Source organism: Lemur catta, chromosome X (genome assembly GCF_020740605.2).
Source record: "Lemur catta isolate mLemCat1 chromosome X, mLemCat1.pri, whole genome shotgun sequence".
Taxonomy (NCBI): Eukaryota; Metazoa; Chordata; class Mammalia; order Primates; family Lemuridae; genus Lemur; species Lemur catta.
In genome coordinates this window covers 73,316,806-73,460,984 of record NC_059155.1, presented here as the reverse complement: position 1 = coordinate 73,460,984, position 144,179 = coordinate 73,316,806, and the positions used below count along the sequence as shown (strand labels likewise).

Sequence of the window (144,179 nt, the reverse complement as noted above, 5' to 3'; positions counted from 1 at the left end):
CCCCTGAAATTTAGAGAATCTGGGACATCCCACAGGTGAGCCCTGGTCTGTTTGCCAGTCACCCTTGGGATATAGGGAATTTGGGACATCCCACAGATGAGCCCTAGTCTGTATGCCAGTCACCACCTGGGATGTAGGGAACCTGAGACAGCTCACAGATGAGCCCTGGTATGTAGGCAAGTCACCCCCAGGAATTAAGGGAACCTGGAATATTCCACAGATGATCCCTGGTTTCTAGGACAGTGACGCCCAGGGATTTGGGAACCTGGGACAGCCCACAGGAAAAGCAAGGTAAGCAAGAGCAAGCATTGTTGTTCAGACTTAAGAGGTGCCCTTCTGTATTGCTAAGAATCCCTCATGATATAGTCATCCTTCTCTTCTTGGTATGAGAGGGAGACACCTTTACAAATGGAAGTAGGTCTCCTTCACAGATGTAAATTTCCCTCACAAAAAGGTAACTTCTGGCCTGTTTTCAGAGCTTCTCCTGGGTCTGCAGTGTTTCAAAATTATCAGCTCAAAATAATCTTTACGTTGGGCTGGGCATGTTGGCTCATGCCTATGATCCCAACATTTTGGGAGGCCAAGGCAAGAGGCTCCCTGGAGCCCAGGAGTTCAAGACCAGCCAGGGCAATACAGCAAGGACCCATCTGTACACACACATAAAAAATTATTTGACAGTGGTGGCTCATGCTTGTAGTCCCAGCTACTTGGGAAGCTGAGGATCACTTCAGCCTAGAAGTTCAAGGTGGCAGTGATCTGTGTTCATGCCACTGCACTCCCAACTGGGTGACAGAGACCCTGTCCAAAACAATAACAACAAGAAAAAGAGCTATATCTTGGGGTGGCATATTCTAGTCTTCTACGCTGGCTTCCAAAGTGACTGTGTACCATTATGCATTCTACCAGCAATGAATGAGAATTCCTGCCTTTCCTCCAGCAATGGTGTGTCCTTTTTTTTTTTTTAAAGAGTTTAGTCATTCTAGGAGGCGTGCTGTGGTATCTCATTGCTGCTGTAATCTGCTGTTTCCTAATGATATATGATGCTGAGCATCGTCTTTTATGATTATTTGCCATCTATGTATCTTCTTTGGTCAGGTGTGTGTTGAGATCTGTACCCCTTTGTAATCAGGGTGTTTGTCTTCTTATTGCTGAGTTTTAAGAATTCTTTTTATATGTAGAATATGAATTATTCCTCCGGTATGTATTTTGCACATATTTCTTATCATTCTGTGGTTTGTCTTTCTATTCTCTGAACTTGGTGTTTCACAGAGTATAAATATTGAACGTTATCACAGCCATGGTATTATTTTTTCTGTTGTGGATGAGATTTTTTTTGTTGTTGTTGTGTGTTAAAACCCATCACCAAACCCAAGGCCACGTAAATTTTCTTCTGTGTTTCTTTCCCGAATCTTTAAAGTTTTGCATTGTAGTTGAAGTCTGAGAATGATTTTGAATGAATTTTAATATCAGTTGTAAAGTTTATATTTACACTTATTTCATTCCATATGTTTTCCTCTTAATTGTTCCCCCCCTCACGGTTTTTCTGAAAGACACAGGACAGTGAACCCATCTGAGTTTGAATTTCCAGATCCTGACTCCGAAGACGCTGGACTCAGAATTTAACTGGTTCCCCAGCAAGGCCAGGAGGGAGTGCTCGCCACTGTAGGCCCCGCCCCATGAGCACCGAGGGCTTCCGTGCCTGGGCGGGCTGGCAGGGGGTGGAGCACCCGTCATGCCCTGCGGTTTTGCGGCTTTGCACGGGGTGTTGCACCTGGCGTGAGAGGACGCAGTGCCGCCATGTTAGCGTCGCCCCACAGGAGCTGTTTCTGTGCCGCCTGCCTGCCAGGCCTCAGACCACAGCGAGTGCGACCTCTTTGTCCTCACTCAGACGTGAGGCCCTGAGGGTGAGTTCAACCTTCCTGTCTGAGCCCCACGGGCACCGCCTTCCTGTCCTCAGCCGGGCTGGTCCTCAGAGACGCAGGAGGGGCTCCGTGTGGACATTTGGAAATGGGGTACCCACAGTTTCCACCACACTGACGTCCCTCACGCCCAGGACGTGGTGGCCACGGGTGTGACGTCCATGCGGTGGCCTCTCCAACCTAATTGGGTATCAGATTTTGAGCTGGACGTGGGTCTGGCTCAGCCTCTGTGAGGGAGTTCGTTGTCATCTCTGTTTAACTGCCAGGGTGTTCAGGTGGTTGTTCACAAATGTAGTTTCCTTACAGTAATTTCCTCCTTCCAGGGAATGTGCCATCGCAGCGGAAAGTCCTCTGTGTCCCGCCTTCAGAGTCTCCAGCGTCATTGCTGTGTGAGGTCTGCTACTTCACAGTAAGTACTCCCGTGTGTTTTACTGTGTGTTTTGCAGTAGCCACACGCTCCCAGGTCATCACCGTTAACCCCGAATCAGGAAATACACCTTTCTCCCTGACAGTCCAATCCACCAGGCCCACTTCACCACCTTCCCCAAGTGGGAGAAAAATGTGTCTTTCCCTTCGGTTCCAGTTTTCTTTTTCTGGAACTGTTTCTGAGACTCTCCCTCAGTTTCTCAGCCTTGGCAGATCTAAAGAGCAGAGATGACTCCAAGGTGGGTGTGGGCAGCGCTTCCTCCTGAGCAGCACAGGACTGCCATGGCTTGCAGACCCTGAGCGGTCCTACCTCCTACCCTCTCCCATGCAGTCTACCCCAGCTGCCTGCAGTCTACTCTGCTTTCATTTTTAGGTGCACAGAAGGCTTTTGGTGTCTCAGGGATTTTATTCATGTTCCGTCAACCTGTCCACACATTGGACACCCTTAGCAAATTTTCTAAGGCTTTGCCCAGCTAGACCCTTAAAGTCACAGCAGTTTGTAATATCTAACAGTAGAAACAGTGGATGATGTGATTTTTCAAAAGACAAAAAAATTTCTCTTTTTCTTTCATTCTTTTGAGACAGAGTCTCGCTGTGTTGCCCGGGCTGGAGTGCCATGGCATCAGCCTAGCTCACAGCAACCTCAAACTCCTGGGCTCAAGCCGTCCTTCTGCCTCAGCCTCCCAATTATCTGGGACTACAGGCATGTGATACCATACCCGGCTAATTTTTTCTATATATTTTTAGTTGTCCAGCTCGTCTCTTTCTGTTTTTAGTTGAGATGGGGTCTCGCTCTTGCTCAGGCTGGTCTCGAACTCCTGAGTTCAAATGATCCACCCACCTGGGCCTCCGAGAGTTCTAGGGTTATAGGCATGAGCCACCGCTCCCGGCCACCCCCCAAAAAATTATTATTTGATATGTCATATGTAAGAATCACCTTCGATTTATATATATACCAAGGAAATAGTAGCTAAACACAGAGTTCGTATTTGGGATAATCAGTATAGAAAAATTAAATCTCACTGCCAAAGGAAAGGCAAATGGCCCAGTTGATCATGGAAGCTTCATAAGAGTTTACTGAAGCACATATTACCTTACTGTAATTCTCTAGCTGTGTGTGTGCACATGTGCATGCACAGCAGTTGCAAGGTATCTCAAGTTTGCACACTTATGTTTACATCACCAATCGATATAGTTAAATGCTAAAGTCCTAGTCCATATTATGACAATGTATATAAATATTTGAAAGGGCCTTTTAAAATTTTACCATTTTTACCACTTGTGAATATATAATTCAATGGAGTGTCATACATTGCCCGTGTTGTGCAACCATGTATTTATTAATAGTTCCAAATTTTTTTTTCTTCCTCTGAAGGAAACTCAAAGCCCATTACGAAGTCACTTACGTTTCCCTGTCCCCCAAGTCCCTGGCAAGCACTAATCTATTTTTCATCGCTGTGGATTTGCTTGCTCTGGACATTTCATACAAATGGATTCATATAATATATCACCTTTTGTGCCTGATTTCTTTCACTTAGGACATTTTCGAGGTTCATCCATGTTGTGATATACATCAGTACTTCATTCCTTTGTTCTCTATGATTAAATACATACAGCATTCATCATTCTTTTTTTTTTTTTTTTTGAGACAGAGTCTCGCTTTGTTGCCCGGGCTAGAGTGAGTGCCATGACGTCACCCTAGCTCATAGCAACCTCAAACTCCTGGGCTTAAGTGATCCTATTACCTCAGTCTCCCGAGTAGCTGGGACTACGGGCATGCGCCATGATGCCCGGCTAATTTTTTCTATATATATTTTTAGTTGTTCAGATAATTTTTATTTCTATTTATAGTAGAGATGGGGTCGTGCTCAGGCTGGTCTCAAACTCCTGACCTCAAGCGATCCACCCGCCTCGGCCTCCCAGAGGGCTAGGATTACAGATGTGAGCCACTGCTCCTGGCCTAGCATTCACCATTCTTAAGTGCACACTTTAGTGGCATAAACCACATACACATTGTTGCATAACCATCACCACCATCCATCTCCAGAATTTCTTTCATCTGCCCCAAGTGGAACCCTATACTCGTTAAACACCCACTTTGTATTTTCTCTTTCCCCAGCCCCTGGAAACTACTCCAGCTACCTCATAAGTAGAGCATACTCTATTTGTTGTTGTGTGCCTGGGTTGTTTCACTTAGCACGATGTTGTTACGTAAGTCAGAATTTCCTCATTTTTAAGGCTGAGTTATATTTCATTGTGATGGATGGACCACATTTTATTTTTCTACTTATCTGTCAGTGGACACTTGTATTGCTTCCACCTTTTGGCACAGTGAATGATGCTGCCATGAACGTGGGTGTTCAAGTCCCTGTTTTCAGTTCTCTTCAGTATATACCCAGAAGTGGAATCACTGTGTTGTAAGTGAATTCCAAGCTTAATTTTTGAGGTACTGCCATATTGTGTTCCATAACAACTGCTCCATTTCAGTTTTCTCTTTCCTTTTTATGGCTGAATAATATATCAGGTTATGATATACCTGATTTTGCTTATCCATCCATCTGTTGGACGTTTGGGTTGTTTGCACCTTTCAGCTATTGTGAACAGGGCTGCCATAAATATTCATGTATAAGTTCTTGTTTGAACACTTGTCTTCTAATCTTTGGAGTATGTACCTTGGAGCGGAATTGTTGAGCTATGGTAATTCTGCATGTAAAGTTTTGAGGGAAGATTCAACTAGTTTACACACAGCCTGTACCATTTCATATTTCTACAAGCAGTGTTTAAGGGTATCCAGGTTTTCTGTATCCTTGCCAACAGATATCTTTAATTTTTTTTAACAATAGCCTTTCAAGCGTGTGTGAGTGGATATGTCATTGTGGTGTGAATTTGAATTTCAGATGACCTGTGACCTGGGCGTGGACTCTGAGCAGGGCCAGTTGTTTCTGTCAGGACGACCTGTGATCCTGGCCTGGACTCTTAGCAGTCACAGTTGGTGGAGTCCATGAGGACAACCTGTGACATTGGTGCAGATTCTGCACAGGCACAGTTTCTGGTGTCTGTCAGGGAGTGATCAGGAGGCGGGGGGGCCCCACTCTCAACCATGGGGTGTGCACCCTTGCACATCCCAGGCTGCTCCCTTGTCCAGGGTGCATGCAGTGACACAGGACTGTGTGACATTGGGACGGCCTGGGGGCTCCGTGCAGGTTGCTCTTCCAAATTCAAGTGAAGTTTGGGGAAGACACTTGGATACAAAACAGGAGAGGGGCCCTTTTACCTACAGTTTTTGAGGTTTTTAACGCAACTTGCCTCTCTCAGTACAGAACATAGGGTACATGTAGGCACATTACAGACAGGTGAGCTTAGGGTAGCGCAGAGGAGTGAGACATCAGGGTGGGAGACAGGAGTTTGTATGTGTCCAGAAACGACTGAGGCACCCTGTGTGGGCAGAGAGAGTCAACCCTGGATTCCTAGCGCCTTCCTACTGCCTCCCACAGCTCCTGCTGCAACCACCTCCTGGCCTACAGCAGCAGGGGCTCCGGCCATCACACACATGCTCCACACCTGATAATGAGGAAGACATGGGTAATGGCTGCTCCTCCCTTCCAGGTCAGCGCAGGAATTCCAGTGGCCCTCTGCTCATCACTGACTCCTGTCCCCACCCTGGGATGTGCAGGAACCAGGGAGAAAAAGCCTTCTTAGATGCCCTGCCCACCGAGTTCCTGATCTCTTACAGAAAAGGAAGAAAGACATGCATTAAGGTAACCTAAGTGGCTGTCACAGTCGCCCACAAATTGGGACTGCTGGGAGAGTCTCCAGATGTTCTGTGGTCCATAGCCCAGGTACCCCAGGTATTTAAGCACCCTGGGACATCCCACACATGAGCCCTGGTCCGTAGCCCAATTCTGCCAAGGTGATTTAGGAAACCTGATACTTCGCATAGATGAGCCGTGGTCTGTAGACCAGTCCCTCCAGGGATTTAGGGAACTGGGACAGCCCACAGAGGAGCCCTTGTCCTTAGGCCAGTGCCACCAAGGGATTTAGGGAACCTCAACAGCCTAGAGATGAGCCCTGGTCTGTGTACAGGTACCTCCAGGGCTTTAAGGAACCTGGGACAGCCCACAGATCAGCCCTGGTTTGTAGACCAGTCCCAGCAGGGATTTAGGGAACCTGGGAAATCCCACAGATGAGCCCTGGTCTGTAGATGAGTCCACCCAGGAATTTAGGGACCTGGGACATCCCACAGATGAGTCCTGGTCTGCAGGGCAGTCCCTCCAGGGATTTAAGAAACCTGGGACATCGCAAGATGAGCCCTGGTGTGTAGGCCAGTTCCCTGAGAAATTTAGGGAACATGGGAAATCCTGCAGATGAGCCCTGGTCTGTAGGCCTGACCTCCCAGGGATTTAGGGAACCTGGAACATCCCAGAGGTAAGCCCTGATTTGTAGGCCAGTACACCAGGCATTCAAGGAACCTGGGATATCCCAAGATGAGCCCTGGTGTGTAGGCCAGTCCCCTGAGGGATTTAGGGAACATGGGAAATCCCACAGATGAGCCCTGGTCTGTAGGCCAGTACTCCCAGGGATTTAAGGAACCTGGAACATCCCAGAGTTATGCCTTGATTTGTAGGCCAATACCCCAGGGATTCAGTGAACCTGTGATATCTGAATACATGAGCCCTGGTCATAAGGCCAGTCCCTCCAGGTATTTAGGGAACCTGGGACATCCCATAGATGAGCCCTGGTCTGTGGGCCATTCCCCACCTGAAATTTAGGGAACCTAGGAGAGCCCACAGATGAGCCCTGGCATATAGGCTGGTTCTCTCCAGGGATTTACGGAACATGGGACATCCCGCAGATGAGCCCTGGTCTGTACGCCAGTACCCCAGGGATTCAGGGAACCTGAGACATCCCAATAGATGAGCCCTGATCATAAGGCCAGTCCCTACAGAAATTTGGGGAACCTGAGACATCATACAGATGAGCCCTGGTCTCTAGGCCAGTTCTGCCAGGGATTTAGGGAACATGGGACATCCCAGAGTTAAATCCTAGTCTGTAAGACAGTACCCCAGGGATTTAGGGAACCTGGGACATCCCACACCTGATCCTGGGTCTGTTCGCCAGACCCCCAGGGGTTTGTGGGAACCTGGGAAAGCTCTGGTTTGTGGACCAGTCCCCCCAGGCATTAAGGGAAGGGACATCCCACAGATTAGCCCTGGTGTGTAAATCAGTCCCCAAGGGGGTTGGGCAACCTGGAACAGCCCACAACTGAGCCCTGGTCTGTAGGCCAGCCCCCCTCCCAGGGATTTAGGGAACCTGAGACAGCCCACAGAGGAGCACTGCTCTGTAGGCCAGCCTCCCAGTGATTCAGGGAACCTGGGACAGCCCACTGATGAACCCTGGTGTGTAGGTCAGACTGCCCCAGGAATTTACATAATGTAGGATATCCCAAAGATCAGCCCTGGTCTTTAGGCCAGTCTGCCCCAGGGATTAGGGAACCTGGGACATCCCACAGATGAGCCCTGGTCTAGAGTCCTGTCCCACACAGGGATTTAGTCAACCTGGGACATCCCACAGATCAGCCCTGGTCTGGAGTTTTGTCCCCCCAGGGATTCAGGGAATCTAGGACATCCCAATGGATGAGCCCTGGTTTGTAGGCAGACCCCAAGGGATATCAGGAATGTAGGACAGCACACAGATGAGCCCTGGTCTGTAGGCCAGTTCCCTGAGGGATTTAGGGAACTTGGGAGAGCCCACAGTTGAGCCCTGATCAGTAGACAGTCCGCCAGCAATTTCAGCAACCAGGGACACCCCACAGAGGATCCCTGGTCTGTAGGCCAGTTCTCCCAGGGATTTAGGTAACCTGAGACAGCCTATAGATGAGACCTGGTCTCTAGATCGGTACACAGAGGGATTTAAGGACCTGGGATATCCCACAGATGAGCCCTGGTCCGTAGGGCAGTTCCCACCCAGGGATTTAGGAAACATGGGACATCCCACAGATGAGCCCTGGTCTGGAGTCCTGTCCCCCCTAGGGATTTAGGAAATCTGGGCATCCCAACAGATGAGCTCTGTTGTGTAGGTCAGTACCCCCTCAAGGATTTAGGGAACCTAGGACAGCCCACAGATAATCCTTGGTGTGTAGGCCAGTCCCTTGCTGGGATTTAGGGAACCTGGGACAGCCCACGGAAGAGCCCTGCTCTCCAAGTCAGTCCACCCCAAGGATTTAGGGAACCTGGGACATCCCACAGATGAGCCCTGGTGAGTAGGCCATTCTTCCCCAGGGTTTCAGGGAACTGGGCTAGCCCACAGAGGAGCCCTGGTCTGTAAATCAGTCCCCAAGGGATTTGGGCAACCTGGGACATCCCGCAGTTGAGCCTTTGTCTGTACGCCAGTCCCCCCCTGTGATTTAGGGAACCTGGGAGAGCCCATAAATGAGCCCTGGTTCATAAGCCTGTCCTCTCCAGATGTTTAGGGAATCTTGGACCTCCCACAGAGGAGCCCTTAGATGCAGGCCAGTCCCCTCAGCGATTTAGAGAACCTGGGACAGCCCACAGATGAGCCCTGGTGTGTAGGTCAGAGCCCCCCAAGTATTTACGGTACCTGGGACAGCCCATAGGCCAGTTCTCCTTGGGATGTAGGGAAACTGGGACCTCCCACAGATGAGCCCTGTTGTGGAGGCCAGTCCCCTGAGGAATTTAGGGAACATAGGACATCCTGCAGATGAGCCCTTGCCTTTTGACCAGTTCCCCCAGGGATTTAGGAAACCTGGGACAGCTCTGGTCTGTGGGCCAGTCCCCCCAGGGATTCAGGGAACCTGGGACATGCCACAGATAAGCCCTGATCTTTAGGCCAGTCCACCCCAGGGATTTAGGGAACTGGGACAGCCCACAGATGAACCCTGGTGTGTAAATCAGTCCTCAAGGGGTTTGCGCAAGCTAGGACAGGCAACGCCTGAGCCCTGGCCTGTAGGCCTGTTCCCCCTTGAATTTAGGCAACCTGGGACAGCCCACAAATGACCCTAGTCTGTATCCCTGTCCCCCCAGTTATTTAGGTAACCTGGGATGGCCCACAGTGGATGCCTGGTGGTAGGCCAGGCCTCCAGGGATTTAGGGAATGTGGGACTGCCACAATGAGCCCTGCTTTGTAGGCCAGTCCTCCCCCTTGGGATTTACAAAATGTGGGACAGCCAACATATGAGGTCTGGTCTGTAGGCCAGCCCCCCAGGGATTTAGGGAACCTGGGATATCCCATGGATGAGCCCTGCTCTGTAGGCCAGTCCCCCCAACATTTAGGGAACCTCAGACTGTGTACAGATGAGCGCTGTTCTATTGGCCAGGCCTTCCTGGGATATAGGGAACCTGGGACACACCACAGATGAACCCTGGTCTGGAGGCCTGTGCCCCCCCAGGGATTTAGGGAATCTGGGACATCCCAACAGTTGAGCCCTGGTCTGTACGCCAGACCCCAAGGGATTTAGGGAACCTGATATAGCCCAGAGATGAGCCTTGCTCTTCGGCCAGTCCCTTCCAGGGACTTAGGGAACCTGACACAGCCCACAGATGAGCCCTGCTCTGTAGGTCAGTTCCCACCTCTGGGATTTAGAGAACGTTGGACAGCCAACAGATGAGCCTTGGTGGGGCTGCCGTGTCCTGCGTGAGGAGTGGGGACTCATTCCCTGCTTGAGGGAAGGAGGGGCTAACACATCCCACCCACTGTTAGAAGAGGTGGGGCCACAACACGGTGCTTGAGAGGAGACAGGGACCCTTGCCCAGAGTGATAGGAGGTTTAGCCAAGGCACTCTCAACACCCTTAGAGCAGGCAGGGCTGTCGCACCCTGCATGGGGGAGATGGGATGGCCACGCCCTATGGGGGAGGAGCCAGGGCTCCTGAGGCAATCCTGGGAGTAAGTGGGGCAAGGATTCCCCGCGGAAGAGGAGGTGGGGCCCCATATCCTGCATGAGAGGAGGTGAGGGACCGAATAATGTGTGAGAGGAGGGGGAGCCTGTGTCCTGCATGAGGGTGGAGGGGGCCAACACATCCCACCCACTGTTAGAAGAGGCAGGGACACAACGCCCTGCTTGAGAGGAGGCGGGGCCTCTTGGCCTCAGTGAGAGGAGGTTTATGTAATGCACTCCCCCATCGTTAGAGCAGGCGGGGCTGCCGCGCCCTGCATGGGGGTAGGTGTGATGGCCACGCCCTATGGGGGAGGAGCTGGGGCTCCTGAGCCATGCCTGGGAGGAATTGGGGCCCCCATGCCCGACCAGAGAGGAGATGGTTCCCCGTACCTTCCATTAGCATGTAGGGACCCGTATCATATGTGACAGGAGGGGGAGCCCTGTGCCTGCATTCGAGGGGGTGTGGCACCTTCGAACTGGTTGATATGAGGCAGCCCTCCCTGCCCTGTGTGAGAGGAGGTGGGGTTGCTGTGTCCTGTGTGAGGAGAGGAGGGGCCAATGCACTGCCCCCAAAGAAGAAGAGGGCCCCCGTGCCCTGCATCAGAGGCGGTGCTTCCATGCCCTGCCTGAGAGGAGGCGATGCACCTGCGCCCTGCTTGACAGGAGGCGGCCCTCTATGCCCTGCATGAGAGCAGGGGCCAATGCGTCCCACCCACTGTTAGAAGGGGCGGGGTCACAAGGCCTTGCTTGAGAGGAGGCGGGGCCCCTTGCCCAGAGTGATAGGAGGTTTATCCAATGCACCCCCCGACACCCCCCCCCCCCGCTATTAGAGCAGGCAGGGCTATCGCTACCTGCATGAGTGGAGGTGGGATGGCGCCCTATGGGGGAGGAGCCAGGACTCCTCAGCCAATCGTGGGAGGAAGTGGGGCCCCCATGGCCCACGGAAGAGGAGGTGGTGTCCCGTACCCTAAATGGGAGGAGTTCGGGGCCCTCATCTAGCGGGAGAGGTGGTGGGGCCAATGCGTCCCACCCACTGTTAGAGGAGGTGGGGCCACAATGCCGTGCTTTAGAGGAGGCATGGGCCCTTGCCCAGAGTGACAGGAGGTTTACCTAATGCACTCCCGCTTTGTTAGAGCAGGCTGGGCTGTCACGCCCTGCGTGAGGGGAGGTGTGATGCCCACGCCCTGTGGGAGCGGAACCAGGGCTCCTGAGCCATGCCTGGGAGGAATTGGGGCCCCTATGCCCGACGGGAGAGGAGGTGGTTCCCCATACCCTATATGCGAGGAGGTGAGGGCTCGAATCGTGTGAGAGGTTGGGGAGCCCTGTGCCTGCATCAGAGGGGTTGTGGCACCTTCAAACTGGTTGATATGAGGCGGCCCACCGTGTCCTGCGTGAGAAGGTAGAGTTGCTGTGTCCGGTGTGAGGAGAGGAGGGCCCAATGCGCCCTCCCCGACAGAAGAGGAGGGGCCTCATGCCCTGCAACGAGGAGGCGGTGCCGCCAAGCCCTGCATGACAGGATGCGGGGCACCTGGGCTGTGCTTGACTGAAGGCAGCTCTCCGTGCCCTGCATGAGAGGAGGTGGGGTGGTTGTGCGCTGCGTGAGAGGAGGAGGGGCCAAGGCGCCTCCCCCCCACAGCAGAGGAGGGGCCCCGTGCCCTGCATCAGAGGAGGGCGGGGACTCTGCCCTCTGTGAAAGGAGACGACGACGCACCAACGCCCTGCTTGACAGGAGTCAGCCCCCTGTGTCCTGCGTGGGAGGAGGTGGGGCCAACGTGTCCCACCCACTCTTAGAAAGGGCGCGGTCATAACGCCTTGCTTGAGAGGAGGCGGGGCCCCTTTTCAAAAGTGAGAGGAGGTTTTGCCAATGCACCCCCCCACCACAACCATTAGAGCAGGTGGGGATGCCCCGCTTTGCATGAGGGGAGTTGGGATGGCCACGACCTATGGGGGAGGAGCCGGGACTCCTAAGCCAATCCTGGGAGGCAGTGTGGACCCATGCCCCACGGATGAGGAGGTGGGGGACCAAATGCAGTCTGAAAGGAGGTGGGCCTGCCGCGCCCTGTGTGGGAGGAGGCGGGACTAATGCGTCCCACCCACTATTGGAGGAGGCGGGGCCCCTTGCCCAGAGTGACAGGAGGTTTATGCCATGCAACACACCCACTGTTAGAGGAGAGGGGGTTGTTGTGCCCTGCTTGATGGGAGGTGGGATGGCTACACCCTGTGGAGGAGGAGCCGGGACTCCTGAGCCAATCCTTGGAGGAAGTGGGGCCCCCATGCTCCAAGGAAGAGGAGGTGGGGCCCTGTACCCTACATGAGAGGTGGTGTGGTCCCAAATGTAGCCTGAGAGGAAGTGGGCCTGCCGTGCCCTGCATGAGAGGAGGCGGGGCCCCTTGCCCGGAGTGAGAGGAGGCTTAGCCCATGCATCCCCCACCACCACCATTAGAGCAGGCGGGGATGCCCTACTGTGCATGAGGGGAGGTGGGATGTCCACACCCTATGTGGGAGGTGCAGGGAATCCTTAGCAATCCTGGGAGGAAGTGTGGCCCCCATGTCCCCCCCGGAAGAGGAGTGGGGTGGGCCCCTTGCCCTACCTGAGTGGGGGCTCAAGTCCAGCGTGACAGGACGTGCGGCTGCCATGCCCTCCGTAAGAGGATGGGAGGCCCCTTACTTACAGTGAGAGGAGGTTAAGCCAATGCACCCGCCCCCCGCTAGAGCAGATGGTGCTGTCACGCCCTGCATGAGGGGAAGTGGGATGGCCACGCCCTATGGGGGCAGCGCAGAAACTCCTGAACCAATCCTGGGAGGAAGTGGGACCCCCATGCCCCGTGGAAGAATAGGTGGGGCCCCATACCCTATATGAGAGGAGGTGGGGGCCAGAATCCTGCGTGAGACGACTAGTGGGTGCCGTGTAATGCGTGAGAGGAAAGGGGGCCATTGCGTCCCACTCACTGTTAGCGGACGTGGGGCCTCAACGCCCTGTTTGAGAGGAGGCAGGGCCCCTTGCCCAGAGGGAGAGGTGGTTTAGCCTATGCACCACCTCCACTATTAGAGCAGGTGGGGCTGCCAGGCTCTACATGAGGGGAGGTGGGATGGCCAGGTCATATGGGGGAGAAGCCGGGACTCCTGAGCCAATGCTGGGAGGAGGTGGAACCTCCATGCCCAGCGGAAGAGGAGCTGGGGCTGCTGTTTCCTGCGTGAGTGGAGGAAGGGCCAACGCTTCCCACCCACTGTGAGAGGATGTGGGGTCACAACGCCCTGCTTGAGAGGAGGCCAGGCCCCTTGCCCAGAGGGAGAGGAGGTTCAGCCAGTGCACCTCCCCAATGTTAGAGCAGGCGATGCTGTCGCGCCCTGCATGAGGAAAGGTGGGATGGACACGCCCTATGCGGGAGAGGCCAGAACTCCTGAGCCAATCCTGGGAGGAAGTGGGGCCCCCATACCCCACAGAAGAGGAAGTGTGGCCCGAGGAGGTGGGGCCCGAACTGTACCTGAGAGGAGGTGCGGGCACAAATGCAGCATAACAAGAGGTGGGCCTGCTGTGCCCTGTGTGAGAGGAGGCCGGGCCCCTTTCCCAGAGTGAGAGGAGGTTTAGCCAATGCACCGCCCCAAGCGTTAGAGCAGCTGGGGCTTTTGCGCCCTGCATGAGGGGAGGTGATATGGCCATGGCCTTTGGGGGAATTCACCAGGACTCCTGACCAAGTTTTGGGAGCAAGTGGGGCCCCCATGCCCACGGAAGAAGAGGTGGGTCCCCGTCCCCTACATGAGAGCATGTGAGGGCCCAAATCCAGCGTAAAAGGAGGTGGGGCTGCTTTGCCCTATGTGAGAGGAGGCCGGGCCCCTTGCCCAGAGTGAGAGGAGTTTTAGGCAATGCACACTCCCACCATTAGAGTAGGTGCAGTTTTCGCACCCTGCATGAGGGAAGGTGGGATGGCCACTCCCTATGGGGGAGGCGCTGGGACTCCTGAGCCAATCTTTGGAGGAAGTGTGGCCCCCTTGCCCCGCCGAAGAAGAGGTGAGGCCCCATATCCTATATGAGAGCAGATAGGGTTGCCGTTTCTTGCGTGAGAGGAGGAAGGGCCAACGCTTCCCAACCACTGTTGGAGTATGTGGGGCCACAAATCCCTGCTTGAGAGGGGGCAGGACCCCTTGCCCAGAGGGAGAGGAGGTTTAGGCAATGCACCCCCTCACTGTTAGAGCAGGTGGGGCTGTCACACCCTGCAGGAAAGGAGGTGGCATGGCGTGCCCTATGGTGGAGGCGCTGGGACTCCTGAGCCAAGCCTGGGAGGAAGTGGGGCACCCATGCCCCACAGAAGAGGAGGTAGGGCCATGTACCCTACATGAGAGTACGTGGGGGCCGAAATGCAGCATGGGAGGAGGTGGGGCCTCTTGTCCAGAGTGACAGAAGGTTTAACCCATCCACTCCCTCCACCGTTAGAGCAAGTGGGGCTGTTGCACCGTGCATGGGGGGGGATGGCCACGCCCTATGTGGGAGGAGCCGGGACTCCTTAGCGAATCCTGGGAGAAAGTGGGGCCCCCATGCCCCACGGAAGAGGAGGTGCGGGCACAAATGCACCATGAGAGGAGTTGGGCCTGCTGTGCCCTGCGTGAGAGGAAGTGGGGCCTCTTGTCCAGAGTGAGAGGAGGTTTAGCCAATGCACTCCCCCCACCATTATAGTCACCGAGGCTTTTGCTCCTTGCATGAGGGGAGGTGGGATTGCCACGCCCTATGGGGGAGCACTCGGGAACCGGTAGCCAATCCTGGGAGGACGTGTGGCCCCCCCCTTGCCCCACGGAAGAAGAGGTGGAGCCCCATAGCCTATATGAGAGGAGGTGGGGACCGGAATCCAGCATGAGAGGAGGTGGCGCTGCCCTGCCCTGCGTGAGAGGAGGAGGGCCAATGCCCCCCACCCACTGTTACAAGAGGTGGTGCCAGAACACCCTACTTGAGAAGAGGCAGGGCCCGTTGACCAGAGTGAGAGGAGGTTTGTTCAAAGCACGCCACCAGCGTTAGAGCAGGTGGGGCTGCCGGGCCCTGCATGAGGGGAGGTGAAATGGCCAGGTTCTATGGGGGAGGAGCCGGGACTCCTGAGCCAATCCTGGGAGGAGGTGGGGCCCCCATGCCGCATGGAACAGGAGGTGCAGCCCCGTACCCTACATGAGAGGACGTGGGGGCCTGAATCCAGCCTGAGTGGAGCTGGGGCTGCCGAGCCCTGCGTGAGAGGCGGCGGGGCCCCTTGCCTTGACTGCCAAGTGACCATAACGTGACCCGGTAACCAGTCCCCGTAAGCATGCCACGTGATCAAAACGTCACCTTCACTTGACCAGGTGACCGCCCACGTGAGAATTCCAGAGCCAATGATTTTGCACCAACCGTAACTGTAACCCTAACCTGCAGCCCATGTGACCAGCCGCGTGACCGTCACGTAACCCCCGGAAGAGGAGATGGGGCCCCTTGCCCTACATGAGAGGAGGTGGGGGCTCAAATCCAGTGTAACAGGAGGGGGAGCTGCCATGCCCTCCGTGAGAGGATGGGAGGCCCCTTGCCTACAGTGAGAGGAGGTTAAGCCAATGCACCCCCCCCAACTGCTAGAGCAGAGGGCGCTGTCACACCCTGCACGACTGGAGCTGGGATGGCTATGCCCTATGAGGGACCACCCAGTCATGTGTAGTGGTCACGTGGCTGGTCAGAGGCACTGTGGGATGGTCACGTGACCAAGCGACCGGCCCACGTGACCAGCCACGTAACCATGACGCGATTATCATGTGACTGCCACGGGACCAGCCACATGACCATCACTTGACCATGTAAGTAGCCCATGTGAGCAGCCACGTGATGATCACGTAACCTTCACCTGACAATCATGTGACTGCCGTGTGACCATCACATTAGCAGCCAGGTGACTACCACAGGACCATTATTTGACCATCACTTGACCACGTGACCAGCCTTGTGACAAGCCCACAGCTCACATGACTGGGTGGTCCCTCATAGGGCATAGCCATCCCAGCTCCAGTCATGCAGGGCGCAACAGAACCGTCTGTTCTGGAAGTTGGGCGAGTGCATTGGCTTAACCTCCTCTCACTATGGGCAAGAAGCCTCCCATACTATCAGGTAGGGCACGGAAGCCCCACCTCCTCTCACGCTGCATTTGAGCCCCCACCTCCTCTCATGTAGGGCAAGGGGCCCCACCTCCTCTTCCAGGGGCGGGGTGTGGGGGCCCCACCTTTTCCCACTTGGCTCAGGGGTCCCTGCTCCTCCCACATAGGTGTGGCCATTTCACCTCCCCTCATGCAGGGTGCAGCAGCCCCGCCTACCGTAACGCTAGAGGGGTGGATTGGGTAAACTGCCTCTCCCTCTGCGCAAAGGGCCCTCCCTGCCTTCTCTCAAATAGGTCGTAGTGGCCCCACCTCCTTTAACAGTGGGTGGGAGGCATGGCCCCTCCTCCTCTCACGGAGGGCACAGCAGCCAAACCTGCTCTCAAGCTGGATTCGGGCCCCCACCTCCCCTAATATAGGGTACAAGGCCCCACCTCTTCCTCCACGGGGAATAGGGGCCCGCTTCTTCCCAGGATTGGATAAGGGGTCCTGGGTGCTCCCCCATAGGGCATGGCCATCCCAACTGCCCTCATGCAGCCAGCCCCTGGGGGGGGGGTGTATTGGCTAAACCTCCTCTCACTCTGGCAAGGGGCCCGGCCTCCTGTCACGCAGGGCACAGCAGACCCACGTCCTCTTATTCTGCATTTGTGGCAACATCCTCTCATGTAGGTTTGGGGCCCCACCTCCTCTTCCGCAGGTCATGGGAGCTAGACTTCCTCTCAGGATTGCTCAGGAGTCCCGGCTCCTGCCCCAGAGGGAGTGGCCATCCCAAATCCTCTCAACAGGGACCCACACTCCCACCTGCTCTTAGGGTAGGGACGGTACATTGGCTAAATCTCCTGTCACTCTGGGCAAGGGGCCACGCCTCCTCTCACGCAGGGCACAGCAGGCCCACCTCTTCTCAGGCTGGATTCGGTCCCCCACTTCCTCTCATATCCGATACCTGACTCCACCTCCATTTCCATGGACCATGGGGCCCCACTTCCTCCCAGGATTGGCTCAGGAGTCCCGGCTCCACCCCCCGTAGGGCGTGGCCATCCCACCACCCATCATGCAGGGCACGAGAGGCCCGCCTGCTCTAAGGGTGGAGTGGTTCATGGCCTAAACCTCCTCTCACTCTGGGCAAGGGGCCCCGCCTCCTCTTACGCAGGGCATCGCTGACCCACCTCCTGTCATGCTGCATTTGGGCCCCCACCTCCTCTTCCGTGGGGCATGGGTCGCACTGTCTCCCAGGATTGGCTCAGGAGTCTCGGCTCCTCCCCCATAGGGGGTGGCCATCCCACCTCCCCTTATGCACAGCGCGGCATCCTCACCTGCACTAACGGTAGGAGGATGCATTGGCTAAACTTCTAACTTTGGGCAAGGGGCTCCAGCTGCTCTAATAGTGGGTGGCACGCATAAGCCCCTCCTCCTCTTACGCAGGGCACAGCAGCCCCACCTCCTCTCACGCTGCATTCGGGCCTCCACCTCCAGTTATGTAGGGTATGAGGCTCCACCTTCCCTTTTGTCGGGCATGGGAGCCCCACTTCCTCCCAGGATTGGCTCAGGAGTCCCGGCTCCTCCCCATAGGGCGTGGCCATCCCACCTCCCCTCATGCAGGGCCGGGCAGCCCCACCTGTTCTAACGGTAGGGGGGGGGTGCATGGGCTAAACCTCCTCTCACTCTGGACAAAGGGCCCTGCGTCCTCTAACGGAGGCCACTGCAGGCCCATCTCCTCTCACGCTGCATTTGGGCCCCCACCTCCTCTTCCGTGGGGCATGGGTCTCCACTGCCTCCAAGGATTGGCTCAGGAGTCCCGGCTCCTCCCCCTAGGGCATGGTCATCCCACCTTCCCTCAGGCAGCGTGCGGCAGTCCCGCCTGCTCTAATGGTTGCAGGATGCATTGGCTAAACCTCCTCTCACTCTTGGCAAGGGCCCCCGCCTGATCTCACGCAGGGTACGGCAGCCCAACTCCTCTCACTGTGGATTCGGGCCCCCACCTCATCTCATCTGGGGTATGGAGCCCCACCTCCTCTTCCATCGGGCTTGGGGGCCTCACTTCCTCATAGGACTACCTAGGGAGTTCCGGCTTCTCCCCCATAGGACGTGGCCATCCCACCTCCCTCATGCGGGGTGCAACAGCCCCGCCTGCGCTAATGCTGCCGGTGTTGCGTGGTCTAAACCTCCTCTCCCTCTGGGCAAATGGCCCCGCCTCCTCTCAAGCAAGGCGTTGTGACCTAGTCCTTTCTAACAGTGGGTGGGACGCGTTGGCCTCACCTCCTCCCATGCAGGGCACAGGGGGCAGACTCCTGTCAAGGAGGGCGTTGGTGCGTCGTCGTCTCCTCTGACACAGGGCATGGGCCCCCTCCTCTTATGTGCAGAGGGGGTGCCTTGACCCCTCCTCCTCTCACGCAGGGCATGGAGAGCAGCCTGCTGTCAAGCACGGCGCAGGTACCCCAAGTTCTGTCAAGCAGGGCACACAACCCTTCCTCCTGTCACGCAGGCATTGGCGGCACCGCCTCCGCCGATGCAGGGCACCAGGCCCCTGCTCTTCTGTGAGGGCAGGCTCATTGGCCCCTCCTCTCCCCACGCAGGACACAGCAACCCCACCTTCACTCACGCAGGACACGGTGGGCCGCCTCATACCAACCAGTTCGAAGGTGACGCATCCCCTCTGATGCAGGCACAGGGCTCCCCCTCATCTCACACATGACTCGAGCCCCCACCTCCTCGCATGTAGGGTACGGGGAACCACCTCCTCTCCCATCCGGCATGGGGGCCCCAATTTCTCCCAGGCATGGCTCAGGAGCCCCAGCTCCTCACACATAGGGCATGGCCATCACACCTCCCCTCATGCAGGGCGCGACAGCCCTGCCTGCTCTAACGATGTGGGGGGTGCATTAGGTAAACCTCCTCTCACACTGGGCAAGGGGCCATGCCTCCTCTCAAGCAGGGCGTTGTGGCCCCACCTCCTCCCCCTATGGATCAGGGCCCCCACCTCCTCCCATGTAGGGTACTGGGCCCCACCTCCTCTTCCGTGGGCCATGGGGGCCCCACTTCCTCCCACGATTGGCTGAGGAGTCCTGGCTCCTCCCGCATAGGGCGTGGCCATCCCATCTCCCCTCATGCAGGGCACGACAGCCCTATCTGCTCTAATGGTGAAGGGGTGCATAGGTTAAACCTCCTATCACTCTGGTCAAGGGGCCCTGCCTCCTCTCAAGCAAGGCGTTGTGACCCCGCCCCTTCTAACAGTGGGTGGGACGCATTGGGCCCTGCTCCTCTCACGCAGGGCACAGAGGGCCACCTCCTGTCAAGCAGGGCGCAGGTGCGTCCTCTGCTCTCAGGCAGGGCATGGCAGCGCCGCCACCTGTGATGCAGGCCATGGGGCCCCTCCTCTTCTGTGGCGTGGGGGTGCATTGGCCCCTCCTCCCCTCACGCAGGACAAAACCACCCAACCTCCTCTCACGTAGGGCACAGAGGGCCGCCTCCTGTCAAGCACAGCGCAGGTGTCCAGTCTCCTGTCACGCAGGGCATGGCGCCACCGCCTCCTTCGATGCAGGGCACGAGGCCCCTCCTCTTCTGTGGAGGAGGGCGCATTGGCCCCTCCTCTCCTCATGCAGGACACAGCAACCCCTCCTCCTCTCACGCAGGACAGGGAGGGTTGCCTCATATTAACCAGTTCCCAGGTGCCGTGCCTCCTCTGATGCAGGGCACATGGCTCGCCCTCCTCTCACACATGATTGGGGTCCCCACATCCTCATGCAGGATACAGGGAACCACCTCCTCTCCCATCAGGCATGGGGGCCCCAATTCCTCCCAGGCATGGCTCAGGAGCCCCGGCTCCTCCCACATAGGGCGTGACTATCACACCTCCCCCCATGCAGGACGCGGCAGCCCCACCTGCTCCAACGGTGTTGAGAGTGCATTGGCTAAACCTCTCAATCAGGGCAAGAGGCCCGGCTCGTCTCAAGCAGGGCATTGTGACTCGCCTATTCTAACAGTGGGTGGGATGTGTTGGCCCCTTCCACCCTCACGCAGGGCACAGGCCACCCCCCACCTCTCACACAAGATTCGGGCCCTCACCTCCTCTCATGCAGGGTATGGGGCTCCACCTCCTCTTCCGTGGGGAATGGGGCCCCACTTACTCCCAGGATTGCCTCAGGAGCCCTGGCTCCTCTCCCATAGGGTGTGGCCATCCCACCTCCCCCATGCAGGGCACGACAGCCCCACCTGCTCTAACAGTGTTGAGAGTGCATTGCCTAAAACGCCTCTCCCTCTGGGCAAGGGTCCCTGTCTCCTCTCAAGCAGCGCGTTGTGGCCCTGCCTCTTCTAACAGTGGGTGGAATGCGTTAGCCCAATCTGCCCTCATGCAGGGAACGGGTCCCCACTTCTCATGCAGGACATGGCAGCCCAACCAAGGCTCATCTGTTGGCTGTCCAACGTTATCTAAATCCCAAGGATGGGAACCGGCCTACACAGCAGGGCTCATCTGTGGGCTGTGTCAGGTTCCCTAAATCCCTTGGGGTCTGGCCTACAGACCAGGGCTCAACTGTTGGGATGTCCCAGATTCCCTAAATCCCTGGGGGGGCACAGGCCTCCAGACCAGCGTTCATCTGTGGTATGTCCCAGGTTCCCTAAATCCCAGGGGGGCCTGGCCAATAGAACAGGGCTCATCTTTATGCTGTCCCAGGTTCCCTAAACCCTTGGGGGGACTGGCCTACAGACCAGGCCTCATCTGATGGCTGTCCCACGTTTCCTAAATCCCCTGGGGGGGGTGTTCACTGGGCTATGAAACACGGCTCATCTGTGCACTCTCTGAGGTTCCCTATGTCCCTGGAAGGGACTGGTATACACACCAGAGCTCATCTCTGGGCACTCCCAGGTTCCCAAAATCCCTGGGGGCCTGGTCTACAACCAGGGATCCTCTGTGGGCTGCTTCAGGTTCCCTAAATCACTGTGGGGGACAGGCCTACAGACCAGGGTCGTTTGTGGGCTGTCCCAGGTTGCCTAAATTCAAGGGGGACAGGCCTACAGGCCAGGGCTCAGGTGTGGCCTGTCCCAGCTTGTGCAAACCACTTGAGGACTGATTTACACACCAGGGTTCATCTGTGGGCTATCCAATTTCCCTAATTCCCTGGGGCAGACTGGCCTACAGACCAGGGCTCATCTGTGGGATGCCCAAGTTTACCTGAATCCCTGGGGGGACTGTCCCAAAGACCAGAGCTGTCCCAGGTGCCCTAAATCACTGGGGGCACAGGCCAACACACCAGGGCTCATCTGTGGTATGTCCTAGGTTCCCTGAATCCATTGGGTACTGGCCTACACACCAGGGCTTAACTCTGGGATGTCCCAGGTTCCCTAAACCCCTGGAGGGACTGGCATACAGACCAGGGCTCATCTTTGGGATTTCCTAGGTCTTTAAATACCTGGGAAGACTGATCTACAGAGCAGGGCTCCCCTGTGGGCTGTCCCAGTTTCCGTATATCGCTGAGGGGACTGGCCTACAGCCCAGGGCTCATCTGTGGGACATCCCTGATTCCCTAAACATCTAGGGAGGACAGGCCTATAAACTAGGGCTCATTTGTGCGATGTCCTAGGTTACCTAAATCACAGGGGGGAGACTGGTGTACAGGCAAAGGCTCAACTGTGGGATGTTCCAGGTTGCCCAAAGACCTTGGGGACTGATTTACAGACCAGGCCTCATCTGTGGGCTGGCCCAGTGCCCTAAATCCCTGGGGAAGACTGGGCTACTAACCAGGGCTCACCTGAGTGATGTCCCAGGTTCCCTAAATCTCTTGGGGGACTAGCCTACAGACTACAGCTATTCCAGGTTCCCAAAATACCTGGGGGCCTGGCCTACAACCAGGGCTCCTCTTTGGGATGTCCCAGGTTCCCTACATCCCTGGGGGTGACTTGTCTACATACCAAAGCTAATCTGCTGGGTGTCCCAAGTTGCTGAAATCACTGTGAGACTGTCTACAGACCAGGGCTCATATGTGGGCTGTCCCAGGTTCCCTAAATCCCTGTTGGGGACTGGCCTACAAACCAGGGCTCTTCTGTGGGCTGTACCAAGTTCCCTAAATGACTGAGGGGACTGGACTAAACATGAGGGCTCATCTGTGGGCTCTCTCAGGATCCCTAAATCCCTGGGGGGAACTGGCCTACAGAGCAGGTTCCTCTGTGGTCTGTCCCTGGTTCCCTAAATCCCAGAGGAGGACAGGCCTATAAACCAGGGCTCATCTGTGTGATGTCCCAGGTTCCCAAATCACAGGGGGAGACAGGCGTACAGACCAAAGCTCAATTGTGGGATGTTCCAGGTTGCCTAAATCCTTGGGGAACTGATTTACAGACCAAGGCTCTCCTGTGGGCTGTCCCAGTGCCATAAATCCCTGGGAAAGACTGGGCTACAGAGCAGGGCTCATCTGAGGGATGTCCCAGGTTCCCTAAATCCCTGGGGGGACTGGGCTACAGACCTGGCCTCATCTGTGGGATTCCCCAAGTTCCCTAAATCACTGGGGGGGGGTACTGGCTTACAGAGCAGAGCTCCTCTGTGGGTGGTCCCAGGTTTCCTAAATCCCTGGGGGAAAATAACCTACAGACCAGGGCTCATCTGTGAGAAGTCCCAGGTTCCCTGAATCCCTGGGGTACTTACCTACACACCAGGAATTAATTCTGAGATGTCCCAGGGTCCCTAAATCTCTGGGAGTTGGGCGTACAGACCACGTCTCATCTGCAAGATGTCCCATGACACTAAGTCCCTGGGGAGAACTGGCCTACAGACAAGGGCTCATTTGTGCACTGTACCAGGTTCCCTAAATCCAAGAGGGGGACTGGCCTACAGTCAGAGCTCATCTGTGGGCTGTCCTAGGTTCCCTAAATCCCAGGGGGTGTGGTGTACAGACCAGGGCTAATATGTAGGCTGTCCCAGATTCCCTAAATCCCAGGGGGGCCTGGTCTACACACCAGGGCTTAACTCTGGGATGTCCCAGGTTCCCTAAATCCCTTGTGGGACTGGCTTACACACCAGGGCTCAGCTGTGTGATGCCAGGGGTTCCCTAAATCCCTGGGGGTGACTGGTCTACAGACCAGGGCTTACATGCAGGGTGTCCCAGGTTGCTGATATCACTGTGGGACTGTCTGCAGACCACAGCTCATCTGTGGGCTGTCCCAGGTCCCCAGAATCCCTGGGGGTCTGGCCTACAGACCACAGCTCATCTGTGGGATGTCCCAGATTATCCATATACCAAGGGGGACTGGCCTACAGACCAGGGCTCATCTGTGGGCTGTCCCACGTTCCCTAAATCCCTGGGGGGACTGTCTATAGACCAGGGCTGAGTTGTGGGATGTCCCAGGTTCCCTAAATCACTGGGGGGACTGGTCTACAGACCAGGGCTCCTCTGTGGGATGTCCCAGGTTCCCTAAATCCCTGGGGAGACTGTCTATATACCAAGGCTCCTCTGTGGCCTGTAGGAGGTTCCCTAAGTTCCAGCGGTGACTGGTCTACAGACCAGGGCTCAGCTGTGGGCTGTGTCAGGTTCCCTAAATCCATGGTGGGACTTTCTATAGACCACGGCTGATATATAGGATGTTCCAGGTTCCCTAAATCCCAAGGGAGACTGGTCTAAAAACCAGTGCTCATCTATTGGGATGTCCTAGGTTCCCTCAATCCTTTTGGTACAGGCGAACAGACCAGGGCTCAACAGTGGGATGTTCCACGTCCCTTAAATCCCTCAGGGGACTGACCTACATAAGGGCTTATCTGTGGGATGTCCCAGGTTCCCTAAATCCCTGGAGGGGCCTGGCCTACAGACCAGGGCTCATCTGTGGGCTGTCCTAGGTCCCAAAATCCCTTAGGGTACTGGTCTAGAAACAAGGGCTAATCTGTTGGCTCTCCGAGGTTCCTTAAATCCCTGGGGGGGACTGGCCTACAAACCAGGGCTCATCTGAGGCTTGTCACAGGTTCCCTAAGTCCCTGGGTTGACTGGTCTACAGACCAGAGCTCATTTGTGTGGTGTCCCAGGTTCCTGCAATCGCTGGGGGACTGTCTACAGATGAGAACTCTTCTGTGGGCTCTCCCAAGTTGCCTAAATCCATGGAGGGACAGGCCTACAAGCCAGGGATCATCTGTGGGATGTCCCATGTTCACTAAATCCCTTGAGGGACTGGTCTACAGACCAGGGCTCATCTGTGGACTGTCCCAGGTTCCCTGAATCCCTTAAGGGGCCTGGACTACAGACCAGAGCTCATCTGTGGTCTGTCCAATGTTCCCTAAATCCCAGGGGTGGGGACTGGCCTACAGAGCAGGGCTCATCTATGGGCTGTCCCAGGTTCCCTACATCCATGGAAGGGACTGTCCTACAGACCAGGGCTCATGTCTGGGCTGTACCACATTCCCTAAATCCCTGTGGGGGGGTCTAGCCTATAGAACAGAGCTCATCTGTGGGATGTCCCAGGCTCCCTAAATCCAAGGGGCACCTGGTCTACAGACCAGGGCTTATCTGTATTCTGTCCAGGTTCCCTCAATCCTCGGGGGGACTGGCCTACAGACACGGGCACATCTGTGGGATGTGCCAGGTTCCCTAAATCCCTGGGGGGACTGGCCTACACACCAGGGCTCATCTGTGGGATGTGCCAAGTTCCCTGAATCCCTGGGGACATGGACCTAAAGAACATGGCTCATCTGTAGTATATCCCAGGCTCCCTAAATCCCTTGCAGGACTGGCCTACAGACCAGGGCTCATCTGTGGGCTCTCACAGGTTCCCTAAATCACAGGGGGGACTGGCTTCTAAACCAGGGCTCATCTGTGGGATATCCCAGGGTCCCTGAATCCCTGAAGGGACTGGCCTACAGACCAGGGCTCATCTGTTGGATGTCCCAGGTTCCCTACATCCCAAGGAGAACTGGCCTATAGACCAAGGCTCATCTATGGGCTGTCCAAGATTCCCTAAATACTTAGGGAGTCTGACCTACACACCAGAGCTCATCTGTGGGCTATCCTAGGTTCCCCAAATCCCTGAGGGGACTGTTTATAGACCAGGGCTCATTTATGGGATGTCCCAGGTTCCCTAAATCACTGGAGGGACTGACCTAAAGACAAGGGATCATCTGTGGGATGGTTCAAGGTTCAAAAAATACCTGGAGTAACTGGTCTACAAAGAAAGGCTCCTCTATGAGCTGTCCCAGGTTCCCTAAGTCCCTGGGTGACTGGTCTACAGACTAGGGCTCATCTGTGGGCTGTCTGAGGATCCCTAAGTCCCAGGAAGGGACTGTCCTACAGACCAGGGCTCATCTCTGGGCTGTATCATGTTCCCTAAATCCCTGGGGATACTGGCCTACAGACCAGGTCTTATCTGTGGGATGTCCCAGGTTCCATAAATCCCTATGGTGGACTGACCTAAGAGCAGGGCTCCTCTGTGTGCTGTCCCAGGTTCCCTAAATTGCAGGGGGGTGAATGGCCTACAGACCAGGGCTCATCTGTGGGCTGTTTCAGGTTCCCTAAATCCCAGGGGACACTGGCCTACAGACCAAGGCTCATCTATGGGCTGTCCTAGGTTCCCTAAATACTTGGGGGGTCTGACCAACACACTAGAGCTCATCTGTGGGGTGTCTGAGCTTCCCCAAATCCCTCAGGGGACTGTCTACAGAGCAGGGCTCAACTCAGGGCTATCCCAATTTCCCTAAATCCCTGGGGGGACTGCCCTACAAACCAGGTGTCATCTGTGGGATGTCCCATGTTCCCTAAATCCCTTGAGGGACTGGTCTAAAGGCCAGGGCTCATCTGTGGGCTGTCCCAGTTTCCGTAAATCCTTGGCAGTGGACTGAGCTACACACTAGAGCTAATCTCTGGGCTGTCCCAGGTTCCTTAAATCCCTGGGGGGACAGTCTATAGACCAGGGATCATTTGTGGAATGTCCCCGATTCCCTAAATCCCTGGAGGCACTGTTTATAGACCAAGGCTGATATGTGGGATGTTTCAGGTTCCCTGAATCCCAGGGGAGACTGCTCTACACACCGGGGCTCATCAGTGGGATATCCCAGGTTTTCTAAATCCCAGGGGGTCTGTTCTACAGACAAGGGCACATCTATGGGCTGTCACAGGTACCCTAAGTCCCTGGGGAGTACTGGCCTGCAGACCAGGGCTCATCTGGGGGCTGTACCAGGTTGCCTATATCCCTGGGGTTCTAGCCTACAGACCAGAGCTTATCTGTGGTATGTCCCAGGATCACTAAATCCCTTGGGAGTCTGGCCTACAGACCAGGACTAATGAGTGGGATGTCCCAGGTTCCCTAAATCCTGCGGGACTAGCCTACAGAACAGAGCTGTCCCAGGTTTTTAAATCCCTGGTGGGACTGGCCTACAGACCAGGGCTCATCTGTGGGATATCCCAAGTTCTCTACATCCCAAGGAGGTCTGGCCTACACACTAGAGCTCATCAGTGGTATGTCCCAGGTTTTCTAAATCACAGAGGGGAATGGGATTCCCTAAATCCCTGGGAGGGGCTGGCCTGCAGACCAGGGCTCATCTGTGGGATGTCCCAGGTTCCTAGATCCCTGGGCAGACTGGCCCACAGACCAGAGCTGTCCCAGATTCCCTATATCCCTGGGAAGACTGGCCAACAGACCAGGGCTTATCTGTGGGATGTATCAGGTTTCCTAAATCACCCTGGCAGAACTTGCCCATGGACCAGGGCTCATGTGTGGGATGTCCCAGGTTGCCTAAATACCTGATGTGCCTGGGCTACAGACCACAGATCTTCTGGGGACTCTCTCAGGAGTCCCAATTTGTGGTCGACTATGACAGCCACTTAGGTTACCTTAATGCATGTCTTTCTGCCTTTTCTGTAAGACATCGGGATCTCACTGGGCAGGGCATCTAAGAAGGCTCTTTCTCATTGGCTCCTGGACATCCCAGGGTGGGAACAGGACTAAGTGATTAGCAGAGGGCCACTGGATTTCCTGGGCTGACCTGTAAGGAAGGAGCAGCCATTCCACATCTCTTCGTCGTTATCAGGTGTGGAGCACGTGTGATGGCCAGAGCCCCTGCTGCTGTGGGCCAGGAGGCTGTTCCAGTGGGAGCTGTGGGAGGCAAGAGGAAGGTGGTAGGAAACGAGAGTTGGCTCTCTCTGCCCACACAGGGTACCTCAGTCATTTCTGGACACATACAGGCTTCTGTCTCCCACCCTGAAGTTTCCCCCCTCTGAGCTCCCCGGAGCTCACCCATCTGTAATGTGGCTACATCTACCCTATGTGCTGTACTGAGGGAGGCAGGTTGCATTAAAAACTTCAAAAACTGGGCCGGGCGCGGTGGCTCATGCTTGTAATCCTAGCACTCTGGAAGGCCGAGGCGGGTGGATCACTCGAGGTCAGGAGTTCGAGACCAGCCTGAGCAAGAGTGAGACCCCGTCTCTACTAAAAATAGAAACAAATTAGCTGGCCAACTAAAATATATATAGAAAAAATTAGCGGGGCATGGCGGCGCATGCCTGTAGTCCCAGCTACTCGGGAGGCTGAGGCAGTAGGATTGCTTAAGCCCAGGAGTTTGAGGTTGCTGTGACCTAGGCTGACACCACGGCACTCACTCTAGCCAGGGCAACAAAGTGACACTCTGTCTCAAAAAAATAAATAAATAAAATAAACTTCAAAAACTGTAGGTAAAACAGCTCCTCTCGTGTTTTATATCAAAGTGTCTTCCCCAAACTTCACTTGAATTCAGAAGAGCAACCTGCATGCAGCCCCAGGCCCATCACCTCACACAGTCCTGTGTCACTGCAGGTGCCCTGGGCAAGGGAGCAGCCCGGGATGTGCAAGGGTGCACACTCCATGGTTGAGAGTGGGCCCCCCCCCGCCCCCCCACCTCATGGTCACTCCCTGAGAGACACCAGCAACTGTGCCTGTGCAGACTCTGCACCAAGGTCACAGGTCACAGGTTGTCCTCACAGACTCTACCAACTGTGACTGCTCAGAGTCCAGGCCAGGGTCACAGGTCATCCTGACAGAAGCAATGGGCCCTGTTCAGAGTCCACACCCAGGTCACAGGTCATCCAAAACTCAAATTCCATGCACAATGACATACCTACTCACACACATTTGAAAGGCTATTGTTAAAAAAAAATTGAAGATATCTGTTGGCAAGGATATAGAAAACCTGGATACCCTTAAACACTGCTTGTAGAAATATAAAATGGTACAGGCTGTGTGTAAACTAGTTGAAACTTCCCTCAAAACTTTACATGCAGAATTATCATAGCTCAACAATTCCACTCCAAGGTACATACTCCAAAGATTAGAAAACAAGTGTTCAAACAAGAACTTGTACATGAATATTTATAGCAGCCATGTTCACAATAGCTGAAAGGTGCAAACAACCCAAACGTCCATCAACAGATGGATGGATAAGCAAAATTAGGTATATCATAACCTGATATATTATTGAGCCATAACAAGGAAACTGAAATGGAGCAGTTGTTATGGAACACAATATGGCAGTACCTCAAAAATTAAGCTTGGAATTCACTTACAACACAGTGATTCCACTTCTGGGTATATACTGAAAAGAACTGAAAACAGGGACTTGAATACCCACGTTCATGGCAGCATTATTCACTGTGCCAAAAGGTGGAAGCAACACAAGTGTCCACTGACAGATGAGTAGAAAAATAAAATGTGGTCCATCCACACAATGAAATATAATTCTGCCTTAAAAATGAGGAAATTCTGACTTATGTAATGACATCGTGCTAAATCAAACAACCCAGGTACACAACGACAAATAGAGTATGCTCTACTTATGAAGTAGCTGGAGTAGTTCCCAGGGGCTGGGGGAAGAGAAAATACAAAGTGGGTGTTTAATGAGTACAGGGTTCCACTTGGGGCAGATGAAAGAAATTCTGGAGATGGATGGTGGTGATGGTTACACAACAATGTGCACATGGTTCATGCCATTGAAGTGTGCACTTAAGAATGGTGAATGCTGTAGGTATTTAATCATACAGAAAAAAGGAATGAAGTATTGATGTATATCACAACATGGATGAACCTCAAAAACATCCTAAGTGAAAGAAATCAGACACAAAAGGCCACATATTATATGAGTCCACTTGTATGAAATGTCCAGAGCAGGCCAATCCATGGCGATGAAAAATAGATTAGTGCTTGCCAGGGACTTGGGGGACGGGGAAAGGAAAGCGACTTCGTAACGGGCTTTGAGTTTCCTTCAGAGGAAGAAAAAAAACATCTGTAACTATTAATAAATAGATGGTTGCACAACATGGAAAATGTACGACACTCCATTGAATTATATATTCACAAGTGGTAAAAATGGTGAAATTTTAAAAGGTGCTTTCCAATATTTATATACATTGTCATAATATAGACTAGGACTTTATCACTTAACTATATCGATTGGTGATGTAAACATAAGTGTGCAAACCTGAGATACCTTGCAACTGGTGTGGATGCACATCCACACATACACGGCTAGAGAACTACAGTAAGGTAATACGTGGTTCAGTAAACTCTTATGAAATTTCCATGGTCAATTGGGTCATTTGCCTTTCATTTGGCAGGGAGATTTAATTCTTCTTTACTAATTATCCCAAATATAAACTCTGTGTTTAGGTACTATTTTCTTGGTTTATATATAAATCAAAGGTGATTCTTACACACGATATATCAAATGATAGTTTTTTGGGGGCGGCCGGGAGCGGTGGCTCACACCTATAACCCTAGCACTCTGGGAGGGCAAGGTGGGCAGATCGTTTGAGCCCAGGAGTTCGGGACCAGCCTGAGCAAGAGCAAGACCCCATCTCTACTAAAAATAGAAAGAGACTAGCTGGACAACTAAAAGTATATAGAAAAAATTAGCAGGGTATGGTAGTGCATGCCTGTAGTCCCAGATAATTGGGAGGCTGAGGCAGAAGGAAGATTTCAGCCCAGGAGTTTGAGGTTGCTGTGAGCTAGGCTGATGCCATGGCACTCCAGCCTGGGCATCACAGCAAGACTCTGTCTCAAAAGAAACAAAGAAAAAAAGAAATTCTTTTGTCCTTTGAAAAATCACATCATCCACTTTTTCTACTGTTAGATACTACAAACTGCTGTGACTTTAAGGGTCTAGCTGGGCAAAGCCTTAGAAAATTTGCTAAGGGTATTCACTGTGTGGACAAGTTGATGGAACACGAATAAAATCCCTGAGACACCAAAAGCCTTCTGTGCACCTGAAAATGAAAGCAGAGTAGACTGCGGGCAGCTGAGGTAGACTGCGTGGGAGAGGGTAGCAGGGAGGACCGCCCAGGGTCTGCAGGCCATGGCCAGGCCTGTGCTGCTCAGGAGGAAGCCCTGCCCACACCCACCTTGCAGTCATCTCTGCTCTTTAGATCTGCCAAGGCTGGGAAACTGAGGGACAGTCTCAGAAACAGTTCCAGAAAAAGAAAACTGGAACCGAAGGAAAAGACACATTTTTCTCCCAGTTGGGGAAGGCGGTGAAGCGGGCCTGGTGGATTGGACTGTCAGGGAGAAAGGTGGATTTCCTGATTCGGGGTTAATGGGGATGACCTGGGAGTGTGTAAAACAGACGGTAAAACACACGGGAGTACTTACCATGATGTAGCAGACCTCACAGCAATGACACTGGAGACTCTGAAGGCAGGACACAGAGGACTTTGTGCTGTGATGGCATGTTCCCTGGAAGGATGAAATTCCCGTGAGGAAACTACATTTATGAACAACCACCTGAACACCCTGCCAGTGAAACAGAGATGACAACGAACTCCCTCACAGAGGCTGAGCCAGACCCACGTCCAGCGCAGAGTCTGATACCCCATTAGGGTGGAGAGGCCACCACGTCCTGGGCGTGGGGACCCCAGTGTGGTGGAAACTGTGGGTTCCCTGTTTCCAAATGTCCACACGGAGCCCCTCCGGGTCTCTGAGGACCGGCCGCCCCTCAGCAGGCGGCCGCAGACAGGAAGGCAGTGCCCATGGGTCTCGGACAGGAAGGTTGAACTCACCCTCGGGGCCTCACATCTGAGTGAGGACAAGGAGGTCGCACTTGCTCTGGTCTGAGGCCAGGCCGGCAGACAGCAGGGAACTGGTGCCTGCTGGGCAAGGCTAACATGGCGGCATTGCGTCCTCTCACGCCACGTGCAATGCTGCATGCAAAGCCGCGGGGCATGACGGGTGCTCCGCCCTCTGCCAGCCCGCACCGGCCCTGCAGTTCTGGGTGCTCATGGGGGGGGGACGCTGGAGAGCCCTCCCTCCTGGCCTTGCTGGGGAACCAGTTAAATTCCGAGTTCAGGGTCTTCGGAGCCAGGATCTGGAAATTGAAACTGAGATGGGCTCACTGTCCTGTGTCTTTCAGAAAATCGGGGAGGCCCCTGGGAGGGGCCTGTGCTGAAAGGGCCCCACCTAAGAGGGGTCTCACCTGGGAGAGGGATCACCTTTAAGGGTCTCATCAGAAAGGAGCCTCATGTAAAAGGGGCCTGTGCTGAAAGGGCCTCACCTAACGGGGACTCACCGTACAGGGACCTGCACTGAAAGTGTTCTCAGGTGAGTGGGTCTCACCTGAGAGGAGCCTTACCTGGGGGGGGGTCCCCAGCTGAAAGGGCCTCACCTGTAAGGGGCCTCGTCTCTTCTCAGAGGCCCCTCACCTGAGAGGCCCCTCAGCTGAAAGGGCTTCAGCTGAAAAGGGTCTTGGCTGAGAACGTCCCCCAGCTGAAAAGGACATCACCTGACAGGGTCCCCAACTGAGAGGGGCCTCACCTGGGAAGGGCCTCGGCTTAAAAGGGCCTCCACTGAGAGGTGTCACACCTGAAAGGGGCCCTCAGCTGAAAGCAGCCTCAGCTGTGAGTGCTACTGACGTAGCTGATGTAGCTACTGAGAGGACCTCACCTGAGCAGGCCTCACTGAGAGGCCTCACCTAAAGGAGCCTCATCGGAGAGGTGACTCACATGAAAGTGGCCAAAGTTGAAGGGTCCTTACCTGAAAATGACTGAAAGGGGCCTCACCTGACAGGGCCTCAGCTGGAGGGACCTAGCTAACAGGGCCTCACCTGAAAAGGACTTCACCTGAGGGGGCCCCAGCTGAGAGCAGCCTCACCTGGAGGGACCTCAGCTGTAGGGGCTCACCTGAAACGGCCTTTCCTGAGAGGGTCCGAAGGGTCCTTGGCATCGCAGACATCCGCGTTGTCATGGCAGACGCAGCGGCCACCAATGCTGATGTCCTTGGTGCCGTAATAATACTGCATTGCAGGCCCCTGAGCGCCAGGGCCCAGGCTCACCCACCCGCGTCCCAGGACCTCAGGTCCCGGCTGCCCCCCAGAGCCGGCTCCCCCCCCCATCCGCCAGGGGCTGCCCCACATGCTAGACAGGGTGGGCTCACCCGGTGCATGACTGTGGGGTCCCACAGCGCCTTGCCCATGAGGTGACCCAGCAGTGTGTTGGTGCGCAGGAAACGTAGGCGGGTGTTGGTGGCTTTGGTGAAGTTGCGCAGCAGTGGCGAGTAGGAGTAGTTCATGGCCCCTGGGCACTCATTCACCAGGGACACCATGATCTGCAGAAGGTGTGGACGGTGAGGCCAGGTGTGGCCACCAGGAGCAGACCGGCAGAACCCACCACCACGCTGTCCTCGGACCCACCTCGCCGTTCTCCAGGGACACTATGCGTGAGTACTCAGTGGTGCAGATGGCGTCGTCATCCCACGTGACCGCGGCCCAAACCGCTCCAGGCAGCCCCTCTTGGAGGCTGCAGGAAAGGGCTGGAAAAGGAGTGCTGAGGCCACCAGAAAAGCCCGCGGGCCAAGAGGCGGGGCCCCTGGGCTCCCTGACTTCCCTGAGCCTGAGCACCTGGAAGGCTGCCTCTTGGACTGGTCACCTGAGCCTGAGCCCGGCCACCTCATCTTGAGGTGGGAATGCTGTGCCCTCGACGGGTCACCCAGCCAAGGCTCCACCAGCCAGTGGGACTTGGGGAAAAGGTCACTGAACCCTGCTGAGGGAGGAGCTCCTGCCCCGCCGCCCACGCTGGGCGTGCACAGCTGCACCGGCTCACCACCCACACCCCTGCACCCCTCTCCCTGGGACATGTCTAGAGAGCAGGTGTCTTCCGCTCCCCTTGGAGGACTGTCTTCATGTCCTTCCTTGGGGCAGTCCCTCACTGCCTGGCAGAGAACTGCCCCTCGTCCACTCTCGGGCCAGGGAGTTTTGGGGGACACGTGACCAGGCCGCCAAACTGGAGCATCCCCATCCCGCCAACCTGACCCATCAGGGTGGCAGGTGGCCAAAGGCAGCCGGTGAGTGAGTTCCAGGACCCGGCTCTCCTGACACAGGCAGCTGAGCTGGGAGGAAGCCAGCTGGGAGCCACCAGGGACCTGTGTCACCACCACAGGGAGCTGTCAAACATGAAGGCAGTGCAGAGGGAGCCAGGAGATGGCACCGAGATTTCTGCCACCACCAGCCCCTGGGCCTAGCTGTGCTGAAAGTCGGGGGTGACCTGATGAATTCCCCTTTGCCTCTCGGTCCTCACACAGATGGTCCTGACCCACACAGGGGTTGGACATGAGGGCCAGGCTGGTGACTGAGAACTCAAGAAGCCATGGTCACAGCAGCCCTGCTGCCCAAGTTTGCAAACTTGATGAGCACATAGGCCACGTGGAAAACTTGTGGGGACCGAGGGTGTCAAGGTGCCCCTGCCAATCTGGAGGGCCACAGCAGGTGATGCAAGACACAGGTGCCCCACAGGGGCATATGTGGATTTGCCTGCCAGGGGCAGAAGGACCCAGGGGACAGGCCTGCACTGTGGACAGTGATGAAAAGAGTTACCAGCCCTCTGAGAAACCCTTCCCGAGCCTGGGGTGTGTTGGCCAGAAGCTCAGGGTCACACTGATCCTTCAGGCTCTGTGGCTGCAGACAGGGCTCACTGGGGGAGGTCCCAGGCAGTGGCCTGGCCAAGGTGGAGACACAAGCACATTCCAGTGTCCCCACAGCATGATGTCTGGCCAGGAGAGGTGGCCAGACAGTGCCCCCACCACCAAGCAAGTCCAGCCCCCAGAACATCTGACAGTCAGTGCCGTCCCTGGACGGGCTCTGTCCTGTCACCCACTGACTGGCCCCCAGCCACTGAGTCCCGGGCCAGGTGGAATGAAGCAAGTTGGGACCCAGCGCTGCCATCAGAGCCCTGGGGGGAGACAGACTGGCAAATGGGCCCTTCTAGTGCTGAGCCAAGCTGGGAGGCCCCACTAGCCCAGGACTGGGGGCTGCGGCTTCCCTGTGGCCCTGGGCTAGTAGGACAGCCCTGGCCCAGGGCAAAGGGAAGCTGTTCCTCCAGGGGCACCTGGAACCCCCAGGCCCTGCCCAAGGGTCCTGGGCCACCTCTCCCGCTTTCTCCCCATGTCGGCCCTGCCTGATCCCAGGGAGGTGGCCGTAGCCTTATTTCTCATTGTTCTAGCTGAAGGACCACATCTTGGGCCATCTCCTATGCCTGTGCCTGGGGCTTAGTAGGGCCGTTCCTCAGCACAGCCTTCATAGGGCACTTTGGACACTGCCTCCGGGAAGCCCTCCCTGACTGCAGCCCATCCACCCCACCCTCGGCCCTGGGCATCCCCTCGCTGGTCATCACTGCCGCAAATGGGCATCTGCACACACCCATGATGGCCCCGCTGGCCCCATGCCTGCATCCAAGCGCACACGCGCCCATCAGCCCAACAGCGTATGCTGGGCCCAGCTCGTCAGATCACCCAGGCCTGTTGGGAGGAGCCCCTGAAGCAGCAGAGGCTCTTGGGGGCTGAGGGTCCTTCTGGGCTGGGGGATGGGGGTGAGCTCATGCTGCCACAGGTGCCCCCCAAAGCCCCCAGGGACTTAGCACTGGGCAGGTCCACCCCTACCCACCACAGTAGTGGCTCCCTGCGGGTGAGGGCTATAGCCCCCCAGGAGAGGTCTCTGGCCCCTTAAAACCATCAAGGGCGACAGGCTGACCATGGAGTAGGGTAGCGGGGCACCGAGATCCTCCCAGGAGAGGGCGAGTGCCTTGGTGGGACCCCACTGTCACACCCCCGGTGTGCATGTCCCATGTAGATGTCCCCATGTCCCATCCACCTGTGGGGCAGCCGGTCTCTAGGCTCAGCCCCCACATGACAATGAGGAGGGACTGTAGTTTCCAGGGAGGGTGACAGGGCCCTACACACACACACTGCAGTGCAGGGAACAAAGGGGAAAAGGCCCCCGGGGGCCTGCCGGGAGGTCCCTCCATCTGCCCCCCATCTGCATAAGAACCCAGCTTCCAACAGGAGTGGGGGGCTCCTGACACAGGGCAGAATCTCAGCTGGCGCAGACCCCTGCTCACAGGTGGGCTCTGAGCTGCCCGCCAGGCCTCTGAGGGTGACTTCAGACTCCAGGGCCCCCCGGCACCTACTGCTCCAGGGGATTTCTCTACGGTAGGTGCTGCTGGGTACCTGTGGGTGCTGTTGGCCTATGGGTCTGCAGGAGAGAGTGGGGGTCCCTCCAGGGCTGCTCAAGGCCCGCAGTCACCCTTCCGAGACTGACTTGGCTTGCAGCTGCTGTGCTGTCCCCTATGGAAGGACCACAGGCCCCTTATGGCTCCAGCCCTGGAGGGGCACAGGCTGCCCAGAGTCCAGGCAGGACAGGGTGCCACGACCCCAAGACACACCAGGCCTGAGTCCTGCTAGGAAGTCTTGGCATTGCAGGGACACCGAGTGGAACCCAGCGTGGCCCCCAGGGGGTGGGGGTGGGGGCACAGCTTATTCACCCACTGCCAGTCTCTGAGGTCATCCTCCCCTCCCCCATGGGTGGGGACAGAGGGACCAGCACTGTCCGGCCAGGCAGGGCTTCCAGTGTCTTCAGGAACCAACCCTACACCTAGCCCCACACCTTGGGCTCAGCAGACCCCTGTGGGCCCAATGCAGAGGCACTCCAAGAAGCCCGCACGCTGGGGCAGGGACACAGCCTGTTCCTGGGGAACTGGCAGCACAGCCACCCGCCAAAGTCTCCCTAGGAGAAGGAAGGACCCCGCGGGCCCTGGGACCTGCCCTTTCTTTTCCTGAGCACTGGGAAGGCTGCACCCTCCGATGTCCCTCCCCTCGCCTTTCCTACAGGCTGGTGGCATTTTTCCCAGCTGAGAGCACTTGCACAAAGATTGACTGGCAGACACCAATTGATTGGCAGGGAAGGGCAGCATGGAAACTTTGCCCCCACACTGCTGGGATCCCGGCATGGGAGTACAAATACTTGTTAGAGTTCTTGCTTTCACTTCTTTTGGGTATATACTCAGAAGTAGAATTGTTGGATTATATATTAATGCCATGTTAATGTTTTGAGCTACTGTCATATTGTTTTCCGCAGCAGTGGTGCTATCTCACATTACCACCAGAAATGCACAAAGCTTCCAGTTTCTCCATAACATTATTATCTTCTCTTTTTTGGGTAATAGCCATCCTAATGCCTAGGAAGTGGTATCTCATAGTGTGTGTGTGTGTGTGTGTGTGTTTTGAGATGGGGTCTTGGTATGTTATCTATGCTGGTCTTGAATTCCTGGGCTCAAGCAATCCTCCTGAGTAGCTAGGACTACAGGAGCATGCCACAGTGCCTGGCTTCTCATTGTGTTTTTTTTTTTTTTTTTTTTTTTTTGGAGACAGAGTCTCATTTTGTTGCCCAGGCTAGAGTGAGTGCCGTGGCATTAGCCTAGCTCACAGCAACCTTAAACTCCTGGGCTTAAGCGATCCTACTGCCTCAGCCTCCCGAGTAGGTGGGACTAAAGGCATGCGCCACCATGCCCGGCTAATTTTTTTTCTATATATACTTTTAGTTGTCCAGATAATTTATTTCTATTTTTAGTAGAGACGGGGTCTCTCTCAGGCTGGTCTTGAACTCCTGACCTCGAGCGATCCACCTGCCTCGGCCTCCCAGAGGGCTAGGATTACAGGCGTGAGCCACCGCGCCCAGTCCTCATTGTGGTTTTGACAGCTTTTCCCTAATAAGTAGTAATATTGAACACCTTTTTGTGTGCTTATTGGCAATTTGTGTATCTTCTTTGGAGAAATATCTACTCAGATCCTTTGCCCATTTCTTAATTCGCTGATTTTCTTGTTGAGTTGTAGTTCTTTACATATTCTGAGTATCAATCCCTTATCAGATATATTTAAGTCATTCAATATGAAATGTCTGACTTTTTAATCAAAAGTATTGTTTATTATATCTTAAACAAGAAGTAGTACAATTAATCAAAGTATGTGCCTAAACTACTGACACAGTTCTGCCATCTTAATGGTAGCTTCTTTATGCCAGCAACGAAGAAGCCTGGAGAGCAAATGGCAATGAAATCTCAAAAGGTGTTTTCCATAGCTTGTTGAGAATTGAGTATTTTTCCTCGCAAGATGTGGTCCAAACCCTGGAAGTGGTAGTCAGTTGGTACAAGGTCTGGTGAATATGGTGGATGACAGAGTTTCCAAGTCCAGCCTCTGTAGTTATAGCAGTGTTGTTTGTGCAATGTGTGGTTGAGCATTGTCTTGCAAGAGGACTGGCCTGTCTCTATCAACCAATATCACTGCTTAATTTCAAGCATCCTCATCATTTCATCCAATTGGCTGCAGTAGACATCCACTGTAATCCACTGACCAGGCTTCATGAAGCTGTAGTGGATAATACCAGCGCTGGACACCAAACAGGCATCATTAGCTTTTTTTGATGAATATTCAGTTTTGGACTGTGTTTTGGCACTGCATCTTTATCCAACCATTGTGCCAAATGCTTGCAATTGTCAAAAATAATACATTTTGCATCACACATAACAATATGGTGTAAAATGGCTCATCTTTATGTTGTGACAGCAAAGAAAAGCAAGCTTTGGGATGATTTCTCTCCTGACACTCATTTAATTCATGCAGAACCCATTTATCCAGCTTCTTTACCTTGCCAATTTGTTTCAAATGATCCAATGCCACTGGAACAGTAACAGCAAACCTTGCTGCTGGCTCATTCACGCGTCCATTGAGATGGATTCGTTTCCACTACAACTTTTAGCTCATCATTATCCACCTTGGTCTCAAGTTGCCCACGTGGCTCATTAGCAAGAAATTTGAGTTGGTCTTTATTATACAAAGAAAGTAGGAGAAAGGGTATTACAAGAAACTTCTTATGGACATGTTAGAGTAGGACTATACTTGTTTTTCACATATAGGATTTATAAAGTTTTACATACTCAAATTTATCAGTCTTTGTGTGTGTGTGATTTTTTCCCCATTGCTTTAGGGCTTTGGATATTGTTCTTCATGCTCAATCTTACAAACAGGTGCCTATATTTTCTTATAGCTTTTGAAAAAAATCTTGTGTTTTTACAGTTGTATTACTTAAGTGATTTGGACTGTGTAAAAAGAGTGTAGTGTAATGTAAGGATATATTTAATTTTTACAGAGACAAATTTTCCACTCCAGTTTGTTGACTAATCCATGCTTTCTCTATTTATATAACATTTCTCAATGCAGAATCTGGAGAAGTGGTATGCTGGTCAGGTGTTATGAAACAGAGAGAGTGTTCCTTGGGGCAAGGAAGACTTTGGAGGGCCATGCCTGGGGGTCCTTCCCTAGGTGGTCCCGGCTCTGAAACTAGTTGATGAAAAACCACACCTCATGCCCCATTACTCTCCCTTTCCCTTCCTTCCCCTCACCACCTTAGTCCCTTGCCCTCTCTTCACAATCTAGTAGATAAATTCATAAATTCAACCTAATCCGAATTAGGTTGCATGGAAATAACTATTTTGGTCTTCTGGACTTCCCCCCAACCTCCAGCCACTGGCCACCAGACCCACACACACATTCACTCAGCTGAAGGACAAAAGAGATAAATAGAACCATTGTAAAGGGAAAATAGAGCCAAGGGTTAAATGCTAGGCAAAACCATTTAGAAATTCACAGATAAGTTACCTAATTTACATTAGGTTGAATGAGAGATGGTATGTGGGTACAAAAATTGAAATGATGCCCACAAAGTATAAGAGGAGAAAAATGTGCAATTATGCAGCCACTACTTTCCTACACATATATGATGCTGTCTTACTCGAGTGGTCTCTGTGAAATGTTAATATATAGAACCATACAGTCCTCTATTTTATAAATTAAGTACCAGACAAAAAAAAAAGGCGATTCACTTAAAGCTTTTCATTGTTGGAAGTCCAATGTTCACACCAGTTATGGCTTGCTTTTCTTCTCACATTCTTTAACCTCTCTACTAAATTTTAATGGCATATATTTATCCTTAAAATCAAAATAAGTTAAAATTATTTTGTGATGGTCTTTGAGATAGACAAAAACTCTGGGATGTATGAGAACAAGGGCTGTGAATGGTTTGAAAGATCATGTTTGACTGATGTACATCATAGACCTATTCAAGTACCACCTGTTTCTAAGTTCTAACTTAATCTTAGAGACCAGCAATGAAAGCTAATTGATAAATTGGATTAGATTCCCAAAATTTCTAGAACAGTCTCTTTCTGATGATTCTCAGGTATAGTGGTCCCCCCTTAAGCTGTGGGGGTTCCAAGACCCCCTGTGGACGCCTGAAACCAGGATACTACCAAACCTTACTTATACTATGATTTTTTCCTACACATACATGTTTATGATAAAGTTTAATTCATAGATTAGGCACAATAAGAGATTTACAACAATAATAATAAAATGAAAGCGTTATAACAAAATACTATAACAAAAGTTATGTGACTGTGGTCTCTCTCAAAATAACTTACTGTACTGTACTCGCCTATTTTCAGACCTCACTTGACTGCTAGTAACTGAAACTAAGTACAGGTGCAGGTGCCCACTGATGACGAGAGCAAGACGTCTTAGCCGAAACGTCTTTCTTCCAAACTCCTGGGAGAAAGGACAAGAGGGCAAATATGCGAGCATTATAAAAGTATGCCTATCACTGATACTTTCTTAAACCACGGGTGTGCGGGATCTCTTCCCGTTAGATGTCAGATGCAGACTGACTGACTGATAGACAATCTACTTGGAACACAAATTTGCGGTGCTCTTGCCAAATTGGCAAGGGCTGGTCCTGTTCTTGTTGAAGTGCTGTTTGCCTGTGCACGGAAGGGGAGTGCAGCACCTGTCTGCAATTCCTCCTGACGACGGATTAAAAAGATGCTAGAACCAGGTGGCCGGTTTTGAGGCCGCAGAACCAGCGGCGCTGGGACCGCGGAGCCGGCTGCCCCTCGGCGCGCGTGCAGACGGAGGGCGTGTGCGGCTGCGCGGGAACGCGCTGAAGCGGCTGCGGGCAGCGCGCGGGAGCCGGGAGGGAGCGCAGGTAGGAGCGGCGCGCGGGGCTCTGGCGGGCACAGCCCGGCCGGGCGGCTGGGCGGCAGGGACGGGCGGCCCGCGGGGACGCCAATTTTCCCGGCGACGGCGCCGAACTTCCCGCCTGGACGCGGCCGCCGCTCGCAAGGACACACAGGAAGTGCGGGTGCGCGGCCAACATGGCGCCCCCCGCGCCCGCCCGGCGCCGGCTCAGACCCCAGAGGCACCGGCCGGCGGGAACCGGCGGCTCCGGAGGGAGGGCCGGGCGCTGCGGCGGCAGAGCCGGAGGATAACGCTGGGGAAAGCTCGGGGGCGCGGGGCGGAGGCCCGGGAGGACGGCGCGGGGCCTGGTCGGGCCGGGAAGCCGCGGAGTCGCGTGAGCACGTCCGCCGGGCCCCGCGCCGCCCGCCCCGCCAGGCCTCGGGCCGTGCGCGGTGGGGCCGGCGGCAGCGCGGGCCCGGCGTGTGGACGGCGGAGAGGAGAGGACGCTTCGCGGTCTCCGGCGCCGTGGGCTGTGGGAGCCGCGCCGCAGGGTCGGGCCGAGGCCAGCCGGGGGTCCGTGCGTGTCCGGGGGGCTGCGGGCGACCCCGGGAGGGAGGCTGCCGCTGCCTCAATGGGTCCTCGCGGGCCTCCGGGACTGTGGGGTCCGCCGCCCTCCTCCCGCCGGAGCTCTGGGGAGAAGCTGCCAGGCCGCGCTGGGACGAGGGGGTTCCTTGGGGGCGGCCGGGCCCCGAACTGTCCTCTGCTCTGTCCTCCCTCGCGCTTTTCTTCAGGGCCAGGCTGTGGAGGCGCTTTGCGGTGTGTGCACAGCACCTGGTGTTTTACACGGCGTCCTATGCGGGGTTGTATGTGGTGTGTACTCAGAGTCATGCTGTGTGTACACGGCATCCTTGTCCTTAAGCTGTGTATGCAGTACCGAGTGTCATATAGAGTATTACACAGTACCCAATGCCATATACAGTGTGTACATAGTACCTAGTGTTCTGTACTGTGTGTACACACTGTCCTTGTCACGCTGTGTATGCAAGTGCTACCGGTTGTCTCATACAGTGTATACGAAGTACTTGGTGTCATATACAACGGTGTATACATAGTACCGCATGTCATACATGGTGTGTAGGGAGTATTCTCGTCACTTATACTGTGCATACGGTACTCAGTGTCATAAATAGAGTATATACATAGTACTTGGTGTCATGGGGTATGTACATAGTACCAAGTGTCATATAACGTGTAGATGGTATCCCTGTCATGCTGAGTACGCAGTATACAATGTATCGTATATAGCATATACATAGGACTGCTGTGTATGCAGTGTCTTTGTCATGCTGGGTACATAGTACTCGGTGTCATGTACATTATATACATAGCATCTCGCATCACATACAGTGTGTACATAGTACTTGGTGTTATATACAGGGTGTACACAGTATCTTTGTCACTTTTGCTGTGTACCCAGTTCCCAGTGTCATATACGGTGTGTATGCAGGACCCACTATCCTATACGTTGTGTATGTAATAACTGTTGTCATATATGGTGTGTACAGTATCCTTGTCACTTCTGCTGTGTACCCAGTGTACATAACCAGTGTTATATACAGTGTATGTGCAGCACCTGGTGTTCTATGCTGTATACATAGAGTACCAGTGTGTATGCAGTACCTAGTGTCATATACAGTGTGTATGCAGTACCTGGTGCTCTATGCAGTGTGTACAAGGTACCCTGCTGTCATGTACAGTATGTATGCAATACTCAGTGTCATACAGTGTGTACCTAGCACAGTACCTGGTGTCACATATAGTGTGTCTGTAGTACCTGATGTCATATTTGTTGTGTACGTAGTATCCTTGTCACATAAGCTGTGTACCCAGCACCCACTGTCAGATGCAGTGTGTATGCAGTCCCCAGTGTCCTATCCAGAGCATTGAGTACCCCATGTCATACAGAGTGTAAACATTGTCACTGGTAATAAGGATGTTTGTGAGGTTGTAAGTGATGCCCAGGTGGCCCCCTCAAGGAGCGGGCATCCTACAGGCAGGTTGGGTTTTTAGGGAGGTCCTGAGTCCTTGCTCTGCCTCACTGTGGCATTCTGCACCCCACAGTCAGCTGTGTCTCATGAGGCAAGAGAATTCTTAAAAATAATCTAATTTGTTTGTCCACAGGCAGAAAATTAATGTTTACTTGTTTACTTTTAAACTGAGAAGCAGAGTAGTATCAGCTTACTAATAATGGAATGTGTAAACTTTTCAGATTTTGGGGTCATTGGTTCTAGTTAATGGTTTGAAGATATGAGAGAGATAATGTTGGTTGTACTTTAACAGTTTAAAGGTTTGAGTGCTTTCTGGTAGGCAAGGTCATATTTGTAATTCTTCTGAATGTCTGATTTGTACAGGCAAGAGATAAAATATGATTTTCTGTACAGGCATATTATTTTACTTGTCTTTGACTAATTGATGCAGATTACATTACAGTCGTTATTTTTGGTTGACTCATCTTTATAAGATGACCAGGATACAGAATCAGATCAGAAGATATAGTTTGTAATTATGACAGAATCAAAATGTTTTTCTTATTTAAGTATGTGATTGAGGATTTCTGTATTTTACAATGTCTTTGTTTTCTGTAGAAATTGCTGATGTGAAAACTGAATCTCTCTTTTACATTCTCTAAATTGGGCACCTTATTTTTGCAATTACCATTTGTGAGGTATTTAAATAAGCATACATGTCCTTCCAGCTTTACAAAGAAAAATCAATTAAAATGTTAAAATTTAGCTCTTTAGTTCATACTAAACATTCCTAGGATGTGGTTATGTTGGTGCTTTGAATAGATATCATCTTGCATGCTTCAGTAAATGATGTATGTTTGTTTGAACTCTTACCCTTTTGTAACCCCCCCCCTTTTTTCTTCTTAGGGTTGTTCAGATAATGTATAATACGGGCATTCATACCCTTTGGCATACCTTAATTGAGACACTAATTGGAGTGAACTAAGAATTTTAACATTTGTAATAGAAGTATCAAATGCTGCTCTAACTTGCTTACTTAAAGCCCTAATGCTCTGATGTCAGATTGTCTTTGTTTTCCTTGTCCTTCAATTGAATTCTACACAGAGACCATAATTACATTTAAGCAAAGAGGCTGTGTCTTAAAAAAAAATGGAGAAAATAGTCTCATCCTTGATAGTTAAAAACTTTTCACTGTTTGCAAACCTTAACTTGGATTTAATATTTAATTTTTTTTACAGGGTGATAAGGGTTTTTTTGTTTGTTTGGCTTTTTTTTTTTTCCTTTGTCATTAGAGGTAGCATGGCAAAATGATGAAGAGCACAGACTTTGAGACACAACAGCTCAAGTTTGAATCTCTCCTCTGGCCTTTACTAGCACAGTGACCTTGGGCAAATCACTTTAACTTGCCATGCCTTGTCTCAGTTTCCTCATATGAAAAACAAGGGGGATAGTAATTGCAGCAAACTCATAGGGTTATTGTGAAGATTAGATGAGGTACCATTTTTAAAGCACTTGAAACAGTGCCTGGCTCATAATGAGCACTGCAAAGATAGGTAAACACAAGTTGAGCTCCTTCTTACAATACATTATTTTCAAGTTGATTTAGGAAACACAGATCCTCAACCTGTAGTCTCAATAAAGGTATTTCCGTACTGTGTTCTGATATACACTGTCTTGTGTTCCCAGTGACAGTCTAACCTTAAGAATTCTTTCTAAATTTATTTGTTTTTTCTTCATTCTAGTAGGAGAAGGAACATGTGTAATGCATGCCCATCACTATTTTTTAAAAGCTGCCAGTATAAAAGTTGCCTATTAGAAATGGTAGTTTTAGTATTTGGAGCTCAAGTACCATATACCTTAGGTTTTGAAACCTCATGTGCCCACAGCATGGGTTTAAATGAGATTCATAAATAATCTAAAACCTCATTCATCATTGATTTTGACTGTTGTTTCCTATGATAGAAGTTAGACAGTTTCTGTGTTTAGTTTGCTTTGTTTCTGCTTTGCTTTTCCCAGTGTGCTCTTATTATTTTTTTATAAGTCATATTAAGAATAGAAGGAAGAAGAAAATGGACTGTCACATACATAGAAGGTACTCAAAATGGTTTATGAGTCAAATCTAATTCAGGAAAATAGTAATTAAACTAGTGTGGAAAGGGATGAGATCTGAAATTATGGTATGACATATTCACATACGATATGCCTTGTCTTATTAATTTGTATTTAACTCTCATAGCATACATCTGAATCTCTGCTTTTGCACAGTAGTTATCTCAGAATGTTGGAAAATAAGCATTCCTTACACTCCTGAGGGCTTGTTTACCTGAAGCAATTTTAATGTTTATTATCATGACTCAATCTTTGACGAATAATACAAATATCTGAAATACACATTGTGAAAGTTCTTATTTTAACCATTAGTTTTAAATTAATATTTCCCCCCACATCTGTCACCCTGTCTGTAATTGTTTCAGGTTGTATGTTTTATATTTGTTTGAAACAGGCTTTTTGAATAAAGAAAATCTTTGTCACCTCTTCATTTGATCGTCCTTAATCCCTTACCAACATTTTTACTAGGAATTTTCACAAGAAGTAAAAAGTAACTGATTTGAATTCAGTGTCTACCTGTATCTGTCATGTAATAACTTTGAGTTAGTTACTTGCAGTACCACTGTCACATTTCAAAACAAGTATGAATCTGCTTTGGTGCAGAGACTCTGTGCAGAGGTTGCACTGCAGGTTATCAGTGTTTTGCCCCCCAGTAGTCTTGGTTTTTGAAATGTTTTGGTGTCTACAATTTTATAACACAGATGAGTTATAATGATATATATTAATATCCTGTATTGTCCATTTACTGTATGTCAGCCACTGTGCAATTATTTACATACATTATCTCACTTAAAACCCTTATGTATTATCATCTTAAAAGCATAGCAGTCCTCCTTTAAGTTATGGAAGGTTCACCTCCTTGTAGCACACCCCTCATCCCCTCCCATTGCATGACAAACAGAAAAACACACACACATAAGAGAAGTGGGTGAATCAGATGTTTTGAGAGAATGTGATCCATGTCACATGAAAGTTTGAGAATCCCTGGAATAAGAGGTAAATGATAGAAATGAAGATAATGGGAGGGAGATAAGACTCTAAATCTAAATACTCAATAAAATAGTCTTTTTGAGTAATCACGGCTTAACTTTAATTTTTAAAACATATACAGAAATGAATTATTGCTTTAAAGAAAGAGCTTATGTGTGTGTAGGTACCTGCTGTTATGTTTTTTCTGTAGGAAATTCATAAAAAGTTATTTAGTTTGTATTCTGAAAATGCTATAGAAGCTTTAATATCAAAATTAGTTACAAATGGAAAGAAATAGTCTATAAAATAAAAATTATTTAGAATTTTTTTTAGTATTTGTATAATCCATTACATATTTTAGGAGGGAAATTTAGCAAATTAGATATTTAACTCAATTCAACAAATTATTTAGATATTTAGTTAATCTTTCTTTTTTGTATATTTTCTATTTCAGAGTAGTATTCTGATTTTTAACTCAGGTTTCTTTTAAGGGAAATTTAGCATCTTGGAATGTATTTTCACAATTAAGGTGCAGGGTAAGATCTTTTAAATGTGTTTGATCAGATAGCAGTAGAAATACCCTTATGTGCAAACACTGAAGTAATTTATTCACACTATTAAGTCATTGGAAAGTTACGTTTGCACTGGGTATGTGGCAGATTTCACTTAAAGTTGGTAACATCAGCAATTGTCCAGAGTGTTTGCTCCATAAATGGCTAAAAGTTTGTCTACCTTTATGTAAAATTAAAAAGAGAAATGATGAGGGTAATAGAATACTGTTGCATCAGAGTTTTAAAGTAGTCATATAGACTCTTATCTATATGTTCTTCAGAGATGAGAGTGATATATTTCCAGATCACATTATCTTATACATTAGTTGGAAAATGTGTTGCTGAAAACTTGTACACAAAGTTTTATTTTTTAAACTGAATAATAAGTATAGTAGGTAAGCTACTTTTATTTTAAATAAATGCTTTTACAGTCCAAGTTGCTTCATAATTAAATCTGTTTCATAAAATCACATTAAAAATTGCATTTTTGTACAAGTAGAATATATGCAATTTTAATGTATTAACTTCATTTATTAATACATTGTTATTTATTGGAACTCTGCTATGTGCCATACACTTGCTAGGTGCTGAGGTGAACAAGATAAGAGAGTTCTTGCCATTGCAGAGTTTATAGTTCAGAGTAATGCAATTACTGAAGGAAGCACAATAAAGTGTAGCAGAAGAGAGTAAGTCTAGGGTACTGTGGAACAGAATCTGAAGTAAGATACATTGTATTTGAGTTAAGATTACTTGTGAGGTGTTACCACTGGTGATTTAAAATTTATTCTAATTTGTAACTTTGAGATTTTACGGTATTAACCACCTGCGGGTTTTTAAAAGCAACTTTCTTTTTTTTTGAGACAGAGTCTCACTCTGTTGCCCTGGCTACAGTGTCCTGGCATCAGCCTAGCTCACAGCAACCTCAAACTCCTGGGCTCAATCAATCCTCCTGTCTCAGCCTCCCAAGTAGCTGGGACTACAGGCATGTGCCACCATGCCCGGCTAATTTTTCTATATGTATTTTTAGCTGTCCATATGATTTCTTTCTATTTTTAGTAGAGGCGGGGTCTCGCTCTTACTCAGCCTGGTCTCAAAATGCTGAGCTCAAACAATTCATTGGCCTCGGCCTCCCAGAGTGCTAGGATTACAGGTGTGAGCCACTGCACTCGGCCTGCTTAGTCCTTTTTTATGTAACCAATCACCTGAGCATATGGCCATCTCCTCCTCTTTGGCACTGCCAACTCAACTGTGCTGGCTGAGACTTCTCCAGTCCAGCTTTTTTTTTTTTTTTTTCCAATCTAGGTTTGACTCATTTGCACATAATGACAAATATGGCAATGAAACATTATTCTCTCAATTTAACTTGCAGGCAGCTGGAAGGAGCACAAAACAGAGCTAACTTTTTGAAGAGTCTACAGGAATTCTCTTACTTCATTTAATTTTTTAGAAGACCCTTTTAAATTTGGTATTATTTGAGTTTACCCCAAAGCGGTTAAAGATATTGTCCAAGATAACTGGTTAGGCAAGACAATCCACTAGATGGACAAATTGCACTTCAGTGTTAGCCTTTTGGCTACTTTCTTTCTGATTGCATGAGTGACAACTCCTGCCAGTGATGTAATAGGCCAGATGGGGGGGCCTGTTTCATAAGCTGCCTCCAGGAATCTGGATCAGAGAATGTGGTGGACATTGTCATGAGTGGCAACTCAGCATCTCCTTCCTTCCTTCCTTCTGATGAATACTTGTTGGGTGCTTATTCTTAATAAATAATGGGATATTAATTCAGTGGAATACTATGCAGTTAAATGAGGTAGATATATTTGTAGTCAATAAAAAATATGCTGTTTTACACTTCTAAAAAAGTTAAAAATGTTATATATAACAAGTACTAAATTGCATACTTCAAATAGTTAAATTGTATGGAGTGTGTATTATGCTTCAATGTAGCTGTTTAAGAAATGAAAGATCGACAATTTCTGCACCCATCATTTTGTTTTATAAACTTCTGTCAAATCCAAAAGCCTGGAGACATACTTTTGCTTTACTAGTTTAACTAAAAAAATAATTAAAACATTTTTAAAAACCGAATAAAGGATTCAAAATGACCTGTTTTGATATCAGGAACCTTGATCAATATGTTGCATAGTGTTATTTCCTGTTCTTAATCTAATGTACTTTGATGCCTAAATAAATAAATAAATAAAATAAATAAACAGAAACCTACCAGGAAGTCTAATTTAAGTACTGTGCTTTGCTAACTGTCCACATTCAGTGCTTGCCACACTGACTGCTTGGAGGTCTTGGGGGAATGTTATTGATAGTTATTCTTAAGATCTAGTAACCAGCCATTTATTATTGTTAAGGACTAACTTTATTTCTCCTCCCCTTATTTTTTCTTTCAGTTATTTTTATTGTGGTAAAATACATGTAACAAAATTTATTATTTTAATTATTTGAAGTATACAGTTGAGTGTATTTACATCATCTATAATGCACAGTTCTCACCACCATCCATCTCAGTGGCTCTGCCATTTGGTAAACCTGGAGCTCTGCACCCACTAAGCAGGAGCTTGCCCTCCCCTCCCCCGGCAGCCACCCACTCATTACTATCTCAGGGTCGGTTGGGGAGAGTATTCAATTGGTGAGTGTTTATTTAGTGTCTATTTAATGGTAAAAATTATTAGGGACATAATGTTGAAAGCATGTCATGCTTTAAAAAACTGACAATGTTGCTGGGCAGATAATACATATACGATAAGTATAAGGGAATGAACGAAAACATGGAATTATAATTGTAGCTTTTAAATATGTAGCTTGTATATGCAAGTTGTAATAAATTATGGGGCACTAATAAGAGACCAAACAGATCAAAGAAAGTAATGCCAGCATTGATAAGAATTTAATTATGATGCCGGGCAGTGGTGCACACCTGTAATCCCCATTGCTCTGAAGGATGAGGTGGGAGGACCACTTGAGCCTAGGAGTTCAAGTCCAGCTTGGGCAACATAGTGAGACCCTGTCTCTAAATAAACAAGAGTTTAATATACAATTAGGAATGTATCACATTTTGTTGGAGAAGGAAATCTTTCAGTAAATCATGCTACTTCAGTTGTTGCCTCTTTGGGAAAACACTGCATATTCTCATTTAATGTCATATAAAAAAGTAATTTCATGGTTTCCAGTCTGGCATTTCAGGAGCTCCTAAGTCCCCACTCCATCCTAACAACAACTGAAAAGCTGAACAATCAAGAAAACCCAACTCTTAGCTCTTATAGAAGAGTCAGACCACAGGACAAACTGCTGCACCAAAAATGAAGAGATAGGCAGATACAAAGAATCCCAGCTCCTCATAGCAGACACCTGCAAGCAGAAACCTCTGCGGGAACCAGTGCTGGGGTCACAACACCTGAGCTGTAACTGATGAGTTGCTGGACATTCTGTGTGGACAACTCAGAGTTACAGACTCCACAGGGACCGAGTCACAGGGGAGGGCCTCCGTGCATTTCTGAGTTTTACCTCCAGGAGCTCAGCCAGGACCTCACAGTGAAAACTGAAGAAAAAGCCCTTTGTGCTTCTCACATGAGAAAGGAGAAATGAACCATTCTGATAGATGCTGGAGCACTCTGTTCCTCACAAGGCCTACCCTCAGGAGAGGTGATTTTAGCAGAGCCTAACCTACCTACAGGAAGGGAAGTACCCAACTCCAGCCCCTCTGTCATTCTACTGGGGGAAGGGAAGTAAACAACTTCAGCCTACTCCAGCCATCCTGTGCCACCCAAGGGGGGGACTGTGAAGCATGGGTGAAGTTCACAGAGCAGAGCACAGGCTCACCAAAGACTGCAGTCTGGTGACAGGGTTGGGAATGCCTCCCTCCCACACCTCACACTGCATTACTGAAGGCCTGTGTGCCCTGGTTCCTTTTACCCAATACATCGTGTTTGCCTTTCAACAAAGAAGTGCAAGGCCTACTAAAAGGTAAAAAAATAGTTTGAAGGGACTAAACAACCACCAGAATTAGAGTCAGAATGGCAGAAATGTTGGAATAATCAGACCAGGAATTATTAAAGGCCATGATTAAAATGGTAAGGACTTGAAAAAAGGCAAAAAGTAAGCAACATGCAAGGTTAGATTTGCGATCTAAGCATAGAGATAGAAATTCTAAAAAGAAACCAAAAAGAAGTGCTAGAGATAAAAAGCACTATAGCAAAATGTAGACTGCTTTTCATAGGCTCACAGGACAGGGCTGAGGATACTCTCAGAGCTTGACAGTTGGAAACTTTCAAAACTGAAAAGCAAAGAGAAAAAAGTTGGGGGTGGGGGAACCCAAACCCAGAATAGAATATTCTAGAACTGTGGGGCAGCTACAAAGGGTGTAACATGTGTAATGGGAATGCTGGAAGTGAAGAAAGAAAGGAACAGAAGCAATATTTGAAGCACTAGTGCCTGAGATTGTACCAAATTAATGTCGACGCCACACCAATGATCCAGGAAGCTCAGAGAACATCAAGCAGTATAAATGCCAAAAATACCTAAGCATATGATATTCAAATGTCAGAAAATTAAAAAACCTTTCCTATAAAGGAGCAAAGTTAAGAACTATGTCTTTTTCCTCAGAAACTGAGCAAGAAGAGTGGAGTGAAATATTCAACGTATTGAAAGAAAAAAAATCCACCCACCTAGAATTCTGTATCCAGCAAAGCTATATCTTCCATAAAAAGTAAAAATACAGACTTTATAAGACAGACAAAATTGAGGGATTTTCTTTCTTGCCAGTTACCTGCCTTATTAGAAATTTTAAAAATTCTTCAGAGGAAAATTATATAGGTTAGAAACCGGGATCTTCCTGAAGAATGGAAAACCATTCAAGAAGGAATAAGTGGATGCATAAAAAATGATTCTAATGTTTATATGCAGAGGCAGAAGACCCAGACTAGTCCACACATATTGAAGAATAACGAAGTTGGGGGACTGACAGTACCTGACTGTGAGACTCATGGTAAAGCTACTCACGGGCTCAGACAGTGTGGCCTCAGTGAAAGAAAAGGCAAATGAATAAACGGAGCAGCACAGAGAGCCCAGAGCCAGGCCCACATGAATGTGGTCAAATGGCAGAGCTGCAAAGGCAGCACAGTGCAGCAAAACAGGCCTTTCAAGAAAAGATGCTGGGACAACTGGACATCCACTCACAAAACAAAACCAAAAAGAAACAAAATCTGGGCAGGGACCTTACGCCCTTCACAAAAGTTAACTAAAAATGGATCAGAGACCTAAGTGCAAAACTATAAAACTCCTAGAAAACATAGGAGAAAGCCTACATGACTTTGGGTATGGCAATAACTTTTTAGATACAACACCAAAGGCATGATCTATGAAAAAAAAAAATTGAAAAGATGGACTTGGGTAAAATTCAAAACTATTTTTTTTTTTTTTTTTTTTTTGAGACAGAGTCTCACTTTGTTGCCCAGGCTAGAATGAGTGCCGTGGCATCACCCTAGCTCACAGCAACCTCAGACTCCTGGGCTTAAACGATCCTACTGCCTCAGCCTCCCGAGTAGCTGGGACTACAGGCATGCGACACTATGCCCGGCTAATTTTTTCTATATAGATTTTTAGTTGGCCATATTATATCTTTCTATTTTTAGTAGAGATGGGGTCTCACTCTTGCTCAGGCTGGTCTCGAACTCCTGACCTCAAGCCATCCACCCACCTCGGCCTCCCAGAGTGCTAGGATTACAGGCGTGAGCCACTGCGCCCGGCCTCAAAACTTTTTTTATGTGAAAAGCAATATCAAGAGAATGAGATGACAAGGCACAGACTGGGAGAAAATTTGCAAAAGACATCTGGTAAAGAATTGCTAACCAAAATATACAGGAACCTCTTAAAACTCAACAATAACAAAATGAACTACATGGTTAAAAAAATGGGCAAAGATGGACACCTCACCAAAGAGGATGTACAGGTGGCAAATAAACATATGAAAAGATGTTTAACGTCGCATGTCATTAGGGAATGGAAAGGTAAACACCAATGAGGTACGACATACCTGTTAGAATGGCCAAAATCCAAAACACTGGTAACAGTGAATGCTGGCAAGCAAGTGGAGCCATAAGGATGCTCATTCATTGAAGCTGGGAATGCAAAATGATGCAGCCACTGTGGAAGACAGTTTGGCAGTTGCTTACAAAGCTGAACATACTATGACCCTATGATCTAGCAGTTATTTACCCAAATGAATTGAAAATTCATGAGCACATAAAAACCAGCACATAGATGTTTATAGCAGCTTTATTCATAATTGCCAAAATTTAAAAGCAACCAAGATGTCCTTGAGTAGGTGAGTGGATAAATAAACCCTGTTATATTCAGCTAATGGAATGTTATTCAGTGCTAAAAAGTATTGAGCTGTCAAGCCCTGAAAAGACATGGAGTAAACGTAAATGCATATTACTTAGTGAGAGAAGCCAATGAGAAAAGGCAGTATACTGCATGATTTCAACTATATGACATTCTAGAAAAGGCAAAAGTATGGAGATAGTAAAAATGTCAGGGGTTGGGGGGAGGGAGGGATGAACAGGTGGAGCACAGAGGATGTTTAAGGCACTGAAACTATTCTGTACGTACTACAGTGGTGCATACTTGTCGTTATACATATGTCAAAACCCACAATGTACAACAGCAAGAGTGAGCCCTGATGAAAACCATGGACTTTGAGTCACAGTGATAACAAATGTATCACTGTGGTATGGAGTGTCGATAAAGAGAGCCACTGAGCATATCCTGGGACAGGGATTATATGGAAACTCTTTTCTGTTTTCCACTCAATTTTGCTGTGAACCTAAAACTGCTCTACACAAGACAGTTTAAGGCTGGGTGCAGTAACTCACACCTGTAATCCTAGCAATTTGGGAGGTCGAGGCCGGAGGATAGCTTGACCCAGGAGTTTGAGACCAGCCTGGCAATAATGAGACTCTGGCTCTATCAAAAATTTTTTAAAAATTAGCCAGGTGTGGTGGGGTGGCACTTGTAGTCCCAACTACTCGAGAGGTTGAGGCGGGAGGATCCATGAGCCCCGGAGTTTGAGGCTGTAGTGAGCTGTGACGACTGATGACACCATTGCACTCTCGCCCAGGCAACCTTGCCTCAATTAAAAAAAAGTAAATAAAGTTTATTAATAATTTTTAAAAAGTAATTCCTTAAAAAGTTAATATTAAAAAACAAATGAGAAAAACCAGAGGAAAATACAACCATTTGTCTGATTTGAGTGTGGAAGGACTTTCGATCACAAAACGGTGATAAAGGGATACATAGCTAGATTTCAGTATAATTATATTTAATGTTTCTTAAGAGGCAAAGAGGCTGGGCATGGTGGCTCATGCCTGTAATCCTAGCACTCTGGGAGGCTGAAGCGGGTGGATTGCTCGAGGTCAGGAGTTCAAGACCAGCCTGAGCAAGAGTGAGACCTTGTCTCTACTAAAAATAGAAATTATCTGGACAACTAAAAATATATACAGAAAAAATTAGCCGGGCATGGTGGTGCATGCCTGCAGTCCCAGCTACTCGGGAGGCTGAGGCAGGAGGATCGCTTAAGCCCAGGAGTTTGAGGTTGCTGTGAGCTAGGCTAATGCCACGGCATGCACTCTAGCCTGGGCAACAGAGCGAGACTCTGTCTCAAAAAAAAAAAAAAAGGCAAACAGAGAAAAGTATGAGTAATGTTAATATATGAAAAATTAATACATAAATGGGAAAATGGTATGAATAGAGAAGGAATGAAAAATAATTTAAAATTGCTAGTAGACTTTTGGGGAAAGTTCAGACTTATCTAAGTAACAATGAAATGTACATCCAAAACAAATGGGATTTTTTAATTTTATGTAATATTTGATGCAAATGTTTGAAAATATTTTTACATTCATTTTATGCAACATACTAAAAAAGCAAAAACTTGAACCCATTACAAGTAAAACTCAGAACCTGTTTGATGGTGTGACTTTGCATGTGGCTTCCCCGTCTCCTCCCTGTCCCCTCGCTGCTCTCCTGCCTATTGTGTTTATCATTCTCTTGCATTAAAACAATTTTCACATACATGTATATCCCCAAGCAGATTGTTCAATTTTGCCCATTTTAAAGGTTTTCCTGACTTGCTTTCTCCTTTTCTCTCCCCTTTTCCCTGCTGTTTGTGTAAAGCTGGTGTGGGTGCAAAATACGACGCTGCTGTGACCAAGGCGCTGCGGTGAGCCTGCGTTTGCAGGGTGGAGAGTGTCAGTGTCACCTGGGGCCTCATTAAAGTTACTCCCAAGTTTTCTGTTTTTTATTTTTGAGGGTCACGAGCTACTTTTACTGAAAGGAGTCTGTTTTATTCCTCAAATGCATTTGAGCAGAAAAAAGATTGAGGACTATAGCAATGATCTCTGCAAGTCTTCTGGTGTTGGTCTTCCTTTTTGATGTCTCAGTCTTTGATAAAACAGAAATGAAGGATTACTCTACGATCTTGTTTACATAACAGCTGAAAAAGTTGAGTTTAAAAATTTTGTATTGCAGATTTAACATGTTGAAACCTGTGCTAGGCACCTTGAAAGACATTACATGTAAAAATAAATGACATGTCTTGTCTTAGTTGAATTAAAAGAATTATTTTGAGGAATATGTAGTTATGTGTACAGGCAATAAATTTGTGAGAGATATAAACAAATTACTGTTAGAATACAAAAGACAATTGAATTTGATTTAGTTTGGTCAGGGAAGATTGGATAAGAGTAAGTCCTAGAAAGGACAGTTTTTACTAATTAGTAATGGGGCAGGGGAGAACATTCCAGAAGAGAGAACTGCATAAACAAAGGGCTAAAGGTGTGAGGTTTGGGGGCATATTTGGGAATGTGAATAGTACAGTTTAATAGTGATAGAATACACATCCAGGTAAGAATGGCCCGAAAAGTTGGTTTGGCTGTATCAACAAGGACCTTACATGATCAACTGTCTACACATAGGATCTAATTTTCTTTTTATTGGTAAACACCCAAATTACAATTCTTTTCTTGCACCTAGTCATGTCATTAATCATATTTACTGGATTAGAGAAGGATTTTTGTCTTTGTTTATTGCTGCATCCTTAGAGTGTAGAAGAGCTCCTGGTGGTGTAACAGGCGAATGTGAATTATATGTTAAATCAATGAATAAATTTAGATTTTGTAAGAATGTCAGTGGTTATACTTTAAAGAAATCTTGTCTTAATAGGTCAAGCTGTTTTAGATACTTTTATAGTATGCCCCAAACTTCATTGTATTCACCTCACTTGGATTTGTCTTTCCCTTGTGTTTTTTGTAATTTTCTACTTGGGTTTTTTTTTTAATACCTGTCAGGAATTTAATGTAAATCACAAGTAGGAGCCTGTGACAATCTCAAGTCTTAAAATATGGAATACATGTACAGTGTGACACCAGTAGGTAAACTTAGGGCCCCCATTTGCAGGAGCCAGGACCACATGGAAAGTGTGTGGTAGGAGCGAAGAACCGAGTGGCAACTGCTTAGTCCCATCAGATCCTCGCTCATCTTCAGGAAGGAAACTCCGGTGTGGGGAGGCCACATCCCGGGCCAGCCAGTTGAAATCATCAGCGTCGTTCCAGTTATTTTTGCTCCTGTCTAAACCAGAGCCTTTGGGGTCTCTGTGCACCCCCGGGGAGGTCCAGGTGGAAGGGGCGGCCTGGGTCCCACTGCGGCCCTCCGCGATGGCCCCGCTGACCGCCTGCGGGAAGATGCGGGAGTCTCCCGTGCTGTGATGTGGGGCTGTCGCCGGACGCGCCAGCACGCAGTCGCTGCGGTCCTGCAGGGACACAGGGGTAGACCCGGGGCCGCAGAGCAGCTGGCAGCCGCGGGCCTCAGGCGGCCGCAGGGCGCTGGGGTCGCCGCGCGGCTCGACCGCGCGTTACTCTGTTCGGCCAAAAGGGCTCGCGCGGTGCGGCTCGTTGGCCTCCTTCTCTGAGACTCGGGACTCCGGGTGGGAGAAGCCGCAGACCCGGCCGGAGCCAAAGTCTCCCTCCTCCTCCAAGGGCCGTGGAGGGGCCAGGATGCCGCCGGGGCGCCGGGAGCCGCGTCCACTTCGGTGGCAGAAGCGCCATCCCAGCTCCGGTTCTTGGAAGTGAAACGCTCCCTGGGCTGCAGCTCCAGGCGCCGCTCGGCCAGGGCCGCCCGCAGCCGCGCCGGGGTCTCCTGTCCCCGCTGCGGATCGCAGGCGGCCAGGAACAAAACCGCAGCCCTGAAGTTTCTGCAGCCCCCGGAGCTGAGATGCCGACTCCCCGCCCTCCAGAACCTTCCACGCCGCTCGCTCCCGCGAAGGCAGCAGTGAAAAGGTCGCTCTTCTCCTCCGCCACCTCCTGGCCCTGTCGCTTTTGCTTCCCTAATTGGGCTTCTAGTGCGAATGACCCTCCCCACAGCGTACCTGTATTGCAAGGTGTGTCTACTTTCTGTGTCTTGATTCAGGCAGAGCTCACAAATCTTTGATTTTAACCTCACATCTCTTTTCCTGAGGTGTGTAGCATTGCATCATTCTTTAATCTCGATTTTAATCATTTCTAGGAATATGTGACATCACTTTTAGAGTTTTTGCCACTTGCTTCCCACTGTGTTCTTCTGCTTGTTATATTCTATAAATAGTTGTGTTTCCTATTTTAATATTATTTAGAAATGTTAGCTTTGCTGCTTCATATTTGATAGTTCTGAATAAATTATTTATAATTTTATATATGTGTATTTTGAAACAACTTATAAGTTTCATTATATATTAGCTGTACCTATTTGTATTATTCCTTAGTGTTCTAGAAATTACAATATGCATGCTTAATGTACCATAGTCTGCCATGAATTAATATAATTCATTTACAATATATAATATATAACATTGTAACATAATACCACTTCACAAAAAATGTAAGAGATTTGCAATAGTATAATTCTATTTATTCCCCCTTTCCCATCTATTTGCTGTGGTTCTCATGTATTTTACTTCTACATGTATTATAAACCTAATGACACCTACCAATTATTTTTATTTTTGCTTTAAGCAGCCAATTATCTTTTAAAGAAATTAAGAAAGGAAAAGATTGGCTCTTATATTTTTCCATATATTTACCATTTTGCAGTAGATATCTTTCTTTCTGCTTAATTTTTACTGAAGCTAGAAGTAATGTCTCACCATCCGAATTTTCATATTGTGGACAATTTATATGTCACATATCACTGTACAATTCATAGTTCCATGCATATGCCAAATTTTCTCTACTGGTTTTAGGTTATTTTTTGGCAAGCATCAGTATTTTTACTTTTTTTTTTTTTTTTTTTTTTTTGGAGACAGGATCTCATTCAGTCTCCTATTCTAAAGTGTAGTGGTGTCATTACAACTCAAAGCAACCTCAAATTTCTGGGCTCAAGTGATCCTTCTGCCTCAGCCTCCGGAGTATCTGGGACTACAAGCATGTGCCACCATGCCTGGCTAATTTTTTTTTTCTAATTTTTATAGAGATGAGGTCTTGCTTTTGCTCGGGCTGGTCTTGAACTGCTGGCCTCAAGCAATCTTCCTGCCTTGGCCTCCCAAAGTGTGTAACGGCCCGATTACAGAACGGGGGACGAACACAGAAAGAAACACACAGACACACAAGGACGGTACAAGACTGCAGTGCCAAAAAGCAGGAGTCGCTTTATTTTTATACTCCTTTTGTCCAGCAGCTACTTTCTGGTACGTGACTATCTTTAGAGCCCTGAGGTGATATGTTCCATTTCTTATGGAAATTGCTCAAGGAATGTAGACATTTGCATGTCAACCTTTGGACCTCATTGCCGCGTGCAGGACAATGAGACATGCCTTGGCTTGAGTGCAGGACCTAAGGCCCTTGGCTATTTTCTATAGGGAATAGTTTGTCTGTTCAATAGGCCATTCACCTCTAGCTCCGGCCCTATTGACTGCTGGCCTCAGGGAGTGTTCTGGACCTATTGACCTTTGGACCCAAGAAGCACGTCCAGTTTTGCTGACTCTGGGCTCAAGCCAATTCTTGCCCAGGGACGGTCCCTACAGGCATGAGCCACCATGCCTGGCCATTATTTATACATTTTTCAATACTCCATTATGTTTAGCACAGTGCCTTACACAAAGTGGGCAACTATGTATTTTTTTTTTTTTAAGTGTGTAAGAATGACTGAAATTTTGTTGTTTTGTCTGAGTCTTTGTATAATCTCACAGGGTTAAGTTGTATTATTACAGTTCACCATTAGATGTCACTTTCTAACATATGTTCTTACCACTGAATTCCTACTGTCTGGCTTATCAGATCCTGAAAGTTGGCACTCCTATGAGTGCACTTAAACTGAGAAGTTTCTGTCTTCTTTCATCTTGAAGTTTCTTTCATCTTAAAGTGATTACTCTAAAACAGAAGTGTTTCTTAATTGTAATTTTTATTATCTTTTAGTTTTACATCTAAGTTTGTACAGAATCAACTGATTTTCCTTAAGTTTTCTTTAAATTTGAATACTGGAATTATTTTTTATTTATTTTGTTGGAGCAAAGTCTGGAACTATTATAAGTAATAGTGTGAAGAAGTAGGATATTCAAGAATACCTTTTAAAACATGTTCAAAATGAATTCTGTTGGTAGTGTAATTCTGAAAACCATCTCATTCTAGGAGCCTCCCTGACCCCAGACTAACTGGAAGTGAGTCTTCTCAGAATCAGCTTTGATGGCAACTGTGGGGTTTACTTGGGTTTTTCAAGGAAAGGGAGGACCCAGGGGGCTGTGAAAGGAAGTGTGGAGGTGGAGAAAGAGGAGATTCACAGGGCTCAGTTGCAATCACGAAACAAACACAGTGAAGTGCCCAGAATGAGCTTCCCTCGCTCATTCTCTTCCCTTACGGGACAGGAAAGGTCTGGGCAAGGAGATTTTAGGAATCCCAGAAGCTTTAATGTTTACTGTATTTTTAAGGCCTAGATTTTTAAACTTAGCATTATAATCTGTAAGATTTAGAGATATGTTTCAGTTGTTGCCAAATGCTGGGACTCATGATCTAACACAAATTTTGTGGTGAAGGTTTCCTAGGCTCACGGTCTTCCTAACAGACAAGTCCCTCCAAGCTGAGTCAGGAGAGTCCTCTTCTATAAAACCCTCAGTCATCAGACACCTGAGTGTAGCCGCAGGGTTTTCCCCAGTCTTGCCAGGCACAGGTGCAAAATCATCTGGAGGTCGGGTGGCTATTTTCTTCTGTTAATCCAGAATACTGAAATTTGAATAAAATAGCAATGTTGTTTCTTAATAATGTAATAAATACCCCTGAAACTAACATCTATTCAAGAGTATGATTGTTCCTAATAATTTGTGGGCCTCTGGTATCCTGTTTGCCAGCTTTTCCCATCTTATCCCAGAAGTAACTATTAATACATTTTGCATTTTCTGTTCATGGTTTTATTTTATTGAAATGCTTTCATTTATCAATATATGCATATAGAATTGGGCTTTTTAAGCCATGATTATAATAAACCAAAGTACAAACAATGAGGGCATTTAAATTCTATTTTATATTGATCAAATTACAAACAATGCATTTTTTTTTTTTTTTTTTTTTTGAGACAGAGTCTCACTCTGTTGCCCAGGCTAGAGTGAGTGCCGTGGCGTCAGCCTAGCTCACAGCAACCTCACACTCCTGGGCTTAAGTGATCCTACTGCCTCAGCCTCCCGAGTAGCTGGGACTACAGGCATGTGCCACCATGCCTGGCTAATTTTTTTTTTTTGCTATATATATTTTTAGTTGGCCAGATAATTTCTTTCTATTTTTAGTAGAGACGGGGTCTCACTCAGGCTGGTCTCGAACTCCTGACCTCGAGCGATCCACCCACCTCGGCCTCCCAGAGTGCTAGGATTACAGGCGTGAGCCACCGTGCCTGGCCAACAATGCATTATTGATAAATGAAATTTTGTCTTATATTTCTGTGCATTACAATAAAACTTAAATTTATTTAAAAAAACATGTTGGCATAAGGTAGCCATTTGTCCTCCTTGGGAAAACGTTAACCCTTTCATTTTTAGACTCTCATTTTTTATGAAGTAATGAAGCAAATGGTAACTTGTATGAAGAAGGTGGTGAGGTGGACGGTAGGGAATGAGGCAGAAAGTTGGCAGTGCTACCTGCTACCTTGGTATGATCAGTAGTCAAGAGGCACTGATGATGTTACTCACTTGTGTTGATAATAATTCAATTTGTAATCTTTTTTTCCCTTATGTTTTTATGTATTACTACAGCTAAAGAAGTAAACAGGTCATGGCATGTTTGACAAAAAGATGACAGGCAGATACAAAAGCTATCCAGCATCTTTGGGCAGCCATTGAGATTATAACGGAACCAGAAGCAAATTGCCAACATTGACCGTATTACAAAGTAAGTAAATTTAGCAAACAAATGAAAAAATCCCTGTAAAATTTCATGTGAGACCTTGGGGGAAAAGTCCAAAAATACTTTATTATCCTAATCAACATCTATTACAAAGGACTGAAGTCACTTTCCTTGCAGGAGTATATACTTGTTGGAAAAACAAATACAGAAACATACACAAGCAACTTGTGTTTATGAAATAAATATTAGATAAGTAAAATATCAGTATGTACTATTTATAATAGTTTTGCAGTTATCAGAATTTTTAACTCTTGGTAACTTTATTTAGGTCTTTTATTAAAATGGCTTTTAGTTAATCATTTGCTTTTATGTAGTGAAGCTGTCTAAAAATAGTATACTGTTCATTATTCATTGTAATACAGGACAAGCATGGTATGTGCAGTAAGTAAATAACATCTTGGCTTGTGCTCGCGCTTGTAATACTAGCACTCTGGGAGGCTGAGGCCTGGAGGATATCACCTTAGCCCAGGAGTTGGAGGCTGCAGTGAGCTATGATGATGGCACTGTACTCTAACTGGGGCCACAGAGCCCCTCAAAGACCCTCAAAACAAAGCAAAATTGTATTAGGTCATAGCCCATGGACAGAATTTTTAACAATTTCATTCTATATTTTAGAAATTATTAAATAAACCACTCAGTTTTTTTTTTGTTGTTTGTTTGTTTTTTGAGACAGAGTCTCACTCTGCTGCCCGGGCTAGAGTGAGTGCTGTGGTGTCAGCCTAGCTCACAGCAACCTCAAACTCCTGGGCTCAAGTGATCCTCCTGCCTCAGCCTCCCGAGTAGCTGGGACTACAGGCATGTGCCACCATGCCCAGCTAATTTTTCTATATATATTTTTAGCTGTCCATATGATTTCTTTCTATTTTAGTAGAGACAGGTCTCACTCTTGCTCAGGCTGGTCTGGAACTCCTGAGCTCAAACAATCCGCCTGCCTCGGCCTCCCAGAGTGCTGGGATTACAGGCATGAGCCACCGCGCCCGGCCAAACCACTCAGTTTTTAAAAAGAAAGTTCCTCCCCACCGCAGTTTCTAATGCTATTTATATTGGTAGACAAAGATTCAGGATACAAAAAAAATCAAACTAATTCATAACTCTTCTATTTACTTGTTATATACTAATTATAAGGATGTCTTAAAATAAGAACTTGGTTTTATTTTGTTTCTCTGGGTATTTTTAAAGGAATAAAGCCAAATTTATCCTAGCACTCTGGGAGGCCGAGGTGGGCAGATTGTTTGAGCTCAGGAGTTTGAGACCAGCCCAAGCGAGAGCAAGACCCGTCTCTACTAAAAATAGAAAGAAATTATATGGACAGCTGAAAATATATATAGAAAAAATTAGCCGGGCATGGTGGCGCATGCCTGTAGTTCCAGCTATTCGGGAGGCTGAGGCAGGAGGATCGCTTGAGCCCAGGAGTCTGAGGTTGCTGTGAGCTAGGCCGATGCCACGGCACTCTAGCCCGGGCAACAGGGTATGAGACTCTGTCTCAAAAAAAAAAAAAAAAAAAAAGCCAAATTTATCTTTTTAAATGTTTGGAGGTTGTTTTTTTTTTTTATTGTTGTTGTTAATTTAGACAAAATTTCTTTATACCTATTTCTCCATATTCTTTAAATGCTATGTGTAAAAAATGGAAAACAGATAATTTACAAAAGCTCACTTAAATGCTTTTTGTTGGTTTTGTTAATAAGTAACAAAATTGAATTCCATATATTTTTGTCCCTTCCCTGTATTCTGGTGAAGAAGATCATAAAATTACCTGCAAGGGAAGGAACAGAAGATAGAGAAAGGGTTCGGGCTCTTTGTGGCTCTGACTCTACACTCACCCTCACAATACTTTAACGCTGACCATGTTCAACTCTTAGCTCCTGTAGGTTAGTGGAAGGAACAAAATAATACTGCATGAAAAATAAGAATAAAATAAATAGTACGTTGTTTTAATTATTATAGTTTTAATTAAAGAAAATAATTTGAGGTGTGGTAGCTAAATACAAATTACAGAGAGGTGATGCTGATAATAAAAACATTTTAAAAAATCGCAAAGAATAAAAAGTAGTATTTTCTTATGGTTGAGACTTTTAACAAAACAGTTTTTGTATATCAAATTGCTCACAGAAGACTGCTGAAATAAAATACTGTTCTTTGGATTTGTTTTTAAAAATTAATATCATGTAAGCTTGACTGAAACATTTCAGTTTTTCAGACTATTCCTTTTCCTCACGTGTAGCATCTTTCTAGATCTCACATGTAGCATCCTTCTAGAAGCTCTAGGGATGTTCCCTAGGAACCTGTCAGACTCTCCTAGTGAATGTTGCTGTTAGATTGTGACCACCTTCTGCGTGGGAGTCAGAGAATTAACCCCACAGTGCCAGGTGCAGACGTCTGTTGGATTATCGCAACACTTATGTGTGTACATGTGTGCACAAGTTAAACTGTGACAAAAGATGCAAAGGTTGTTAAACAGGATGCTACACCTTCTCCTTTTGTATCGCGGCTTGTTGGTAAGTGTTCCTTTCTTTCCTTGCTTCATCAGTATAGCCTTAAATGATGCCAAGGCTTATTTTCCTTCATGTTGTGAGGTCCACAGTTCCTAAATTAAATATCAATAAATTTATTTTACCTAGTAAATAGTCTTAGTTTTATTAGTGTCATCTAAAGATGGACGAAAAGAAGAAAATCCGAGGTTAAGTGCTCATGAGGGGTTCCCCATTGTGTCCTCTGCCTCATCCCCTCTGAGAGCTGTGTGGTGTTTCCTCCATCGCAGTGGCTCACGTCTCAGTGTTCTGTGCTTTTTTTCCCAACGTCAGTCACAGTCGTAACTATTTCCCTGCTGGACAGTTGGCTCCAGGGGGGACTGTGCAGAGAACTGCCTGACCCAGTGCCTTTGCTTCTTGGTTAACATCAACTTTCTTGCCTGATGTGCTTGCCTGAGGTCAGTTAGGAAGTGGCATGGGATGAGGACAGGAAGTCTGATCTTCTGCTGTAAAGTCTGATATTCCTGTTCTGCACTCTCAAGCCTTGGATTCATTTTAAGTCAAGTTGTTCTGCTTATTTACAGGTAAGTCTGAACATAGAGGTGTCTTTTAAACTTTAGAAATGGCTGAAGTTACAGAAGGCTGCAGAAGAATTATTGTTAGGATTGCATATGTAGTCATTAAGTTTCACTCTTTATTTTAACTGGTGACTCCATTATAAAAAAAATTGAAAGCTACATAGTTTGAGTCATGCATTCAAAGTTATGGGATTTGGAGTGACTCCCTCTTAGGCAGTCCTGCATCCTGCATCCTAAACATTATCGTTTACTTTGGTATAATGGCTTCATTCTGCTTGTTTCTGTTCTTTTGATCTGTGGATTTCTCATCCATCTTTTTTGTTGTGGCTTTCATTTGGGATTTATTGATTGAGGAAACTGGGTCATTTGGTTTCTCGTAGTCTGGCTTTCGAGGATCACAGCTCTGTGGTCCAGTTTGACCTGCTGCTCAGTCCTCTGTATTTCCTGGAAATTGATGGTTGGTCCAGAGGCTGTGGGGTGGGTCGAGGCTGTGGACAGTTGTGTTTTCAGGAGGCACATGTGTCAGTTGTCTCATTTCGTGATATATGTAGCTATTGATGCTAGATCCAGTAATTCCTTAGATTATCACCATTTTGCAATTATTAATTTTCTTTCCTTTGCTAACTGGAATGCTCATCTGCTATTTGGTTATGCTGTGGTATGGTTCACATGGGAACAGTAGCAGAAGTGTTTAATTCCTTCTCTCTATGTATTTACCAGTTTTCAAAATAGCATCCTCTAGTGGTAACCAGCTAGGTTTTTTCTTTTAGTTGTCATTTGCAATCCATGGACTTAAATACACTTGAGATACTTCAGTCCATTTTTGACAAAACCCTTACTGATGCTGAGGTTTTCCCGTCTTTGACCAGTGCGGGCCTCTGTGTTGGATCCCAAAGTTCATTCCGGCTTTCTCAGGTGACAAGGTTTAAGGCCCATTTTGTACACATCCTAAATCACTGGTTTCTTCCAGGGGCTCTGGTTTCTTTTAGTTTGAAATTGTATTTCAAGAGTATTTTCTGGCCACTGTGTGTTGCTACTGTGTTGTCTCTCTAGGCCTTGGAATGGACAGAGTTAGGAAATCAATATACTTTTAAAAGATAAAAACATCTCATTAATTCATACTGATATTTTCCATTGAAATTTATGGCTACTGGGTTTTATGTATCTCTTCTATCTAAAATCTTACCTCCTCTCTGACATGGTGAGAATCGTGGATATCATGAACAATAAAATTTTAGAATATATAATTAGTCAATATTTTATGCAACATTATATACACAGCTATCTGAGAATAAGAAACTTAAAATTATATATAGTTATGATTATATTACTATTATATATATTTGGTTTTTATTATTTGAGGCCTGTCTTAGTGTGTTCAGTCTTCTTTTCCTGTCTTCTGTGTTTGTTATTTTCAATTGAATTCTTTTCATTTTTTTTTTGATTTTTAATTTTTTCATTCTTTGCAACTTCTGTTTATCTGATATTATCTGCTATATAATCACTCTTGTGTAGCTTCTAGTTTAGACTTCACTTCTGAAGTGATTTCTTTTCCATTTACTTCAAATGTTTAACTCATTCCTGAGTTTTTCTAATTCTGATTTACAGCATTCCTATTATATCATTTTCTTAATGTCTTTTCTCATTTCTTGAAACAGTGGATCCTGGTTTTCTTCTGTTTTGCAGGCATATCTTTCTGACATGCCTTCATCGTAAGGGTGTCACTCTGTCCTGTGAGCCGCAGTCCTTCCTGTTGTCATTCTGGTGTCAAAATCTGTTTTCCCAAACTTGTAGCAGGGAGAAGTGGGTCTGAATCCTTTTACTAGATTTATGGCTCTAATGCTCTTCTTAGGCCAGTTTTATGAAGTGCTAAAAATATGGCCTCATATTTCTTGAGATTTCCTAGGTTTTTCTCTATCTTTCCCCCATTTTTCCTTGAACCACCCTTTCTTATACTAAAGGTCTTTTTAACTGACTCCAGTAGTATTTGATACTTTAATTCCTCACACTTCTCTATAATGTGGGGCTTTGTCCTGGAAGGGAGCTTTGCCTAATTTTGGGTGTCCAGAGGACTGTTGTGCTCCAGCTCCTGAGGACTTTACCGTGGATCCGTGCGTTACTGTGAATCGTCTCACGTGAGGGTGTCTCACTCTGTCCATTGCAGCCGCGAGGTTGGTCCTCCTGTGCTCAGCTCCCCTAGATTCCCCGCCATGTCCCTCCTTGTCCTCTGTAGCTGTCAGTACCAATTGCAACTGTAGCTCTTGCAGATTTGTCCTGACTGCTCAAATTTTGGGATTCACAGGACTCCTTATCACTTAATTTTTTTGGTACTGTAGATGTTGTCCAAGGGCCTTTTGCTTTGTTTTGTTTGCTTCTCTTCCAGTAACTCTGTCTAGGAGGTTCAGGGGCCAGTTTAAAACTGTTACCTCCACCATCTTCCCAGCTGACAACAATCTTGTGATTTTTCTTTAAAAAAAAAAAAAAGTTGTTGCTAAAGGCACTGGATATTTTCTGAAGTTCAAAAGCAGAGCTAAAAGCAATAAAAAGAATCCCTTTTAGCAGAAACAAACCCAAGGCATGTTCTTCATGTTTGTATATAACACTGGGCACCTCAAAATCCACAGCAATATCATCATCAAATACAGGATCCTGAATGTAGTAAGACTTATGTTACAATTTTAAAAGGAAATTCCACGAGTAGAATTTGTGGCCTTTTAAAGCAGTTAAGCCTCAGATCCTCATAATTGATTGAACTGTTAGGAACTAATAATAATATTCTTATCTCAATAACAAAATAGGAGAATGTATCTGTGTTCATTCTAGATGTTTATTCCACCTAAGTATGATGATATCCAACATTCAGAGTTCATAGCAGTACCTGTCCATGATAGCTCCCCAGGAAAGAGTGTTCTGAGTCCTTTTTACCATTTTCTTTTAATTTTCCTTTTTTAAAAGAACTGCTAGTGCTGTATCCAAGAAAGTAGGAAAGGTGCTGTAAGTTACAGAATCACTGCTGAGATTTATTCAATAATTCAAATCTTTAAAAAAATATACCTAAGGAACCCTATTATTTTGCTGTGGAAAGTATTTTTACTAAAAAGATCAATCTGAGCTCAAAATACATATCTGGGATTAAGTCTGATGTTTTGATTAATGGTGAAGCTGTCCCTCTGATTTACAGCTCATGTTTATAAATTAATGATAAAATAAATTCTATAGATGACTTCATTTGGGAACTAAATAAGCACGAATTTTGGCCTCTCAGTAAAAACGTTTTACGTTTCTAGAAATGGAAGGATGTCTTCTAATGTTTAATCATCGTAAAATTGAAACAATTGAGTCATTTTATTATTAAAAAAGGAAATACAGTAGTCAGTTGAAGGTTGTATGAAGATACACATAATAGTAGTCCTCTTTTCAGTTTAAATGTCTGTAAACACTATAGTTGTCACATGAATTCATCACTTTAATGTAATTTGGATAGGTGTCATTAAAGCTTTGAAATACTCAGTTACTTAACATTTCTATTAAATATTTATAAAATATTTTTATGCTTCAGATGATGCCCTTGTTTTACAGATTTCCAATCAAGATGTAAAGGGTGAAGAATCATAGAAGAATCAGTAACAAGTGAAATTTAAGCCTTCAATCATGCAGATTCCTAATATGATTCATAACTCATTGTCATGTTATTTCTCTAAATGCCATGTATAGTTTAATGTCCAATAAAATCAAGTTACATATATCACTTCCTTTTCTTTAATCCAAACAAATTATGCACATCTAATTTGGCATTAGAAGTTTATAATTATTTTAAGTAATAGTTATAGTTTAAAGACATGCTTTTGAAACAGATATGGATTTTTTACTAGTCTCTACTGGCATTATTAGCTAGGCAGTGTGATTGGGGAGGTTAACTTATTTTTTATTGACTACTGGGAAAAAGCAATCAAAATAGTCAACCTATATGTTTCCTTTCTGTCTTGAGTAACTTTGACTTTGTGTTTTTAGAGATGATCACATTGTGACTAGCATGATTAGACTAACAGCAGATTGGTAGACCAGTCCTATTCAAGTTAATGTTTCAGAATAGGGCATCAATTAATTACATATATTGCTTACTTTAGGGTCAAACCCCAGTTAGAAAAATGTGACCTCTGACCTCTTGTGACATGTTTGGCATTGAAATTTCTGAGTTCTCCTGGAGTTCTTCCTGTTGCTACAGATATATATAAGCCCAAACTGTAAGTCCTCTTCATGTGTAGCTTGACTTTGAAGTTGCAACTAGGTACATATTATTTCTTTTTTTATGTATTATAATTTAACTTGTTGAAGCCCAATTTCCAGGAACTGTTTATTTAAGTTAAAGTTTGCTATGTCTCTCTCTCTTAGAATTATTAGAGAGGAGGAGAATGGCCATTCCTAAGTTACTTCTTTGTAAATAAGTTAGTTTGAAAAACTACCTGTTATTATGCTGCTTATGTAATTCCAAGGATTCTTCATGGAATTATTCATTGTATTCTCCTTTCAATCTATATTGACTTATTCTTCTTATGTATCTTATTGTGAAAGTGGATGGCAGGTATACTTTACCACTGTTATCATTATTATTTTATTTTACATGATAGCCTTACAGAAGTAGCTAATTCTGAATAACCAAAGTCCATGGTGAGTTTTTTCCAGGATGCCAAAATCTTCTGACATTCATCTTGCCTTGGATTGTTGTCTAGCTGTGTTCATGTGCTTGACATTTCTTTGCAGTTCTATGAAGGAAACATACAGACAAGGCACATAGAAATGTAAACAGCTGTTAAAGAATCAGACAGTAGTACCTAGTAATAGGAGAGGGTCGTTACCACATGATGAGGGTTTATTTACAACACTGAAGGCTTTGTTTGAGGGGAGAGGCACTAGGAGAGCTTGGAAGGCCTTGTGGGTGGCATGGAATTTAGTCAGGCCTCAGTCGTCGGATGGGGTTTGATGCAGCAGAGAGGAGAGTCCAAGTAGAGGGACCATGGGGTGTAAGGAAAGTGGATAAAAAGGCAGAGAGGTCAGACTAGGAAGGCCTTGAACGCCATCGTTGACATTTTAATCCATAGGTAGAGGGGAATAGTGCTTTTTGAATAGGGAAATGGTAAAAATAGAACATACTCATTTTTTTCCCTCCCAGGCTAGACTGAATGGTCCCCTCAAATGTCTCTTGAGTCCATCTGTTCTTCCCTCTTCTGGGCTGAGTTTTCACTCTTGAGGAGATAATAGAGGAAATGAGGAAGAATCACTATTTATAGAGATATTGGGTAAAAGATACTAGTACTCAATCCAGGAAGCCCAGTGCAGAACAAATCAAAAGGATATCCACATTTAGCCATATTATAGTGAAAACTGCAGAATTTACTAGAGGGAAAGAGAAAACCTTAAATACAGACAATAGATTTTTGAAAAGACATCATTTATAAAGGTGTGGTAGTTAGACTCATGACTGACTTCTTAACTGCAGCACTGGAATTCAAATGACTGGAACAATAGCTTCAATATGTCTTGAGAGATATTAACTCTCAGCCTAGAATTACTTACCTTTCAAGTAAGAAATTGAAATAAAGGCTTTTTTAGTCAAAGTCTGAGAGAAAAGAATTTCTTAATGGTTTACATTAGGTAGAAAAAAAAATGATCCCAAATGAAAGTTCTGAAATGTAAGAATGAATAAGGAGCAAAGTTGATAAGTGTGGTTAAAATTAAAGCATGAACTATAAAATATAAAAATAACATTCAATTTGTGAAAAATAATTAGGCCAGAGCAACTGTAACACCAGCAGCAGAATATAGAAACAACAAAGGATCATTAGCAGCAGAACAGATAGTTATATGTTTATATAACAGGCTATTACACTACAATAAAAATAAACTGCCTCACACATCAATATGGATTAATTGCAAAAATGTAATGTCGAAGAAAGGAACCAAATTACAAAAGAATACTTGGAGAATCACTCCATTTCTGTAAAGCTCAAAAACCGGCAGCACAGAGCAATGTATTTTTAAGGGATGCACATACACAGGACCCAACGGTATGAAGACAAAAACGGGGAGATGGTTAACACAGAATTAAGGACACTGGCGGTGGTGGCGGGAGCCGGCAGGAGGGGCCTATCCAAGGAGCTTCTGCTCTTTCTGAGCCGAGGTGGTGGTTTCTCTGGTGTTTATTCTTCAAACTGCACATATTTTAAAATACTTCCTTGTATGAGTAATTTCTAAATGAAAAATTCTAAAGAAGGAGTAAGTGGATGGCACAGAAGCCTGTTGGGGAACATGGATGATAAACAGGGGTCAGGAGGTGGGATATGTAATGAAAGGATTGATTATCCTGCCTGGTCAGATCACTGTTGTGTTGCCAGCAGAGCTTTCCTTCTGTTCCCAGATGTGCACATCTCAGTCACATTCAGGCATGGACAGCCTATTCCACTATGTTTTAGGGAACCGGTTCATTCAGTAGTAATCATCATCATTTAAGTCAACTGTTTCTTTTTAGCTATTTCTCTTTTCTTCCACTGAAGACTTTTCTATGCCAGATTATCAAACTGAAAATGATATCCTAATTACATGGAAACTACATTATTTGAATGCTGTGTGTTTTTGAACACTTAGTACTATAGAAAGAAGTGTATTTGTTTGAGTGTTGTTGCGAGTAGAATTCTATCAAGTGTTACCAAGAGGAATTTCATACAGAATTGAAAAAGAAGGCCTAGTATTTACCATTAATTATTTTTCTCTGACAAATGGACAAAGCATATAATTTTATTGTGACCTTTTTTTTTAGTTTTTTTTATTTCAATGTATTTAGGGGGTACAAGTATTTTGGGTTACATGGATGAATTATATCATGCTGAGGTTAGGGCTTTTCAGGTACAATGTACATTATTATGATACTATTTTACAATTGAGTTTAAAATGAAAATAGAAGTTTTAAAAATGTATATGATTTAGAAAGATGTAATTTTCTAATTTTTAATTACATAATTTAATTTGAAAGAAAATCCATTCAATAAAATTAGTAGGTTATACATCATAAAGTTTGCTAATCATTGAAAGTTTGTCTTAGAGTTCTGTTAAAATAGATTGTGTACTAAGTGTTGTACAAAATAGTTAGATTTGGTTTAGGGCTAGTAAATGTATATAATAAGAAAAACATGTAACAAATATTTTCAATGGTGGAATTGAGCTTTAATGTAACATTTTGAAACATCCCATTTCATTATGAGACATTGATTAATTCCTATTCTCAACTGCTGAGGAATGGAGAAATAGAAGAGATGGGAATATTTGCCGCTGGCCAAGAGTGAGACTGGCGCTGTCACCAGTGCTGTCGGTACAAGACGCAGGCCACACAGCACAGGAAGCAGGGTCCCCATCATCCTGAAGGAAGAATAAAATTCGGTTGGCTTTTAATCCATGTGTATGCATGTGTGCACATTGTCCTCATGTGTATCAATCAGTATACACAGTATATTTTATTAGAGCTTTTGTTCCAAAAATATTTTGAGGACAATTAGAAAAGAAGATACAGAGTAAGGCTATATATATTAGAAGGGGATGAGAGGGATGAGGAAAAGAGAAATGAAATTTAGGATCTAAAATAGAGCCAGGAGGAAACCTAATACGAGAAAGTCTTCCATGAATTCCTACAGCTTGTTAAGGATGTGTCACCAATTTGCCTTTTGGTATAAAAGGGCAAGCTCAACATTTTAGTGATGGCCATAAAGCAAATTTGTTGCCCAGGTGAACCGTAGCTATTATTCACAATACTAAAACCAGAAGGAAATTTATCCTGAGGGTTTTCAGAAAGGTAACCATTTTCTAATTGATGGCAGAGCATAGCCCTGTGTCTTGAGTAGTCAAGGTTGGGCTTTCAGGTGTGATTTTGACTAAACTGTCACTGGTTGTGTGATGAAGAGTGTCCCAGGACAGTCCTCTGCTGTTGCCTGTGCTCTTTTTCCCAACTACCAAGGAAATGGACTGTACAACTTACTTTGGGAGGCCAAGGAGGGAGGATTGGTTGAGGCCAGGAGTTCAAAACCAGTCTGAGCAAGAGCGAGACCCCATCACTACTAAAATGGGCGGGGTGGGGGGAGAAAAGCCAGGTGTGGTGGCATGTGCCTGTAGTCCCAGCTACTGGAGAGCCTGAGGCAGAAGGATCACTGGAGCCTAGGAGTTTGAAGTTGCAGTGAGCTGTGGTGGTAACACTGTACTGTATCCCAGGTAACAGAGCGAGACCTTGTCTCCAAAAAAAGAAAAAAAAAGACACTTGCCCCCCAAATTTACAATATATTTAATCTTCAGATATGAAACAAGTACATTATTCTTGAACCTATGGTGAGTTTTGCATCGTTACAGAGATGATATGTCATTTTCATCAGTTGCGTCATTGTTATAGACTGGTAAGTTTTTAAAAAGTTGGTAAAACTTGGGGATAGGTCCAATTTAATTGTGTAAAAAGATTAGAGCAAGCTATAAAATGTATAATTCATCATTACTGAAATCACAACTTTGAATTAAAAATACTCTTTTTATAAAATGGAACCAATGTTAATAATGTAAGTAGTGTATCTGTCACAGTAAAAATGGTTTATTTCTCCCAAATGAAAACTCTGCCTGTTATGGAAGGGATAGTTAAAACGTCTTTACTAGCTTTAAGATAAATAAATGTTTTACCTTTCTAATTTTAATTAATGTCACTGCATAAATAAGAGGTCAAAATCTAATGTAATTATTTGCAGTGTAACCTTTGGGACAATCATAATAGAGAAACTTTTTAAAGAGAAAGTATTTCTAATGCCTTCACTATTCATGAAAGATATAATGGAAAGAAAAGGGATTTTATTGGTTAGTTAATCCCCATAAAATCTACACAATCTTCCACATATATTTTTATTTGTCTTGAGTATACACCTAAGCGTGGGAATGCTGGGTCCTACGGGAGGTAAACACTTAACTTTTTAAGACACTGCCCAACTGTTTTCCAAAGTGGTGGTTCCATTTTACATTCCTACCAGCGGTGTATGAGAGCCCCACTTTCCACCATCCTTGCTAACATGTGGAGTTGAGACTGGCTATATAATTTGCTGGGTCTGGGGCAAAATGAAAATGCCGGGCTCCCTGTTCTAAGATCATTAAGGATTTCAAGATGAAGACAGGAGAGCATGAAACAAGGCGCAGGGCCCTCCGTGCAGGGGCTCTGTGTCACGGCACAGGTCAGAGGCCCACAAAGCCAGCCCTGCGTGGCCCGCCAGTCTCTTTCTTTCAGGCACTCGGGCAGATGAGCAAGAATTCTCACTGCGGTGTAGGTCGTGTTTCCCCCACGACTAATGACATTGAGCATACTTACTTGTCTTCCGAGCATCTTTCTTTGGTGAAGTATCTAGCCAAATTTTTTGCTCATTTTGTTATTGGGTTATTCATTTTTTATTACTGAGTTTGAGACCTATTTGCATATTCTGGATACAAGTCCTTTATCAGGTACAGGCTTTGCAAATATTTCCTGCCAGTCTATGGTTGGTATTTTCACGCTAACAGTGTCTTTGGAAGAATATAAGTTTAAAATCTTGATAAAATTCTGCATGTTCTTTCAGAAAATCATGCTTCAGGTGTTATATTTAAGATGTCTTTGCCTAGCCCAAGATCACAAACATTTAAGATGTCTTTGCCTAGCCCAAGATCACAAACATTTTCTATTTTCTTCTGGAAGTTTATAGTTTTACATTTATATTTATGGCCCATTTTAAGTTACTTTTCATATATGTATGAGGTGTGGAATGAGTTTTTTTTTTTTATACATGAGTAGCCACGTTTTCCAGCACACTTTATTGAAAACACAATCCTTTTTCTACTGCATGGCCTTTGCTCATCTGTAACACATCTGTTTTCCATGCATGAGTGAGTCTAATTCTTTTCCTTTTTTTTTTTTTTTTTGAGACAGAGGCTTGTTCAGTCGCTGGGCTAGAGTGACATGGTGTCCGCCTAGCTCCCTGCAGCCTCTAGCTCCTGGGCTTGAGTGATCCTCCTGCCTCAGCCTCCTGAGCAGCTGGGACTGCAGGTGCCACCACCACACCTGGCTAATTTTTTTTTTCTATTTTTAGTAGAGACAGGGTCTCACTCTTGCTCAGGCTGGTCTCAAACTCCTGACCTCAAGTGATCCTCCCTTGGCCTCCCAGAGTGCCAGGATGGCAGGAGTGAGCCACTGCACCCGGCCGTGAGTCTGTTTCTGAACTCTCTATTTCGTTCTATTGATCTATTTGTCTGTCTTTATACCACTGTCTTGATTACCACAGCTTTATTAAAATTGAGTGGTATTAGTCTTCGAACTTTGTTCTTTTTTTTTTTTCCAGAGGACTTATTCTACGTCATTTGCATGTCCACATGAGTATTAGAATCAGCTTGACAATTTCTACAACAGAGAACACTTTGATGTTGACTGGGCTTGTGCTGAATCTGCAGATCAATGTGATCAGAACTGATGTCTGAGTGTTTTTCTGACCTGCGAAGAAGGTGTATCTTTCCCTTTGCTGAGTTCTCCTTTATTTTTACTCTGCAATGCTTACAGTTTTTATAGTACAGGTCTTTTGTAGTTTTGTCAGATTGACCTGTAAATATTTCTCTTTAAATGCTATTGTAAATGGTATCATTTTTAATTTAAATTTCCAATCATTCATTGCTAGTGTACTCAAATAAAATTTATTTCTGTATGTTTGTCTTATATCCCAGTAGTCCCCAACGTTTTTGGCACCAGGGATCGGTTTCACGGAAGACAATTTTTCCACAGACCAGGTGAGGGGGGAAAGGTTTGGGGATGATTCAAGTGCATCACATTCATTGTTCAGTCAAACCTCTGCTAATGGTAATCTGCATTTGCAGCCGCTCCCCAGCGCTAGCATCACGGCCTCAGCTCCACCTCAGATCATCGGCATTAGATTCTCATAAGGAGCCACAACCTAGGTCCCTCCCACGCAGTTTACAGTCGGGTTCGAGATTCTATGAGAATCTAATGCCACCAGTGGTATGACAACAGGTGGAGCCCAGGTGGCAATGTGAGTGATGGCTTCCTCCACAGCAAACGTTCCAAGAGACAGACAGTGGAAGCTGCTGGTTTCATGAGTCCTGGGCCTGGAAGCCGGCACCATGTCATTTCCACCATGTTCCATTCACCAAAGACGTCCTGTATGTTTTCTCTTCATCTCATCAGCTCTTTTTGCTCTGTTTTCTTTTATGACTTCTTTTGCATTGAGTACTTTTTCATTCTTATTTCCTTTGAGGCCCATTAGCTATAACTTTTAGCTTTAGGGCATGGTTTCTCAACCTTACATTTTGGGTTGGACAGTTCTTTGTGTGGGCACCTGTCCTGTGTAGCATAGGATATGAAACAATACCGTTGGTTTCTACCTTCCAGTGATATGACACCACTTTCTGTGCTGCCTAAGAGCCATACAGCATGCTCCACACTTCCATGGCTTCCCCTCGGGTCTCTATGCTACTGTCACACATGTTACTTACACATGTTATACACCCCAATTTCATTATTGTTATTTTTTTTTAAACAGTCAATTATCTTTAAAAGATGTTTTAAAAAGAACAAAAGTCACATACTACCCATTTGGTTACCATGGCCAGATCTCTAAACATAATCTCATCTGGTATCATTTTTCTCCTGCCTAAAGTCTGTCTAACATTTCTTGCATTTTAAGAGTCTGTTGCTGATTGATTGATTCTTTCAGTTTTTGTGTATCTTAGAAAGTACTTCACTTTAAACCTATTTTTCTTGTGATACAATTTGCCACTGTAACCATTTGTAAGTGTAGTTCACTGGCATTAAGTAAATTCACAATGCTGTACAACCATCATTATATATTTCCAATTTTCTCATCATACCAACCGGAAGATCTGTAAACATTAGGCAATAACTCCCATTTCCGCCTTCCTCAGCCCCGGGTAACCTCTAACATACTTTGTCTCTATGAATCTGCCTATGCTAGATATTTCACAGAAGTGGAATCATATGGTATTTGTCCTTTTCTGGGTAGAGGGATTCTGGTTTTTATGGCTGGCTTCAGGGAGGGATTGGTACAATAGGCAGGCAGACAAAGAAAGGTCAGAACGTTTTTGCTCCTGAAGCCTTCCTTTTAAGCTAAGTTTTCTGAATCCCGTATCAACATAAGATCATTTGAGTGTAAACTGAGAAAGAGGAAAAAAAAATAAACTCTCAGCGCCAGTCCTCAGCACCTCAAATAATAACAAAGTAGTAGCATGCTTTTTCCGTGAGGATCAAGATTAAGCTATCTGGAAAACAATCCAAATGGTCTCAGAACAATTTTTTTTTTGGGGGGGGTGTACACTTGACTACACACGATATTTATAAAGAGTAAGACTGTTTTAAGATCCTCTGGATAGTAATCTTCATTGACTTTTCATCTTAAAATAAATTACTACACAAAAATTAATTCAGAAACTTTTTACCCAGGCACAAACTTTGTTACAGCCACGTAACGTACACATAACCGGCTCGCTTGTAAAGACTGGGACAAAAATGGACGAGACCATGGGAAAACTGAAGCTTTCAATTTCAGCTCTTCTAACCACAACTTCTAGGACAACTCTGAGTCCCTGACAGTCCCGTTAACATTACATGACAGTGCGTTTAGAAACACCTTCTGTATACCTCCCTATAGACACTGAAAACGTGGACTCTATCTGCCGTTAGGGTTAAAACACCAAAACCGATATATTTTCATACACCTTTGATGAATAACTGGCATCGGGATCACCACGCAGCCTTTCCATTGTAAATGCCATAAACAATGAGTTATCTGGACATCAGCAGAAAAACTTAGCAGGGTTTAGAGTAGCCACAAAAGGAGAGAGAGAAATAGCTCCAGACACTTCAACTCTACAGCGCGGTAGGTCGACCGCTTCAGCTCTGAATTTTCCTGGATGTAACTTGCCCTTTCGTAAAAACTTATGCACAAGCATTAGCTGTAACCAGCTGGAGCCCTAGCAGCACCTGGCATGCCTTCCACTCTTTTCATTTCCAGAACTACTTGCAAAGTAGAGGCACCACACACAAACTGTGGTGCCCCATGGGGGTCATTCTCCCTTGTCTTTCCTCCATTTTAAAGGATGTCCCATTTCTTTCTTTAAAAGCAGCAACCGAACTGTAACACGGGGTTTGGTGTCATGGATCAGAGTGTGCTGCTTGTGGGTGGGGCTCCTCAAGGTCTCACCACTGAGTCGCTCCCACCCTCTCAGGTGTCTCAGGTTTCTCTCTCCGAGATCTAGTACCTCCAAGAGGGCTCCAAATGCTGAGTGATCAGCTCCTATATGCGTTTCCTGGACGAGCCTTCTTTAAATTAATGTGTGTGGGCATTCCCTGTGGGGCCACTCCCACCTCGGGGAATTGCCCCAGGCAACTCCCACCAGGGACCCCGGTCGCCCGGGGCTGCCAAGGCTGGGAGGAGTGAGGTTGCCCCTTCTCTTCGGAGCTGAGGAACTCAGTCTCTCATTTATCTACTAACAAGACAGTTCAGTTTCCTCTTTCAAAAATGCACAGCAAAGCCAATTGAGATTCATTTTAGGATAAAAAGACAAGGGAAAAGACCCTTTAGGATGCACCTCCAAATCTAAGTTAGGATCCCAAACAACAATTCCTAGGAAAAGAACCAGCTTAGAGTAAACCAAGACCATCGACCAAAAACGGCGCTCGGGACGACCTACCAGTCCCACCAGAGAAGCTCGGAGTCGGAGGGCCCAAAGGGGCCGTGCCCGTACCCGGCACCGAGGTCGGGCTGCTGCTTCAGTGGTCCTGAGTCTTCCCCGAGCCCCACGCCTGGGCCTCAATCTCGTCAACGGAAAAGAAGCCGAACTCCGTAACGTAATATGAAAGAGATTTAATCTGAGCCAAATTTGAGGCTCATGACCCCGAGCCACACCCAAGACGCCTTGAGCAAGTGGACTCGCTGTGGCTGGTATGTTATACTTTGGTTTTGTACATTTCAAGGAGACACGGGTCACAGTTAAAGTCATAAATCAATACGTGGGAGGCACAGATTGCTTTGGCCTGAAGAGGTGGGCCATCTCGAAGTGGGCGGGGCCTCGCAGGTTATAGGCAGCGGCGGTGGTGTCTGGGGGAGTGAGCCTCAAAATTTTATTTTACTTCACAAGTCCCCCCCTTTTAGCCAAGATATGTCAGAGAGATGGCATCTAGGGCCAAACTTCTGTGACCTTTAACTTTTATATCCACTTAATTTTTAATGACCACTGACATATTGAAGTTTAGTTTCAAAGACCAGTGAATTAGACAAAACCATCTTTTCACAAAATACTTATATCTTATGATGTTTTCATTAAAAAATTTGGTATGGAATTATTTTTCTTTCATCTACAAGGTTTTTTCCTTGTTTTTTTGTTTTTTTGTTTTTTTTTCAGACAGAGTATCGCTCTATTGTCCGGCTAGAGTGCGTACCATGGCGTCAGCCTAGCTCACAGCAACCTCAAACTCCTGGCCTTAAGCAATCCTACTGCCTTAGCCTCCCGAGGAGCTGGGACTACAGGCATGCACCACCATGCCCGGCTAATTTTTTCTACATATCTCTTTAGTTGGCCAGATAATTTCTTTCTATTTTTAGTAGAGACAGGGCCTCGCTCTTGCTCAGGCTGGTCTCGAACTCCTGACCTCGAGCGATCCACTCGCCTCGGACTCCCAGAGTGCTAGGATTACAGGCGTGAGCCACCACTCCCGGCGTCATCTACAAGTTTTAATTACATACATACACAGATGATCACGTCAACTCTTAGTAAAACCTAGGCAGACAAGGCAAAGTCAGAACATTTTTGCTCCTGAAGCCTTCGTTTTAAGTTTTCTGAATGCCACATCAACATAAGATCACCTGGGTGTAGACTGAGAGAGAGAGACAGAGAGAGAGGGGAAAAAAAAAAAAACTCTTAGCGCCAGTCCTCAGTACCTCAAACAACGATACAAAATAGTAGCATGCTTCTTCCATGAGAATCAAGATTAAGCTGAATGAAAAACAATCTAAATGGTCTCAGAAAAAAATTTTTTGGGGGGGGGCTGTACAGTTGAGTACACGCAGTATTTATAAAGGGTAAGACTGTTTTGAGAATCTCTGGATTGTAATCTTGATTCACTTTTCATCTTAAAATAAATTACTACACAAAAATTAATAATTTAGAAACTTTTTACCCAGGCAGAAACTTTGTTACAGCCACGTCACGTACACATAACTGGCTCGCTTGTAAAGAGCGGGACAAAAATGAAGGAGACCAAGGGAAAACTGAAGCTTTCAATTTAAGCTCTTCTAACCACAACTTCTAGGACAACTCTGAGTCCCTGACGGTCCAGTTAACATTACATGATAGTGCGTTTAGAAACACCTTCTGTGTACTTCTCTATAGACACTGAATCCGTGGAGGTAAACTCTATCTGTCCTTAGCGTTAAAAGACCAAAACTGAAATATTTTCATACATTTTTGACCAATAACTGGCATCAGGTCTCCAGGGAGCCTTTCAATTGTAAATGTCGTAAACAATGAGTTACCTGGACATCAGCAGAAACAGTTAGCAGGGTTTAGAGTACCAGAAAAGAAGAGAGAGAAACACCTCCAGACACTTCAACTCCATAGGCGCTAGGTCGACCGTTTCAGCTCTGAATTTTCCTGGATGTCATTTGCCGTTTCGTAAAAACTTGTGCACAAGCATTAGCTGTAACCAGCTGGAGCCCTAGCAGCACCTGGCATGCCTTCGAATCTTTTCATTTCCAGAACTACTTGCAAGTAGAGGCACCACACACCAACTGCGGTGCCCCATGGGGGTCATTCTCCCTTGTCTTTCCTCCATTTTAAAGGATGTCCCATTTTTTCTTTAAAAGAAGCAACCAAACTGTAACACGGGGTTTGGTGTCGTGGATCAGAGTGTGCTGCTTGTGGGTGGGGCTCCTCAAGGTCTCGCCGCTGAGTCGCTCCCACCCTCTGAGGTGTCTCAGGTTTCTCTCTCGGAGGTCTAGTACCTCCGAGAGGGCTCCAAACGCCGAATGATCAGCTCTTATACGCGTTTCCTGGAGGAGCCTTCTTTAAATTAACCTGTGTGAGTGGGTTCCCTATGGGGCCACTCACGCCTCGGGGAATCACCCCAGGCAACTCCCACCCGGGACTTCGGTCGCCCGGGTCTCCCAAGGCTGGGAGGAGTGAGGTTGCCCCTTCTCTTCGGAGCTGAGGAACTCAGTCTCTCATTTATCTACCAAGACAGTTCAGTTTCCTCTTTCAAAAATGCACAGCAAAGCCAATTGAGATTCATTTTAGGATAAAAAGACAAGGGAAAAGACCCTTTAGGATGCACCTCCAAATCAAAGTTAGGATCCCAAACAACAATTCCTAGGAAAACAACCAGCTCAGAGTAAACCAAGACCATCAACCAAAAACGGCACTTGGGACGACCGACCAGTTTCACCAATGGAGAAGCTCATAGATGGAGGGTCCAAAGGGGCCGTGCCGGTACCTAGCGCTCAGTTCGGGCTGCTCCTTTGGTGGTCCTGAGTCTTCCACGCCTGGGCCTCAATCTCATCAGTGGAAAAGGAACTGAACTCCGTAACATAATTTCAAAGAGATTTAATCTGAGCCAAATTTGAGGCTCATGACCCCGAGCCACGCCCAAGAAGGCTTGAGCAAGTGGACTTGCTGTGGCTGCTATGTTATAGTTTGGTTTTGTACATTTCAGGGAGACACGGGTCATAGGTAAAGTCATAAATCAATATGTGAGAGGCACAAAGTGCTTTGGCCCGAAGAGCTGGGCCATCTCGAAGGGGGCGGGGGCTCACAGGTTACAGGTGGCGGCAGCGGTGTGTGTGTCAGGTGGGTGAGCCTCAAAATTTTATTTTAGTTCACAAGTCCCCCCTTTTTGCCAAGATATGTCAGAGAGATGGCATCTATGGCCAAACTTTTATGACCTTTAACTTTTATATCCACTTAATTTTTAATGACCACTGACATATTGAAGTTTAGTTTCAAAGATCGGTGAATTAGACAAAATCATCTTTTCACAAAATACTTATATCTTATGATATTTTCATTAAAAAATTTGGTATGGAATTATTTTCCTTTCATCTACAATTTTAATTACATAGGAAGTTAAAGTAACTTGGAAGTGTTAGTCGCCCATTTTACTGGCATTCCTAAATACAAAGGTAACAAGGTATAAGCCTTAAACTTATGTTTAAGAACCAATGTTGTAGTATTTTACCTTATAAACGATCCAAACATTTTATGATTATCTCTTTTACTTTAAGATTTTCAATGATAGGAAAATTTTATTCATTTGTATTTACCTACTTTATCTAATCTATTCATTTACCTTAGCAGTTTATTTAGATTTCAGCTATTCGTTTAAGTTACTTTTGTGGTTGCCATTTTTGTACCCTGTAAATTACATCTATAACAGGGAACAGGGATTAAAATATAGTTTAAGTTATTGGCTTTTCAATCTTAAACTCATAAATCTTACCGAGAAAAGCAAGTAAGTGCTTCAGTAAGTCTTAGTAAACAAATATGACATCATTATTAAATGTTATAAACGTAGTAGACGTTTTAGAACATCCCATTAGTTCGTTAGATCCTTCCAAAACGTGACATCCCAAAACAGAATTTATTGACATCACAGGGATCAAAGTGTCTCTGGTCCCCAAAGTCTGGAAGCAAAGGCCCCCAAAAGGTCCCCGTGAAGACCTGTTCAGAATTTACTGCCATGAAGGTTACTAGGAGAAAGGATTAAAACTTAGGCCTGGACACCTTCAGAACAAACACTCAAAGGTGCAGGGGAAACCGTCCATTATTTATGTTTAAAGCATGGCCAGTGCAGTAGAAATGACTGGCCCAAAAGGGGGTGCGCTCATTCTAACAGGCAGAGTGGCAGAACCAGCAAGGCTCTTACATTTAGATTCTGCTTGGCCTCTCTCCAGTGTGCCTTCCTCCCTTCTGGGCTGCAGGGCGACAAGGCCCTTTCTGGCACGGGGTTTTACGGTAAAACAAAGTAAGAACAAAGCAGGTCAGATAATTACTTCATGGCCATTTTACGTAGACTAACTTGGGTTTTGAGGCTAGCTTTCAGAAAAAAATGGGGTTCTGGGCTGTACGACCTGCCTTGGGTAGAGGGATTCTGATATTTATGGCCGGCTTCGGGGAGGGATTGGTCCAAGAGACAGGCAGACTAGGCAAAGTCAGAACATTTTTGCTCCTGAAGCCTTCGTTTTAAGTTAAGTTTTCTGAATCCCATATCAACAAAAGATCACCTGAGTGTAGACTGAGAGAGAGACAGAGTGAGAGGAAAAAAAAAAATTCTCAGCGCTAGTCCTCAGCACCTCAAACAATGATATAAATTAGTAGCATGCTTTTTCTGTGAGGATCAAGATTAAGCTGTCTGGAAAACAATCTAAATGATCTCAGAACAATTTTTTTTGGTGCGGAGGGGCTGTACACTTGAGTACACACAGCATTTATAAAGCGTAAGACTGTTTTGAGATTGTCTGGCTTGTAATCTTCATTAACTTTTCATCTTAAAATAAACTACTACACAAAAATGAATAATCTAGAAACTTTTTACCCAGGCACAAACTTTGTTAAACCCACGTAACGTACACATAACTGGCTCGCTTGTAAAGAGCGGGACAAAAATGGACGAGACCAAGAGAAAACTGAAGCTTTCAATTTAAGCTCTTCTAACCACAACTTCTAGGACAACTCTGAGTTCCTGACGGTCCAGTTAACATTACGTGACAGTGCGTTTAGAAACACCTTCTGTGTTCCTCTCTATAGACACTGAATCCATGGAGGTAAACTCTATCTGCCATTTGGGTTAAAACACCAAAATGGAAATATTTACATACACCTTTGACCAATAACTGGCATCAGGATCTCCAGGCAGCCTTTCCATTGTAAATGCCGTAAACAATCAGTTACCTGGACATCAATAGAAACAGTTAGCCGGGTTTAGAGTAGCCAGAAAGGAAGAGAGAGAAATAGCTCAAGACACTTCAACTCTATAGCACGGTAGGTCGACCGTTTCAACACTGAATTTTCCTGGATGTAATTTGCCCTTTCCTAAAAACTTGTGCACAAGCATTAGCTGTAACCAGCTGGCGCCCTAGCAACACCTGGCATGCCTTCGAATCTTTTCATTTCCGGAACTACTTGCAAGTAGAGGCACCACACACCAACTGCGGTGCCCCATGGGGGTCATTCTCCCTTGTCTTTCCTCGATTTTAAAGGATGTCCCATTTTTTCTTTCAAAGAAGCAACCGAACTGTAACACGGGGTTTGGTGTCGTGGATCAGAGTGTGCTGCTTGTGGGTGGGGCTCCTCAAGGTCTCACCACTGAGTCGCTCCCACACTCTCAGGTGTCTCAGGTTTCTCTCTCGGAGGTCTAGTACCTCTGAGAGGGCTCCAAACGCCGAGTGATCAGCTCTTATACGCGTTTCCTGGAGGAGCCTTCTTTTAATTATCATGTGTGGGGGTTCCCTATGGGGCCACTCGCGCCTCGGGGAATCGCCCCAGGCAACTCCCACCCGGAACCCCGGTCGCCCGGGGCTGCCAAGGCTGGGAGGAGTGAGGTTGCCCCTTCTCTTCGGAGCTGAGGAACTCAGTCTCTCATTCATCTACCAACAAGACAGTTCAGTTTCCTCTTTGAAAAATGCACAGCAAAGCCAATTGAGATTCATTTTAGGATAAAAAGACAAGGGAAAAGACCCTTTAGGATGCACCTCCAAATCAAAGTTAGGATCCCAAACAACAATTTCTAGGAAAACAACCAGCTCAGAGTAAAACAGGACCGTCCACGAAAAATGGCGCTCGGGATGACCCAGCAGTCCCACTGGAGGAGAAGCTCAGAGTCAGAGGGCCCAAAGGGGCTGTGCCGGAACCGGGCGCCGAGTTCGGGCTGCTCCTTGGGTGGTCCTGAGTCTTCCCGGAGCCCCACGCCCGGGCATCGACCTCTTCAACGGAAAAGAAACCGAACTCCGTAACATAATTTCAAAGAGATTTAATCTGAGCCAAATTTGAGGCTCATGACCCCGAGCCACGCCCAAGAAGCCTTGAGCAAGTGGACTTGCTGTGGCTGCTATGTTATAGTTTGGTTTTGTACATTTCAGGGAGACACGGGTCACAGGTAAAGTACTAAATCAATACGTGGAAGGCACACAGTGGTTTGGCCCAAAGAGGTGGGCCAGCTCAAAGGGGGCGGGGGCTCACAGGTTACAGGTGGCGGCAGCGGTGTGTGTGTCAGGTGGGTGAGCCTCAAAATTTTATTTTAGTTCACAAGTCCCCCCTTTTTGCCAAGATATGTCAGAGAGATGGCATCTATGGCCAAACTTTTATGACCTTTAACTTTTATATCCACTTAATTTTTAATGACCACTGACATATTGAAGTTTAGTTTCAAAGATCGGTGAATTAGACAAAATCATCTTTTCACAAAATACTTATATCTTATGATATTTTCATTAAAAAATATGGGATGGAATTATTTTCCTTTCATCTACAAGTTTTAATGACATACATATAGAGATGATCACGTCAACTCTTAGAAAAAGGTACGAAGTTAAAGTAACTTTGAAGTGTTAGTCGCCCATTTTACTGGCATTCCTAAATACAAAGGTAACAAGGTATAAGCCTTAAACTTATGTTTAAGAACCAATGTTGTAGTATTTTACCTTATAAACGATCCAAACATTTTATGATTATCTCTTTTAGCTTAACATAATGACTTCAAGATTTTCAATGATAGGAAAATTTTATTCATTTGTATTTACCTACTTTATCTTATCTATTCATTTACCTTAGCAGTTTACTTAGATTCCAGCTATTCGTTTAAGTTACTATTCTGTTTGCCAATTTTGTACCCTGCAAATTAGATCTGTAACACAGAACAGGGATTAAAATATAGTTTAAGTTATTGGCTTTTCAATCTTAAACTCGTAAATCTTACCGAGAAAAGCAAGTAAGTGCTTCAGTAAGACTTAGTAAACAAATATGACATCACTTTTAAATGTTATAAATGTAGTAGATGTTTCAGAACATACCATCAGTTCGTTAAAACCTTCCAAAACGTCACGTCCCAAAACAGAATTTATTGACATCACAGGGATCAAAGTGTCTGAGGCCCCCAAAGTCTGGGAGCAAAGGCCCCCAAAAGGTCACTGTGAAGACCTGTTGAGAATTTACTGCCGTGAAGGTTACTAGGAGAAAGGATTAAAACTTATGCATGGACACCTTCAGAACGAAAACTCAAAGGTGCAGGGGGAAACTGTCCATTATTTATGTTTAAAGCATGGCCAGTGCAGTAGAAATGACTGGCCCAAAAGGGGGTGCGCTCATTCTAACAGGCAGAGTGGCAGAACCAGCAAGGCTCTTACATTTAGATTCTGCTTGGCCTCTCTCCACTGTGCCTTCCTCCCTTCTGGGCTGCAGGGTGGCAAGGCCCTTTCTTGCACGGGGTTTAACGGTAAAACAAAGTAAGAACCAAGCAGGTTAGATAATTACTTCATGGCCATTTTACATAGACTAAGTTTGGGTTTTGAGGCTAGCTTTCAGAAAGAAAGGGGTTCTGGGCTGTACGACCTGCCTTGGGTAGAGGGATTCTGGTTTTTCTGGCCAGCTTCAGGGAGGGATTGGTACAAGAGGCAGGCAGACAAGGCAAGGTCAGAACATTTTTGCTCCTGAACCCTTCGTTTTAAGTTAAGTTTTCTGAATCCCACATCAACAAAAGATCACCTGAGTGTAGACTCAGAAAGAGAGTGAGAGAGGGAGACAGAGAGAGAGGAAAAAAAAAAAAAACTCTCAGCGCCAGTCCTCAGCACCTCAAACAATGATACAAGTAGTACCATGCTTTTTCCATGAGGATGAAGATTAAGCTGTCTGGAAAACAATCTAAATAGTCTCAGGACAATTTTTTTTTTGAGGGGGGTGTACACTTGAGTACACGCAATACTTATAATGAGTAAGACTGTTTTGACGTTCTCTGGATTACCATCATCATTCACTATTCTTCTTAAAATAAATTACTACACAAAAATTAATAACTTAGAAACTTTTTCCCCAGGCACCAACTTTGTTACAGCTACATAATGTACACATAACCGGATCGCTTGTAAAGAGTGGGACAAAAATGTATGAGACCAAGGGAAAACTGAAGCTTTCCATTTAAGTTCTTCTAACCACAACTTCTAGGAAAAGTCTGAGTCACTGACAGTCACAGTGCGTTTAGAAACACCTTCTGTGTACCTCTCTCTAGACACTGAATCCGTGGAGGTAAACTCTATCAATCTGCCGTTAGAGTTAAAAGACCAAAACCAAAATATTTACATACACCTTTGACCAATAACTGCCATCAGGATCTCCAGGTAGCCTTTCCATTGTAAATGCCTTAAAAAATGACTTATCTGGACATCAACAGAAAAAGTTAGCAGGGTTTAGTGTAGCCAGAAAAGAAAAGAAATAGCTCAAGACACTTCAACTCTATAGCACGGTAGGTCGACCGTTTCAGCTCTGAATAATCCTGGATGTAATTTGCCCTTTCTTAAAAACCTGTGCACAAGCGTTAGCTGTAACCAGCTGGAGCCCTAGCAACACCTGGCACGCCTTCCACTCTTTTCATCTCCAGAACTACTTGCAAGTAGAGGTACCACACACCAACTGCGGTGCCCCATGGGGGTCATTCTCCATTATCTTTCCTCCATTTTAAAGGATGTCCCTTGTTTTCTTTAAAAGAAGCAACCGAACTGTAACACGGGGTTTGGTGTCGTGGATCAGAGTGTGCTGCTTGTGGGTGGCGCTCCTCAAGGTCTCGCCGCTGAGTCGCTCCCACCCTCTTAGGTGTCTCAGGTTTCTCTCTCAGAGGCCTAGTACCTCCGAGAGGGCTCCAAACGCCGAGTGATCAGCTCTTATATGCGTTTCCTGGACGAGCCTTCTTTAAATTAATGTGTGGGGGGGTTCCCTATGGGGCCACTCGCGCCTCGGGGAATCGCCCCAGGCAACTCCCACCAGGGACCCCGGTCGCCCGGGGCTGCCAAGGCTGGGAGGAGAGAGGTTGCCCCTTCTCTTCGGAGCTGAGGAACTCAGTCTCTCATTTATCTACCAACAAGACACTTCAGTTTCCTCTTTGAAAAATGCACAGCAAAGCCAATTGAGATTAATTTTAGGATAAAAAGACAAGGGAGAAGACTCTTTAGGATGCACCTCCAAATCTAAGTTAGGATCCCAAACAATTATTCCTAGGAAAAGAACCCGCTCAGAGTAAACCAAGACCATCTACCAAAAATGGTGCTCGGGACGACCCACCAGTCCCACCACAGGAGAAGCTCGGAGTCGGAGGGCCCCAAGGGGCTGTGCCAATACCCGGCGCCGAGTTCGGGCTGCTCCTTCGGTGGTCCTGAGTCTTCCCTGAGCCCCACGCCCAAGCGTCAATCTCCTCAATGGAAAAGAAACCGAACTCCGTAACATAATTTGAAAGAGATTTAATCTGAGCCAAATTTGAGGCTCATGACCCCGACCCACGCCCAAGAGGCCTTGAGCAAGTGGACTCGCTGTGGCTGGTATGTTATACTTTGGTTTTGTACATTTCAGGGAGACAGGGGTCATAGGTAAAGTCATAAATCAATACGTGGGAGGCACACATCGGTTTGGCCCGAAGAGGTGGGCCATCTCGAAGCGGGCGGGGGCTCACAGATTATAGGCGGTGGCAATGGTGTGTGTGTGGGGGGAGGTGAGCCTCAAAATTTTATTTTAGTTCACAGGGCCTCCCTTTTGGCCAAGATATGTCAGAGAGACAGCATCAATGGCCAAACTTTTATGACCTTTAATTTTTATATCCACTTAATTTTTAATGGACATTGACATATTGAAGTTTAGTTTCAAAGACCAGTGAATTAGACAAAATCATCTTTTCACAAAATACTTATATCTTATGATACTTTCATTAAAAAATTTGGTATGGAATTATTTTCCTTTCATCTACAAGTTTTAGTTACATACATATACAGACGATCACGTCAACTCTTAGAAAAACCTAGGAAGTTAAAGTAACTTTGAAGTGTTAGTAGCCCATTTTATTGGCATTCCTAAATACAAAGATAACAAGGTATAAGCTTTAAACTTACATTTAAGAACCAATATTGTACTATTTTACCTTATAAACGATCCAAACATTTTATGATTATCTCTTTTAACTTAATGTATTGACTTTAAGATTTTCAATTATACGAATATTTTATTCATTTGTATTTACCTACTTTATCTTATCTATTCATTTACCTTAGCAGTTTACTTAAGTTACTTTTCTGTTTGCCATTTTTGTACCCTGTAAATTGGATCTGTAACAGGGAACAGGGATTAAAATATAGTTTAAGTTATTGGCTTTTCAATCAATCTTAAACTCGTTTAAGTCTTACCGAGAAAAGCAAGTAAGTCCTTCAGTAAGACTTAGTAAACAAATATGACATCACTTTTAAATGTTATAAACGTAGTAGACGTTTTAGAACATGGCATTAGTTCGTTAGATCCTTCCAAAACGTCACATCCCCAAACAATGTATTGACATCACACGGATCAAAGTGTCTCTGGTCCCCAAAGTCTGGGAGCAAAGGCCCCCAAAAGGTCCCCGTGAAGACCTGTTGAGAATTTACTGCCGTGAAGGTTACTAGGAGAAAGGATTAAAACTTACGCATGGACACATTCAGAATGAACACTCAAAGGTGCAGGGGAAACTGTCCATTATTTATCTTTAGAGCATGGACAGTGCAGTAGAAATGACTGGCCCAAAAGAAGGTGCGCTCACTCTAACAGGCCGAGTAGCAGAACCCGCAAGGCTTTTACATTCAGATTCTGCTTGGCCTCTCTCCGGTGTTCCTTCCTGCCTTCTGGGCTGTGGGCAGCAAGGCCCTTTCTGGCATGGGGTTTTACAGTAAAACAAAGTAATAACAAAGCAGGACAGATAATTACTTCATGGCTATTTTACATAGACTAAGTTTGGGTTTTAAGGCTAGCTTTCAGAAAAAAATGGGGTTCTGGGCTGTACGACCTGCCTTGGGTAGAGGCATTCTGGTTTTTATGGCCGGATTCAGGAAGGGATTGGTATAAGAGGCAGGCAGACAAGGCAAGGTCAGAACGTTTTTGCTTCTGAAGCCTCCGTTTTAAGTTTTCTGAATCCCATATCAACATAAGATCACCTGAGTGTAGACTGAGAGAGAGAGAGAGAGAGAGAGAGAGAGAGAGAGGGGAAAAAAAAAAAAAAAACCACTCTCAGAGCCAGTCCTCAGCACCTCAAACAATGATACAAAGTAGTACCATATTTTTTCCGTGAGGATCAAGATTAAGCTGTATGGAAAACAATCTAAATGGTCTCAGAACAAATTTTTTCGGAGGGGGGCTGTACACTTGAGTACACACGATATTTATAAAGAGTAAGACTGTTTTGAGATCCTCTGGATTGTAATCATCATTCACTTTTCATGTTAAAATAAATTACTACACAAAAATTAATAATTCAGAAACTTTTTCCCCAGGCACAAACTTTGTTACAGACACATAATGTACACATAACCCGCTCGCTTGTAAAGAGTGGGACAAAAATGCACAAGACCAAGGGAAAACTGAAGCTTTCAATTTAAGCTCTTCTAACCACAACTTCTAGGACAACCCTGAGTCCCTGACAGTCCGGTTAACATTACATGACAGTGCATTTAGAAACACCTTCTGTGTACCTCTCTATAGACACTGAATCCGTGGAGGTAAACTCTTTCTGCCGTTAGGGTTAAAAGACCAAAACCGAAATATTTTCATACAGCTTTGACCAATAACTGGCATCAGTTATTGGACCAATAACTGGTAGCCTTTCAATTGTAAATGCCCTAAACAGTGAGTTATCTGGACATCCACAGAAAAAGTTAGCAGGGTTTAGTGTAGCCAGAAAACAAGATAGACAAATATCTCGAGATACTTCAACTCTATAGCGCGGTAGGTCGACCGTTTCAGCTCTGAATAATCCTGGATGTAATTTGCCCTTTCCTAAAAACTTGTGCACAAGCATTAGCTGTAACCAGCTGGACCCCTAGCAACACCTGGCATGCCGCCTTCCACTCTTTTCATCTCCAGAACTACTTGCAAGTAGAGGTACCACACACCAACTGCTGTGCCCCATGGGGGTCATTCTCCCCTGTCTTTCCTTGATTTTAAAGGATGTCCCATTTTTTCCTTCAAAGAAGCAACCGAACTGTAACACGGGGTTTGGTGTCCTGGATCGGAGTGTGCTGCTTGTGGGTGGGGCTCCTCAAGGTCTCACCACTGAGTCGCTCCCACCCTCTTAGGTGTCTCAGGTTTCTCTCTCAGAGGCCTAGTACCTCCGAGAGGGCTCCAAACGCCGAGTGATCAGCTCTTATATGCGTTTCCTGGACGAGCCTTCTTTAAATTAACGTGTGGGGGGGTTCCCTATGGGGCCACTCGCGCCTCGGGGAATCGCCCCAGGCAACTCCCACCTGGGACCCCGGTCGCCCGGGGCTGCCAAGGCTGGGAGGAGAGAGGTTGCCCCTTCTCTTCGGAGCTGAGGAACTCAGTCTCTCATTTATCTACCAACAAGACAGTTCAGTTTCCTCTTTGAAAAATGCACAGCAAAGCCAATTGAGATTCATTTTAGCATAAAAAGACAAGGGAGAAAACCCTTTAGGATGCACCTCCAAATCTAAGTTAGGATCCCAAACAACAATTCCTAGGAAAAGAACCAGCTCAGAGTAAACCAAGACCATCGACCAAAAACGGTGCTCGGGACGACCCACCAGTCCCACCAGAGGAGAAGCTCGGAGTCGGAGGGCCCAAAGGGGCCGTGCCAGTACCCAGCGCCCAGTTCCGGCTGCTCCTTCGGTGGTCCTGAGTCTTCTCCGAGCCCCACGCCCGGGATTCAATCTCCTCAACGGAAAAGAAACTGAACTCTGTATCATAATTTGAAAGAGATTTAATCTGAGCCAAATTTGAGGCTCATGACCTCGATCCACGCCCAAGTGGCCTATAGGGAAAGTCATAAATCAATACGTGGGAGGCATACATCCCTTTGGCCTGAAGACTTGGGCCATTTGCAAGCGGGGGCTTGAAGGTTATAGGCAGCGGTGGCAGGGGTGGGGGGGTGAGCCTCAAAATTTTATTTTAGTTCACAAGGCCCCCGTTTTGGCCAAGATATGTCAGAGATACGACATCTATGGCCAAACTTTTATGACCTTTAACTTCTATATCCACTTAATTTCTAATGACTATTGACATATTGAAGTTTAGTTTCAAAGACCAGTGAATTAGACAAAACCATCTTTTCACAAAATACTTATGACATTTTCATTAAAAAACTTGGTATGGAATTATTTTCATCTACAAGTTTTAATCACAGCCATATACAGATGATCACGTCAACTCTTAGAAAAACCTAGGAAGTTAAAGTAACTTTGAAGTGTTAGTCGCCCATTTTATTGGCATTCCTAAATACACAGATTACAAGGTATAAGCTTTAAACTTATGTTTAAGAATCAGTGTTGTAGTATTTTACGTTATAATCGATCCAAACATTTTATGATTATCTCTTTTAACATAATGAATTTAAGATTTTCAATTGTAGGAAAATTTTATTCATTTGTATTTACCTACTTTATCTTATCTATTCATTTACCTTAGCACTTTACTTGGATTCCAGCTATTATTTTTAGTTACTTTTCTGTTTGTCACTTTTGTACCCTCTAAATTAGATCTGTAACACGGAACAGGGATTAAAATATAGTTTAAATTACTGGCTTTTCAATCTTAAACTCGTAAATCTTACCGAGAAAAGCAAGTAAGTACTTCAGTGACACTTAGTAGACAAATATGACATCACTTTCAAACGTTATAAACCTAGTAGACGTTTTACAACATGCCATTAGTTCGTTAAAACCTTCCAAAATGTCACGTCCCAAAACAGAATTTATTGACATCATAGGGATCAAAGTGTCTTTGGCCCCCAAAGTCTGGGAGCAAAGGCCCCCAAAAGGTCCCCATGAAGACCTGTTGAGAATTTACTGCCGTGAAAGTTACTAGGAGAAAGGATTAAAACTTATGCATGGACACCTTCAGAACGAACACTCAAAGGTGCAGGGGAAACTGTCCATTATTTATGTTTAAAGCATGGCCAGTGCAGTAGAAATGACTGGCCCAAAGGGGGTGCGCTCATTCTAACAGGCAGAGTGGCAGAACCAGCAAGGCTTTTACATTTAGATTCTGCTTGGCCTCTCTCCAGTGTGCCTTCCTCCCTTCTGGGCTGCAGGGCAGCAAGGCCCTTTCTGGCACAGGGTTTTACGGTAAAACAAAGTAAGAACAAAGCAGGTCAGATAATTACTTCATGGCCATTTTACATAGACTAAGTTTGGGTTTTAAGGCTAGCTTTCAGAAAAACAGGGGTTCTGGGCTGTATGACCTGCCTTGGGTAGAGGGATTCTGGTTTTATGGCCAGCTTCAGGGAGGGGTTGGTACAAGAGGCAGGCAGAGGAGGCAAGGTCAGAACATTTTTGCTCCTGAAGCCTTCATTTACGTTTTCTGAATCCCACATCAACATAAGATCACGGGAGTGCAGACTGAGAGAGAGAGAGACAGAGAGAAAGAGGAAAAAAAAAAAAACGAACTCTCAGGCCAGTCCTCAGGACCTCAATGATACAAAGATGTAGCATGCTTTTTCCGTGAGGATCAAGATTAAGCTGTCTGGAAAACAATCTAAATGGTCTCAGAACAATTTTTCGGGGGAGGGGGGGCTGTACACTTGAGTACACACAATATTTATAAGGAGTAAGACTGTTTTGAGATTCTCTAGATTGTAATCTCCAATCACTTTTCATCTTAAAATAAATTACTACACAAAAATTAATAATTTACAAACGTTTTCCCCAGACACAAACTTTATCACAGCCACATAATGTACACATAACCTGCTCGCTTGTAAAGTGTGGGACAAAAATGGACGAGACCAAGGGAAAACCTAAGCTGTCAACTTAAGCTCTTCTAACCACAACTTCTAGGACAACTCTGAGTCCCTAACAGTCCAGTTAACATTACATGACACTGCATTTAGAAACACCTTCTGTGTACCTCTCTCTAGACACTGAATCAGTGGAGGTAAACTCTATCTGCCATTAGGGTTAAAAGACCAAAACCGAAATATTTTCATACACCTTTGACCAATAACTGGCATCAGGATCTCCAGGTAGCCTTTCCATTGTAAATGCCGTAAACAGTGAGTTATCTGGACATCCACAGAAAAAGTTAGCAGGGTTTAGAGTGGCCAGAAAAGAAGAGAGAGAAATAGCTCAAGACACTTCAACTCTATATAGCGCGGTAGGTCGACCGTTTTGGCTCTGAATTTTCCTGGATGTAATTTGCCCTTTCTTAAAAACCTGTGCACAAGCATTACCTGTAACCAGCTGGAGCCTTAGCAACACCTGGCACGCCTTCCACTCTTTTCATTTCCGGAACTACTTGCAAGTAGAGGCACCACACACCAACTGCGGTGCCCCATGGGGGTCATTCTCCCTTGTCTTTCCTCGATTTTGAAGGATGTCCCATTTTTTCCTTCAAAGAAGCAACCGAACTGTAACACGGGGTTTGGTGTCGTGGATCAGAGTGTGCTGCTTGTGGGTGGGGCTCCTCAAGGTCTCACCACTGAGTTGCTCCCACCCTCTCAGGTGTCTCAGGTTTCTCTCTCGAAGGTCTAGTACCTCCCGAGAGGGCTCCAAACGCCGAGTGATCAGCTCTTATATGCGTTTCCTGGAAGAGCCTTCTTTTAATTAACGTGTGTGTGGGGGGGGTTCCCTATGGGGCCACTCGCGCCTCGGGGAATTTCCCCAGGCAACTCCCACCCGGGACCCTGGTTGCCCAGGGCTGCCAAGGCTGGGAGGAGTGAGGTTGCCCCTTGTCTTCGGAGCTGAGGAACTCAGTCTCTCATTTATCTACCAACAAGACAGTTCAGTTTCCTCTTTGAAAAATGCACAGCAAAGCCAATTGAGATTAATTTTAGGATAAAAAGACAAGGGAGAAGACCCTTTAGGATGCACCTCCAAATCTAAGTTAGGATCCCAAACAACAATTCCTAGGAAAAGAACGAGCTCAGAGTAAACCCAGACCATCGACCAAAAACGGCACTCAGGACGACCCACCAGTCCCACCAAAGGAGAAGCTCGGAGTCGGAGGGCCCAAAGGGGCCGTGCCCGTACCCGGCGCCGAGTTCAGGCTTATCCTTCGGTGTTCCTCAATCAAATTAATATGTCAAACTGAAAATACTGTAGAGTCAGAATTAAGTAAAACAAAGCCAAATGGGGGCAGAAAAGTGTCATGTGCAGAGAGGAGGAAGAGAATGAACACACAGAGATGCAGAGGCAAGAAACCATATTAACTGCTACATGAGAAGGGAGAGGAGAAGCCACAGTTCCCAAACCTTCTGTTTAGGTCCCCATGTAACCTAATTCTACTTTGTTTCCTTCCTTCCTACTGTGGAAGGAAGCAAACAAAAAATTCACCCTACATATGAAAGGTCACTGAGATGAGAGGAAAGGAGTTTCCAGAAAGAAATGACTAATTTAAAGAGGCCAAGGAGTCAAGAAGGCAGATGGGGAAAGACCAACGAAAAGGTCACCAGTGACAACGGAAAGAGCAGTTCAAGTGAAATTGTAAAAACTGAAGACAGATTATTAGGACAAAGGAGAGAAGCAACCAAAGAAATTGAGACATTGGATATAAATCACTTTATTGAGAAGTCTGGCAATAAGAGCACAAGACAGATAAGGATAGTAACGTCAAAGGAATGCGAAGTCAAGTGAAAATCCTGTCGGGATAAAGAAGGGCTATGCCTGACTGAGAGTAGAGACAAAGGTCTGTGAATGGAAATGGAAACGGTAATGGTATAGAAAAGGAACGTGCTAACTCCAGGAATTAGGAAAGGATTGGAAAACAGACCGAGTTGAAAGAGATCCCTTTATCTTATTAAGGGAAAAATTTAGATTCATTTATTCAACGAATATTTTTCTTTCATCCATTTATTAAAAAGGGATTTGTGCTGATCTATAAATTCAAAGTAACTCCAGTAAAAATCCAAGTAGGATTTTTGTTGTAGATAGACAAGTTGAATTATAAAATTTATATAGCAAGACAAAACAGACTAGAACAGCCACAATTTTAAAAAATAATAAAGTTAGAGGACCCATTCCACCTGATTTCAAGAGTTACTATAAAGCTACAGTAATCAAGGCCATGTACTATGGGTGGAAAAATAGATAAAAAGTTAAATGGAACTGTCACAGTCTAGAAATAGATCCACACAAATGGGGCAACTGATTTTTGGCCAAGGTGCAAAGGTAATTCAATGGACATTAGACAGTCTTCTCAACAAATGACACTGGCACAATTCTATATGCAAAATAGAAACAAATACAAAGAATCAAAACCAGTGCAATTCAACCTGAAACAATATATAAAAATTAACTCAAAACCTTTGTGACCTTGAATTATGCTAAGAGCTCTTAGCTACAACACTAAAAAGTTATAAAAGCAAAATTGATAGTTTATACTTTACAAAAATTAAAACCCCTGCTAAGAAAGACACTGTTAAGATGAAAAGACAAGGCACAAGTTGAGAAGAATTATTTGCAAATCACATATATATCTGATAAAAAATTCAAAAGTCAGTAAGAGAATAACTGAATAAAAATGAGGAATACTTGAACAGGAATGAAATACTTACACACACAACAGCATGGATCAATGTCAAATGCATTAAGCTAAGTAAAAGAAGCCAGACTACTGGGGATACATAGTATGGTTTCATTTACATGACATTCTGAAATAGGTAAAATTTTAAGAACAGGAAATATATCAGAGCATGACAGAATTTTCTGGAATGATGAAACTGTTCTGTATCTTGATTATGGTGGAGGTTACTTGCCCGTATGCCTTCATCTAAAGTCATGGACACCAAAATGTGCATTTTACTACATATACATTGAAAAGAAAGGTCTGTGGATGCCTACGGGATCGCAGGCATTTTGCTGAGAAGTGGAAAGAGCGAACAAAGCAAACTTCCATCATTTTCCACATCGTGTTTAAAACCTCAGTGAGGTAAAGATGAGGGCATAAAAAAATAAAATGACTGCATTTTATGGTTTCAACAATTATGAGATAACGTTAGCTATAAAAAGTGATGAAAGTATAATAATTAGTCACTTATAGAGTAGCACTATTCAAGAATAAAGAATAAAAAAAAGACTGTAAAGCAGCAGTCCCCACCTTTTTGGCATCATTCCTTTCACAGCCATCTTTACATCACTGTTTTCTTTTTTTTGGAAAGCAAGAGATGCATGTCTAAAATACAAAAGCAGAAAACCAAAAGATTTTTCATTAACGACTTTAAATTACCTCAAACTTAATTTTGTAACCACTGGCTCAAATATAGTTTTCACAATAAAAAATGCTCTTATAAAGGATGATATACTAAGCCGGGCATGGTGGCTCACGCCTGTAATCCTAGCACTCTGGGAGGCCCAGGCGGGTGGATCGCTCGAGGTCAGGAGTTCGAGACCAGCCTGAGCAAGAGTGAGACCCCGTCTCTACCAAAAATAGAAAGAAATGATTTGGACAGCTAAAAATCTATATAGAAAAAATTAGCCGGGCGTGGTGGTGCATGCCTGTAGTCCCAGCTACTCGGGAGGCTGAGGCAGTAGGATCAGCTTAAGCCCAGGAGTTTGAGGTTGCTGTGAGCTAGGCTGACGCCACGGCACTCCCTCTAGCCCGGGCAACAAAGCGAGACTCTGTCTCAAAAAATAAAAAATAAAAATAAATAAATAAATAAATGGTTGATATACTTAGCTTGAAATCAGGAAGAATGTTTATTTAGGATAACTAAAGACAAACCAAATTGAAGATGAGAAATAAAAGATAGTAAGCATTTCTCATGAATTATCTCCTATTAATTTTATATTAAAATTTAATGTAAAACATTTGCAAAGCTGATATATGATAAAGTTGCAGAGATTAGCAATCTGGGGACCACTTATACTAAAAAAATTAAAATTAACTCCTATGTTCAAACATAACCTCCAGATGACTCAAAGGCCTGCAATGTGAAAGTCAAAATTTAAAACATTTACCAGAATATTTAAGAGAATATCTCTATGGCCTTGTTGTGGGGAAATATGTAGACCAAAAAAAAAAAAGAGTTGGAACATCTAATCAGAATTTTAGCCATGTAACTGAGACAGTCGGGCAAGAGCTATTCCTACAAAAGCACAGACCTAGACAGTGGCACGATACGTACCAAATCTGAAAAGTGGCTGTTTTCAAATGATGGGACTATGGATAATTTTTTATAACCTCCTTGTATTTTTGCATTTAATTGTATTTTCTAAATTTCCACACAGTATGTATAATACTTAAGAAAAAAAAAACCCACAGTTTGTTTTAAGGATTCAACAAGATACTGAAAGAATCTTTCACATCAGGTAATACTACTAGAATTATACTACTACTTTACTATAATGAAATGTATTAATACCACATTAATGAGTAAAATTTAAAAAGCACATACTCTTAGGTGACTCCATTAAATAAAATTAAACACCTATTTTTTAACAAATTTCAGCCCCAACTACAAACAGGATTCTCTTAATTGATAAAGACTTTCATATCTGAAATGAACAGCCAGCACTTTTTATCAGAAGACAGTAAAGGTATTTCCATCACCATTGTGATTTGAATGATCTGAGAATGTCACAAAATAGAAAGTAGCAACATATATATTGGAAGAGATTATATATAGATGATGTAGCCATCTACCTAAAAAGTATAAAAGTGTCATCTAAAAATCAATTAAAATTAGAAATAATAGAATACAATTTTCTGCGCATCTACTATGTGCCAGGCTTTACTCCTAGTGCTTTCCATACTTAACTCATAGTTTCACAACAACGCTATGACAGTACTATTAACCTCACTTTATAGACAAAGAGGAGGCTGAGGTACAAAAAGGTTAAGTAAATTGCCCAAACTTATTCATGAAGTTGCTAACAGACCTGGGAATTGAGCCAAAGTTATCTATTTCTGGAGCCCATTCTCCTTAACTAAGGCACTCTAATAACAAGCTACAAAGTATAATCAAAGAAAGATCTGATTAAGAACAGCACAAACTAATGACTGCAGCTATTTGTCTATAATGACTGCAACTATTTGTCTACGTGTCCCCCTATACTAGCCTGGGACACTCCTGTGGGAATGGCCTTTGACTTTATCACCACTGTGGCTGATGTCTGCTACAGAACCTCTAGTGAACAGCAGGCACACAGCAATGCACATTTGACTGAATTTGGGAAACACACCTGTAATTAGTAGAAGAATCATAAATTGAAATTTCAGAAACTTGGTATTTCTGCAAATGAGACCTTCAATCAGCCTAAAAAAAGAGAAATAACTTTGTGAAAAGTAGAAACACAACAAATAATCATAATATGAACAATTAACAAATTTATTTATTTATTTATTTATTTATTTTTTTTGAGACAGAGTCTCACTTTGTTGCCCGGGCTAGAGTGAGTGCCGTGGCATCAGCCTAGCTCACAGCAACCTCAGACTCCTGGGCTTAAGCGATCCTACTGCCTCAGCCTCCCGAGTAGCTGGGACTACAGGCATGAGCCACCATGCCCGGCTAATTTTTTTGTATATATATTTTTAGTTGGCCAGATAATTTCTTTCTATTTTTAGTAGAGACGGGGTCTCACTCTTGCTCAGGCTGGTCTCGAACTCCTGACCTCGAGCGATCCACCCGCCTCGGCCTCCCAGAGCTAGGATTACAGGCGTGAGCCACCGCGCCCGGCCACAATTAACAAATTTAAAAATGAAGTTCAAAAAAGAAATCTTGGCATACTTCAGATACTGAAGGACAGAGACCACCAATATGTACCAAATAACCTTTATCTCTTCGTAAGGGTTCAGCATTCATTTCTGCTTGTAGAAAAACTCAATATACCACAGAAATGATCATTATTGTATTGACATGTTTAAGAGAAAATGAAAAATTGCTAAATATTTCATGATTTCTTTTTACTATCACAAAGCTTATTATAAAGTTATCAGCAAATATCAGCAAGACCAGACTAAAGACCAAAAGCCTGGAGTACAGTGCTAAGATTTCTGGGCCTTAACCATATCTTAAAAAATAAATGGGTTGGATTAGTTAATATTAAGTCTCTCATAGCTCAAATAAATAAATTACATCTAAATGGAGTAATCTGTTACAGCTGTCCCTTGGTATCCCTGGGGGACTGGTTCTAGGACTCCCTGCACATACCAAGATCTGAGGATGCTCAAATCCCTTATATAAAATGCCATAGTATTTGCATATAATCCACACACATCTTCCTGTATACTTTAAATCATCTCTAGATTACTTATACTACCTAATACAATGTAAATTCCATGTAAATTGTTGTTATGCTGCATTGTTTAGCAAATATTGACAAGAAAGTTGGTTGAATCCATGAATACAGAACCCATGGGCTGACTGTACATCACGACTAAAAAAGTCTGTCATTTGTCCTTGGTTCAGAGAAGTGCTGTGAGAACACTGGATGTACACAGGATCTTAACTCCTTAGTGTTAGCACTGGCTAGAGCTAGTGGTTTCAGAGACTTCTTTACACACATTCCTTTGCTGGGGAAATAGTGCACCAAGAAAATCTTTCAATCAGATAAATATCAACAGCAGGTATTATATAACTTGTGATAATGTTAAGAGCACATACGAAAAAAAGAGACAAATTACTTGAGTTAGACAGCATGATTTAGGAAACCACAAATACTAGGATTATAGATAATTTTTTTCTTCCTTGACAAAAAAAATTCAAAATTCTCAGACTGCAATCTCACAGTCAATATTGTGAAGGGAACCTGGTCTGAAATCAAAAAAGATTCACTAAATTGAGATTTGAATTACTAGCAAATCCTATACCTGGCACATAGGGAGTACACAAATATTGTTGAATGAATCCATGAGTACTTTTACTTATGTTTTAATGATTTTTAAATAATAATGGGAGATTTGTAAATTTTATTGTGCTCAGTAAGTAAAATAGTAACAAGAGTAGCCTAGCACTTACTGAATGCTCCAGGCAACATGCTAAGCACTTTATATACACATCACCCCACATGATTCTCCCAACCACCCCATGAGGGAGCTATTATTAATATTATTTCCATTTTACAGATGATGATACTGAGGTCATAGAAGTTTAGGTCACAAATCTGTTAAGTATTAGTGCTAGGATTCAGGCAGAGTCTTTCATCTTTAGGTAATTAATACCTAACCTTCTTCATTAACTTCATTTAATTTGTTAATCTCTTTGGATTATAAATGTATTCTACAGAGAAAATAGTGAAACCACCTAGCTTTACATTTTTATATTGCAGTGAAAAAGTAGTAAAGAGATACAGTACAGTAAAGGAGTCAGAAGGTATACATTACACCTATCACCTAACCCTTCACTAATTCAGTACAAAATACCTACTGGACACTCTATGGGCTGCATGTTGTACTTGGCAGTGAACAAAAATCCTTGATCTTGCTGAGCTAATATGTAAGGGTGGGAAGGCAGTCAACCAAGTAATTAATCAAGTATCAAGTAAGCAAAACACACAGTATTGTGACAAGTGATATGGAGAAAAATAATGCAAGAAAAGAAAAAAATAGTTACAATAAAATCAGATGATATAACATTAAGTTTGGTATATGCATAAAGAAATGCATTGAAATGGTCACTAAAATATTCATTACTGCAGGTTGGAGAAACTTCAGGTAATTTTAATTTTCTTATATTTTCATATTTTATTTAAAAATCTTAATAAGCCATTATTTACACAAGCAGAAAAAAAATAAAACCATTGCTAATATGGAAAATTAAAAAACCCACAGAAACATATAGATAAAAATAAAGGAAGGTAGCATAACTATCACAAGAAATGATAGAATAATCACAGGCACTAGAGAAAATTCTAACTATTATAAGCATTTAAGGACTATCTAAAGATGCAAATATTCCTGAAATACATGAAATTATTAAAGTGAAGGAAAGCAAATAGTTTTCATCACTAATACGGATTTGATAGATTAGTACTGGTTACCTGATGAAAACTGAGAAGTTGGTTTTGTTCACCAGGTAACCACACCTGGAAAGTGTCCAATGAGGGCTCAGTGGAAAACAATGCAGCTTATCTACCTGCTAACTAAATCTTGGATTTAAGCTTTTAGCAATTTTCTGCTCTTTAAAATGTTGACCTCCAGGCCGGGCGCGGTGGCTCACGCCTCTGGGAGGCCGAGGTGGGTGGATTGTTTGAGCTCAGGAGTTCGAGACCAGCCTGAGCAAGAGTGAGACCCCGTCTCTACTAAAAATAGAAAGAAATTATCTGGCCAACTAAAATATATATATACAAAAAATTAGCCGGCCATGGTGACGCATGCCTGTAGTCCCAGCTACTTGGGAGGCTGAGGCAGTGGGATCGCCTGAGCCCAGGAATTTGAGGTTGCTGTGAGCTAGGCTGACGCCACAGCACTCACTCTAGCCCGGGCAACAAAGCGAGACTCTGTCTCAAAAAACTAAAAAACAAATAAATAAATAAAATAAAAAGTTGACCTCCAACTGGCCAATTTCTCATTTTGTATACAGAAAAGCCACAAACAGGAATAAAACATTAAAACAGCTCAGGCACTCAACACAACACAGAAGCAGGTAAGTATTATTTTACAAATAGGTTAGGATTTCTCAGTAAATTGTTAAAGCAATCTAGTGTAAACTTCGGATTCCATCTATCTTGTTCTATTTGATTTTCTTGCCTTCCTGAGAAGTCAGCTCCTGTCAGGTTTTCTTTAGCATCAAACCAGCCTTTACTTATTTCTTGGTAATTTCTACAGTCTCATAAATTGAAAACAATGAGCTATGAATTACCTATAATGTTTAACCCTCTGAAAAGTTATCTAAAAAGCATGATGAATCACTATGATAATTACTTGTTTGACATACAAATCTAAAGATGAATATTAAGCAAAATAAGAAAACCAAGCATAAAGATTCTGTGAGAAGGGATTTCAGCAGTCTCAAAATAAAAAGTTCTTTTCAGTTTGAGTGATCTGCTTCTTAGTTTCCCTGTAATTAATATTGATTCCCAGTTTATTAAAACTGTTACTTTTCTGATTTTTCAATTATTCTTTACTGGAAAAAAGACATTATATACAGAATAAGTGAAAACTTCTTTAAAAGGACTAAGTAGTGCTGCAGCTCTTTATATCATTAAAATTAATGATCTTTTTGGAATGACCATAATCTCTTTTCATAGAGGAGAAAACTAAAAAAATGTACACAATTTACAGAGATACAATTAAACACAAGAAAAGTTTTCAAATTGGAAACATGAAGCAGAAGAATAAAAGTCCATATTATTATTCAGCATTATCAGATATATTAGGTGACTTTAAAGACAAGTCAAGCAAAAATAAGAACATACTTAACATTCACAATCAGAACGATGGCATTGTAGTCTATTAAAAATATTTATTTTGATTTAATGAATAAACACTAGAGATATTTTAAACCCTGACTGTTTTCTGGCAACTATGAAAGGTAATATATTTTTATACTAACCTTTATCATCAAGTTTCAGTTGATCAAAGTCTACATTTATATCACCATTTTTTAAACCGTCTTTCTTGGCTGATGTATTTTGTTTAGGATGACTCTTGTCAGATAACAAAGATATCTGAGGATTAAGATGATAAAAACAATAATAAGAACTAGCAAATACTGCACTCTTACTATGTGGCAGGCACTCTTCACTGGCATTATTTAGCCCTTACAATAATGAAGGCTATGAGAGTAAAACCATCAACTTGACTTCACAGATGAGGAAACTGAATCTAAGAAACTCATGCTGCCAAGTCACAGTTAACAAGAATTAGGATTTGAACCCAGTCTGTGTATAGTTACTATGTGCTAACACTAGTATTTTGCAAAGTGTGCCAGATACACACTAGAAGTACTTGAGATAACTTTGGGAGGTACATATAAATATTAATAACATTAACCTTTAACAGTTATGTATTTAATTTAGTGCATGTTTATGTATGTCTTTTATTTATGGGAAATAATATTTCTTATATTTCTTATATGTAAGAGTGAATTATTCTTCACACTTAAAATTTCGTGAAAAGGAGAATCATTTAAAGAAAAATACAGAATAACATTATAGGTAACAGGGCTATGGTAAATTGTGAAGACGGTAGAGGAATAGCTGAAATTTAGAAATACTATACTGGCTTTCATGCATAACTAGTTAATTTAATGAGACAGGGACTAAAATGTAATCCCAACTTAAAATAGATATTGTTTTATAGCCAAAAGTAAGATTATAAAAATTATGTTACGTCTACATCTTGTAATTTTAAAAATAATTTATTCTTCTCCCTAAATAAGCAGGTTATACCACTGGTACCACTGCAATGAAAATAAAGCCCTTAAGAATTATCATATAGTACTAAATGTATAAACTGTTTAAGGAAAGTATTAATATGTAAGAACTTTAAGTACATAAAAATCTAGTTATGAATCTGTTAATTCTTTGTGGATAAGTGAGTTTTTTTAAAAAACAAATTTAACAATAGAACAATTTGTTAAAGCAATTTACTTTTTATCATTCATGTTAGTAGAAAGCAACATATATTAATCAAGTATTTCACTTTGGACTTGGGAATCCATCTTGGGGGATTACCTAAGACCACTCAAATAATGAAACCTTAAGGTTAAGACCAAAGTCAGAAAAGCAGAAATAAACTTCAGCTTTCCTATCCCATTGCCTCCTGGCTTGATAATGGAATATAACTTATGTTACTATAACACTTTATAATTTGCAGGGTGTTCTTATATAGATTAAACCATCTTTCCTGATTGTCATTTGACCAAGATTCCCTTGGTGGAATAAGAGAGAATGAGAAAACGTATGAGAGGCATTTAAAGACTATTTTCATCATTTCAACAAAGGAGAAATTAAAACTTTGCCCTGCCTAAAATAAATGGAACATTACTTTATTCTACCTCATGACACGAAGGTGCAAGATATTAATTTTAACTACACTCATGCAACATGATGGTGGCTATATGTCACGGATTTGCCTGGGGCAGTCCAGATTTATACCTATTTCTGTAGTGAATGATTAACATTACCATTACTCTCTTTCATCCTCAGAAGTCTAGTGATTTGGTGATAAACTTGTTTACCCTACTCAACATATATTGCTGATATCTGTTTGATTAGGCTTAAACACACCATTACGTTCCTCCTAATTAAAGTAAGCTATAAAGTAAGCTAGTTGAGTGAAAAGAAGGATGTCAGAGTCTCTAAAAATTATAATTTACTTAAGCCATAAAATTAAAGATTTAGGGCTGGGCACTCTAAACTTCTGACTTCTGTCACTGATGGTTTGCAATGTGGGATATGCTCTCCTGAGGGAGGATCAAAATGAACCCCCCCCCCGCCCCCCCGCCAGCAGACACATCTACCTCGATGAAGAAAACACCAACATTTCAAATATTCCAACAATTACAAAATAGGATAATCCTCAGCCTCAAAATATTATGAACTACTCCAACACAGGAATAATACTTTAAAAACATTTACAGTGTTTTCTAAAGTACAAAAAAATTCATTATGAATCCTGATGTCTTGGAAAAATTATTTTAACATATCTCAATGCTGTTGATTGTCAAGAATTCTGATGATGCGCTTATCCAAAAAAAAACATGCCAGGCACTTTTTATTTAACACACCACAGCCTGCTTACATTGTTCTTTATCATCACTATTAGATTCGTATCAACACCAGACTGATAGCAGTAAACTGTCAAGAAATATACATTTCTTCCTCCAAAAAATACACATTTAAAGAAAAACTATCACAACTCTCTACTACTAAAATTTGAGGGATTTCTTTCCTTATTATTCCTAGGAACAACAATCATAAAAAGCTAATAGCCAGTAAGTCTAAAATCTGAAAGGTCTATTTGAACATATACATTATTTTCAACAATGTACAAACTATTATAAGCATTGACAAGTCAAAAGGGTCCACCAACATACAAAAGCTAACTGCAAAAAAAATAGTAATCTACATTATTTTGTAAAGATCAAGGTTGGCTTTGGAGTGCATTAACTCAGACTTCGGAAGAGGCCAAATATTGTTTTTAAACATATATAAATAAGATAAAAATAGGCAATGCAACCTTAGAATAAATGCAATACTAAAAATTTCATCTTCTTTTTAACAAGCAGTTTTATCAGTTGTAAAACTACAGGTAAAGTCCATATATGGAACCACAAGTTATTACTAATAATCCTTCTAATTTCAGCACTATCAAGTTAATACTGTATTTGTTTGTAAATAGTAAAGAAAAGGACAAAATAAAATTCCTGAAATGGTGCTTTACTTAAAAACGTTTCTTATGGAAAAGGAATCCAATGTTTATCATCAGTGATTTTTAAACATAGAAAATATTGTTGTTGCAAAGATTATTTACAGAACACAGAACCAGAAATACATGACCTTTCAATAAATACACCGTACTAAAATCTTCTTGTGAGAGAGAGATAATAAAAACACCAGTTTGTTAAATCTCTTCCTCTCTTCTTTTTAAAATGTAGATAGATTTTACTAAACAGACAATATGAAAGTGTAACCCAATAATCTTAGCCCTTTTAAGCTACTTATTAACTTTTAAATAGACTGTTAGGAATTTACAGTTCCTGCAGTTCACCTGCCATCTTTCCTAACTTAAAGCAGGCACTAGGCGTTTAAGACAGCCTCCACTTGCAACATCGATTATAAGAACTTTATGCTCGTTTTAAAAAAGGATTATTGTGAGTTTTGTTCATCCCCAGAAACAGCACTCAACACAGATCTCAGCACATAATAGATGTTTAATGAATATCTGCTGAGGAAATGGTAATGTTTAATTGTGTTAGTGCAACATTAGTTTTTTTTTTTTCTCCTTCAATTTACAGTTCTCCCTTGTTGGAAAAGAAACTAAAGACCATACCAGTCCCTCAAAAACACATAAACAACTTTATTCACAATGAAAAATAAAGCTGGGTCTCAAAATACAATCCCAGCGCCTCTTTATGTTCTCCATTATTTTTAAACAAAATGAGAAATAAAGCCTGTTTTTAAGAAATAGATAATGTATACCAACTTTCCTCAAAATAAAAAATTCACGTTTCAAACTTATTTTCTATGTTAGTAGCACTGAGAGTAACAACTAATTTTCCAAAGTATGCATATATTGGGTAAAAATCAAGAACAAGCATATAAACAAAACTACATGTTTTTTCCTTAATCTTAGGCAAAATGGTATGTGCCTACATTTTACTAGATGTGAGACCCGCTTTGTCTGATGTTTCCAGATTCATTCGTTCAACGAATATTTTAATGAGCATCTACTGTATTCCAAGCCCTTTAACCTTTAAATTTTGCAAGCTGCACAGCACCTCCGAATTCCTCTACGAAGCCTTATCATTTAAAATAATTGCGAGGTAATAAGGAACCTCAACACTGTTTCTTGCACATATTTAAGTCAGTGGATTGGGGCGCTTTTTCAGCTGTTAAAGCGGCAGAGCGAGCCGCTACCCACCACGCCCGGGACCAAAGTCACAACCCGCAGCCACAGCCGGTGAAACCACCTGCGGGAGTCGCCCGCGCTCCTCCGACGAGGCGGCGGGACTTTCGCTCCGAGCCCGGCGAGCTCCGCGGCGGGACCCGCGGGCGGGACGCGCCGGCACCTCGGGCGACAGTCGGGGCTCCGGAGCCCGGGTCCCCGCCCCGCCAACCCGCACCAGGAGACCCCGGGCGTCCCTGCCCGCCCCTCGCACCACCCTCGCGACCGCCAGACCCGCCAAGTGGGGGAGGGGTCCGCATTTCCATGTCCCCGCGGCGGGCGCTCGGCCGCCTCAGTGCCCGCCTGCCTGAATTCCGAGCTGAGCTCGCGTCGGTTCCTCAGAGAGAATGGACTAAACCCAAAGGGCGGTCCTCGGGGAGGAGACCTCGCCCAAACCTGGAAGCGGAGCCGCAGGCGCAGCCCGCAGCCCCCAGCGCGAGGCTGGCAGGGCCGGGCCCCCTCACCGCGGAGCCCTCGGGGACCGGGGTTCGGGGCTTCAGGCCGCCGCGCAATGGCCCGAGAGGGGGAGGCGCGGGGCCGGCGCTGCACTCACCGTCGCCATTGTCTCGGCCGCCCGCTCCGGCAGCCCCGCTCCCGGGCCGGCTCCGCGGCTCCTGCCGCCCCCAGGCCCGCAGCTGCGCTCCCGGCGCGCTCGCCGCTTCCGCTTCCCGGCTCCCTCCGCCCCGCCCAGACTCGTGCGCAGGCGCAGGCACAGGCGTCGCGAGATCCGAGAGCGGCGGGAGGGCGGGGCTCCGTGACGCAACCGCCGCGGCGGCCATGCCGGGCCCGCCCCAGGCCCGCCCCAGGCCCGCCCCACCCCAGACAGGCCCCGCCCCAGCCCCGCTCCGGCCCCGCCCCAGCCAGGCCCCGCCCCGGGATGGGCGGTGGTGGCGGCACCCCCACCCCCACGCCGCGCAGCCGCTTCCGAGGCGAGCCGCCCGCCGGCAGCAGGGGGTGGAGCCTGCGCGGGAAAGCGCGCGCAGAAGATGGCGACCGAGCCTGGGCGGGAGCGCGCGGGAGCCTCTTCCCCGCCCGGCCTGCAGGCGGCTGCGGGTGGCGCCTGCCCGGCGCGCAGGGGCGCTGTCTGCCCGCTCTGTGGGGCGCGGCCGCGCCCTGACGAGGAAGCGGGGGCCGGGCTGGCGGGGGACGAGGTGTCTGTCAGTGGCAGGTGAGACCTCGAGGTCCTGAAACCCTCCGACCACTGTGTTTTTCAATGTAACAGTCAGAATCGTTTTGTCATTCACTGGCTTCAGGCCCAGCACATCCAGCTGGCATTTTTTTTTTTTTTTTATACAGAGTGTTGCTTTGTTGCCCGGGCTAGAGTGAGTGCCATGGCGTCAGCCTAGCTCACAGCAACCTCACACTCCTGGGCTTCAGCATCCTCCTGCCTCGGCCTACCCAGTAGCTGGGACTACAGGCATGCGCCACCATGCCCGGCTAATTTTTTCTATATATATTTTTAGTTGGCCAGATAATTTCTTTCTATTTTTAGTATAGACGGGGTCTGGCTCTTGCTCAGGCTGGTCTCGAACTCCTGACCTCGAGCGATCCACCCGCCTCAGCCTCCCAGAGTGCTAGGATTACAGGCGTGAGCCACCACGCCCGGCCCTGGATTTTTTAAATAGACTTCATTTTTTGTTATTCAGATATTGTATCACAAAGTTTTTTTCTATTATCTCCTATGTACTACACCATATTAGCATAATGAAGGAAAAGTATCACATCATCATATCAATTCTTACAGAAGGAGCTTTAAACAAAATACAATGCCATTTTTTTATCTAAAAACCAAACAAGCTAGGTATAGAATGCAATATTATTAGCATGATAAAAAGCACTTATGGAAAACACACAGTGAACATTATCTCAATAGTGGGGACTGAAAGCTTTTATGGCTAAGATCAGGGACAAAGCAAAGATACTCACTTTCACCTCTGCATGCAACATTATACTGAACAACAAATCTGGAGGTATGACATTACGTGACATCAAATTATACTACAAGGCTACAGGAACCCAAACACCATGGTACTGGTGTAAAAAACTGAGACTAATCCAAGGGAACAAAATAGAGAACCCAGACATAAAACCATCTACCTGGCACCAACTGATTTTTGACAAAGCAGAAAACATACACTGAGGAAAGGAAGTCCTATTTAATAAATAGTGCTGGGAAAATTGGATATCCATACGCAGAAGAAGGAAACAGGATCCCTCTCTCACTATATACAAAAATCAATTCAAGATGGATTAAAGACTTAAATGAAAAGCATGAAACCATAAAAATTCTAGAAAAAAAGTAGGAAAAACTTTTGTGACTTCAGCCAAGTCAAAGAATTTATGATCAAGACTCCAAAGACAAATAGCAAAAACAAAAATAAATAAATGGGACTTAATTAAATTAGAAAATTTGTACACAGCAAAGGAAATAACCAACACCCTGAATAGACAACCTACACGATGGGAGAAATACTCATAAACTATACATCTGACAAAAGACTGATATCCAGAATCTACAAAGAACTCAAACAAATCAGCAAGAACAAAATGAACACCCTCATCCGAGAATGGGCAAAAGACTGAAACAGACATTCTTGGAAAGAAGATAGACAAATGGCCAAGAAACATATGAAAAACTGCTCAACATCACTAATCACCAGAGAAATGCAAATTAAAATTACAATAACGTACCACGTTACCCCAATCAGAATAGCCATTATTAAAAAGTCAAAAAACAGGGCCGGGCACGGTGGCTCACGCCTGTAATCCTAGCACTCTGGGAGGCCGAGGCAGGTGGATGCTTGAGCTCAGGAGTTCGAGACCAGCCTGAGCAAGAGCGAGACCCCGTCTCTACTAAAAATAGAAAGAAATTATCTGACCAACTAAAATATATATATATAGAAAAAATTAGCCTGGCATGGTGGCGCATGCCTGTAGTCCCAGCTACTCGGGAGGCTGAGGCAGTAGGATCGCTTCAGCCCAGGAGTTTGAGGTTGCTGTGAGCTAGGCTGACACCACGGCACTCACTCTAGCCCGGGCAACAAACCGAGACTCTGTCTCAAAAAAAAAAGAAAAGTCAAAAAACAATAGATGCTGCCACAGATGCAGAGAGAAAGGAACGCTGATACATTGGTGGGACTGAAATTAGTAGAAACTCTATGGAAAACAGAATGGAGAGTCCTCAAAGAAACAAATGTAGACCTACCATTCGATCTAGCAATCCCACTCCTGGGTATCTACTCAAGGGAAATGAAGTCATTTTATCCTGCACTCGAATGTTTATAGCAGAACAATTCACAATTGCAAACATGTGGAATCAACGTAAGTGCCCTTCAATTCATGAGGGGACAAAAATGTGTGTGTATATATGTGTGTGTGTGTGTGTGTGTGTGTCTGTGTGTGTGTGTGTATGTATATAAATCATGAAGTACTATTCAGCCATAAAAAGGAGGGAAACACCAGCCAGAGCAAGAGTGAGACCCAGTCTCTAAAAAAAAAAAAAAAAAAAGAAAGAAAGAAAGAAAGAAAGAAAGAAAGAAAGAAAGAAAGAAAGAAACAAAAGAAAAGAAAAATAAGGCAGGCATGGTGTCATGTCCCCGTAGTCCCAGCTACTCAGGAGGCTGAGACAGGAGGATCACTTCAGCCCCAGAGTGTGAGGTTGCAGTGAGCTATGATCATGCCATTGCCATGTATCCCAGGAAACAGAGCAAGACCCTATCTCTAAAAAAAAACAGGACTGAAGTAATGTCATTTGCAGCAATGTGGAGGGAACTAGAAACCATTATCCTAAGTAAACTATCTCAGGAAAGAAAAACCAAAAACCATATGTTTTCACTAATAAGTGGGAGCTCCTAGGTGGATATACATGGACACAAAGCGATATAAACGACATGAAAAACCTATGGGGGGGGAGAGAGGGAGAGTTGTTGTAAGATAAAAACTTGCCCACAATGAACACTATTCTGGGGATGGACACACCAAAACCCTTGACTTCAGCATCATACAAGACATCCATGTAACAAAAAGACTTGTACCACCTTAATTAGCATTTTGAAATAAAAAATAACATTGTACTGAAAGTTCTATCCAGAACATTTACATAAGAACAGGAAATAAAAGGCATCCATATGTGAAAGGAAAGTAAAACTATTCACAGATTCCGAATCACATGATCTTAAGTATACAAAATCCTAAGGAATTAAAAAAATTATTTGAGCTAGCAAACAAATACAGCTTAGTCACAGAACAACATATTAATGCACAGAAATCTATTTTATTTCTTTAGACTAGTAATCGACAACGGGGAAATAAAATTAAGAAATAAATTCCATTTGAATAACATCAACAACAATAATCCAGTTAGGAAAAAACTTAACCAAGGTGCAAACCTGTATGTGGAAAATTACAAAATGCTACTGAAAAAATTAAAGAATATCTAAATAAATGTAAAGACAGTCCATGCTCATGGACTAGAGACTGAATGTGTTTGAAGATGGCCATACTACACAAAGTGATCTCAAATTCAATGCAATTCCTACAAAAATCCAAAACGGCCTTTTGGCAGAAATGGGCAAACTGACCCTAACATTCAGATGGAATTTTAAGGGAACACAAATAACCAAAATCTTCTTGAAACAGAAAGACACACTTGGAGCCTCACACTTCTCAATTTTAAATCTTAAACCTTACTGCAAAGCAACAGCAATCAAAACAGGTTGATACCTGCATGAGGGTACACATATAGATCAATGGAACTGAACTGAGAGTCCAGAAATAATTCCATACCTTTACGGTCAATTGATTGTAAACAAGGCCCGAGGTCATTAAATTCAACAAGTGATGTTAGAGAACTATCCACATGCACAGGAAGGAAACTATACCCTCACATCACATCACACACAAAAAAATTAACTAAAACAGTCCAAAGCCCTAAATGTAAGAGGTAAAAACATAAACTCTAGAAGAAAACACGAAGATAAACCTTCATAACTTTGGGTTTAACAATGGCTTCTTAGATCTGACACCATCAACACAGCAAGTAAAGAAAATATTTCCTCAAAATTAAAAACTTTTGGGAATCCAAACACACCACCAAGAAAGTAAGATGACAACCCACAGAGGCGTGTTATATGTGATAAGGGTCCATTATCAAGAGTATATAAGTAACTTTTAAGACTCAACAGCAAAAAGACAAACAACCCAATTACAAAATGGACAAAGAGCTTAAAATACACACTGCACGGAAAAAGACAAGCAAATGGCCAACAAGCACGTAAGAAGATAGTACACATTATGAGTTATTATGGAAATTCACATTCCAACCACAATGACATACCCACTCACACACACTAGAAAGGCTACTGTTAAAAAACATTAAAGATATGTGTCAGCAAGTATGCAGAAAAACTGGATCCCCTTAAACACTGCTTGTAGAAATATAAAATGGCACAGCCTGTGCGTAAAATAGTTGAATGTTCCCCTCAAAAATTTATAAGTAGAATTACCATGGCTCAACAATTCCATTCCGAGGTATACACCCCAAAGATTAGAAAACAAATGTTCAAACAAGAACTTGTACATGAACATTTATAGCAGCTCTGTTCACAATAGCTGAAAGGTGTAAACAACCCAAACGTCCATCAACAGATGGATGGATAAACAAAATTCGATACATCATAAACTAATATGTTTATTATTCATCCATCAAAGGGAAAGAGAAAACTGAAATGGAGCAGTTGTTATGGAACACAATATGGCAATACCTCAAAAATTAAGGATGGAATTAACTTACAACACGGTGATTCCACTTCTTGGGTATATACTGAAAAGAACTGAAAACAGGGACTTGAATACCCACATTCATGGTAGCATTATTCACTGTGCCAAAAGGGCAACACAAGTGTCCACTGACAGATGATCAGATAAATAAAATGTGGTCCATCCACACAATGAAATATAATTCAGCCTTAAAAATGAGCAAATTCCGACATATGTAACAACACGGATGAACCTTGAGTCATCGTGCTAAGTGAAACAACCCAGGCACACAAAGACAAACAGAGTATGCTCTAGTTATGAGGCACCTGGAGTAGTTCTCAGGGGCTAGGGGGAGAGGAAATAGGAAGCGGGTGTTTAAGGAATACAGGGTTCCACTTGGGGAAGATGAAAGAAATTCTGGAGATGGATGGTGGTGATGGTTACACAGCAATGTGCATGTGGTTCATGCCACTGAAGTGTGCACTTAAAAATGGTGAAAATGGTGAATGGTGTATGTATTTAATCATACAGAAAAAAGGAATGAAGTACTGATGTATATCGCAACATGGATGAACCTCCAAAACGTCCTAAGTGAAGGAAATCAGACACAAAAGGCCACATATTATATGAGTCCATTAGTATGAAATGTCCAGAGCAGGCAAATCCACGGCGATGAAAAATAGATTAGTGCTTGCCAGGGACTTGGGGGACAGGGCAAGGAAAGTGACTTTGTAATGGGCTCTGAGTTTCCTTCAGAGGAAGAAGAAAAGCATCTGGAACTATTAATAAATACATGGTTGCACAACACGGCCAATGTATGACACTCCATTGAATTATATATTCACAAGTGGTAAAAATGGTGAAATTTTAAAAGGTGCTTTCCAATATTTACATACATTGTCATAGTATGGACTAGGACTTTGTCATATCGATTGGTGATGTAAACATAAGTGTGCAAACCTGAGATACCTCGCAACTGGTGGACACACGTGTGCACACACACGGCTAGAGAACACAGCAAGGTAACATGTGGTTCAGTAAATTCTTATGAAATTTCCATGATCAATTAGGCCATTTGCCTTTCATTTGGCAGTGAGATTTAATTTTTCTTTACTAATTATCTAAAATATAAACTGTTTTTGACTACTATTTCCTTGGTCTATATATAAATCTGAGTCTCACAAATGATACACTAAATAGTGAATTTTTTTGTCTTTTGAAAAATCACATTATCAACTTTTCTACTGTTAGATACTACAAACTGCTGTGACTTTAAGGCTCTAGCTGGGCAAACGCTTTGAAAATTTGCTAAGGGTGTCCACTGGGTGGATGCCTTGAGAGACCCTGAATAAAAACCCTGAGACACCAAAACCCGGCTGTGTCCCTGAAAGTGAGAGCAGAGTAGACTGCAGGCAGCTGGGGTAGACTGTGTGGGAGAGGGGAGCAGGCAGGACCGCTCAGGGTCTGGAGGCCATGGCCAGTCCTGCGTTGTTTCTCCAAGGCCAGTAGGAAACCACTGGGAAAGTTATAAATCAGGAGAGCGACATGACGAGACTTGAGTCTGTAAAGCGCTGTTTGCCTTTGTTAGGTTGAGACCACCAGTGTGTGTGTGTGGGGGGGGATCTGCGCTCCCCCTGGGGGGCTGCACTGAGAGCACGGCATAAACACAGGGTGTTCCTGCCTGGAATGTGGGGTCTGCGTCTGCTCAGGAAGAAGCGCTGCCCAGACCAACCTTGGAGTCATCTCTGCTCTTTAGATCTGCCAAGGCTGGGAAACTGAGGGATAGTCTCAGAAACAGTTCCAGAAAAAGAAAACTGGAACCGAAGGGAAAGACACATTTTTCTCCCAGTTGGGGAAGGTGGTGAAGTGGGCCTGGTGGATTGGACTGTCAGGGAGAAAGGTGTGTTTCCTGATTTGGGGTTAACAGTGATGACCTGGGAGTGTGTGGCTGCTGCAAAACACACGGTGAAACACACGGGAGTACCTACCGTGCAGTCGCAGACCTCACACAGCAATGACGCTGGAGACTCTGAAGGCAGGACACAGAGGACTTTGTGCTGCGATGGCACGTTCCCTGGAAGGAGGAAATTACTGTAAGGAAACTACATTTGTGAACAACCACCTGAACACCCTGGCAGTTAAACAGAGATGACAACGAACTCCCTCACAGAGGCTGAGCCAGACCCACGTCCAGCTCAGAGTCTGATACTCCATTAGGGTAGAGAGGCCACCGCGTGCACGTCACACCCGTGGCTACCACGTCCTGGGCGTGGGGGACCTCAGTGTGGTGGAAACTGTGGTTCCCCATTTCCAAATGTCCACCCGGAGCCCCTCCGGGTCTCTGAGGACCGGCCGCCCCTCAGCAGGCGGCTGCAGACAAGAAGACACTGTCCCCGGGGCTGGGACCGGAAGGTGGCACTCACCCTCGGGGCCTCACGTCTGGGCAGGGGAGAGCCTCACTCACTGGCAGCCGCATCCTCTCACACAGGGCGTGACGCCAGAGGTCAGGAGCAAACAGATGGTATATCTGATATACTATCAGAACAGAAAATGAAATAACTTTTTCAGACCAAAAAATGACAGAAATTATCACCACCAGATTCTCATTACCAAAAAAAAAAAAAATTAAAAGAAATTCTTCAAGCAAAAGAAAAATTAACCAGCTGGAAAGCTGGATCTGCACAAAACAACGAGGATGACAAGAACGATGCCCTGTCCCCATCCAACGATCCTGCGTTTTCAGACCAACTCGCAGAGTCCCAGAGGGAGGGACCGTCTCACCCACGCGCACAAACGCTAACCTCGGTGACGGCTCTGCCGGGTCCCCCACGACGGGGCCGACACAGACTCCGCAGTGGCGGGTCAAGGCAGAGGCGGCAGCTCTGCCCGGGCGCCTCGGCCCTTCCCACAGGTCACGAGAACACGACCTCCCCAGAGCCCAGGGGGAGTCAGGGCTTCACGGTGTGTCCCAACCCCCGCGGGGCCGGAGGGCAACGCCGGCTGAGCCGTGGCCGCCTCCTCCCGGGACGCTGTCGCTGCAGCCGTCTGGGAAGCGAACGCGGGCACCTGCCGTGTGCAGAGCGCGAGAGCGGAGCACCGTCCGGCCACTGCTGCCCCCCACCCCATGCAGAGAGGGAGACTGAGTCAGAAGTCAAGGAGGGCCCTGTTCGCCCCTGGTCACTCGGCCACAGGGGACAGCTCCAGGGCAGGGACCCGGTGGTCCAGCAGCTGAGGCCCCAGCGGCAACGACCTCTGCCCCCCACCCTGGCGCCATCTGCCTCCTCATGGCCAGGCCAGGGCATCCGCCCCTCCACTGCCCGCCATCGGGCAGACGTTACCCGCACTGCAAGGAGCGCAGAGGAGACCACAGCCTCGCAGCAGCCCCTGCTGGCCCGTCACACTCGGCTTTCCCACAAGCCCCCGGTGCTGCCTGTGCCTGATGCCTCCAGACCAGAAAGCGGCCTCTCAGCTGAGCTGCGGGTTTGCTGTGCTGTTACCTTCAAAGGCCAGGGAGAGGTTCACCTGCTCAGGCGCCAGAGGAGTTTGCGCACACCTGGAGAGAAGCTCACCAGGTGACCCAGGAGTTCCCCCACAGGCTGCTCAGACGTGGGTGTGGGTCCCTGCTGCGTCCTCCCCGTCCGTGGCCCAGGCGGGAGCCGACAAGCACCAGAACCTGCTGTGTGGTCAGCACACGGCTGGGAGAAGCCCCTGGCACTGAAGCTGTCCAAGCCCCAGGGACAGGCAGGGCCAGACCAGGCCCGCATCGGGACGATTCAGCACCAGCCATGCAGGAGCCCAGGGCAGGGCAGAGCCCCAGCCAGGAACCTGACCCGGAGCCCCAGCCGTGCCCCGCCCCACAGCGCCCTCCCCACAGTGCAGACACTGCCTGCTTCGTGGTTCTGTCAAAGAGGAAGTAAATCCAAGCGTTGTCCTTGTGAGGACACAGCAAGAGCAAACCCCAACCTGGGAGAGCTGGAGGCTGTGCAGCGGCCAGGCCATCCCTCCTGCTTCCCAAGTATTTTTCAGCTCACACAAGGTAGTTTTCATATATGTAAGTTTCACTTGGGTCCTCTTTATTTACATCTTCTATACCTCTGCTTTGAACACGTTGATGCAGTTATGACAGCTGTTTTAATGCCCTTGTTCTCTGCTGACATCTGTATCAGTTCTGGTTTGCTTTCAATTTATTGACTGCTCCTTAGTATGGGGGTCATATTTTTCTGCTTGCTCGGACATTTCGTTGGATGCCAGACCTTGTGGATTTTACCTTGTTGGGTGCCAAGTGTTCTTATGAGGCTACGAATACTCTTGAGTTTTGCTCTGGGATGCAGCTGGGCTTCTTGGAAAGCATTGACCAATTCGCATTGACCAATCAGGACTCAGCCTCACTGACCAATCAGACTCAGCCTCACTGGCCAATCAGGACTCAGCTGCACCACCCATTCAGATTCAGCCGCATTGACCAATCAGGACTCAGCCACACTCCAATCAGACTCAGTGGAATTGACCAATCAGGAATCAGTCCCACAAACCAATCAGACTCAGCCACACTAACCAATCAGGACTCAGCTGCACTGACCAATCAGACTCAGCTTTAGCATGTCTGGAGCTCACATGCATTAAGCAATTAGACCTGAGATGCACTGACCAATCAGTCTCAGCCACACCGACCAACCACACTCAACGGCATTAACCAATCAGACTCAGCTCCATTGACCAAACAGGACTCAGCCGGACTGACCAATCAGATGCAGCTGCATTGACCAATCAGGACTCAGCTGCATGGACAAATCAAGTCTCAGCTGCATTGACCAATCAAACTCAGCCGTATTGATGAATCAGGACTCAGCCGCACTCCAATCACACTTGGCGGAATTGACCAATCAGACTCAGTCTCACTGACCAACCAGACTCAGCCACACTGAACAATCAGGACTCAGCCTCACTGACCAATCAGACTCAGCCTCACTGACCAATCAGGACTCAGCGGCACTCCAATCAGACTCACCCACACTGATCAATCAGGACTCAGCTTCCCTGACCAATCAGGACTCAGCCGCACTCCAAACAGACTCAGCGGAATTGACCAATCAGACTCAGCCTCACTGACCAAGCAGACTCAGCCGCATTGACCAATAAGGAGTCAGCCTGATTGACCAATCTGGACTCAGCCTCACTGACCAACCACAGTCAGCTGCACTGACCAATCAGAACTCAGATGCACTGACGAATCAGGACTCTTCTGCACCGACCAATCAGGACCCAAGTGCACTGACCAGTCAGGACTCAGTCACACCGACCAATCAGATACAGCCGCATTGACCAATCAGGACTCAGTCTCACTGACCAATCGGAGTCAGCTGCACTGACCAATCAGGACTCAGCCTCACTGACCAATCAGGACAGAGCTCCATTGACCAATCAGGACTCAGTCTCACTGACCAATCGTAGTCAGCCGCACTTACCAATCAGGACTCAATCTCAGTGACCAATCAGGACTCAGCTGCACTGACCAATCAGGACTCAGCTCCACTGACCAATCAGGACTCAGCCTCACTGACCAATCTGGACTCAGCCTCACTGACCAATCAGGACTCAGCTGCTCTGACCAATCAGACTCAGCTGCATTGACCAATCAGGACTCAGCCTCACTGACCAATCGAACCAAGCCAGTGAATCCCTCATTTGTATGATGAACCTGACCGGGGAGCCTGGGCGGGAACTTCCGCTGTGTGACCTGAGCCTTCCCTGTGCTCTCTGGATCAGCCACCCTATCACACGGAAGGCGGGGTCTCTGGAATGAGTCTCTCTCCTTCAGACTCCTTTTTAGAGAACTTCTGTTCCGGCATGCGCACGTCCAGCAGACCTTCCCCCAGCTGTCCATACCCGCGGCCGGCCCGGCCCCGCCATGCACCCTCTCCAGACCTCCCGCTCAGGCTGCAGCTCATCCCTGCCGGGGCTGCACGGGAGCTACTGGAGCCCCGAGGGCACGGACCTCGCTCGCTTGGCAGTGGGCTGCATGGTCGCGGTGCACGGCAGAGGCTGCCCGGCTCCCACGCATCACCTGGTTCTGGCGAGCAGTGGGGTCGCGGGGTGTGCTCCCTGGTGAGGGCTGTCATTGGGAGTGTGCAGATGTCCTGGGGACACCTGCTCCGGACAATAGCTCCGCCCTTTTCCTCTCACTTCCTCGGGAACAGTGGAGGAGACCTGCTGGGCTTCGTCCTTTCCAGCCTCCAGGTTGCCCGAAGGAAGGGCAGGCACACCTGGCACCCTCGCGGGGCTGGGGCATCACTGGAGTCAGAGACCTCGTCCCAGCGACCTTCTGGGCCAGTGAGCAACCTGAGGCTGGGCACCTGGGCTGGGCTAGAGCTCAGCAGCCCAGCCGTGCCTGGCCCCTGGGTGGCCTGTGCCCGCAGGGTGCGGGGACAATGCTGTGGCTCACAGCGGCTCGAGCTTCCGTGGCTCCTGCTGGGTGTGCGGGGGAGGCACAGACAGCCAGTGCTGCTCTGTGCCGCCCTGGGAAGCTCTCCCTGTCTGGGGCAGCGGCCGCAGCCACGACAAGTGGCCACTCACATGGAGTATCCCGAGGAGAGGCGGAGGATTGCCCTGCTGTGACTGGAAACATGGACAACCGCCCCAGGGCCCCTGCGCTCGACTGGACTGTGACAGAAGAGCTGAGAACGCCCAGTGTGGGAGCTTGGTGCCGTCTGGGGCGTCCACAGCCTCTGAACGGCCTTTGTTCCCCTGGGCCTGTTCACTCGGGCCCTGGGGACCCAGGAAGCGCTGGGCTCAGGGACGCAGCACAGGGAGGTGAGTTCTTCAGGGGTGCTGGCCACTTGCTCCCACCAAGGGCAGTAGGGAGCCTCCCTCCCCCGACTCCAGACTGCTGTGGTCTTTCCATTTCACTGTCCCCAGGCCTCATTATGACCACCAGGGGTCTCGAGAGCCCCGAGCAGCCGTGGCCCAAGCGCCGCAGGCAGGTGCCTCCCCTTGCCCCAGGGCCCGGCCTCCCTCTCGGGTGCTGCAGCTGGCTTTGGACTTAGCTGGGGGCTGTTCCCCTCCTGTCCCCGTCTCCTCTCCCCTTCTCCCGTCAGCTTCCAGGGACCAGGCCATCATGGAGCCCAGGGCATGTTCTGGAGAGGCTGTCTGGAGCCCTGGCAGGACTTGCCTCCCTGGAGACCCGGAGGAGCCGGAGCTCCTTCTCTTTCCTCCTTTTCCTTCTGCCCACTCTGGGCTGGGCAGGCTGCCTGTGAGGGTCCAGTCACGTCCTGCCAGGCACAGGGCCTCCACAGGCATGTCCTTCACTCGGCTCTGAGTCTGAGGGCGATGGCTGGAGGGGCCCTGTCCCCAGGGCCTGGGCAAACCCACGGTCTGTGCAGAGCCAGGCCTCGTCCGATCCTTGGGACGCCTCTGTCTTCAGGACGCACGGGCCGTCCCTGCCTGCAGTGGTGGCAAGACGCCCAGTGTTGCCTGCCCAGGAGTGGGGTCTGTCTCAGCAGGTCCTGCCTCGGTCTGCGGCCACACCTGGTCATGGTGAGCAGCACGGGCTCAAGGTGTGCTCCGAGGTGAGGACACGATGTGAGGTGGCCCAGGAAGGGTCCAGGGACTCCGGGAGGGCCGCAGGCCACTGCCCCTCTGGGTGGAGGGCACTACCCTGGACAGGGCTTGGGATAGAGATTGGAAGGGTCCCGGCGGCACCACAGCCCCCAAGCCAGCCCTGCGGAGGCTGGAGCATTGAGGGGAGAACCACGGATGGGCGTAGGAGCCGGCAGCCCTCGGAGGGGGGGCGCCCAGCAGTGGCTCAGGAAGACCCGCTTTAGGAAGCCCTGCCCACCTGCAGGGCCTGGGGCTGTCACCAGCTGGGAGACACAAGCTCCTGCCAAGCACAGCAGCTGCCCAACCGTTTCTCAATGGTCTGACAACACAGCTCGGCCCACACAGCTCCCTGGGCTACGGCACCCTCGAGGTGCTTGACGCTTTGCCCGTAGACGGAAGAGGTTGGTGAGAGGGGCCCAGGCCAGGGCACCCATACACAGGGTGCTGGTTGCTGCCAGGCAGAGACACGCAGGGTGAGCCGAGAACCTGAGTTATGAAGATTTAGGGGTAAAGGTCATGATGCCAAGGTCACAGAATGTCTTCATCTGCAGGGATGGGTTATCCCCATGGGACAACGTGGTAATAGTGACAGGCCCCTGGTCCTAGTGACAAGACTTTGTCCTAGTGACAGGAACTCAGATCTAATGACAGGAACCTGGTCCTAGTGATAGGCCCTTGGTCATGGTGACAGGTCCCTGGTCCTAGTGAAAGGCCCCTGGTCATAGTGACAGGCCCTTGGTGCTGGTGACAGGAACGTGGTCCTAGGGACAGGATCTGACCCTGCTCACAGGCTCCTTGCCCAGGTTGCTGTCACCTCACTGGCGCCCCAATTTCCAGTCCTTCTGTTGGTGTCTCTGTTCTGATGCTGCCATGGCAGCTGTACCTCTGCCTGTGACGTGTTGGATCACATTTCTACAGGTTTTGTTTCAGGCAGGCGAGTGGCCAGGAAGGTCCAGGGAGATTCATTTTGGGCTGTCGGTTCCATGCGGCCTATTGTGAGCAGCAAAGGCCTGTGAGCTGGTGGGCAAGGCCAGTTCAGGTGTCTGAGCCAAGTGGGGATGAGGGCAGCAGTGTCCAGGACTGTGGCACTGCGGGAGGGCACTTGCTCCCCCAGAATGTGACACCGATTACCTGTGTGTTTGCACCTGTGCTCCCGCCAGAAGGCATTCCTCAAGAGGGCAGGACTTTCACCTGCGCTAGGTTCTCACGCCTCACTTTGCCGTGAAGGCCGATCTCTGAGCGGGCTCAGGCATCCTGCGTGAATGCCCAGGGCCGGATCGACAGCCAGACTCAGCCACATTGACCAATCAGGACCCAGCCGCACTGACCAATCATGATACAGCCTCACCGACCAATCAGAACCCAGCTGCACTGACCAGTAAGGACTCAGTCGCAACGGCCAATCAGATACAGCCGCATTGACCAATCAGGACTCAGTCTCACTGACCAATCGTAGTCAGCTGCACTGACCAATCAGACTCAGCTGCACTGACCAATCAGGATTAAGCCTCACTGACCAATGAGAAATCAGCTGCAATGACCAATCAGAACTCAGCTGTATTGACCAATCAGGGCTCAGCTACACTGACCAATCAGACTCAACCGTATTGTCCAATCAGGATGCAGCATCACTGACCAATCAGGACGCAGCAGCACTGACCAATCAGAACTCATTCATACTGACCAATCAGGACTCACGTCCTCTGACCAATCAGAATTCAGCCACCCTGACCAATCAGGACTCAGCTGTACTGACCAATCAGGACTCAGCTGCACTGACCAATAGGAACTCAGCTGTATTGACCAATCAGGACTCAGCTGCACTCACCAATCCGGACACAACTGCACAGACCAATCAGGACTCAGCTGCACTGAGCAATCAGAATTCAGCCACACTGACCATTCAGGACACAGCTGCTCTCACCAATCAGGACGCAGCTGTATTCACCAATCAGGACTCAGATGCACTGACCAATCAGAACTCAGCCGCACTGACCAATCAGGGCACAACTGCACTGACCAATCAGGACTCAGCTGCACTGTCCAGGTGCTCTGCCCAGCCCTCGCTCCCGTCTGCCCGGACCCCCATCATGGCGTGGAGGGCGCCCGCCTGCCCCCCGCGAGGGGAAGGGACCCGCAGTGCCGCCGGCCAGGGTGGCCTCTGCGCACCTGGCTGAGGCATCAGCACCCAGGCGGGCTCTGGGGAGGCCTCGGGAGGGTCCTGCCATACCCTGACCTTCGTTCCTATGTCACCGAGGCCGCACAGGAAAGGAGCAGACACATGACGCCAGAGGTGAACAGGCCAGTCACCCTTCCAATGTCACAGAGCACATGATGGGGACTCCTGGGACTGCAGGACACGGTCTGCCATAAGTGTCCAGGGTGACAGGGTCAGACAGTCGGGGGAAGGCATCTTATTTCCAAACTCCTTTTACCTGGGGGACCAGAGAGCAGGCTGTCAACACCCCGATACATTATTAAGAATGTGTCACCCCCACCAGGAGGCTGCCAGGGCCTTCAGAAGGGGTGGCAGGTCCTTCAGGCGTGGGGAGGCGGCGTGGGTGCCCGTGCTCATGGCCCATTTGCTATTTTAAAAACTACCCGTGACAGGAGCCCCCACAGCAGAGCTGCACCCCTCCCACCGCTCTCCCGCAGAGAGACTCGCCCAGGGCCCACGGGGGTCCGCAGGTGAGCCAGGGGCCGGGTCTGCCAGTCACCTCGCGCTCTCCATGCAGGAACTGCTGCGGGACCCTGGTCCCCCTTCCCTGGGTGGGCTCTGGGTCTGGAAACCAGCTTGGGTTAGAACTGGGCGTGAAAAAGTCATTTTCCACTTGCCCCCACCAAGGCCACCTCGGGCAGAAGAGCGGTGACGTCCTTTTGTTCTCAGACGTGGGCCCCAGGGTGCCCTCACTCTCCCCAGCTCTGCACCACCTTTTCTTCCTTGTCTACGGCGGTACCACCCTGAATGCGCCCGGTCCTGGCTCATCTCGGACGCTAAGCAGGGTCCGCCTGCTTAGCACTTGGCGACCCCACCAACCCCAGCCTTCTGTAAAGGCTGCAGTTGCCCCGCCCTGTGGGCGGAAGTCCTGTGCCAACCCCACATCCACAGCCCTCGCTGCGCTCCCTGACTGCACCTGGACAGACCCGGGGCCGGTCCTGGGGCAGGACCCCAGGCACAGGCTCTCTGAATCATCTCCGGGTGTCTGGAATAGGTTCTCTGCTCCGACCTGCAGGGCATTCACACCCTGCTTCCCGAGGTCCTGGGTGCTCGTTGCCCGCAGGACTGGCAAATAGTGGCAAGATACTAAAATTGTCACCTACAGGTACATCTGTAGTCAAGTGTGGGAGGCGAGTAAGTAGCTGCTTCTAAGCGTGTTGCAGGACTTGGGGGAACAGGGGAAAGCCCCCAGTTTAGCACCAAAGGTCCCGGGCAAACTGGGACAGTTGCCATAACAGATGGAGACACTGCTCCGAGACCAGGGAAGCAGGCTGGGGGCGCCCGAATCCCAGCCCCTGTTGGTCTCCTGCACAGAGGTGCAGAGTCTCCGGGCCCCAAGCAGCCCGGGGAAGGAAATCCCTGCACCTCCTCTGCAGCCAGGCCTCTGGCCCAGGGGGTGTGACCCTCAGTTCTCTTAGGCAAGGGACCTCCAGCCAGCCTGTGGCGGGGATCAGGCCAAAGCTCTGCCCACCCCGCTCCCCGCAAGGACTCGTTTGGCCTCTGTCGCCTCACCGAACGCTGCAGATGGAGCAGCCTCTGCCAACCAGGGAGGGCTGCATGTTCCCGGGAGGGGAGGGCACTGTCCCAGGCCAGGGCCTGCCTCCCCACCTGAAGGACCGCAGGGCCAGCACGGATCCCATCCCCAGGGTACAGGGGTACCAACCTGGCCCTGACTCCAGCCCTGCAACGGGCACACACGTGGGCATTTAGGGCTGCACTGGCTCTTGTCCCCAGCAGCGACAGAAGCTGTGATCGAAGCTCTCGCCAGACCCGTCCAAGGCACCCGAAGCCCGGGCTCAGTCTCAAGCTCTGGGTGGACTTGGCTGACCCTGAGCAGGCCGAGCCCCCGTCACTAGGAAATTTACCTAAAATCAGGAACTTGCTCACCACTTCGAGTCCCCTTGACGTGGGCTCAACTAATAGTAATTGCATTTAAAAATGTGTCTGCCTTTACTCTTACCTGAGACTTTGACATTCAAAGTGTCTGTCAGTTCAGTCGTCAAGAGTAGTTACTGCTGTGTCACATTTAGGTGGGTCTAACCTGACATTCAGGCCAGCCGAGGGTCAGGCGAGGGCTGGGTGAGGGCTCGGGCACAGCTCTGGCTTGTGCTGTCCAGGGTTGGAGTCCCAGGCCTGCTGTGGCCTTTTCACTGGTTTGTGTGTCTCAGTTTCCCCACGAGGACGACCAGCATAGCCAGTGCCTGTTAGCGCTGTCCCCGCGGACCACGAGCACGCGCTGCACGATCTGTTTCCGCCAGCCACGTTCAGCGACTCATTACAACGACCGTCACGATGCTGCTCGCGGGCAGTGTCAGGCTTGGCCCGCCCGGGACCGCGGGGTGCCCCGGCCCCGACCCCACTCCTCTCCCCTGTCCGCCCCGGCCCCGCCCCTCCCGTCCGCGCCCACCCCCCGGCCCCGCGCCGCGGCTCCGCTCGTCCCCCCGCGGCCACACGGGGGCGCAGCCGGACAGCGGGCGAGGGCGGGGCGGGGCGGGGCGGGGCGGGAGGACCGGGACGGGGAGAGGACGGAGAGGGGCGGGGAAGGGGGCGCCGGGCAGGCGGGGTCTGGCGTGTGGCGGCGCAGGTGGGGGATGGGAGGGGAGGGGGGTGGACGGGCAGGTGGAGGATGGGGCGGGAGGCGGGCCCAGGAGGTCGGGCCTCGGGCGAAACACGGAGAGAAGGCCTGAGGGGTCACCGGGAGCGGAGCCTTCAGCCCCACGGCATTTCCCTGCCAGGGCTGGGGGTGCGCTGGGCCCCACGGCCCCCTGGAAGGGGTGCGGGGTCTCGGGAGCTCCTGCCAAGGCTGCCCCGCCCCGGGCCGCGGGCAGAGGGTCCCAGAGCCGGGCGTGCAGCTGGGGGCGCCGGGCCCACCTGGGAAAGCCCAGGCAGCGCTGGAAAGTGGGAGGCGGGGCCTTTCCCTCCTCCGCGTTTAAGGCTTCAGGTGGCCCTGTGGCCTGGCGGGCCGTGGAAGGCGGAGGAGGTGGGTGTGGTGGCCCCTGCCGGGCACCAGGTGCTCCTCCCAGGCCCAGCGCGCGCCAGGCCCCACCCCAGCGCCTGGCCGGGTGCAGACGGGTGCGCTGCTGTCTGCCCAGCCCCCACCCCGCTAGGTCCGTGGCTCAGGGCACATTCCCAAACCTACCCCAGGATGAGGGCAGCTGCTGCCACACTGCACTGGCTGGTGAGAGGGCGGGGACGTAGGCTCCTTCCTGGGGACCGTCTCCAGCCTGTCTGCCCAGTGCACGCCCGGTGAGGGCTGCAACCCGGTGTCTTCCCCAGTGCCCCGTAAGCAGGGTGGGCCCCGTCGGGCTGGCACGGTGTCTCCGTCTGAGCCAACCCCGCAACGGCAGGCGCAGCCCCCTCCCCGCTATGACTCAGCACACACACCTGTGCGGTTCAGGCCAGCCCAACAGGTAGAATCTTCTCTTCTCTCCACAAAGGATGAAGGTTTCCCTCTGCAGAGCGAGGCTTCCCAAGTCCCTCGGCAGACCTCAGGGTCACCCACATCTCGGACCCGGGGTCTGCGCCTTGGGGCAGGCCCTGCCCCGGGAGAGAAGGGACAGGGTGGCAGGACACGGCTGTGGCCCTGGTCAGCTCCCTGCCTGGCTGGGACAGTATGTTTCCCCAGCTGCACTGACCAATCCGACTCAACCGTATTGACCAATCAGGATGCAGCAGCACTGACCAATCGGCACGCAGCCTCACTGACCAATCAGGACTCACCTGCACTGACCAATCAGGACTCAGCCTCACTGACCAATCAGGACCCAACTGCACCGACCAATCAGAATTCAGTCACACTGACCAATCAGGACACAACTGCACTGACCAATCAGGGCTCAGCTGCACTGACCAATCAGACTCAACCGTATTGTCCAATCAGGATGCAGCGGCACTGACCAATCAGAACTCAGTCGTACTGACCAATCAGGACTCACGTGCTCTGACCAATCAGAACTCGGCCTCACTGACCAATCAGGACACAACTGCACTGACCAATCAGGACCCAGCAGCACTGACAATCAGAACTCAGTCGTACTGACCAATCAGGACTCACGTGCTCTGACCAATCAGAACTCGGCCTCACTGACCAATCAGGACACGACTGCGCTGACCAATCAGGACTCAGCTGCACTGACCAATCAGAATTCAGCCACCCTGACCAATCAGGACTCAGCTGTACTGACCAATCAGGACTCAGCTGCCCTGACCAATAGGAACTCAGCTGAATTGACCAATCAGGACACAGCTGCACTCACCAATCCGGACACAACTGCACTGACCAATCAGGACTCAGCCTCACTGACCAATCAGGACCCAACTGCACCGACCAATCAGAATTCAGTCACACTGACTAATCAGGACACAACTGCACTGACCAATCAGGACTCAGCTGCACTGACCAATGAGAACTCAGCCGCAATGACCAATCAGAACTCAGCTGTATTGACCAATCAGGGCTCAGCTGCACTGACCAATCAGACTCAACCGTATTGTCCAATCAGGATGCAGCAGCACTGACCAATCAGAACTCAGTCCTACTGACCAATCAGGACTCACGTGCTCTGACCAATCAGAACTCGGCCTCACTGACCAATCAGGACACGACTGCACTGACCAATCAGGACTCAGCTGCACTGACCAATCAGAATTCAGCCACCCTGACCAATCAGGACTCAGCTGTACTGACCAATCAGGACTCAGCTGCACTGACCAATAGGAACTCAGCTGTATTCACCAATCAGGACTCAGCTGCACTCACCAATCCGGACACAACTGCACAGACCAATCAGGACTCAGCTGCACTCACCAATCAGAATTCAGCCACACTGACCATTCAGGACACAGCTGCTCTGACCAATCAGGACGCAGCTGTATTCACCAATCAGGACTCAGATGCACTGACCAATCAGAACTCAGCCGCACTGACCAATCAGGGCACAAGTGCACTGACCAATCAGGACTCAGCTGCACTGTCCAGGTGCTCTGCCCAGCCCTCGCTCCCATCTGCCCGGACCCCCATCATGGTGCGGAGGGCGCCCCCCCTGCCCCCCGGGAGGGGAAGGGACCCGCAGTGCCGCCGGCCAGGGTGGCCTCTGCGCACCTGGCTGAGGCATCAGCACCCAGGCGGGCTCTGGGGAGGCCTCGGGAGGGTCCTGCCATACCCTGACCTTCGTTCCTATGTCACCGAGGCCGCACGGGAAAGGAGCAGACACATGACGCCAGAGGTGAACAGGCCAGTCACCCTTCCAATGTCACAGAGCACATGATGGGGACTCCTGGGACTGCAGGACACGGTCTGCCATAAGTGTCCAGGGTGACAGGGTCAGACAGTCGGGGGAAGGCATCTTATTTCCAAACTCCTTTTACTTGGGGGACCAGAGAGCAGGCTGTCAACACCCCGATACATTATTAAGAATGTGTCACCCCCACCAGGAGGCTGCCAGGGCCTTCAGAAGGGGTGGCAGGTCCTTCAGGCGTGGGGAGGCGGCGTGGGTGCCCGTGCTCATGGCCCATTTGCTATTTTAAAATCTACCCGTGACAGGAGCCCCCACAGCAGAGCTGCACCCCTCCCACCGCTCTCCCGCAGAGAGACTCGCCCAGGGCCCACGGGGGTCCGCAGGTGAGCCAGGGGCCGGGTCTGCCAGTCACCTCGCGCTCTCCATGCAGGAACTGCAGCGGGACCCTGGTCCCCCTTCCCTGGGTGGGCTCTGGGTCTGGAAACCAGCTTGGGTTAGAACTGGGCGTGAAAAAGTCATTTTCCACTTGCCCCCACCAAGGCCACCTCGGGCACAAGAGCGGTGACGGCCTTTTGTTCTCAGACGTGGGCCCCAGGGTGCCCTCACTCTCCCCAGCTCTGCACCACCTTTTCTTCCTTGTCTACGGCGGTACCACCCTGAATGCGCCCGGCCCTGGCTCATCTCGGACGCTAAGCAGGGTCAGGCCTGCTTAGCACTTGGCGACCCCACCAACCCCAGCCTTCTGTAAAGGCTGCAGTTGCCCCGCCCTGTGGGCGGAAGTTCTGTGCCAACCCCACATCCACAGCCCTCGCTGCGCTCCCTGACTGCACCTGGACAGACCCGGGGCCGGTCCTGGGGCAGGACCCCAGGCACAGGCTCTCTGAATCATCTCCGGGTGTCTGGAATAGGTTCTCTGCTCCGACCTGCAGGGCATTCACACCCTGCTTCCCGAGGTCCTGGGTGCTCGTTGCCCGCAGGACTGGCAAATAGTGGCAAGATACTAAAATTGTCACCTACAGGTACATCTGTAGTCAAGTGTGGGAGGCGAGCAAGTAGCTGCTTCTAAGCGTGTTGCAGGACTTGGGGGAACAGGGGAAAGCCCCCAGTTTAGCACCAAAGGTCCCGGGCAAACTGGGACAGTTGCCATAACAGATGGAGACACTGCTCCAAGACCAGGGAAGCAGGCTGGGGGCGCCCGAGTCCCAGCCCCTGTTGGTCTCCTGCACAGAGGTGCAGAGTCTCCGGGCCCCAAGCAGCCCGGGGAAGGAAATCCCTGCACCTCCTCTGCAGCCAGGCCTCTGGCCCAGGGGGTGTGACCCTCAGTTCTCTTAGGCAAGGGACCTCCAGCCAGCCTGTGGCGGGGATCAGGCCAAAGCTCTGCCCACCCCGCTCCCCGCAAGGACTCGTTTGGCCTCTGTCGCCTCACCGAACGCTGCAGATGGAGCAGCCTCTGCCAACCAGGGAGGGCTGCATGTTCCCGGGAGGGGAGGGCACTGTCCCAGGCCAGGGCCTGCCTCTCCACCTGAAGGACCGCAGGGCCAGCACGGATCCCATCCCCAGGGTACAGGGGTACCAACCTGGCCCTGACTCCAGCCCTGCAACGGGCACACACGTGGGCATTTAGGGCTGCACTGGCTCTTGTCCCCAGCAGCGACAGAAGCTGTGATCGAAGCTCTCGCCAGACCCGTCCAAGGCACCCGAAGCCCGGGCTCAGTCTCAAGCTCTGGGTGGACTTGGCTGACCCTGAGCAGGCCGAGCCCCCGTCACTAGGAAATTTACCTAAAATCAGGAACTTGCTCACCACTTTGAGTCCCCTCGACGTTGGCTAAACTAATAGTAATTGCATTTAAAAACGTGTCTGCCTTTACTCTTACCTGAGACTTTGACATTCAAAGTGTCTGTCAGTTCAGTCGTCAAGAGTAGTTACTGCTGTGTCACGTTTAGGTGGGTCTAACCTGACATTCAGGCCAGCCGAGGGTCAGGCGAGAGCTGGGTGGAGGGCTCAGGCCCAGCTCTGGCTTGTGCTGTCCAGGGTTGGAGTCCCAGGCCTGCTTTGGCCTTTTCACTGGTTTGTGTGTCTCAGTTTCCCCACGAGGATGACCAGAATAGCCAGTGCCTGTTAGCGCTGTCCCCGCGGACCACGAGCACGCGCTGCACGATCTGTTTCCGCCAGCCACGTTCAGCGACTCATGACAACGACCGTCACGATGCTGTTGGCGGGGAGTGTCAGGCTTGGCCCGCCCGGGATCGCGGGGTGCCCCGGCCCCGACCCCGACCCCTCTCCTCTCCCCTGTCCGCCCCGGCCCCGCCCCTCCCGTCCGCGCCCACCCCCCAGCCCCGCGCCGCGGCTCCGCTCGTCCCCGCGCGGCCACACGGGGGCGCAGCCGGACAGCGGGCGAGGGCGGGGCGGGGCGGGAGGACCGGGAGGGGGAGAGGACGGAGAGGGGCGGGGAAGGGGGCGCCGGGGAGGCGGGGGTCTGGCGTGTGGCGGGGCAGGTGGGGGATGGGGCGGGAGGCGGGCCCAGGAGGTCGGGCCTCGGGCGAAACATGGGGAGAAGGCCTGAGGGGTCCCCGGGAGCGGAGCCTTCAGCCCCGCGGCATTTCCCTGCCAGGGCTGGGGGTGCGCTGGGCCCCACGGCCCCCTGGAAGGGGTGCGGGGTCTCGGGAGCTCCTGCCAAGGCTGCCCCGCCCCGGGCCGCGGGCAGAGGGTCCCAGAGCCGGGCGTGCAGCTGGGGGCGCCGGGCCCACCTGGGAAAGCCCAGGCAGCGCCGGAAAGTGGGAGGCGGGGCCTTTCCCTCCTCCGCGTTTAAGGCTTCAGGTGGCCCTGTGGCCTGGCGGGCCGTGGAAGGCGGAGGAGGTGGGTGTGGTGGCCCCTGCCGGGCACCAGGTGCTCCTCCCAGGCCCAGCGCGCGCCAGGCCCCACCCCAGCGCCTGGCCGGGTGCAGACGGGTGCGCTGCTGTCTGCCCAGCCCCCACCCCGCTAGGTCCGTGGCTCAGGGCACATTCCCAAACCTACCCCAGGATGAGGGCAGCTGCTGCCACACTGCACTGGCTGGTGAGAGGGCGGGGACGTAGGCTCCTTCCTGGGGACCGTCTCCAGCCTGTCTGCCCAGTGCACGCCCGGTGAGGGCTGCAACCCGGTGTCTCCCCCAGTGCCCCGTAAGCAGGGTGGGCCCCGTCGGGCTGGCACGGCGTCTCCGTCTGAGCCAACCCCGCAACGGCAGGCGCAGCCCCCTCCCCGCTATGACTCAGCACACACACCTGTGCGGTTCAGGCCAGCCCAACAGGTAGAATCTTCTCTTCTCTCCACAAAGGATGAAGGTTTCCCTCTGCAGAGCGAGGCTTCCCAAGTCCCTCGGCAGACCTCAGGGTCACCCACATCTCGGACCCGGGGTCTGCGCCTTGGGGCAGGCCCTGCCCCGGGAGAGAAGGGACAGGGTGGCAGGACACGGCTGTGGCCCTGGTCAGCTCCCTGCCTGGCTGGGACAGTATGTTTCCCCAGCTGCACTGACCAATCCGACTCAACCGTATTGACCAATCAGGATGCAGCAGCACTGACCAATCGGCACGCAGCCTCACTGACCAATCAGGACTCACCTGCACTGACCAATCAGGACTCAGCCTCACTGACCAATCAGGACCCAACTGCACCGACCAATCAGAATTCAGTCACACTGACCAATCAGGACACAACTGCACTGACCAATCAGGGCTCAGCTGCACTGACCAATCAGACTCAACCGTATTGTCCAATCAGGATGTAGCGGCACTGACCAATCAGAACTCAGTCGTACTGACCAATCAGGACTCACGTGCTCTGACCAATCAGAACTCGGCCTCACTGACCAATCAGGACACAACTGCACTGACCAATCAGGACCCAGCAGCACTGACCAATCAGAACTCAGTCGTACTGACCAATCAGGACTCACGTGCTCTGACCAATCAGAACTCGGCCTCACTGACCAATCAGGACACGACCGCGCTGACCAATCAGGACTCAGCTGCACTGACCAATCAGAATTCAGCCACCCTGACCAATCAGGACTCAGCTGTACTGACCAATCAGGACTCAGCTGCACTGACCAATAGGAACTCAGCTGTATTCACCAATCAGGACTCAGCTGCACTCACCAATCCGGACACAACTGCACAGACCAATCAGGACTCAGCTGCACTGACCAATCAGAATTCAGCCACACTGACCATTCAGGACACAGCTGCTCTGACCAATCAGGACGCAGCTGTATTCACCAATCAGGACTCAGATGCACTGACCAATCAGAACTCAGCCGCACTGACCAATCAGGGCACAAGTGCACTGACCAATCAGGACTCAGCTGCACTGTCCAGGTGCTCTGCCCAGCCCTCGCTCCCATCTGCCCGGACCCCCATCATGGTGTGGAGGGCGCCCCCCTGCCCCCCGGGAGGGGAAGGGACCCGCAGTGCCGCCAGCCTGGGTGGCCTCTGCGCACCTGGCTGAGGCATCAGCACCCAGGCGGGCTCTGGGGAGGCCTCGGGAGGGTCCTGCCATACCCTGACCTTCGTTCCTATGTCACCGAGGCCGCACGGGAAAGGAGCAGACACATGACGCCAGAGGTGAACAGGCCAGTCACCCTTCCAATGTCACAGAGCACATGATGGGGACTCCTGGGACTGCAGGACACGGTCTGCCATAAGTGTCCAGGGTGACAGGGTCAGACAGTCGGGGGAAGGCATCTTATTTCCAAACTCCTTTTACTTGGGGGACCAGAGAGCAGGCTGTCAACACCCCGATACATTATTAAGAATGTGTCACCCCCACCAGGAGGCTGCCAGGGCCTTCAGAAGGGGTGGCAGGTCCTTCAGGCGTGGGGAGGCGGCGTGGGTGCCCGTGCTCATGGCCCATTTGCTATTTTAAAATCTACCCGTGACAGGAGCCCCCACAGCAGAGCTGCACCCCTCCCACCGCTCTCCCGCAGAGAGACTCGCCCAGGGCCCACGGGGCTCCGCAGGTGAGCCAGGGGCCGGGTCTGCCAGTCACCTCGCGCTCTCCATGCAGGAACTGCTGCGGGACCCTGGTCCCCCTTCCCTGGGTGGGCTCTGGGTCTGGAAACCAGCTTGGGTTAGAACTGGGCGTGAAAAAGTCATTTTCCACTTGCCCCCACCAAGGCCACCTCGGGCAGAAGAGCGGTGACGTCCTTTTGTTCTCAGACGTGGGCCCCAGGGTGCCCTCACTCTCCCCAGCTCTGCACCACCTTTTCTTCCTTGTCTACGGCGGTACCACCCTGAATGCGCCCGGCCCTGGCTCATCTCGGACGCTAAGCAGGGTCAGGCCTGCTTAGCACTTGGCGACCCCACCAACCCCAGCCTTCTGTAAAGGCTGCAGTTGCCCCGCCCTGTGGGCGGAAGTCCTGTGCCAACGCCACATCCACAGCCCTCGCTGCGCTCCCTGACTGCACCTGGACAGACCCGGGGCCGGTCCTGGGGCAGGACCCCAGGCACAGGCTCTCTGAATCATCTCCGGGTGTCTGGAATAGGTTCTCTGCTCCGACCTGCAGGGCATTCACACCCTGCTTCCCGAGGTCCTGGGTGCTCGTTGCCCGCAGGACTGGCAAATAGTGGCAAAATACTAAAATTGTCACCTACAGGTACATCTGTAGTCAAGTGTGGGAGGCGAGTAAGTAGCTGCTTCTAAGCGTGTTGCAGGACTTGGGGGAACAGGGGAAAGCCCCCAGTTTAGCACCAAAGGTCCCGGGCAAACTGGGACAGTTGCCATACCAGATGGAGACACTGCTCTGAGACCAGGGAAGCAGGCTGCGGGCGCCCGAGTCCCAGCCCCTGTTGGTCTCCTGCACAGAGGTGCAGAGTCTCCGGGCCCCAAGCAGCCCGGGGAAGGAAATCCCTGCACCTCCTCTGCAGCCAGGCCTCTGGCCCAGGGGGTGTGACCCTCAGTTCTCTTAGGCAAGGGACCTCCAGCCAGCCTGTGGCAGGGATCAGGCCAAAGCTCTGCCCACCCCGCTCCCCGCAAGGACTCGTTTGGCCTCTGTCGCCTCACCGAACGCTGCAGATGGAGCAGCCTCTGCCAACCAGGGAGGGCTGCATGTTCCCGGGAGGGGAGGGCACTGTCCCAGGCCAGGGCCTGCCTCCCCACCTGAAGGACCGCAGGGCCAGCACGGATCCCATTCCCCAGGGTACAGGGGTACCAACCTGGCCCTGACTCCAGCCCTGCAACGGGCACACACGTGGGCATTTAGGGCTGCACTGGCTCTTGCCCCCAGCAGCGACAGAAGCTGTGATCGAAGCTCTCGCCAGACCCGTCCAAGGCACCCGAAGCCCGGGCTCAGTCTCAAGCTCTGGGTGGACTTGGCTGACCCTGAGCGGGCTGAGCCCCCGTCACTAGGAAATTTACCTAAAATCAGGAACTTGCTCACCACTTTGAGTCCCCTCGACGTTGGCTAAACTAATAGTAATTGCATTTAAAAACGTGTCTGCCTTTACTCTTACCTGAGACTTTGACATTCAAAGTGTCTGTCAGTTCAGTCGTCAAGAGTAGTTACTGCCGCGTCACATTTAGGTGGGTCTAAGCTGACATTCAGGCCAGGCGAGGGTCTGGCGAGGGCTGGGTGAGTGCTCGGGCACAGCTCTGGTTTGTGCTGTCCAGGGTTTGAGTCCCAGGCCCGCTTTGGCCTTTTCACTGGTTTGTGTGTCTCAGTTTCCCCACGAGGACGACCAGCATAGCCAGTGCCTGTTAGCGCTGTCCCCGCGGACCACGAGCACGTGCTGCACGATCTGTTTCCGCCAGCCACGTTCAGCGACTCATTACAACGACCGTCACGATGCTGCTCGCGGGCAGTGTCAGGCTTGGCCCGCCCGGGACCGCGGGGTGCCCCGGCCCCGACCCCACTCCTCTCCCCTGTCCGCCCCGGCCCCGCCCCTCCCGTCCGCGCCCACCCCCCAGCCCCGCGCCGCGGCTCCGCTCGTCCCCCCGCGGCCACACGGGGGCGCAGCCGGACAGCGGGCGAGGGCGGGGCGGGGCGGGGCGGGAGGACCGGGAGGGGGAGAGGACGGAGAGGGGCGGGGAAGGGGGCGCCGGGGAGGCGGGGGTCTGGCGTGTGGCGGGGCAGGTGGAGGATGGGGCGGGAGGCGGGCCCAGGAGGTCGGGCCTCGGGCGAAACATGGGGAGAAGGCCTGAGGGGTCACCGGGAGCGGAGCCTTCAGCCCCGCGGCATTTCCCTGCCAGGGCTGGGGGTGCGCTGGGCCCCACGGCCCCCTGGAAGGGGTGCGGGGTCTCGGGAGCTCCTGCCAAGGCTGCCCCGCCCCGGGCCGCGGGCAGAGGGTCCCAGAGCCGGGCGTGCAGCTGGGGGCGCCGGGCCCACCTGGGAAAGCCCAGGCAGCGCGGGAAAGTGGGAGGCGGGGCCTTTCCCTCCTCCGCGTTTAAGGCTTCAGGTGGCCCTGTGGCCTGGCGGGCCGTGGAAGGCGGAGGAGGTGGGTGTGGTGGCCCCAGCCGGGCACCAGGTGCTCCTCCCAGGCCCAGCGCGCGCCAGGCCCCACCCCAGCGCCTGGCCGGGTGCAGACGGGTGCGCTGCTGTCTGCCCAGCCCCCACCCCGCTAGGTCCGTGGCTCAGGGCACATTCCCAAACCTACCCCAGGATGAGGGCAGCTGCTGCCACACTGCACTGGCTGGTGGGAGGGCGGGGACGTAGGCTCCTTCCTGGGGACCGTCTCCAGCCTGTCTGCCCAGTGCACGCCCGGTGAGGGATGCAACCCGGTGTCTCCCCCAGTGCCCCGTAAGCAGGGTGGGCCCCGTCGGGCTGGCACGGCGTCTCCGTCTGAGCCAACCCCGCAACGGCAGGAGCAGCCCCCTCCCCGCTATGACTCAGCACACACACCTGTGCGGTTCAGGCCAGCCCAACAGGTAGAATCTTCTCTTCTCTCGACAAAGGATGAAGGTTTCCCTCTGCAGAGCGAGGCTTCCCAAGTCCCTCAGCAGACCTCAGGGTCACCCACATCTCGGACCCGGGGTCTGCGCCTTGGGGCAGGCCCTGCCCCGGGAGAGAAGGGACAGGATGGCAGGACACGGCTGTGGCCCTGGTCAGCTCCCTGCCTGGCTGGGACAGTATGTTTCCCCAGCTGCACTGACCAATCAGACTCAACCGTATTGACCAATCAGGATGCAGCAGCACTGACCAATCGGAACGCAGCCTCACCGACCAATCAGGACTCACCTGCACTGACCAATCAGGACTCAGCCTCACTGACCAATCAGGACCCAACTGCACTGACCAATCAGAATTCAGTCACACTGACCAATCAGGACACAACTGCACTGACCAATCAGGACTCAGCTGCACTGACCAATGAGAACTCAGCAGCAATGACCAATCAGAACTCAGCTGTATTGACCAATCAGGGCTCAGCTGCACTGACCAATCAGACTCAACCGTATTGTCCAATCAGGATGCAGCATCACTGACCAATCAGAACTCAATCTTACTGACCAATCAGGACTCACGTCCTCTGACCAATCAGAACTCGGCCTCACTGACCAATCAGGACACAACTGCACTGACCAATCAGGACGCAGCAGCACTGACCAATCAGAACTCATTCGTACTGACCAATCAGGACTCACGTCCTCTGACCAATCAGAATTCAGCCACCCTGACCAATCAGGACTCAGCTGCACTGACCAATAGGAACTCAGCTGTATTGACCAATCAGGACTCAGCTGCACTCACCAATCCGGACACAACTGCACAGACCAATCAGGATTCAGCTGCACTGAGCAATCAGAATTCAGCCACACTGACCATTCAGGACACAGCTGTTCTGACCAATCAGGACGCAGCTGTATTCACCAATCAGGACTCAGCCGCACTGACCAATCAGGGCACAACTGCACTGACCAATCAGGAGTCAGCTGCACTGTCCAGGTGCTCTGCCCAGCCCTCGCTCCCGTCTGCCCGGACCCCCATCATGGTGTGGAGGGCGCCCCCCCTGCCCCCCGCGAGGGGAAGGGACCCGCAGTGCCGCCGGCCAGGGTGGCCTCTGCGCACCTGGCTGAGGCATCAGCACCCAGGCGGGCTCTGGGGAGGCCTCGGGAGGGTCCTGCCATACCCTGACCTTCGTTCCTACGTCACCGAGGCCGCACAGGAAAGGAGCAGACACACGACGCCAGAGGTGAACAGGCCAGTCACCCTTCCAATGTCACAGAGCACGTGATGGGGACTCCTGGGACTGCAGGACACGGTCTGCCATAAGTGTCCAGGGTGACAGGGTCAGACAGTCGGGGGAAGGCATCTTATTTCCAAACTCCTTTTACTTGGGGGACCAGAGAGCAGGCTGTCAACACCCCGATACATTATTAAGACTGTGTCACCCCCACCAGGAGGCTGCCAGGGCCTTCAGAAGGGGTGGCAGGTCCTTCAGGCGTGGGGAGGCGGCGTGGGTGCCCGTGCTCATGGCCCATTTGCTATTTTAAAAACTACCTGTGACAGGAGCCCCCACAGCAGAGCTGCACCCCTCCCACCGCTCTCCTGCAGAGAGACTCGCCCAGGGCCCACGGGGGTCCGCAGGTGATCCAGGGGCCGGGTCTGCCAGTCACCTCGCGCTCTCCATGCAGGAACTGCTGCGGGACCCTGGTCCCCCTTCCCTGGGTGGGCTCTGGGTCTGGAAACCAGCTTGGGTTAGAACTGGGCGTGAAAAAGTCATTTTCCACTTGCCCCCACCAAGGCCACCTCGGGCAGAAGAGCGGTGACGTCCTTTTGTTCTCAGATGTGGGCCCCAGGGTGCCCTCACTCTCCCCAGCTCTGCACCACCTTTTCTTCCTTGTCTACGGCGGTACCACCCTGAATGCGCCCGGTCTTGGCCCATCTCAGACGCTAAGCAGGGTCAGGCCTGCTTAGCACTTGGCGACCCCACCAACCACAGCCTTCTGTGAAGGCTGCAGTTGCCCCGCCCTGTGGGCGGAAGTCCTGTGCCAACCCCACATCCACAGCCCTCGCTGCGCTCCCTGACTGCACCTGGACAGACCCGGGGCCGGTCCTGGGGCAGGAACCCAGGCACAGGCTCTCTGAATCATCTCTGGGTGTCTGGAATAGGTTCTCTGCTCCGACCTGCAGGGCATTCACACCCTGCTTCCCGAGGTCCTGGGTGCTCGTTGCCCACAGGACTGGCAAATAGTGGCAAAATACTAAAATTGTCACCTACAGGTACATCTGTAGTCAAGTGTGGGAGGCGAGTAAGTAGCTGTTTCTAAGCGTGTTGCAGGACTTGGGGGAACAGGGGAAAGCCCCCAGTTTAGCACCAAAGGTCCCGGGCAAACTGGGACAGTTGCCATAACAGATGGAGACACTGCTCCGAGACCAGGGAAGCAGGCTGCGGGCGCCCGAGTCCCAGCCCCTGTTGGTCTCCTGCACAGAGGTGCAGAGTCTCCTGCCCCCAAGCAGCCCAGGGAAGGAAATCCCTGCACCTCCTCTGCAGCCAGGCCTCTGGCCCAGGGGGTGTGACCCGCAGTTCTCTTAGGCAAGGGACCTCCAGCCAGCCTGTGGCGGGGATCAGGCCGAAGCTCTGCCCACCCCGCTGCCCGCAAGGACTTATTTGGCCTCTGCCCCCTCACCGAACGCTGCAAATGGAGCGGCCTCGGCCAACCAGGGAGGGCTGCATGTTCCCGGGAGGGGAGGGCACTGTCCCAGGCCAGTGCCTGCCTCCCCACCTGAAGGACCGCAGGGCCAGCACGGATCCCATCCCCAGGGTACAGGGGTACCGACCTGGCCCTGACTCCACCCCTGCAACGGGCACACACGTGGGCATTTAGGGCTGCACTGGCTCTTGTCCCCAGCAGCGACAGAAGCTGTGATCGAAGCTCTCGCCAGACCCGTCCAAGGCACCCAAAGCCCGGGCTCAGTCTCAAGCTCTGGGTGGACTTGGCTGACCCTGAGCGGGCTGAGCCCCCGTCACTAGGAAATTTACCTAAAATCAGGAACTTGCTCACCACTTTGAGTCCCCTCAACTTGCCTAGCCTGGACCTCAGCCGTCTCTTCCTGTAATAGCCGTAGGTGACGAAGCCATTGTTTTGGGGGCCGTGGGCGATGTGGCCGGGGCCCTTGCGAATTACCTCCAGGGCTGAGAAGTGGTTGGTGACGGAGTCCCCGCTGACGCAGACGCGGCCGTGGGGGCTGGCTGGCGGGCGGGACTCGTGGCCCGCAGGGCCCTGGCTGCCATCTTCCTTCTCTCTGCCTTCGGTGACATCAATGAAAGAGTCTCTGCCTCTGATGTCACCAGGAAAGGACGAGGCGGCCAGGGAGCCCTTATCCTTGGAAGTGAGGCCACTGGCGTTGGTCTCTGGACAGGGGTCATGCATGACCAGCAGTGAGGAAGCCCTGGTGGCCACCCTCCTTCCTGTTCCTTTGGGCAACACCAGCAAAGGCATCTGCGTCCTTAGTAAAGGTGAAGGGGAATGTGACCAAGTGCTCCCCACTGGTCGAGGGTGTGTCCACAGTGGTCTCCGGGAGACTCAGCCACACTGACCAATCAGGACTCACCCGCACTGACCAATCAGACTCAGCCACATTGACCAATCAGGACTCAGGTGCACTGAACAATCAGAACTAAGCCGCACTGACCAATCAGGACACAACTGCACTGACCAATCAGACTCAGCTGCACTGACCAATCAGGACTCACCCACACTGACCAATCAGACTCAGCCACACTGACCAATCAGGACTCAACTGCACTGACGAATATGACACAGCTGAATTGACCAATCAGACTCAGCCTCATTGACCAGTCAGGACTAGGCTGCACTGACCAATGAGACTCAGCTGTACTGACCAATCAGGACTCAGGTGCACTGACCAATCAGAAATAAGCTGCACTGACCAATGAGGCCTCAGCTACACTGACCAATCAGAACTAAGGCACACGGACCAATCAGGAGAGAACTGCACTGACCAATCAGACTAAGCTGCACTGACCAATAAGAACTCAGCCTCACTGACCAATCAGGACACAACTCCACTGACCAATCAGGACTCAGCTGCACTAACCAATCAGAACTCAGTCTTGTTAACCAATCAGGACTCAGCTGCACTGACCAATCAGAACTCAGCCACACTGAGCAATAAGGACACAACTGCACTGACCAATCAAGACTCAGCTAAACTGACCAATCAGAATTCAGCCTCTCTGACCAATCAGGACACAACTGCAGAGACCAATCAGGACTCAGCTCTATTGACCAATCAGGTCTAAGCTGCACTGACCAATCGGAACTTAGCTGTATTTACCAATCAGGACTCAGCTGCACTGACCAATCAAAACCCAGGTGCACTGACCAGTCAGGACACAAATCCACTGACTAATCGGGACTCAGCTGCACTGACCAATCAGACTCAGCCATATTGACCAATCAGGACCCAGCTGCACTGACCACTCGGAACTCAGCCTTATTGACCAATCAGGACTCAGGTGCACTGACGAATCAGAACGCAGCCTCACTGACCAATCAGGAAAAAACATTACTGACCAATCAGGACTCAGCTGCACTGACCAATCAGAAGTCAGCTGCATGACCAATAAGGACACAACTGCACTGACCAATCAGGACTCAGCTGCACTGACCAATCAGACTCAGCCGTATTGACCAATCAGAACTCAGCTACACTGACCAATCAGAACTCAGCTGCACTGACCAATCAGGACACAACTCCACTGACCAATCAGAACTCAGCCTTACTGACCAATGAGGACTCACCTGCACTGACCAATCAGAACTCTACTTCACTGACCAATCAGGACACAACTGCACTGACCAATCAGAACTCAGCTGCACTGACCAATCATAATTCAGCCAAACTGACCAATCAGGACACCACTGCACAGACCAATCAGGACTCAGCTGCACTGACCAATTAGAACTCAGCTGTATTGACCCATCAGGACTCAGCTGCACTGAAGAATCAGAACTCAGCCACACTGACCAATCAGGACACACCTGCACGGACCAATCAGAACTCAGCCACACTGACCAATCAGGAAACAACCACATTGACCAATCAGGACTCAGCTGCACTGTCCAGGTGCTCTGTCCAGCCCTCGCTCCTGTCTGCCCGGACCCCCCATCATGGTGTGGAGGGCGCCCCCCTGCCCTGCGGGAGGGGAAGGGACCCTGAGTGCCGCTGGCCTGGGTGGCCTCTGCGCACCTGGCTGAGGCATCAGCACCCAGGCGGGCTCTGGGGAGGCCTCCGGAGGGTCCTGCCATACCCTGACCTTCGTTCCTATGTCACCGAGGCTGCGCAGGAAAGGAGCAGACACATGACGCCAGAGGTGAACAGGCGAGTCATCCTTCCAATGTCACAGAGCACATGATGGGGACTCCTGGGACTGCAGGACACGGTCTGCCATAGGTGTCCAGGATGACAGGGTCAGACAGTCGGGGGAAGGCATCTTATTTCCAAACTCCTTTTACTTGGGGGACCAGAGAGCAGGCTGTCAACACCCCGATACATTATTAAGAATGTGTCACCCCCACCAGGAAGCTGCCAGGGCCTTGAGAAGGGGTGGCAGGTCCTTCGGGCGTGGGGAGGCGGCGTGGGTGCCCGTGCTCATGGCCCATTTGCTATTTTAAAAACTACCCGTGAGAGGAGCCCGCACAGCAGAGCTGTACCCCTCCCACCGCTCTCCTGCAGAGAGACTCGCCCAGGGCCTACGGGGGTCCGCAGGTGAGCCAGGGGTGGGGTCTGCCAGTCACCCCGCGCTCTCCTTGCAGAAACTGCTGCGGGACCCTGGTCCCCCTTCCCTGGGTGGGCTCTGGGTCTGGAGACCAGCTTGGGTCAGAACTGGGCGCGAAAAAGTCATTTTCCACTTGCCCCCACCAAGGCCACCTCGGGCAGAAGAGTGGTGACGTCCTTTTGCTCTCAGATGTGGGCCCCAGGATGCCCTCACTCTCCCCAGCTCTGCACCACCTTTTCTTCCTTGGCTGCGGCGGTACCACCGTGAACGCGCCCGGTCTTGGCTCATCTCGGACGCTAAGCAGGGTCAGGCCTGGTTAGTACTTGGCGACCCCACCAACCCCAGCCTTCTGTAAAGGCTGCAGTTGCCCCGCCCTGTGGGCGGAAGTCCTGTGCCAACCCCACATCCACAGCCCTCGCTGCGATCCCTGACTGCACCTGGACAGACCCAGGGCTGGTCCTGGGGCAGGAACCCAGGCACAGGCTCTCTGAATCATCTCTGGTTGTCTGGAATAGGTTCTCTGCTCCGACCTGCAGGGCATTCACACCCTGCTTCCCGAGGTCCTGGGTGCTCATTGCCCACAGGACTGACAGATAGTGGCAAAATACTAAAATTGTCACCTACAGTTACATCTGTAGTCAAGTGTGGGAGGTGAGTAAGTAGCTGCTTCTAAGCGTGTTGCAGAACTTGGGGGAAGAGGGGAAAGCCCCCAGTTTAGCAGCAAAGGTCCCGGGCAAACTGGGACAGTTGCCATAACAGATGGAGACACTGCTCCAAGACCAGGGAAGCAGGCTGCGGGCGCCCGAGTCCCAGCCCCTGTTGGTCTCTTGCACAGAGGTGCAAAGTCTCCAGGCCCCAAGCAGCCTGGGGAAGGAAATCCCTGCACCTCCTCTGCAGCCAGGCCTCTGGCCCAGGGGGTGTGACCCGCAGTTCTCTTAGGCAAGGGACCTCCAGCCAGCCTGTGGCAGGGATCAGGCCAAAGCTCTGCCCACCCCGCTCCCCCCAAGGACTTATTTGGCTCTGCTCCCTCACCGAACGCTGCAAATGGAGCAGCCTCTGCCAACCAGGGAGGGCTGCATGTTCCCGGGAGGGGAGGGCACTGTCCCAGGCCAGTGCCTGCCTCCCCACCTGAAGGACCGCAGGGCCAGCACGGATCCCATCCCCAGGGTACAGGGGTACCGACCTGGCCCTGACTCCACCCCTGCAACGGGCACACACGTGGGCATTTAGGGCTGCACTGGCTCTTGTCCCCAGCAGCGACAGAAGCTGTGATCGAAGCTCTCGCCAGACCCATCCAAGGCACCCGAAGCCCGGGCTCAGTCTCAAGCTCTGGGTGGACTTGGCTGACCCTGAGCAGGCTGAGCCCCCGTCACTAGGAAATTTACCTAAAATCAGGAACTTGCTCACCACTTTGAGTCCCCTCCACGTTGGCTAAACTAATAGTAATTGCATTGAAAAACGTGCCTGCCTTTACTCTTACCTGAGACTCTGACATTCAAAGTGTCCACCAGTCAGTGCAGTCGTCAATAGTAGTTACTGCTGTGTCACACTTAGTTGGGTCTAAGCTGACATTCATACCAGATGAGGGTCAGGCGAGGGCTGGGTGAGGGCTCAGGCCCAGCTCTGGTTTGCGCTGTCCAGGGTTTGAGTCCCAGGCCTGCGTTGGCCTTTTCACTGGATTGTGTGCCTCAGTTTCCCCACGAGGATGACCAGAATAGCCAGTGCGTGTTAGCGCTGTCCCCGCGGACCACGAGCACGCGCTGCACGATCTGTTTCCGCCAGCGACGTTCAGCGACTCATTACAACGACCGTCACTATGCTGCTCCCAGGGAGTGTCAGGCTTGGCCCGCCCAGGACCGCGGGGTGCCCCAGCCCCGAAATCTCTCCCCTCCCCTGTCCGCCCCGGCCCTGACCGCGACCCCGCCCCCTCAGCCCGGCCCCGTCCCTCCCTTCCGCCCCCACCCCCCAGCCCCGCGCCGCGGCTCCGCTCGTCCCCCCGCGGCCACACGGCGGCGCAGCCGGACAGCGGGCGAGGGCGGGGCGGGGCGCGAGGACCGGGATGGTGGGAGGACGGAGAGGGGCGGGGAAGGGGGCGCCGGGGAAGCAGGGGTCTGGCGTGTGGCGGGGCAGATGGGGGATGGGAGGGTTCGAGGGTGCACGGGCAGGTGGAGGATGGCGCGGGAGGCGGGCCCAGGAGGTCGGCCCTTGGGCGAAACTTGGGGGGCAAGCCCTCAGGGGTCCCAGGGAGCGGAGCCTTCAGCCCGCCTCCTTTCCCTCCCAGGGCTGGGGGTGCGCTGGGCCCCACGGCCCCCTGGAAGGGGTGCGTGGTCTTGGGAGCTCCTGCCTAGGCTGCTCCGCTCCGGGCCCACCTGAGAAAGCCCAGGCAGCACTGGACAGTGGGAGGCGGGGCCTTTCCCTCCTCCATGTTTAAGGCTTCAGGTGGCCCTGTAGCCTGGCGGGTCGTGGAAGGCAGAGGAGGTGGGTGTGGTGGCCCCTGCCGGGCACCAGGTGCTCCTCCCCGACCCAGCGCGCACCAGGCCCCCACCCCAGCGCCTGGCCGGGTGCAGACGGGTGCGCTGCTGTCTGCTCAGCCCCCACCCCGCTAGGTCCGTGGCTCAGGGCACATTCCCAAACCTACCCCAGGATGAGGGCAGCTGCTGCCACACTGCACTGGCTGGTGAGAGGGCGGGGACGTAGCCTCCTTCCTGGGGACCGTCTCCAGCCTGTCTGTCCAGTGCACGCCCGGTGAGGGATGCAACCTGGTGTCTCCCCCAGTGCCCCGTAAGCAGGGTGGGCCCCGTCGGGCTGGCATGGCGTCTCCATCTGAGCCAACCCCGCAATGGCAGGAGCAGCCCCATCCCCGCTGTGACTCAGCACACACACCTGTGCGGTTCAGGCCAGCCCAACAGGTAGAATCTTGTCTTCTCTCGACAAAGGATGAAGGTTTCCCTCTGCAGAGCGAGGCTTCCCAAGTCCCTCAGCAGACCTCAAGGTCACCCACATCTCTTACCCGGGGTCTGCGCCTTGGGGCAGGCCCTGCCCCGGGAGAGAAGGGACAGGGTGGCAGGACACGGCTGTGGCTCTGGTCAGGTCCCTGCCTGGCTGGGACAGTATGTTTCCGCAGCC

The 144,179-nt window shown here is 48.5% G+C and overlaps 2 long non-coding RNA genes across 7 annotated transcripts; one reads left to right on the top strand and one right to left on the bottom strand.

Annotated features, from left to right (window-relative positions):
• Positions 1-40,591: 40,591 nt before the first annotated feature.
• Positions 40,592-74,415, top strand: LOC123628838. 4 transcript variants are annotated; one of them, XR_006731760.1, is made up of 3 exons: positions 40,592-40,607; positions 60,508-60,643; positions 74,084-74,415. It is a non-coding gene; the product is annotated as an uncharacterized LOC123628838 (long non-coding RNA). The 4 variants fall into 4 exon arrangements; XR_006731759.1 differs by lacking the exon at positions 40,592-40,607 and adding an exon at positions 56,464-56,578; XR_006731758.1 differs by lacking the exon at positions 40,592-40,607 and adding an exon at positions 56,593-56,679.
• Positions 65,622-114,314, bottom strand: LOC123628839. 3 transcript variants are annotated; one of them, XR_006731762.1, is made up of 7 exons: positions 107,083-107,219; positions 102,472-102,586; positions 98,162-98,235; positions 96,078-96,152; positions 68,856-68,947; positions 68,168-68,467; positions 65,622-66,170 (listed from the first exon to the last, which is right to left on the bottom strand). It is a non-coding gene; the product is annotated as an uncharacterized LOC123628839 (long non-coding RNA). The 3 variants fall into 3 exon arrangements; XR_006731763.1 differs by lacking the exons at positions 65,622-66,170; positions 107,083-107,219 and adding an exon at positions 114,275-114,314 and having other exon boundaries at positions 68,303-68,467; XR_006731761.1 differs by lacking the exons at positions 65,622-66,170; positions 68,168-68,467; positions 68,856-68,947 and adding an exon at positions 70,901-71,114 and having other exon boundaries at positions 107,083-107,216.
• Positions 114,315-144,179: the final 29,865 nt, after the last annotated feature.